Genomic DNA, 144,179 nt, shown 5'->3' on the forward strand with positions numbered 1-144,179 from the left:
GCAGCCAGCTGTGCGCCCGGATCTGAGCCCTGTGTGCATGGAGCACAACTGCTTCTTTCTCCTCTGTTTATGCCCACGTTTCACTGTCCCATCAGACTTCACTACAAAACACAAGTTCAAAAATAAAATGCTAAGAACTTTGTTTGCTGTTAATCCTCACCTAAGGATGTTTTTCCATTGTTTTTTTAGAGAGATGGGAAGGAAAGGAGGAGAGACAGAGAAACATTGGTTGCTTCACCAACCAGGGCCAGGGATCAAACCAGCAACCGAGGTACGTGCCCTTGACCAGAATAGAACTCGGGACCCTTCAGTTTGAGGGCCGATGCTCTATCCACTGAGCCAAACTGGCTCAGGCAAAAATCTTAAGAACGTTGACACAGCAGAACAGAGCCTTGAGCCAAGTGCAGCCCGGTGCAGATCACAGGCCCAGGAAGCCAGCCAGCCCTGTCTATTAGGCCTTCCTGAGCAATTACTCCAGCCCTGAAATCAGGTTACACAACCAAGTTAGAACCCATCCGCCTCCACTGGCCTGCCCAGCTTTGTGACACTGTCCAACTTCAGCCCATCCCTTCTCGTCCCCTGACCTGCCCCGAAGTCGCTTGGCCTCACTGCTATATATTACCTACTGTTGCTTGTCTGCTAACTCTGTTTGCTTTGAGGGTGTTTTCCTCCATTATCAGTTAGTCCCTGTGTGTTGACGTCCTCCCTTGCCATTACACGAACTCTTGGTTATTTTATTCCCCTTTGTCCCTCATTCCTGAGGCCTGGCTTCACTTTGCAAATAAATGACCTGCGTGCATGCCGTTGCCTCAGGCTCTGCTTTCAGGAGATCCCAGATTCTACCAGTTAGTGCTGTGCTTGAAGATCTGATTTTTGACGGAGCTAATTTTACACACTTAATGATTAATTTGACCTTTATGCTGGAAGCCCCATTTTTAGATATTTGTGTTCTATTCATTCAACAAATATTTAGTGAGCTCTTGTGCCAGGCACAGAATAGTAGGGGAGAAAAATTCCAGCTTTCCTGGTGCTCACATGAAAAGTGTCATAAAGAGAAACAAAGCAGGGAGGAAGCTATGAATGTGGAAGGAGGTTTGTGATTTTTTTTTTTTTTTTTTTGGCGGTTTGGGATTTTAATTAGGGTGTCAGGAATGGCATCACCTGAATAGACTTGAAGGATGGAAGCCAGAGAGAAGAGGGCTGGAATAAAAGGCGTATAACAACTGCAAAGGCCTGAAGCAACCTGGAGCCAGCATGCCTGAAGGGCAGTGGTCAAGGGCAAACAGTGGAGATGAGGTAAAAGCAAGGCCAAATGGAGTAGGACCATGAAGGACAATGACAGGACTTTAGCGTTTATGAGGGAAACATTGACAGATTTTCTGGGAAAGCATGACTCGATCGGCCCGGCTTCCAGATGACCAGAACCTTGTGTATAGAAAACTGTCCCAAGTGGATATCACAGGCTCACCCAGTTTTCTAAGATCTTTCTCCTGGCTTTCAAATAATTTTAAGCAGACCTTTTTCAATATTTTTAGTTAGTAAGATGTTCCAACTTCAGTCCTAACATTGGTATGACACTTTGATTTCTTTTTTTTAAAAATATATTTTATTGATTTTTTACAGAGAGGAAGGGAGAGAGATAGAGAGTTAGAAACATCGATGAGAGAGAAACATCCATCAGCCGCCTCCTGCACATCTCCTACTGGGGATGTGCCTGCAACCAAGGTACATGCTCTTAACCGGAATCGAACCTGGGACCTTTCAGTCTGCAGGCCGATGCTCTATCCACTGAGCCAAACCGGTTTTGGCGACACTTTGATTTCTTGATTAAAAATGCTTTTTGAGACATTATATTTATTTATATGAAGCAAGAAGTGTAAATGGCATATGCTATTGTCTTTATAAATCAGAAGGGACCTTTTGTTTACTGGTGGAAATACTTGACATCAATTGCTGCCTACGCTCTTTGAAGACCAGCTTATGAAGTTGTCCACATAATTATTCTCATTGTTTGAAAATGCATAGTTTCCACCCATTTGAGTTTGCATTTTGATTTTCTTTGTTTTGCAGTCAAATATTTTCTTGTTGGCCAAGTATGTAAGTAAAATCTAAATCGAATTGTTTTAGCTAAGAGATATGACATGAATATAACATGACATTTTACATGGAATCCATTATTCTCTGCCAAAAATAAGTCAGGATGGCATAAAATTAGTTTTCTGGGTCTTTAGTCAATAGCATTTTTGTTCAAAGTTTTGAAGATCATTTGAAAAAAGTCACTGAATCTTTCTGAGGAGGCATCTTTCCCAGAACTCAAAACAACTGCTGACAACAAAGCAATGGACAAATATTTATTCATGCCCCACAATTCAACTTGTATCACCTACTCTCTTATCATCTTCCACTCGTTCTTCCCTAACTTTTTGTTCCACTGTGTATGCTTCTGGTTCTTTTCTTCTTTCCTTATACTCTGCTCACTTCCTCCCAGTCACCAAACCTGAAAAGTCTACCAAATTTGCACCTGGGAGGGGAAGAGGGGTCTAGATTACAGACTGGACAAAGTATTCCAGTTCCACCAAAATCCCTGTCTAAATGCTACTGACATGTTCCCCAGTGCTCAGAACTTTTCCACAAGAACAAAACGTTCTCCTCGCTTGGCCAGATTAATGACCCATGAAATCTGCAGGGTAAAATGCTTTAAAAGGGTATCAATGTAACCATTTTGAATCCTTATACTTCAATGCACTTTGAACAATTACACTTCAGTGTAGCAGTTAAAGTGTATTCTCTTTGGCTCACTACTGTCAACTCCATGAGGGCAGGGGTTGGGGTCATTGTTGTTTGTTCTTATTTCCCCAGCAGGAATTGAAATGCCTAGACCATAGTCAGCATTCAATAAATACAGCTTGAATAAATGACCAAAGAACAAACTTTACACAGAGCATTGTGGTGTTTTTGTCAAGATGTTTAGTTTGTTAGACCTACTTGAAAGGAGCAAGGTGATTTAGGAATTGACACTGAGGAGCTGTTGAATCTGTTGGCTAATATTGTCAAAAAGAATAAATTAGAGGATGCAAGATGGCAACAGAATAGGTGAAAGTTACACTCATTTTCTTCCAGGACAAAACTGGAATGATCACTAAATTATAGAACAATCAGCCTGAATAACCAACCAAAGACTTGCTAAATAGAAGTGTTGTAACCAAGGACTTACAGAAGAAGCCACATGAAGACTGGTAGGAAGGGCAGAAAGTGGAAAGAGCTGGCTCAGCACTCACATGTGGCACTTGAGAATTTGCTACAAAGGTAAGGGGTCTCAACCCCACATTGGACTCCCCAGACTGGAGAACCATAGCTGTGAAGAGGAGCCCACATAACATCATCTGGCTATAAAAATCAGGGATTTTGCTCACCAGGGAGAGACTGAAGTCTGCTAGAAACACAGGAGCCCTCTTAAAGGGCCAGTAGCACAAACTCTAGTTCAGTGATGGCGAACCTATGACACTCGAACTCATTTTTTGGGTTGATTTTTCTTTGTTAAATGGCATTTAAATATATAAAATAAATATCAAAAATATAAATCTTTGTTTTACTATGGTTGCAAATATCAAAAAATTTCAATATGTGACACGGCAGCAGAGTTAAGTTAGGGTTTTTCAAAATGCTGACACGCCGAGCTCAAAAGGTTCACCATCACTGCTCTATTTCATGGCCACCTACCATGGGCTCTGGTGGAGGGAGGGTGTCTCAGAGGACTGGAATCATAGAGGGGAAGACTGGGTTGTGTAGCTTCAGGAAGAGGGCTGAATGGACATTTGCCAAGGTTCTTCCCTGTGCTGAGTCCCTCTCCCACACTGCCCACAGATGCGTCTTTCCTGGGTCCAGCACACCCCTCCGTACCAGCATCAACCTGGGGAAATGCACTAACTCCCCAGCCCCCTTCCTGACTCCCTATGGCCCCTCCCTGCCAACCCCGTGCCAGCTGGAGGAGTCAGCTGGCTGCAGCTAGCCTGGGCCTGAGATGCAGACTTTCTTGGAAAGTTCTCACGGAGGTTCAGGCAGACTCAGAGGAGTGTCAGGGATGCACAGGAAGAGACTGAGTTGTATGGCTCTAGGACAATGGCCATCCCCCCTCCTACACGCTGTACTGGGGCAGCTCTCCCACCATGGGCGATCCACTAACCCCGTTCTCCCAACTCCTGTGGTCCCCCCCTGCTGAGCTCATATCCTACAGAGGAGTCCGCTGCCTGAGGCCAATATGGGCCCACAATGCAGACTTATTTGGAAGGCTCTTGAGGCAGTCCAGGCAGACTCAGAAGGTGGCAGAGACTTAGTTGTGTGGCTCTAGGGTGAGGGTTATTTTTCCCTTACACACCCAACTGCTACTGCCATTCCTGTGTAGAGCTCTCCTTCCAAATGGCCAAACTGTGGTCTCTCTTAGCCTGATGACTCCCTGAGAACCCATCCCATCCCAAAAGTCTGCAGGTGCCAGGCGGGTGGAAGCGGGCCTTGGTATACACAGATCTTTGGCTGAGTGGCTTCAGACCAGTACTTGTGCTGAGTTTGAATCTGATATAAACTGGTGAGAACCACTTGCATCTTGAGTCACTGAGATCCTACTTCATGCGACTCACATACCTCCAGAGTTGCTTTTAGTGACTGAGCCTAACAGGCAGCTGGCAAGTGGAGGCAGATCTCAGGGAGCCTTGTATCTGCTGCTGACCTGCCTCTGGGTTCAGTGCTGGTGGAAGTGAGCCTTGTATGTAGCTTGGCCTCTCCTATATGCACCCAGCCCCAGCAGAGGCAACCACAAATTGTAGATCACTTTTTGACTCCAAACAGGTAGCTTAGGGCCAGTCACAGGCAGCATCTGACATTGGCCCACACCAGAGTTCCTCCCAAGAGGTTCCAACACAAATATACCCAGTGGCAGGCTTCAGGCCACATCAGAGCATATTCCAATTAGCTTCACAATTGGTGCACCCGAAGGGAGATCTTGGCAGGCTGGGGTGCATTCTCCTACACAGCAACTCATCCACTGTAATTGGGTTGGGGATCCTCATAGTTAGCCAGCCTGAGGGCCAACTCCACTCATGGCAGGTCAACATCAATCGAGATGGAACTACAACAGGAAGGCTCACATAACCCACATGAGGGACTTTTCTTGGAGCAACTAGCTCAGGTGATCATGGGGACTGCGCCACTAAGCCACACAGAACACCCACTACATAAGGCAACCATACCAAGACTGGGAGACATAGCAGATATACCTAACACACATACACAAAAAACAAATATAGAGAGGCAGCCAAAATGCAGAGACAAAGAAACATGCCTAAATGAAAGAACTGAAGAAATCCCCAGAAGAAAAACTAAACGAAATGGAGGCAATCTACCAGATACAGAGTTTAAAACGGTGGTTATAAGGATGCTCAATGAACTTAGGGGTAAAAAAATGAATGAACTCAGTGAACTCAGAACCTCAACAAAGAGATAGTAGGCATTAAAAACAAACAAACAAACAAAAAACAGTCAGAAATGAAGACTACATTAGAGGGAATCAAAAGCAGATTAGATAAACCAGAGGACTGAATCAGCAATTTAAAAGACAAGGTAGCAGAAGACACCCAATTAGAGCAGTGAAAAACATAATAGTAAAAAAATTAGGATGGTTTATATATTTCCGTTGGACCAAGCTTCATCTTATTTTGTTGAAGTCCTTAATATTCTTGCTACTTTGGGTTTGCTTTATCTATAAATTGCTTATAGAGGGATGTTAAATCATCTACTATGATTATAGATTTGTAATTTTCTTCTTATAATTTTATCTATATTTGTAACATATTTTAGCCATGTTGCTAACTAACATGCTCAGGATTTAGGTAAATTGTTTCTTGGTCATTAAATGCTGTTTTTGTCTTAAACTGCACTAGCCTTCTTCTGGTTAGTTGTATCTTTTCCAGTTCCTTTTTTCTGAAACTTTCTATGTTCTTAGGTTTAAATACTTTCTTTTGTTAACAAGGTATATTTTAAAACAATTATATATTTTATCTATTAACAGGATAATTACTGAAAAAAATAATATATAATAAAAATCTAATAGAGGATAAAACAGAATAATAAAAATATTTGATTAATCCAAAGGAAGGAAAGAATTGAGGAATAAAGAAACAAAGAATAAATAGAACTAATAGAGAACAAATACTGGGATAAGAGATTTGAATCCAACAATATCAGTAATTTTAATAAGTTATAATTAACATTCCAGTTAAAAGGCAAAGATTCTCAGAGTGGATTTAAAAAACCCAGCTGGCCCTAGCCAGCTTGGCTCAGTGGATAGAGAGCATTGGCCTGCAGACCAAAAGGTCCTGGATTTGATTCTGGTCAAGGGCATGTACCTCAGTTGCAGGCTCCTCCCCAGCCTGGGCCCTGGTCAGGGCTCATGCAGGAAGCAAGCAATCCATGTGTTTCTCTCACATTGATATTTCTCTCTGTCTTTCCATCTCTCTTCCACCCTCTCTAAAAACCAATGGAAAAATATCCTCGGGTGAGGCTTAAAATAAAGTAAAATAAATAAATCCAGCTGGATTCCTTCTTTTTATCAAATGAGATCACCAGAGAGCTCAGTTTGTACTATCATACTAGAGTATAAAATGCTTGCTTTTGTCTGAGCTATGCTATTATGCTGTCTGCTTTTAGTGTTGGTTGATATAAGAAATAGCCATATAAGGAATTTTTCTGTATTATCTGTAGACCCCTGATTAAAGACCTGACGTACTATGCGGTTCAGTGTCTCATATGAGGTTTCATGCCATAAATTCCTGTTTGAGTTAGAGCTCGGAAAAGTTTGGTTTCTTGACAAACCAAAAGCTTTCTGTTATTAGAGTTCTATAAAATGTACTCTTCCTTTCCAGCCTTGTATGCAATAAGCTTAGGGGTAAGTCTTATGATAATTCAAAGTGATTATTCTTAGGCTCCGTCTCTGTCATTGATAGAACTATTTCTTCCTCTCAGTTCACTACCACAAATCAATTGCAAAATAAGCCTATTTGGAGAGTAAGGAATATAAAAGACAAAGATTTAAAAATGGTAACGGCTTGCCCTGACTGGTTTGGCTCAGTGGATAGAGTGTCGGCCTGCGGACTGAAGGGCCCAGGTTCGATTCCGGTCAAGGGCATGTGCCTTGGTTGCAGGCACAGCCTCAGTGGGAGGTGTGCAGGAGGCAGCTGATTGATGTTTCCCTCTCATCGATGTTTCTAACTCTCTATCCCTCTCCCTTCTTCTCTGTAAAAAAAATCAATAAAACATATATAAAAAAAATAAAAAAATAAAAATGGTAATGGCAACCCTGGCCAGTTGCTCAATGATTAGAACATCCCACGGGCTTCGGGTTTGATTTCCGGTCAAGCCGGTTGGGCACGTGTGGGAGGTGACAAATTGGTATGTCTCTTCCACATGAATGTTTTTCTCTTTCCCCATCCCTCCATCCTCCCCTCCACTCTCTCTTAAAAAAAAAAAAAATCAATAGAAAAAATATCCTGGGTGAGGATTAAAAATAAATAAATAAATAAATAAATAAATAAAATGGTACTGGCAGACATACAAACAAATAATTAGATTATAATAAAATAAGTGCTGTGGTAGAGGCATGAGCGAAGTGCTATGAGAACATGGATGGACATGATTAAATGTATCTGGACTGGAAGCTGAGAAGGCTTCACAGAGGAGGTACATCTAAAATAGGATTTTTAAGTACAAATGAGATTTTAAAAAATCTTGATTTTAGAGAAAGGGAGAGGGAGAGAGAGAAATGTCAATTGGCACCCCAACTGGGGACTGAACCCACAACCTGGGCATGTGCCCCGACTAGGAATCAAAGTCATGATGTTTCAGTGCATAGCATGATGCCCTAACCAACTGAGCCACACTGGCCAGGACACAAATGAGATTTTTATCAGGAGAAAAACATAGATGAGAGCAGTGCCGAGCAATAGAAATGTAATACAAGCCACATAGGAAATGTTATATTTCTAGTAGCCACATTTAAAAAAGTAAAAAGAAACAGATAAAATTAATTTCAAGGATACATTTTATTTAACCCAATAATCTACTGTTATAATTTCCACTATATTACCCATTATCATCATATAATTTTTTTTTTGCTGAGCTCAGTAAATGCTCATTGCTTATTTTATTTCTGTCTAAATATTCTGTGATGTAGCTCATCAATTCATATTAAACTGTCCATTAACATTCATGCAGATTGGCTACTTTGTGAAGAAACTGCTGTTGGCTTTTGGGGAGGCAGTGGGAATGCTGAAATAGAATTATAAAATATAAATTTTCTTAATCAGTCTTCAGAGAACTCCAATGGCCATTTATGGTTCCCTTAAATGATTGATTGCCTTTTAGTCATATTTTCGTTGAACATTCTTTTTTTCAAAAGAGGATATTCCTTTTATGCAGATAACATTACTTTTTTCATATTTCTTTTTAAAAATTTATCTTTATTGTTTAAACCAGTGATGGCGAACCTTTTGAGCTCGGTGTGTCAAAATTTTGAAAAACCCTAACTTAACTCTGGTGCCGTGTCACATATAGAAATATTCATAATTTTTTTTTTGATATTTGCAACCACAGTAAAAAAAGATTTGTATTTTTGATATTTATTTTCTATATTTAAATGTCACTTAACAAAGAAAAATCAACCAAAAAATATGTATAAAATGAACAAAAGCAGAAAAACAATGTACATTTAGGAAAAAATAATAATAAAAACAATGATAATCAAATGGTACGAAAACTAGAAATTAGTGACTTCTTTGGTGCTGAAGTTTGTCTGCTAATTCTTCGATTGCAGGTTCATACTTGGTGCACTTCAAGGCCAAGCAAGCACCACTAACTTCATCTGTTAGCCGGTTTCTTTTGTTCGTTTTAATATTATTTAATGCTGAGAACAAAGTCTCACAAAAATATGTTGATGAAAAAATTGTTAACAAAGCCATCGCTAGATTTTTTTATGTCGCTGAAAGTGTCAGATACTCTGTTCCAAGCACTCAGAATTTCTTGTTCGTAGTTGCACTCTTCTTCATTATTCAAACGATTTCGTTCTAGATTTTCAAGTTTCAACCTTAAGTCGACAAACACATGAGTCCAAATGCTACCTTGAAAATCTGCAAGTTGCATCTCTAAATCGTCAATTTGCATCCATTGGAAATCCTTTAATTCCAAAGTACTGTAAACTACATCCGGATACTTAATTATTTTAATGGTCTGTTCTAGGCTTCTAAATTGGTCGAATCTTTCACTGAACTGTTCAAATAACGAGTTTACTATATTCTGGTACATAAGTATGGACTCCATTACACTCGTTGTAGTGGCCTTCTCGAAATACTCTTTCATCCGAGGAAAATACTTATAAGTTTTAGTTTCAGTATGTCGCTTGAAAATTTTAAGTTTACTTTCAAAAGATTTGATGTATCCAAACATAACGTCAATACTTTTGCCAAAGCCTTGTAGTTTTAAGTTTAGTTCATTCATATGAACAGAGAGATCTGTAAAAAACATCAAATTGCTGACCCACTTATGATCATTGATCTGAGGAAAGTTTGCCAGATCCTTATTCTCAATAAATACCGTAATTTCTTCAAAGCCCTCCACAAATCGCCCAAGTACTTTACCTCGACTCAGCCATCTCACATTATTGAACACCAGTAGTCCACTGTAGGTTGAATCAACTTCCTGTAAAAGTGCAGAAAATTCTCGCTTGTGAAGGGGTCGAGAAGCTATAAAATTCACAATTTTTGTTACAACTGACATTAAATCATTCAATTCTGAGAATCCCGATTTGGCACACAGCACCTCCTGATGGATAATGCAATGAAAAGGTACAAGTGGATGTCTAATAGCTTCCATAAACAATTTCAGGAATCCCACGTTTTTTCCCACCATATTTGGTGCCCCATCTGTTGTGACTGACACAATTTTAGAGATATCAATGTTTAGGTCACTGAATGTTTTTATAACAACCTTACATATTTCATTTCCTGATGTACTTATTGGCACTGATTCTAAATTTATCAACTCTTCTCTCATTGTGAGACCATCAGAATATCTAGCAATAATGGCCAACCGAGCATTTGATGTGACATCAGTAGTTTCATCAAGAGAAATCGAAAAATATTTACAACTATTTAAGTCTTTTTTTAATTGATGTTGTACGTTTTTGTTAAGATCTATTATTCTGTCTTTGATAGTATTTCTACTGAGTGGTAACTCAGAAATTCTTTTAATAATATCATCTTTATTTTTCATATCGTGAAATAGAGCTGGTGCACATCTTAGAAATGTTTCCTTAATAAATTCTCCGTCACAGGGCTTTTCCATGCTGAGCTATGGAGTGAGCAATACAGTAACTTGCTGATGTTAAATTTGTAGAGCATCTTACAAATTTAATGATGGAATTTGATTGACTTTTATAGAGGTGTAGCTGCCTAGAAATGCATTCCTTCCTTTCATCGATACTTTTTTTCAAGAGCTGACAATGATTAGTTTCAAAACGTCTCTTTACATTCCACGTTCTGCTTACTACCGTTTCATTACACAGTACGCACAATGATCTGTTGTTTCTGTCTATAATCCCGTACATCTCGGTCCATATGTCTTGAAAGGGTCGACTACTGCTACTTCCACTTCCTTTATCATTCAATCTTGCTTTTTTATTTTTTTGATTCTCCATCACAAGGCTGCATAAATAAATAAATATAAATCACGGCGTTTTTTATAAAAGGTTGATAGGTTTCTTACCTATTAACTTTTTGCAGTGTTGTTGCACTGACTCCTGGTGCAAAACAACTCAAAGATAGTATGTATACCAACAGATATATGGTGCTGTAATCAATTATCCGACACGCAGAATGTCTCGTCGAGCACTGTTGCACTGTATATCTTTTGCTTCTCACCCTCCCACTCCTGTCTCCTAACGAACATGGAGGTCAAGTGCATCCATTTGCCAAATGCACCCGAACACACGGGAAGCTTTCCGGAGGCACATGTTGACAATAACGAGGCCGTTTCCAGAATTGGGTATTTTGTCACTCGAGTAAAAATAAAATGTCATGAGTAAAGATTCATCTCTTTATAGTGCAATTCTTAACCTTTTTATATTAATGTCAATATTGGAACAATGTATCTTGGATGTTCTCACTATGTATCTTTGCTACGCTGCACCGCTGTACATGTTTACATCCGGTTTTAGAATTGCATTATTGATCATGAGTAACGTGAGTAATAATATTACTCGAGTGATGCCCAACTCTGGCTGTTGTGAGAGACAAATATTTGAATTATGCCATTTTTTTGTCTCTGTCGATGTGTGTCACCCAAAATGAGTTCGCGTGTCACCTCTGACACGCGTGTCATAGGTTCGCCATCACTGGTTTAAACTATTATAGATGTCCCTTTGTTTTTTCCCCCTTTGATCCTCTCTACCCAGCACTCACCCCTGCCCCAGGCCTTCACCACACAATTGTCTGTGTCCATGGGCTATGCATATAAGTTCTTTTGTTAGTCACTCCACCCCTCCCCTCCCCATTTCCCTGCCTTCCCTCTGAACTTCATCAGTCTGTTCCATGCTTCTATGTCTCTGGATTTATTTTGTTTATCACTTTATTTTGTTCATTAGATTCCACAAGAGTGAGATTATGTGATAATTACCTTTCTCTGACTGGCTTATTTCGCTTAGCATAATACTCTCCAGACCCATCCATGCTGTTGCAAATGGTGAGTCCCTTCTTTTTTTCCCAGCCAAATAGTATTCCATTGTGCAAATGTACCACAGCTTTTCTATCCACACATCTGCTGATGGGCACTTGACATAGATCAATGGAACAAAACAGAGAACCCAGAAATCAACATATAATACTTAAAAAAAAACAGTATTACTAGGGGACTGTCAAGGGCGGGGGGGGGGGGGGAACATATGTAATACCCTTTGTAATACTTTAAGCAATAAAAAAAACAGTATTAATGAGACATTTGATATTAATTTGTGGTACAAAGTATTTGAAATTCAGAAATTCAGTGTGTATTTTACATTTACAGTAACATCTCAATTTGGACTAGACCTGTTTTAAGTGCTTATAGCCACATGTGGCTAGTGTCTACTGTATAGGACAGCACAGGCCTAGAGCATTTTCAAAGATAGAAAAGAAGCTGGATGTCTTGAAACTATAAGCAATCCCATGTGGGTAGAGCACGTGTGTTTGTGTGTGTGTATATGTGTGTGTATGTTTTGTGGAGGGAGTAGTAAATAGAAAAGGGGACCAGAAAGATAGATTGGGGCAAGAATATGAAAGATGTTTGACTTTATTGCATTGGAACCATTGAAAGTTTTTGGCAGAAGAATGACACTTTCACATCTGTATTTTATTTTATTTGTTTATTTATTTTTTAAAAAATATTTTATTGATTTTTTACAGAGAGGAAGGGAGAGAGATAGAGAGTTAGAAACATCGATGAGAGAGAAACATCGATCAGCTGCCTCCTGCACACCTCCTACTGGGGATGTACCCGCAACCAAGGTACATGCCCTTGACCGGAATCGAACCTGGGACCTTTCAGTCCACAGGCCGACGCTCTATCCACTGAGCCAAACCAGTTATGGCTCACATCTGTATTTTAAAATTCTAACTCTGGAGATGATGTGAAAGGTAGATATAAGGGGGTTGGAGATTGGAAGACAATTAAGGGTCATAAATGACAGTTCATTCAAGAGCTGATGAGAACTTGAGCCTCTGGGTTTGAGGTGATGAGGAAAGAATTTGGTAGATATTTTTCAGTTAGTATTAGCAGGACTTGGCAGCCATTGGATGTGGGAGTGAGAAAGAGTAAGTGTAAGTGACGTTAGGTTTTGAGCCTGTGCAATTGTTTGAATACCATCAAGTGAGAGGAAATTAAAAAATTTTTTTGAAAGGATGGTAATTAGCTTGACTTGCTTTGTGTATATTGTGTTGAGGTTTGTAATAGGCATTTGAAAATACTGAGCAGTACTATCCTATCTAACAAAGAGGTTATATGCAAACTGACCATCACTCCAACACACAAGATGGCTGCCCCCATGTGGACATAAGATGGCCAGCAGAGGAGGGCAGTTGTGGGAGATTAGGCCTGCAGGGGAGGGCAGTTGGGGGGGGGGCAGGGCAGCAGGGGTGGGCAGTTGGGGGAACCAGGCCTGCAGGGGAGGGCAGTTGGGGGGAACCAGGCCTGCAGGGGAGGGCAGTTGGGGGGAACCAGGCCGGCAGCAGTGGGCAGTTGTGGGCAATTATAAGTATGCATAACAAGTTTACATATGAGTATGTAAATTACATATGGAGTTGGGCAAAAGTTAATTTATAGTTGTGAGTGATATTCTTTTGAGTTAATGAAGCTATTGTAATAATTATAACCTGCATGTCTTTTTCCATATGAATAACTGTAAACCTACTTTTGCCCATCCCTCTATATAACAAGTTCTGAATGGCAAAAGTCATTATATAGACAATATAAAAAGAAAATTAATAGACTAGAAAAAATATTTGCAATATATGAGAGATAAGGTGTTAATATATCCTGTATTCAAAGAGCTACTAAAATTAATAGGAAAGTTAACTCTATTTTTTAAAATGGGTGAAAGATATGAATAGGCATTTTACAGAAGAGGGAATGAAAATGGCCATAGAACATGAGAAAAGTGTTCAGCCTTCCTTTTTGTCAGGGAAGTTCCAAGACAAACAATGAGCATAGTTTTCCTCAATCAGACTGGCAAAATTTTCCCCACGATTTTTCTTTTATTGAAAAATGACTAAATCCACATGGTGAAGAAAAAAAAAAAAAAGTCAAATGCTACCAAAAAGTATACAATGAAGCAACCCTCCCTCTCGTTCTGACTTACTAGTTCCCCAGACTCTATCTCCTGGGGGCAGCCACTATGAAGTTTCCCTGTGTGTCTTCCCAGAGATATTCTCTCTATATAAGTATACAGTGAAAGTATATGTAATCACAAATTACAAACAGCACCATACCGTAGCCATTATTCTGGACAGTGAGTGGTTTTTCATTTTATATCAGTCTATGTCACAATACTTTATAGCTATATAATATTTTATTCTTAGGATACACTGTAATTAATCAGACATTTAAGCTTTCTAAACCGTTGCTACTATAAACCATACTACAAAGAATAATCCCTGTAGTATTGTGTTCAAGTATACCTGTAAGACAAATTCTGAGCTGTGTGTTAGATCAAAGAGTGTGCATTTCAGATTTTATGGATATTAGCAACCTGCTTTCAAAAGTGTCACAACAGTGTCACTCCCAGTAACTGTAGGTATTGCAGGATGTGCATGAGACCATTAAGACAAGTTACCACAGGGGTTGGAATGGGTGAGTCAGAGTCTCACTTTCTCTCTATACACTTCTGATTTGTTTTTCTTGTTATCTCACCCATGAATTGTTTTGCAGTTATTGTTGTGTGTTTTTAATAATCACCCGAGGATATGTCTTTTATTGATTTTATAGAGAGAGGAAGGGGGAGAAAGAGAGAGAGCGAGAGAATGAATCAATTGGTTGCCTCCCATATGCCCCCAAACCAGGGGTCGAACCTGCAACCTTTTGATGTACCAGATGGTGCTCCAACCAACTAACCCACCGAGCCAGGGCTTTACTGAAAGTTTTATGTGCACATCATCCCATTTGAAGAGGAGGGGGGTCGAGACAGAGATAGAGAGACAGAGAGAGACCGAGAGACAGATTTCTTTTCCCCCTCAAGGAAAAAAGCCAAACTTTCCTTATCTTGGCATACAAGACATTTCACAATATCCTGTCATTACTGAAAGTCAACAGTGATCAATATCAAGCATCAAACAGAGGAGATATTTAAAATGAAAACATATTTTCTCAAAAATGTTTATTATATACCTGGGAAGGCAGAATTAGAACAATGACTAGATTGCCTACGCTGAACAGTGGAAGCCATAGAGAAGCAGCTTCGAAGAGGGTGAGTCACTCTACCTGTGGATGCACGACCGATTCCTCCGGGCTGGTGACAATCAAAAAGGGGTTTTCAAAGAGGACCAGGAGGCAGACAGGGCAGAGGCGGGAGCGTTCCGGGACTTGCAAAGGCAGGACGAGCCACAAGGCTTGAGGGCTGCAGGCAGCAGCACAGCAACCTGCTCTGCCTGGAGGAGAAAGTGGAAGGGAGGAGCGGGAGATGAGGTTACTTCATGTGTCCACTGCCCCTTCACTTACTCCTCTTCCCTGGTGAACTTCGAATTGTCCTTCTAGGTGCTGGTCAGATGTCACCTCTTCCTGGAATTCTTCACTGCTGCATGCTGCACACACCCTTAATTAATATTGCAATTATTTGTGTGCAAGGTCTGTGTTTGTACTTTGGGAGTCAGATAGGTCTGAGAACCCTGTGGGTCTGGCCGATCTTCCAGAGACGTGTTTGCATAAGGGGCTGAGGACCATCCCGGGAGAAAATTCAACCTGAGGGAAGAAAAGCCAAGACTTACAAGTTGTCCTACAACAAAGCCTCAGTTGCTACAAAGCAAGGCAATTTGAGGACCACATTTTGTCCATGTGTGATTAGTGAGCTCTTACTCCTCACCTCCAGATCTCTGTGTTCTCGACTCACATGCTGGTGCTGGGACGCTCTGCCCATAGAGAGCTCCCGTGGGAGGTGAGAATACACTGCTCTGTGTGTCTAAGTGATAGCACTTCACCAGCGACACCCGCTGGTTACCAACCCCCCTGAGAGGCGCCAGAGGCAGGTGGGGGGGCACCCTCCTCAGAGGTCAAGTCCTAGCTTTGTGGGTCTCCTCGTTCAGGCTTCCAAGTTGTAAAAATCCAAGCCTTTCTCCCCACACCCTGTGGACAATGGTTACTTTCTCTGTATTACCTTGGTGTGCCCTTTTGCTTTCTTGAACCTCCGATACCTATTTAACCAGTTCCTAATATTAAATTCTCTCGGTTAAAATCAGGGAAGATTTTAATGTGGCTGCTATTTTCCCACTGGACCCTGACTGATATACACTCCCACTCAGTTTTCCATGGACTTATATCTGAATCTTTTGGGAAGTAAGTAAAACACTGAAAGATCATATCTGCAAAAACAGTTTTATATTCCTTTTAGAGAGCATGTTCTCTTCACTTGGATCTTAGAAACATTCTTCTGCAGAAGAATTCTCCTCTAGGACTCGATGGAATCACTAAGAGTTTTTAGGGTTTAATGCAGTGGTAACTAGTTGAGAAGAGGAACATTTGGCTGATGGCCAGGCAGGTAAAGTAAATGAATAAAGTAGGTTAAGTCAGTGAAATGAGAGGTGGCCCCTGGTAAACCAGAGACCAATTTGCTTTATTATCAAAAAGGGAAAATGACCACTCAGCTCCAGCCTATTACTGCCATGTGGCAATGTGGGGCCAGTTTCACCTACATTTTCAAAAAGCTCAGAATTGAGATTTTCAGGTAAAACTAGTTAGCAAGTCATGCAAACTTTTGGCAAAGATAACTATGCCAGTCAAAACTATTCAAGTCCAACACTATCTTTTATCATTGAAGACCGTGTCACTAGCTCTCAAACCTGCAGGAGCTAATGAGACTTATTTAAACTGCGTCTTGGTGGCTTAGGAATACTTGCTGGTCTTGGGAGATATCTCTGCAGGGCGCTTTGTTTCTATAATTGCAGATGTGGGTAAGAACCAGAGGCACACAGTTTACATTTGTTCACGTCTTCTTCCTTATCAGACATCTTCCTTCTTTTTTCATTATTTTTAATATATTTTTATTGATTTCAGAGAGGAAGGGAGAGGGAGTGAGAGATAGAAACAGCAATGATGAGAATCAGTGATTGGCTGCCTCCTGCATGCCCCCTACTGGGATCGAGCCTGCAACCTGGGCATGTGCCCTTCACCAGAATCGAACCCGGGACCCTTCAGTCCGCAGGCCGATGCTCTATCCACTGAGCCAAACCGGCTAGGGCCAGACTTCTTCCTTCTTAGGGCAAGGATTATGGGGCAAGGTTTATGTCTAATTCACCAGTGCAGGTGCAGCCTTGGCATAATGCCTGGCATACTTTAGGTATTCAATAAGATCTAATGAGTGGCAGGAAAGAGGAGTTCGTTTTTAACAAAAGTAATGTAATGTGTAAAGCGTGGCTTGGAAATGAGACCTGTGTTCTACTCCTGGACTTACACAAGCTGTGTGACTTTGGGAAACCACTTAATGTACCTGCACTGAATTTTCTCGTTAGGAAAGTGCAGGTACCAGTACCTACCTTCCTAGGTTTTCTGATTTTAATATTTATTTAAAACCTCTCTTTCAAGGATGTAGTATTTATTCTGAATTTATTACAATGATAAGTGTGAAGGTGGCTTGTGGAGGGATCAGCTAAGAATGGGGGCTGGGGACGGGAGCAATGTCTTGTCCTTCAGCAGCTTGCTCTGTGCCGGTAGCACAACCAGGACTCAAACCTTGATGCAAAGTATCCTCGTCCAGAGATGGCTCTCCTGTACGTGCTGAGGGCAGTTGAATATGTACTAAAAGAGAATTATGTTGTTAACATTGAATTGCATCTCCCCCAGAACAACCCTGCTATGTTGAACATTCACCCACCATTCAATGAAGAAAACCTTGCATGTGACCCACATTTGTACAGCTCAAATCTTTTATTTTTAAAAGGATGTATCTTTGATTAATTTCCCTTTTCTGGAGTATCTAAGATTATGATTTGAGAAAACTGCCCGCCTATGAAATGTACCTTTTGGATTTTTCCCCAGGAATTACTGTTCCTATTCACAAATTATTCGAAGTAATGAAACTAGTGCTTTCTTGTAGCGCCAGGACTTACGTGTTTATGTGATAAAATGGGCTCTGAATGCCACGAGGTAGAGAGCCCCCCTCCCTTCTCATCCCCCCCGGTTAACCTCCTGCTGCCTCTATCCAAGGCTTCCACAGCATCTCCATTAAATGTCAGAGCCGCAAGGCCCTTCTCTTTTACTTCTCCCTTGGGCCTCAACTTGGCTGTCTAGTCTTCAGCCAGATGTGAGTTTGGTCAGGTGACAAGGGAGCAAGGGCTAATTTATTTCAGTGTGTACAGATCCTGGGAAAACAAACTGTATAGAGTTAGATTAATTATAAATTAGTATTATCCTATTAGTTCACTTTGACCTGACTTGATATAACCATTATGCTTTTTAAAGATACATATTTTGGACTCGTCAAGTCTCCACAAACATGTGAGACGATTCCATAAAATAAATCTTTCTGTCTATCCCTATATATAAAACCCTAATATGCAAATAGACCAAACGGTGGAACAACCGAACAACCAGTCCCTATGACGTGTGCTGACCACCAGGCGACGTGCGTGGAACATGGCAGGCGTCGGCCTTGGCGGGATGTGGAGCAGGTGAGCGGGGGCACCAGACCAAGGAGGGGCACTGGTTGCTGTCATTGGGACGAGCCTCTGGTGGTTACTGAAAATTCTTTGCTCCCGCGCACCACGGGCGTGGCACTTGCATCCACTGCTGGCGCCAGCCCCGCTTGCACCTGCAGCTAACGCTAGAACCATCGCTCGCCCCTGCTGGTCCTGATCACTCAGCACCGTCAGCGGGTGCAAGCAGTGGCTGTAGGCCCTGATCACCACTGAGGGCTTCTCCACCTTCTCCTGCTCCTGTGGGGTGATCAGCGCAACAGTCACCGCTCACACCAACTGACAGCGCTGGCCCCACTCGCACCTGCTGCTGGGGCTGGCCCCAATCACTCTGCGCCGTCAGCGGGTGGGTGCAGCATCAGCGGAGTGGGGCTGCTGGCAGATGGGGGACTGGAGGCAGTGGCAGGAGGGGCCAGCCAGGGGCATTGAGGATGGGCAGAGACTTGCCCCTGTGACCACCGCAGCCTTGCCGCCCACAGTTCTTTTGAAGGTGCACAAATTCGTGCACTGGGCCCCTAGTATATCTATATCTATATCATCTATATCTGTATCTATATATCTATACCTATACCTATATCTATATCTATATATCTATATCTATATCTATATCTATATCTATATCATCTATATCTATATACCTATATAGATAGACATAGAACCAACAGGATACATGTATGTATAGATATATATGTTCTATAGGTCTATATCTACACATACACATTCTGTTGGTTTTATTTCTCTGGAGAACCCTGACTAATATAAAACCATAAAATAAAAGTATATAAATTAAATTTCATCAAAATAAAAAAACCATTTTGCTCATCTAAGGACACTATGAAGAAAATAAAAGTCATGCCACAGACTGGCAGAAATTATTTGCAACGTATTTATGAAAAAGGACCTGTATTCAGAATACATGAAGCATCTTAAAACGCAGTAATAAGATGGCAATAATACACAGCTAAGGTATAAACAGACACTTCACAAAAGAAGATAGATGAATGCCCAAAAAGCATCTAAAAAGATACTCAACATTATCAGCGTCAAAGATAAACAAAGCCATGTTAGTTAAAGTGGTGAGGAGAGGTTTTATTCAGTAATAGTATTGCAATAGGGAAAAGAGTCTGGTGTGAATAATTCAACATGATTTATGCTGAAGTGTTTTAAAGGGAGACCAAGGGAATAGGGAGGGGAGAGCAGTGGGCCTTGAGTAGAGTCATGGAAGTAGAAATTTACAAGAAACAGGAAAGGGTGGTTAGTTAATGTGACCAGGCCATCTGAGTTTGTTAATCAGCATTTATCCAGAGGAACAGACTTCTTATATTTTTATGACAGGAAACAGTGGTGAAAATTAGAGCAAATAGCCCAATGACATTGGGCCCCTAGCCTTCCAGAGGAATTGGGAGCAAGGTGAGAATTACCTCTCAGAATGTTTGCATTTCGAAGAGATGGCTCTTAGTCATTGAGAACACAATTTTATATCTCAAAGGGCGGGGAAGGTATTTATAATAGAGAATTAGCTAAAGTAGCATATAAGAGGAGATTCAGGGCCCTATCTGCCTATTACCATTTTGGGGGAGCTGAGGGTCATGCTAGGGGTGTTAGAAACTATGCTAGTTTTTTTTGTTTGTTTTTTTAAATCCTCACCTGGATTTTTCCATTGATTTTTAGAGAGAATGGAGGAGAGAGGTAAAGACAGAGAGAAACATTGATGTGAGTGAAATATTTCAATTGGTTGCCTCCTGCATGAGCCCCGACCAGGGCCCAGGCGAGGGAGGAGCCTACAACCACGGTACATGACCTTGATTGGAATGGAACCCCAGATTCTTCAGTCCGCAGGCTGATGATCTATCCATTGAGTCAAACCAGCTAGGGTGAAACTATGCTAGTTTTTGTTCAAGTCTTTTAGTGTGGAGAGTGGACAAAATCATTTGTGCTAAGAACCTGCAGTTTTTATAAGTTAAGATTGAGGCCTCATCAAGAAAGAGCTCAGAGAAGCCTGACAAGAGTTTGATCAAGGAGAGAATCCTTGTCCTTAGCCGTCAGGAAAACTACGATGATATAATATTATACATCTAGAACTGCTAAAAACAAACAAAAAACAACCCCTCCCCCCTCAAATAAACAGACAGGACAATAGCTAGTGTTAAAAGATGTGGGGCAAGTATTGCTGTAAGAAATGTAAAGTGGTACAAATACTTTGGAAAACAATTGGCAGTTTCCTATAAAGTTAAGTGTATAATTACCATATTACTGAGAAATTTTGCTTCCATATATTTACCCGAAAAAAGTGTCCATCAGAAAGTGAAGGGGTAACAGCTCTGGTATACCCATACAGTGGAATCTGCTCAGCAAAAAAATGGAACATACTACACATACACATACAAATAGAAGAATGTCAAAATCATGCTGAGTAAAAGAAGCCAGACAAGTGTATGGACTATAATTTCATTGACGTAAAACTTTATAAAACGCAAACTACCTATGATAACAGAGAGCAGGTCAGTCTGGGGAAAGGGAAGAGGGAGGGATGGATTTCAAAGAAGCATGAAGAAACTTTTTTAAAAAAAATATATTTTATTGATTTTTTACAGAGAGGAAAGGAGAGAGAATAGAGAGTTGGAAACATCAATGAGAGAGAAACATCGATCAGCTGCCTCCTGCACCTCTCCTACTGGGGATGTGCCTGCAATCCAGGTACATGCCCTTGACCGGAATCGAACCTGGGACCCTTCAGTCTGCAGGCCGATGCTCTATCCACTGAGCCAAACTGGTTTCGGCCATGAAGAAACTTTTAAAGGTGATAGAAATGTTTAGTATCTTGATTGGGATGATAGTTTCATTGGAAAACTCATAAATCATGTACTATAGTTAATTGCATATAAAATATACCCCAGTAAAATATTAAAAATGGAGATTCAAATGTCCATTAAGGCAAACATTTATTTAACACCTTTATTAAACTGAGGAAATAGGAAGCAACTTTGCCTGTAGTTGTAGTAACTAGATTATAGGTTGCCAATTTTTTTCTATAAAGAGCCAGGTAGTATATATATTAGGCAAGTCACATGCAGTTTGTGATACACACACACACACACACACACACACACACACACACACACACACATATATGTTTATATTTATGCTAAATGAAGTAAGCCAGTCAGAGAAAGACAAACACCATATGATTTCACTCATATGTGGAATCTAATAAATGAACTGAACTAACAAGCAACATAGAGACAGCCTTGTGAGCTGAACAAAACAGGCTGTGGACCAAATTTATTTCAACCCAAAAGAGCTAATGCAACCATTGTTTTTTTATTATATTATTTTTGGAAAGGAGCTTTAAAATTTATTTAAATTAGGGGCTGCAAGAGTAGGTGGTCAGTGAGCTCACTTGGAAAAGTAAATCTCATCCTGCCACAAAGGGGTTGTTTTTAGCTTTGCCTTTTAAAAGTTCTGGTACCAGTTCCAACAATTCTCCAACACGAGCTGAGTGTACTACATTCAACTCAGTTCTGACACTATCTCCCTGGAGATGGCATCAGCTTCCATGGGTTAAGGATTCAATCCTGCAGGACTGCCCCTGCCCCACTTGAAATGACATTTGTAAGCTTAGGTTGTCACCTGTGCTTTTTATTTTTAAACTAGGAGTTCAGTGCATGAATTCGTGCACCTTGAAAAGAACTGTGGGCTGTGAGGCTGTGGTAGGCACAGGGGCAGTTCTTGGCCCATCCTCCATGACCCCACCCAGCCCCTCTGGCCAAGGGCCCTGGTCCCCTGTCTGCCAGAAGCCCCATTCCCACTACCACCGCTCCCATGCACTGATGGTGCTGCCCCGCTCACACCTGCTGATGACACAGAGCAACTGGGGCTGGTGCCAGCAGGGGGTGCGAGCAGGGCCCGCACTGTCAGCGGGTGGGAGCGGCGGCTGCTGCTCTGATTGCCCCTCAGGAGCAGGAGGATGTGGAGAAATCCTTAGGGGTGATCAGGGCCAGCAGCCCCTCGCACCTGCTGATGGCACCGAGTGATCAAGACCAGCACTGGGCACCGGCAGCGGGTGCAAGCGGCAGCTCTGGCACTGGCAGTGGGTGCAAGCAGCGGCTCCAGTGCTAACAGCGGGTGCGAGCAGGGCCAGCGCTGGCAGTAGGTGCAAGCACCGGGCAGGACCGCAGCGTGCGGGAGCAAAAAATTTTCAGTAACCACCAGAGGCTTGCTCCGATGACAGCAACCAGTGCCCCGCCTGGGTCTGGTGCCCATGCTCACCTGCTCCACCATCCCGCTGTGGCCAATGCCCGCCATGTTCGGCACATGCCCCCTGGTGGTCAGCGCACATCATAGCGACCGGTTGTTCCGCTATTCAGTCTATTTGAATATTAGCCTTTTATTATATAGGATTTTGTTTTATTTTATTTCCATCACCATTTATCCCCCCTATACCCTCTTCTACCTCCACTCCCCCTTGCCCACCACAATCACCATATTGTTGTTTGTGTTCATGAGTTCTTTCTTTTTATCTTTTTGCTCAATCCTTTCACCCCACCCCACATCCCACCCAACAGAGCTGTCTGCTCTCTATCTATGAGTCTGTCTCTATTTTGCTTGTTAGTTCAGTTTGTTCATTAGATTCCACATATGAGTGAAATCATATGGTACTTGTCTTTCTCTAACTAGCTTATTTCACTTAGCTTAATATGCTCCAGGTCTATCCATGCTGTTGCAAAGGGTAAATTTTTCTTCCTTTTTATAGTTGAGTATTCTATTTTGTAAATGTATCATTGCTGTTTTATCCACTTGGGCTGCTTCCAAATCTTGGCTATTATAAAAAACACTGCAGTGAACATAGGGGTGCATATATTCTTTTGGATTAGTGTTTAGGGTTTCTTTGGATAAATTTCCAGAAGTAGAATTGCTGGGTCATAAGGCAGTTCCATTTTCATTGAAGAAACTTCATACTTATTTTCCCACAGTGGATACACCAATCTGAATTCCCACCAGCAGTGCATGAGGGTTCCCTTTTCTCCACATTTTTGCCAACACTTGTTTGTTGATTTAATGATGATAGCCATTCTGACAGGAGTGAGATGATATGTCATTGTGGTTTTAATTTGTATTTCTCTGATAATTAGTGAAACTGAGCATCGTTTCATATATCTATTGGCCATCTCTATGTCTTCTTTGGTGAAGTGTCTATTCTGGTTCTTTGTCCATTTTTTAATTAGATTGTGTGTTTTTTAATGTTGAGTTTATAAGTTCTTTATACATTTTCAGATGTATCATTGGTAAATATGTTATCCCATTGAGTGTCTTTCCTATTTTGTTGATGGCTTCTTTGCTGGCAAAACTTTTTAGTTTGCCCTAGCTTGTTTGGCTCAGTAGATAGTGTTGGCCTATGGACTGAAGGGCCTCAGGTTTGATTCTGGTCAAGGGCACATACCCAGGTTGTGGGCTCATGTGAGGATTTAAAACACACACACACACACACACACACACACACACACACACAGAAACTTGAGTTTGATATAGTGTCATTTGTTTATTTTTCCCCTTGCTTGAGGAGATATATCAGAAAAAATATTGCTAGGAGAAATATCCAAGATTTTATTTTATTTTCTTCTAGGATCTTTATGGTTTCAAGTCTAACATTAAGTCTTTAAAGCGTTTTGAGTTTATTCTTGTGTATGATGTAAGAAGATGATCTAATTTTATTGTTGTTTGCATGTATCTGTCCAAATTTCCCAGCAACACTTACTGAATAGACTATCTTGTAGCCCATTGTATGTTTTGTCTCCTTTGTTAAATATTAATTAATTATAAAGGCATGGGTTTATTTCTGGGCTCTTTAGTCTCTTCCACTGGTGTATATGTCTGTTTTTATGCCAGTATCATGCTGTTTTTATTACTATGTTCTTACAGTATAGTTTGCTACCAGGTAGTGTAATTCCTCCAACTTTGTTCTTCTTTCTCAGATCACTGTTGCTATTTGGGGTCTTTTGTGGTTCCACATAAATTTTTGGAATATTTGTTCTACTTCTGTGAAATATGCCATTGACATCTTGATAGGAACCATGTTGAATCTATAGATTGCTTTGGGTAGTATGGACATTTTAATGATGTTAATCCTTTCAACCCATGAACACTGTATATGCTTCCACTCATATCCAGTTTATTTTAATATTGATATTTCAAAATGAATTCACCTTCATGGATCACATTTGATGAGTGAAAATACATTTGTAAGGCTGGCATTGCTGTTGGTTCTCATCTTACTACTGGGTGGATGCTAACTACTAGGGAGCTTAAGTGGATTTCCAACATGCTCAGTCAGTGCTACAGAACATCCCACTTTAAGGAAGATTCAGTAATTTGGGAAGGAAATATAATGACAACTAATGTTAATGTAACACCTTCCTAGTGAAAAGAGATGGCCACATCGCGTATATTTTTAATCCTCTCAAAGATCCTATAAATTTTGTTAGGAAAAAAATAATCTACATTTATAAATCAACATTGATAGAGACTTTATCATTGGTAAAACAAGTTCATTTAATTTTCTAATTTTACCTTCACAGTAAACCCTTAAAATCTAATTGTCCCCCAAACCTTGTTATTCATAATTTTAAATAATCTACTCTTTCATTCCTCTTTATAAAGTGTATTTTTAATCATTAGATGAATTTGTAGGTAAAACCAAGTTTATAGCTATTTTTCATATTAAATTCTGATGACATTTGAAACATGTCAATAGCACTGTCTTGCATTGTCTTATAACTGGACAATTTTTTTCAACATGAAATTCCATAGTATATGAATAGCATGTGCAATGTACTCCTTTAACATGACCTGCAACTTTATATTTATCCTTTTTTGATAAAGAAGAAAACAATTGTGTAAAATCTTTAATTTTTCCTATAAAATTTAGATACCATTTTTATGTTTTAAAACCATTTTTAAAAATTAGTAAACAGTGGAATTCAGACTGCATCTTCTTATTTAGAAAATTAGATAAAGCAAAAATGTTTGAGAAAAAGGTTATTTTTCACCCTGGAAAATGTTATTCATAGATAATGAAGGGAATGTTTAAACAGTTCCAAAAGAAACTACACACCCTCAATAAAGTAGGTTATTAGATGAAAACCCAGTGGAATTTTTAAAGGATTTCTGGTTGATCACCTCCCTTAGATTAAAATATGAAAATCAGAATCACATGTTGGAAGAGTGATGAGTTACATTATTTTCTTTGCTACTTTCTGGGTATAATTTACTTTGGCATGTACATAAACTAGGGGTAATTTATCTAGTTTATACAGAATAATAATTTCCCATGTAATTTTACCCAGTTTCTGTAGGAACTCATTTTGGTCTAACTGCAGTGGCTAATAAATCATTAGAGGGAATTTTCTTTGTGATAGGTGTAATTAATAATCAAGACTTCTAGTCTCATCCCTTCAAAACCTCCTATGTTAATCAAATTACTCACATTTCTAAAGGCAGCAAAAGGCACCATATATATTTTTTGCAGGAAATAGAAATTGTATTAGAGATAAATACCTTGTAAGCATAATGTATTTTCATATGGTCTTGTACTTCTTTCTAACTCTTAGGAATTGAATTAAATTGTTGAGGATTTCTTTGAGGTGTTATAATTCTGAAGAGAACAAAATAGGAAAAATGGCAAATATTGGAAAAATGTGAAAGACATTTCTGTGCTTAATCTTCTTTGGAAAATACAACAGGGAAAGTGTATTGCAGGATATTTATGGGGGCATGCTTGTGGTTTTATCATTCTTCTTTCAAAACATACATGAGGCTCCTAGAAGAGCCAGTCCTTCAAAATGGATTAACAGATCCATCCAGTTGTCTGGAATGTTGGTGTAGGGCAGGCAAGGTGCCCCTTTCCTGATAAGGGTTGATTCACATCTCTCTCAGACCTTGGTTAGTCCTAGGAAAATTTATAACAAAGACATTCTGGTGATAATTCTGGTATCTCTTGTATGTTGGACTGCAGACAAAAGGGCTCTAGTAAAATCATAGTCAGAAATGTACAAACCACACTGTAGAAATGTGTGATCCCAGCACATGGAAAACCACTTCAGATGTCTGTTATCACCCTCAGGGCTCTGGCCTGTCTGAGACCCACCTCTGGCTGCTTCGTCTGGTGCTGGCGGCAGCAAGCCATGTCTCCAGGCTGCACAGCCAGGCATGTGGATTTGCTTCTTGACACAAAGCCTGGCAGTGGGGACAGTCAATGACACACAAGGAGCCTTCTTTCCTGCTATCAGGGTCTCACTCACTATGTATGGCTCAGTGCCTCTGGGAAACAGGAGGTTCACCAGGCAGCCAGTGTCACTGATAATTTTTAGAGATATTCAGTTGTCACCTGACCAGTGTGGCTCAGTGGTTGAACATTCACCTCAGAACCAGGAGGTCAGTGCACATGCCAAGGTTGTGGGCTCGATCCCCAGTAAGGGGCATGCAGGAGGCAGCCGATCAATGATTCTCTCTCATCATTGATGTTTCTATCTCTCTCTCTCTCTTTCTCTCTGAAATCGATAAAAATATATTTTTAAAAAGATATCTTAACAGAGTTCACACACACAGACACACACACATATGCACATGTGTGTACACACACACACTCATTCACATTTACACACAAAATAAAGAGAAAAATATTTCCTATCGCCTCATGACAGAAACTTTATGGATGTTAAACAAATAGATTATGAAGGAAGACTCGATTACTTACCGTAGGTTTCATGAGGCAGGAGATTTATGGGGGCATGCTTTGAAAAACCTTGTTGTTTTACAATTCTTCCTTTCAAAAAATAGTCAATAATTCAAATTTTAATGCAAGCATTATGTCTACAGGTTTAAAAACAAAAACAGCAAACATAGAACCTTGAACTAAACATGCTTGTGCTCAGATTGCAACTGAATAAAATAACTCATTTCAACAGGTGCACTGGTAGTTTAGCATCCTAAGTCAGCATATAAATTTCCACATCACAGTTGTCGTGCAGGAAGGAATCCTGCAGACAATTGCCCCTAAGAGCCATCTGTGGGAAGAAGGTCATCAGACTTGTCAGGAGGGAGAGTGGCACGAACATATTTGTCCTTTTGATTCAAATATCTTGTTTCTTTATTTGCAATTTAAAATATACTGTGGTATTTTACTCCCATCCACAAAAATGTCAGGGCTTCTGAACTGTTGTTTTTAAAATAATGCTCTAAAGGAAAAATTAAAGATATGAAACAAATTGTAAGGTGGCCTGAGAAAGACTAGTAACCACCCTGACACACCCACACCCACACACTTTCCAACACTTGACTAATGCTTTTTATTTTTAAATAACACAGGGAACAATAAAGGCATTGACAATGATTGCAAATGTCTTCAAAAGCTGCTGTGGGGTCAACATGCCTTCCCTTGGAAATGGCAGGTTCAGAATCACTGCCGCCCTTTAGAAAAATGTGTGGACGGGATGTTCTCCATCATAACTTTTTTTCCCCTTAAAACGAGGGATGTTTCCTTGTCTCTACCCATTAATTCAGTTCAAAGTACAATTAAATGATGCTCCAGGGTATAAGACATTTAATATGTATAATCATATAAAATGAAATTAAGTCCCATTACATGGAGTATAAAATCTGTAATATTAAAAAAAAAAACTCTAATTGCTTTCTATTGAGTTTAAAATAAATTTAAAAAGAAATCTCAGCAACTCCAGTGCATGGCCTCCAAGGGCCTGCATGGTTTGCCACGTGTCCCCCTCACCTTCTCCTCTCCTTCCCTGGGCTGGACCAATACTCTCTGTCTGTCTGTGAACAGGCGAAGCTTGTTTTCACCTCAGGGCTTTGCTCTTGCTGTTTCCCCTCTCCCCTGATCTGTCTGTGCCTGAATTCTTCTCTTCGTTTAGTTCTCAGCTCAGACATTACTTCCCAGAGAGGCCTCCCGACTACCGGTAGCTGAAGCAGCTAGCCTTCCTTTCACCTTTACCAAATCGCCCAGTTTTATTTCCTTCATAGCACTTTTCATCATCCAAAATTCACTGATTACTTTTTAGAAACATAAATAACTTTATTTTTTTTAATATATTGTATTGATTTTTTACAGAGAGGAAGGGAGAGGGATAGAGAGAAACATCAATCAGCTGCCTCCTGCACACCCCCTACTGGGGATGTGCCCGCAACAAAGGTACATGCTCCTGACCGGAATCGAACCTGGGACCCTTCAGTCTGCAGGCCGACGCTCTATCCACTGAGCCAAACCGGTTAGGGCAGAAACATCAATAACTTTAATCTCTCTCTCCAACCCTCCTACCTGAACATCTTGAATAGGAGCCGCATGAAGGCAAGGACTTCCCTGTCTTCTCACTGTTGACCCACTGCCTGACTGCAGAGGGGAAGTGGGATAACTGAGCGAGTGGAGGCTCACTTTGTCCAGTGAGCTTGGCCACCTTTTAAAGCTTTAAATGGTTTCAGTGACACTTCTATCTGTCCTTTATCAGTCTACACAGCTTTCCTCCAGGCCCTAATCCTAAACCGTTGTGGTCGGAGTAAACTCCCAGCTGTAAGAGAGAAGCTCTCTTCCCAGTGGCTTTTGGTGAGACATGTTTATTTCTCATTCATGTCACAGCCCAGTGCATAACTTCTGGTTGGTTCATTTCCAGGTGCTCATTAGAGACCGAGGCCCCTTTCACCCATGGCTCTACCTTCCTTTAGAAATGGGGTGCTTTCTTCATTTAGCAGATGGGGAAGGAGCCTGGGGAGGAGACATGCATGTATCTTAACCGTTTCATCCACAAAGTGGTACCTGTCAATTCACTCTCATTCCAAAGGCCAAATCCACCCCCACAGGCCACATGTAGGTTCCAGAGAGACTGGGGAAAGTAGGCCAGCTGGGAGCCAGGAAAAAAGGGAAATGGGAATTGGTGAACGTTATTAAGTTAAGAAGGCCATTAGATGGAGGTGGCTCTAATGCCATGGCCTACATAAGCGAACTAAAATCTAAACCTGTACATGCCTCAAGGTTATGACATCAAAACGCTAAGGACAGCCAGTCACAAAGAGCCAGCTAGGCTTTAAGCTATCGCCAATCAAATGATTTCCTTTCTTGGCTTCTGCACTTTCTCTCCATCTTTCCCCTGGCTCCTGTTGGGGGCACTCCTAGCCATTTCCAACTTGGCACTGACCCATAGGAATTTGTTTTTGCTCAAATAAACTCTGAAAAGGTTTACTATGCCCCAGTTTATCTTTTAACAGCACACAGCATAATCCTTCAGGAGACACTGCCCCTTTCTCCCATCTCCAGCCCCAAACTCTTCTTAAGGCATCAGAACCTTTTTTTAAAAACCTTTCTTCAACCTCTGGTTGCAGGCCCTGATCCAATCAGTTGGTATTCCTCTAGAATGATGTCCCTACTCCCCTGAAATCCTGTTTTTGTTCATTTTCCTTTAACCAGGCAGACATTAATTTTATTATCTCTGAGCCTCTGACATTGATTCCTAGTCTGGGCCCACTTCCCCTTGGTGGTAGATTTGTTTAGAGCTCATCACTTCAATCTGTATTTTCCCAGTTCCCTGACTCATCACACACATGTCTACCTTAGCTCTGCACAGCTCTGTCCCCTCTCCACCCCTCTGCACCGGGTCCCTTGCATTCAGTTCACTCTACCTTCATGGCACTATCTTCATTGGGAGAGTTTCCGTGCACTTCCTCATATTAACTGCATCACCCACCATTTTTCCTAGGAAATCTAGACAATGCTTTAAACTCTCTTTTACATGTTAGCATCATCTTCATGACAGTTGATCATCACAGTTGGGGAAGTTCCAGAGCCTTTTATCAAAGTCTGCTCCTACATTAGCAGTGTCGTAAAATTATGTAGTGGAAGCAGCATGCACTTTGGGGTTAACTAGATCTGGATCTAAATCCATATTCTGATTTATTAACCGAATCATCCCCTGGAGATAGTGATATTATTACATAGATTTATTGTAAGGATTAATTAAAATAACAGTGCTTAGCATATAGTAGTGTTTTTCAATAAATATTAATGGGTAAACCTACTACCCTCATTTATTATTCCTATTCATAGATGGGAACTCTGGAATAGATAATACAATGCCTGGAAAAATGGAACAAATGACTCATTTGGCTTCCTAATGGCAGGTCATGTCTGAGTGAAACTTTTGCTTTGCACTGTGTGGAGTGGACAGAATTGGGCCCCTGAAGCCTGCATTCTGACAGTAGTACACGAGGGAAAACACGAGGCTTTGCACTGCACAACTCAAGAGAGCACCATTCTTACCGCTGCTGTGATGTAAATGATACTTCTGGGAGCTGTTTATTGAAATAATCCTGGAAAATTGATTGAAGATAGTTGAAGTAACTTTCTTGATTTCTTTCAACCCAGAGAAACAAGATTTTCTAGCTATATGCTTAAAATTACTCAAACTCTACTTAAATTATTTTTGTTCTAGTTTTACTAGTAAAAATATAAAACAGATGATAGTAACAAAGGATAAAAAAATTAACATTTAAATATGCAAGTAATTATCAACATTATTTAACCTAATTTAATTATTTTTTCAAACATGGTAGGGTAGGCTGTCAAATCAATACAAACTCACTGGTCAAATGGAAAAGAAAATGAGAGCATTTTTATTTTTGATAATTCTTAGATACTTGACATTCTTTTTTAAAAAAAATTCTTTATTGTTTAAAGTATTACATATAGTATTTCATATGTCTCCTTTTTCCCCCATTGACCTCTCCCTGGCCACCCCCACCCCCCAGCACATGCCCTCACCCCCCTAGTGTCTGTGTCCATTGTTTATGCTTATATGCACACATACAAGCCCTTTGATTGATCTCTATCCACCCCTCCCCTCCTCCCCTGCCGCCCCTCCCACCGTCCCCACCCCCGCCTTCCCTCTGAAGTTTGACCGTCTGTTCAGTGCTTCTCTGTCTCTGGATCTATTTTTATTCATCAGTTTATATTATTCATTATATTCCACAAATGGGTGAGATTGTGTGCTATTTATCTTTTTCTGACTGGCTTATTTTGTTTAGTGTAATGCTCTCCAGGTCCATCCATGCTGTTGTGAATGGTAAGAGTTCCTTCTTTTTATAGCAGCGTAGCATTCCATTGTGTAGATGTACCACAATTTTTTAATCCACTCATCTGCTGATGGGCACTTGGGCTGTTTCCAAATCTTGGCTATGGTGAATTGTGCTGCTATGAACATAGGGGTGCATATATCCTTTCTGATTGATGTTTCTGATTTCTTGGGATATAGTCCTAGAAGTGGGATTACTGGGTCAAATGGGAGTTCATTTTTAATTTTTTGAGGAAACTCTGTACTGTTTTCCACAGTGGCTGCATCAGTCTGCATTCCCACCAGCAGTGCACAGGTGTTCCTTTTTCTCCGCATCCTCATCAGCATTTACTTGATATTCTTTGAATACAAGAAATACAATGGTTCATATGGGTTATCTGGTTCAACAACAAAAAATCATTTTTCTCCTTTGCCTGCTCATTCTAACTTACTCCAGTTGAGGTTCCCCTATAGCATAAGTGTAATTTCCCAGACCTGCTTAGACAAGTAACATAACAGAATATGTTCCATGTTTTCAGACATTAGTGTACTCTAAGTACCATGGGAAAAAGCAGTCTTTTATGTGAAATTATAAATTCTCACCAGAATAACTGGTATTGATTTATATAGTTACTGTCCTTGACACCATGCAGTTATAAACATTTTAAAGGAGTTTGATGTAGTCCAAAGAAAACAAATTACAACAGTTCCCTCCTGCATTGTCAATTAGGTGAGCAGATGTAACTGCTAAGATGCAAGGTCTTTGGGGAGCCATTGACTGTGTTACCAAAATTAAAATTTGGCTGGCCTGCTCAAATCCCCTAATTACATTTACCAGAGCAAATCAGTTTAAAAAAAAAACATAACTGATGCTTTATTGTTAAAGATTTGGAAGGTATTATCTAACATTTCATTAAGGATGAAGACAAAATGATTACATGTCAGTTTCTGTGGTTTTTGTACTTCTTTAGGTGTCCAGGATTCTTGGGGAAAGGGGTGTCCCTATTTTAATCTTCTCTGCCCAGCAAAAATGCACTTGCCCCTACTAATGCTGGCTCTGCTATTTAGCTCATCCTCTGACATTTCACAACCCCCAGGTGTCTGATTCTACATTTCAGATTCCATTTAACTGGAGAAGATATAAAATAACTCGAGGATGGCCTTGTTAGCTTCATATGCTATCAAATTAATAAAAGGTCTTGTCCCTGTGTGTAGTGCCCCCCCCCCCCACTTCCCACATTTTTATTAGGAATGAGGATTTCTTTGTCTGGCTTGGATTCATGCATGCTCTGGCCGCAGCCAAGCTCTCTTCATTTTCTAAATAGACACTTAATGCACATAAAATTAACACCAAATCTGATTGTGGTGATTTGCACAAATTAGAAGACATTTTTATTAATTTCCAAGGGCTTATCTCTATAAGAGAGGACATATAAATTTGGACACTAATTAAACCAGGATTACCTTTGTTAATGAACATAAGCACACATTAAGCTCTCTAATGAAGAGGAGGGTACACACTCCTGGGTGAAGACTATACTGTAGATACTGGCAAAAACCATAAAATTGTGTTGTGATAGTTCACAACACAAAGATGGCTCATTTATATTAAGAATGTTTTTGTTAGTCTAAGTTTTTTTTCTTCATAAAAATAAAGCAACAAAACAAGAAAACCCGGCGTAATATTTCCTTTGAAGAAAGAGTGATTTGAAAGGAAAAGAATGTCTCCTGTTCCTGGTTTTAAAAAAATTAGCGTGAATAACTCATGCTGATTTCAGGAGGAAATCACTCTCATTCTTAATCGGCTCCTAACTACAGTCATCATACCCTTCAATTGGCCTTAATTTTAGGTCCACTTCCTTCTGTGTTTCATCTGCCCTCGTAATGGTTTCTTAGTATTATTGGTCATATGCATTTTATTGATGCTAAAGAGAGATGTGGAAAAGTTGGAGCACATCAAAAGCCAAGTTATTCAAGAAAATTAAAGGGTATAGGAAGGAATATAGGGACAGCCCTGAAGAGGATTCTGAAGAAGGTAAAATTTGCCTCTAAAGAATTTTAGCTTCTCTTTCTGTACTTTTCCTTGTTTTGCTTTTCCGACATGCCCATGTTTCATCTTTCTACATTTCTTTCTTTTATCTTCCTTCTGAAGTATTTCATGTTAATTCTCTCTGAACTGAGAATGGGCCTGCTCTAATTAGGAATACCCCTAACCTCTCAGTCTCTCCCCATCTCTTTCCATCCATCAAATCTACTTGTCTGTGGCCCAGGGTTTGCTAAGGACCATTTGGTTAAGCTGATGAACAGACTCAGAGCAAATATTCGTGGCTAGAATGAGTTTGAGTGAGTTACTCCCCTGAAAGTAGCAGCAGACAGTCACACTATAAAACACACAGGCTTAAGTCTCATTTTCAAGTCATGCCTGTAACACTTTCAAGATGCTGTGACTCTAGACAAGTCATGTAAGTTTTCTAAGCTTCAGTTTCTACATCCATAAAATGGGGATAATTGAGAAATTCAAAGCAAACCATATAATGATTAACATAGGTGTTTGTGCCAGGCACTGTTCTAAGGACTTCACATCTGTTCGTGCAACATCTCCCTCACTACCCCAAACAGTAAGCATCACCACCCCCATGTTGTAGATGAGGAAAAAGACAGAGATGTTGATTAATATAAACCATCATCTCTGTTGCCTGGGTTATTGCAATAGATTCCTGACTGATCTCCCGACTTCCACCCTCTCTCTCTTCAGTCAGTTCTAAGACACAACAGAGTGATCATTTTTTAGTGGAAGAGTGACAAGTGTAACTCAAAACCTTTCAGTAGCTTCCCAGAGTAAAAGCCAACCAACATCTACCCCATGTTGAACAAAGTCCTTACGACTGGTTGCCTCTCTGTCCTCACCTTATTCTGGACTTTCCTTGCTTCCTCCAGTCAGTTTTGCTGACCTCCTTATATACTCCTTTCCCCCCCACTTTCCGCCCATCATGCTGGCTAATTTCTCTTCCTGAATGTTCTCCGTCAATTATTTACATGGCCCCTTCCTTCATGTGCTTTTCTCAAAAATCACCTTCTTAGGAAGCCTTCCCTAGGCACCTTATCTACAATTACAGTCATATACCTCCAATTCTTCTTCTTCTCCTCCTCCTCCACCTCCTTCACCTCCTCGTCCTCGTCCTTCTTCTTTCTTTGCGTGCGTGTGTGTGTGTGTGTGTTTGAAGGCATAGGTCTTTATTGGAGGAGAGGTGTGGGAAGGACATGAGGAAGGTCCCCCCATTCTAGGAGAATGAAATCAGTCCTAGCTGACCCAATAGTGGGGATGTGCAGAGGGCGGGTGGGAGAGTGTCTCTGTCTAGGCCACAGTCCAAATGGGAAGACACTGGTCAGTCACAAAGTCATGAGAGTGCCACACAAGCCTGGATGTAGACCCAGGAATCATGTAGGAACCTGGGGCAGGTCCCCTGCACATTCATCATTAAACTGTACAGGATGAGGCTGTACATGAGTTAATTACAAAAGTCATATTTACAAAAATCTGTACACATGTTTGAAAAACTCATCTATGTATCACAAGTTGCTAGACCAAAATATTAAAAATGGGATAAAATTATACATTTCTCAATTCTTTTCAAAGGGTTAATATTTTCAAAGCACATATGCTACTTTCCTTAGCAAGACCCATGAAGAGGCTGAGCAGCTCAGCCCTCCTTGAGTCCCCAGAAGCCTTGAGCTATGAATGGGCCCAGCCAGGGGACACTGCCCAGGGTTGCGGCAGGGGAGCCAGCCCACAGTGCAGAATGGAATGCTGGAACACAACAAAGGAGGAAGATGTCTTGGCTAAAACGTTGGCATTAAATAAAAGAGGCAGACAGGATGGAAACATGCAGCCCTGCCAGCCAGGATGGGGCATAGTGGGGCAGAGGCAGCGTTGAAGGCTGGCTCCAAGAAGGGTGGGAACCAGGCCTGGGCATGTACTGGGATGGAAGAAAGCTGTGTTTCAACAGTGGGTGTGCCCACTGGGCCTGGCAGAGATTGAGTGCAAGAAAGGAACAAGAAAGGGCAGGTGGGCCACCTTGGCAACAGCCAGCTCATCAAGTAACTAAAGTGAATGTAGTGCAAAAGTTGCAACCAAGTACTATGGACATGCTACCTGCTTGCCTTAAGGGTCCTGTGGCAATGTTGGGCCAAATGCAGAACCATGTCCTCGTCCTGGGTGCCTGTATTGTCAGCCACAGAGTCCCAAGTTTTCCAATGTGTGTGGGATAGGGAGACAGAACCCTGCCTCCTTACATGTTAGCTGAAAGCTCCTGGGTCCAGATATCAAGGCTCAGAGTTTGTGCTACTCTTTGCAGTCTGTGTCTCCTGTTGGCACCAGGAGGCTGAGGCAGACAGAAGAATATCTGGGTCTCTCATCCCCTGGCAGAGTACCCAGCCTGAGCCTCATCTCAGAATATCACAATAGCCCTTCAACATTGGCAAGATGTCCAAGAAAACCCACAGGTGGCACATGGAGACCCGCTGAGAAGGATGTGACACACAGTTCCACGGGGAAGAGGGGCACGGGTGGTGATGTCCCTAGGGGAGCTCTGCTGTTTTCAGATGGGCACCAGGCCTGGGGGGGCACAGACAGGGTCACTGAGGCAATGTGGTTATTCTGCATACCTCAGAGATCATCACTGAAGACCAAAGCAGAATGTGGAGCCAAATGGGTTGGTGTTGTCTGGGGAGGAGGACCTGTGAAGGACAACAGGCCAGGCCACAGGGTGACCCAGGAGCTCCTGGGTGTGGTCCCACTTGCTATCGGTTGTGCATGTTTCTGTCTGACCATCTGCATTTTCTTTCTTTATGGCCATTGGGATCTCAAACTCACAGCAGTGATAAATGTTAAAAATTATAATGCCCAGGGTGATTGGTGTGAAGGACAAACTTCACTTTGAGAGTGTTGGTGTCAAAGAGGATGTCTACTCTGAGAGTGAAGTAGTTAAAAAAGTAGTCATTGCACTTGGATGGAACTTGCTTATGAGGGGAAGGAGAATGAATTTTCATCTTATCTTCTGATTTATAGAAGACTTTGTGTGGAGAACCAAGCATGCTAAGAACGTCTTGGCAAGAATCACCAAAGTCCACTGAATGTTCAAATACCCGCATCTTGGCATCCATCTGCTAACAGGTCAGGTCCACAACCTGCAGCAAGTAGGTGAAGTCATAAACCCGAGGGTCCAGTTCCATCTCGAAGAACAATGACAGTCTCAGCGTACATATTGCCCAGGACACAGCTCAGGGGCATCATGGGAGCTTGGTATCCTGAAGGCTATTTCCACTGTAGATGTGCATTCTTTCACAGTTGCTGTATGGGATATCTGGAGAGAAACTAGACTGTGGGCAAAACTGGGCTCTTACTTGGGAGCCTCTGTCCACGAGTCTAACTGAAGTTGAGGTGGAAGAGCTGCTCAGCGGAGCTGTACACTCCTGGTGGGTTGCACTGAGCGACTGGTCCATCTGCTCAGTGGTGGGGGTATGGCCTGAGAGTTAAAATGGACTCCACAATATTTTAACTTTACTGTAGTCAAGTCATATACTTCAATCACCGTAAGTCCTGATTGAAAGCATCAAACAGTAGTTTGATCCCATCCTGCCTCAGGTAACAGATGAGGTCAGGGCTTCGAGGAGACTGTTCACTGTGGAGAACCTGGACATTTTTGATGATGCGACAGTGCTTCTGAAGAATGGCTACTGCCTGAGCCAGAGGCATTCCCAGCGTGAGTTCCCATGGCTCCCATGGCTCATTCTCCGGAGAGCGCTCAGGCACCACCTCCAGGTCCAGCATTCGTTCGGCTCGCCTGGCCCGGTGGCCTAGCTGCGACAGCGACGGGAGCTCACCAGCAGCTGCTTCGGTAGTGAGGGCAGTGGCATCAGCGGCAGCTTACACCTCCGGTACTTCTTATCTCCCTTCTCTGCTCTCTATTTTTTCTCTTTAGCACCATTTTTTCTCTTTAGCAAATATGTATGGTTTAATATACATATTTACTTAGTTGTTCATTGTGTATCTCCCCAACTAGCATATAGGAGAGGGAAGGACTTTGGTTCATTGCTGTATCCCTGGTGCCTGGCACACTTTGGTTCATTAAATCCATGCCAAACAAATGAGCTAACTTGCCCTGTGTCCCACAACTAATAAGAGGTAATATTTACTCTCAGGCTGTCTGGTTTCAGAGCCTTAACCATGAACCTTTATTGCTTTGAAAACCTTAAACTCTTAAGTAAATAATAGTTCCCATGCGCTACTTTGGGAGATGGTGCTGCTATATGGGAAGAGCCTATATCCCACTTGCCTAAGCTGAGGATTTGGGAGGATTTGGTTCCCTGTCTATTACCAAAGCACTGATTGGGGACATAGGACTCACAAAAGGCTACACTGAGATTCCCTCCAACCATCGTTTCCCTGTTACATTTCTAATATCCAGTCACATTCTGAATGGCTAAGGAAAGTCTAGCCCAGGAGTAGGCCAGATTTTAAGTCTTGGATGCTATAAGAAGGTCTTAAAGTAATTTTAGCTGCCCCTCACCACAGTGTTTCTGTTCTGTTGTTCTTTATCTGCCTTCTCCATCTTCCTCTTTCCTTTCCAGCCAGTTTTCCCAGTTCTCCAGCTATCCACAGCCTCAGGGTCCCATCCAAGCCAGGAGACTATTGATCTAATCTGGGCCAGATCGACCATCCCCAAACCCTTCCTGGCTCTGAAATTATATATCTAAAATCTGAAATACTTCTACATTAATAAATTGCTTTGTTCACACTGTCTGGGGCTTTAGGTCCAAGACCGAAGACTGAAACTGAGGGAGAGAAAGAAAATCGGAAGACCGAACAGTGGTCCAGAGGTGGAACAGATTGAGAGCCATATTGGAATAAGCTACTGGCCAGTTGTTACTTCTCCCACCACTGGGTGGTCTGCTCCTCACAAGCCTGACTTGAAGCCCCGAGGCATTGGAGCAGTCTGTTCTCAGGGATCTCCTGCCGCAAAATCTCTTTGTATCTCCTATTTCCCTTTCTGAGGATTTTTCTCAGGCTTAAGCTATCTTACTGGGGACTCTTTCCCAGCTTGGTGGAGATGAAGCTGCTCTCCTGCCTTCACCTGTGTATCTCCCTGAGTCCCAGTGCTTGCTTAGTGGACACTTTTGATCTAGCTATTCAACAGTCTAGAAAAAATTGTCTATAACTATATTGTAGTTTTAATAATCCCTAGGATTCCAACAAAAGGTTTATTTGCAATTGTTGCAAATTTAGGCATTTTTAGGGGGAAAATGTCTAAGGCATTTTTAGGAAATCAGCTCAGACATTTTTAGGGAAATGTTTCGGGTACAGCAACATGCAAAAAACAAACAAACAAACAAAAACCAATCATGGCCCGTCCTATGCTTTTTTAAAAAATTGAATTTACTTGGCATGTTTTAAACATCAAGTTTGAGGGAATAAATGATCTGACTTCATCTCTCTCAGAGAGTGGGAGGCCTCTTCCTCCTTGCCCTTCTGGTTTTGCTTTCAGTCTCCCCGCATGATCTCTTCCCTTCCAGCCACGGGAGACTGGCTGCTCTGGCTCTCCGGAAGCCCTGTTCCATAAGAGTGGCGTGAATGTTATTTATTGGCCATGGAGTGGAGTCCTGCTGATCTTGGTGATGGTCCAAGATTATTCACGTTGCAGACTGTTCTCCTAATATTATTTTTCCCCATCGCCTGTAGGCAGCTCTTGTTTCTTTTTTGAACTCTTGGAAACTAATCTTTTTAAAGAACAGAAGAGGAATTGAATACAACAACGCCTTTTCACTCATAGTTGAACACTGATTGGGGAAAAAATCATTAGAGTAATTGTGATGGTAGCAATAGTTAACAGTTTTGAGAGTTACAACATGCCAGGCACCGTAGTTAAATACTTCATATGTGTTATCTCATTGAATCCTCCTGGTAACTCATCTTACAAATGAGAATACTGAGATCCAAAGATGTTAAGTACTTTCTCCAAGATCCCCCAGATAGTTAGTAGTGTAGCTACCTTTCACCTAACAAAAAAAATGTGTAGATTTTTTATTCTTATTTTTGCCTTTCCTATATAGAGCAACAAACCTTTTTGGGTTCTGGTTATCCTATCTAATAAAAGAGAAACATGGTAATTGGCGTACGACCGCTAGCCTTCCCATTGGCTAATCAGCGAGATATGCAAATTAACTGCCAGCCAAGATGGCGGCCGGCAGCCAGGCAGCTTGAAACTGAACATGAGGCTTGCTTGCTTCAGTGACGGAGGAAACCAACGTTCCCCGCCTGCCTTGCCGGCCTCTGAGCCTGCAGTTTAAGAAACATTGTAACGAATATAGAAGCTAAACAAAACCCCAGAAACCTGCTTTCAGCGAGCCCGGGATCTCAGAGCTGGAGTTGATACAGAGTTTCAATTATAGAACCGAAACAAACCAGATACCTTCTTTCAGCAGCTGAGGCCTCAGAGCTGGAGCCAAGCCTCAGAGCTAAAGCTGGCCCAGAATAAAAAAAAAAAAAAGAAAGAAAAGGAGCAGTTGGGAGCTTCCGTCACCCACCAGCCTGAAAACAGCCCTCAGCCCCTCACCCAGACTGGCCAGGCACCCCAGTGGGGACCCCCACCCTGAAGGGTGCGTGACCAGCTGCAAACAGCCATCATCCCCTCACTCAGGCTGGCCAGGCACCCCAGTGGGGACCCCCACCCTGAAGGGTGTGTGACCAGCTGCAAACAGCCCTCAGCCCCTCACCCAGGCTGGCCAGGCATCCCAGTGGGGACCCCCACCCTGATCCAGGACACCCTCCAGGGCAAACCAGCCGGCCCCACCTGTGCACCAGGCCTCTATCCTATATAGTAAAAGGGTAATATGCCTCCCAGCACCGGGATCAGCGGAGCCACAAGGCCTCCCGGCACCGGGATCAGCGTGACAGGGGGCAGCGCCCAAACCCCCTGATCGCCCTGCGGCTCTGTGTGTGACAGGGGGGTGGGGCCACAACCTCCCTATCAGCCCTGCTCTGTTCGTGACAGGGGAAGGCGCCCCAACCTCCTGATCAGCCCTGCTCTGTGCCTGATACGGGGAGCTCCCCAAACCCCTGATCGCCCTGCGGCTCTGTGTGTGACAGGGTGCGGCGCCCCAACCCGCTCCCCCCCCCCACACACACACACTGGCCCTGCTCTGTGTGTGACGGGGTAGAGCCATAACCTCCCCATCGGCCCTGCCTTGAGTGTGACAGTGGCGGCGCCCCAACCCCCTGATCAGCCCTGCTCTGTGGGTGATAGAGGGCGGCGCCCCAACCCCCTGATCTGCCCTGCTCTGTGTGTGACAGGGGGCGGTGCCCCAACTCCCCTATTGCCCCTACTCTGTGAGTGACAGGAGGGAGCTCCTCAACCCCCTGATGGGCCCTGCTCTGTGCGTGACAGGGGGCAGCGCCCCAACCCCCTGATCGGCCCTGCTCTGTGCGTGACAGGGGGTGGTGCCACAACCTCCCTATTGACCCTGCCTTGAGTGTGACAGGGGGTGGTGCCCCAACCCCCCAATCGGCCCTACCCTGAGCATGACTGAGGGTGGCATCGCAACCTCCCAATCTGCCCTGCTCTGTGCATGACAGGGGGTGGCGCCCCAACTCCCCAATCAGCCCTGCTCTGAGCCCGACCAGGGGCTGCACCTAGGGATTGGGCCTGCCCTCTGCCACCCAGGAGCAGGCCTAAGCCAGCAGGTCGTTATCTCCCGAGGGGTCCCAGACTGCGAGAGGGCACAGGCCGGGCTGAGGGACCCCCCATTCCCCCCCGAGTGCACAAATTTTTATGTACCAGGCCTCTAGTATATTATAAAATTTCAGGGAATTTTTTCTCTCAGCCTTGTTTGTTTGCCTCTTTTTAATTTTTCTTCACTCTGCCTTTTTTTTTTCTAGGCCACATATTATAGCAGAAAGAGAAAGGATTTTGGAAATGGGCAAAATCTATTCCATTTTCACTATGCAACTTTCTAAAGATAAGAGCTGAGCCAAATTCCTTAGTCCTTTGAGCTATAGTCCTCTGCGCCGCCCTCACCCCATATTTTTTCTTTTTTAAAAGAAAAGCTCTTTTGTAGAGGAGTTGTAATGATTAAGCATGTGAAACTTGAATATTTTGGCCTTATGTTGCCTAAAGTCTCTGCTTTGTACAAATGGTATTTCATTCAATGGAACATATGTTCACTTCCCAAAGCCCTAAGAAATAATACAAATCATTATTACAGTAAAGTATTAAAAAAAGAAAAGAGCAATCCCATTAGACATTTAGCAAAACTTCCTAAAAATTCTCTTCTCCCCCTAATTATGGCCCATAGTGCAGTTACCTCAACTCTGTCCAAAATATTCATTCGTCCTCATTGTTCTCTCTCTGTAACATGCCTACTCCACTGCCAGGGGACCTGGCCCTGCGGGATGATAGCTCTGTCGCCTGAGCTCTGATGAGGAGGACTTGCCTCACATTATTTCTGAAGCAGTTTTACTGGGACAAGTTCATCAAAAATCTTCCAATTTTTCCCTCTCCTCTCTCCCCCTCTCCCCTCCCTGTCCATCTCTTCTTGTTCAGTTGTTCTTAGATAAAAATGATTTACCTTCCTCAAGGCTAATAGTATTTCGTTGGAGCCTTTTCTTCTTTTTGCCTTATATTTTTCAAAAAGACTGTGAGTTCATTGATTTAGTTAGAGATGCTTTAGGATGCAAGGAACAGAAAACGTGACTCCGGGTGGCTTCAAGAATGGCTGTTTTCTTACATAGAAAATATCAAGATGAAAGAAGCCTGGGGCTGGCATTGATTCCGCAGCTCCTGGCAGAGCCAGGGTTCTGCTCTAGCTAAGTCTTTCATCTAATCAGGAAACCTTTTCCAGAACTTCGAGCAGATACTTTCTTGCATCTCACCAGGCTTAGACTGTGTCCAATGGCAACACCACGCTGCGGGGAGCCTGGGGAGCTGACGAGGGCCACGGGGAGGTGCAGAAAAGGAAAGGGGGTTGGGACTAGGCCTTGAATCTGGCCTAGTCTTTTAAGACAGAACATGTATCTGGTTTGTTCCCTCCTCACTGCGCCTAGTGCCACCTCCTGGGACTTAGGAAGTATTCAGTAAATATCTGATAAATCGGTGAATTTATGAATAAATAAAAAATGAATGGGCGGGTGAATGACTTATCAGCAACAGCAAGTCAGAATATGGTGCAGAGAATTTTTCCTGCTGAAATGAGGAAAAAAATAGTTTGAATAAATCACACCCTGATTTTTAGAAACTCTTTAAAAGGCTTTGAAAGGTTCGAATGACCTTTAATAGTTGTATGATAGTTGGACTCGCTGCGGGATTAGGGAAAATATTTCTAAAGAAATCTGGAGGGAACGATGACATAAAAATGATAAATTATGGCTTTCTATTGCATTTAAGGACATTTGTTTTTAATCTACAAGTTTCGAAGTCAGAGAACAGATGAAAGAGTGGGAGAAAGTTGCCACAGCGGAGGCCTCAGTAGCGGCACTCACGCAAAGGCAATCTGCTTGCTTTATTCAGCGGGTCCTTGAATCTTAGAGCAATTTCTTCGTGCACAGGCAGGTCCCTTCTAGGAAGTGTAGACGCACACCTCCGGTGAACCAGCCTCGTTCCCACCTCTGTTTTGTCTTCATTGCTTTCTCTGTCTTTTCCCCCCCTCACCTTATTTTGTGTGCCGTCGGAAGCTGTGTTAAATTAATCGTGAATAAGGCAGGATATGAGTAAACACGCTGTTAGTGATCATGCACAGCACTATTTTCTATGCCCATATCTGAAATGAGAGTCTGAAATGACTTGCACTTTGAAAGAACTACGCATATTCAGAAAGAGTCGCAAAATTTTAGATAGACCTGACACCGAGGTGTTAAAGATTGTACTTGGAAAACGTAGGGAGGCTTCTTTGAAATATGACATGGTGTACCTCCCCGGGTGGCTTGTGATGTGATGCCAAGCTGTGAATGTAGGCACCTCACATGGTGTTCATACTTATGATGGGCAAATCTGTCGTTTTCACAGTTGCCAGCCTCCCCTCCCCCAACACTCACTGTTGTATTCCTTGAGCAATTGGAGAATTATGATTATTATCTCATTTGAGTTTTTGCATTCAATTAGATACATAGGAAAACAAGAAATCTTTTCAAATGACTTGGTTGGGACCTATGAAACAAATGTGATTTCAGTGTTGCTTTTCACAACTGCTTATTAGATAAGAAATAAATCTAGCCAAAGCCTTCTTTTAAAAAGAGCTAGTCTTGGGGATAATTCTCATTTTGTATAAATTCTCTGTCTGCATTGTGAAGTGAGTAGTACTGAAAACTTAACAAGTGGCTTAGCAATTGATGCACAAAGGAAAAGAACTATTACGACACCGTAACTGCTTGCAGATGTCCTGGGCAGGAAAATAGATGCTTCTTTTGTTTCGTAGCGCGGTCTTGGCTTTTCACGGTCAGTGATTTTTTATTCTTGACAGGATTGTCTATAAGTGAATCCAACTGATTTTTTGTTTATGACAAGAATTTCAGCTTTAGGGAAGGAACAAGGCAAAAAATGAGAGTTGATAGAAATCGAATGAACTGTTTATTTTCTTAGTGAGACTATGGGAATGTGATTGCACAGTGAGCACAAAGAAAATGATATCAAATTTCCAGAAATCTCTGTTGCATGGCAGAATCACTCTGGAACCTGCATTTAAATCTTTCAATTTAGGCATCAGTCTTTGGGTATCACAGCCCTGCTGTTAAGTGGAAGGTATTAGTGTGCTTTGCAACATTGGAAAGCTTTGTTTCAGACAAGCTGGTGGAGCTGTTCTGGTTTTCTCTTCCTCACTCTGTTGACTGGAACTCCAGAGAGTTAGAGAAAGTACGGTGATAAGAAATACTGTTGTACCCCCAATCAGAGAGGAATAGGAATTTTTTGTGTGGGATCTTTTATAAGCCTCCCAAATACAAATACAAATCCCTAATGAAACAATGAACATAGGCAATCCTCTTCAATGGTTGATAACATCACAGAGGGCAATAGATAATTATGTAACTCTTATGAAAGTTTATAATACCACCTAAAAAGGTGGTGGGTTTTGTTTGTTTGTTTGTTTGCTTGTTTGTTTGTTGTTTTTGTTGTTGTTTGGTTAAAAAATTCAAAGTTTTATCAGATAAAACTTTGGTAAAACTATCAGTTTATAGTGAATAGAGGGAAAGAAGAAATATATAAAAAGGCACCCCAGGATTTTATTCACCAAAATCTAGAATACGAGAAACAATATAGGACAATCTGCTTTCCTTGAATGAATTATAAGGGGACAAAGGAGGGGGAAGCTATAGGTGAAAGGAAACAAATATCAAACAAAAACAATGTGTGAACTTTTAGTTTGGAATCTTATTTGAATAAACCAACTATTCATTGTTGTTTTTTAAAATGGGGAAACCTGAGTGCTAATTGGTTGTTTAATGATATTAAAATTATCAGCAATTCTTTTGTGCACTGATGGTATTGGAATATTTTGGAAGTTATTTTGAGTTGTCTGTAATTTGCTTCAAAATAATTTGGGCAAGGGAAGATGAGTGGTTTAAATGAAGTAAGATCAGCTATGAGTCAGTAATTAATATACTTGGTAATGGGGTTCACTGGACTCTTTTTCTACATCTATGTTTGAATTTTCCAAAGTCAAAAGTATAAACAAACAAGCAAATTTTTTAAATCCCACAACACACACACACACACACACCTTTGTAAGAACTCAGATTCCATTCAGTTTCAAGCCTAGCCCTGGAGTGCTCTTTCCCCCAAAGCTTTCCTGATGCCATCGTCCTGGAATCTCTGGCCTTCATTTGTATCCATGCAGTGCTCTCTGCTTACTCCTTTGGTGTTTGACATCATGTTGTAATTACTCAGTCGCCTGTGGAGTACAATAATATTTTCAAATAAGCTTTTTGTTTCCTATTTTTATTCTTAGCCCTTGCCTTTACCCCATTCAGCCCTTTAAACGTTTTGTGTTTATTACCTCTGTAGAGTAGACATCGAGACAAAAAAGGAGTTTATTCTTGACCTTTTGAGTTCCAAAGCCTGGACATCATGGGAATAAGAAGCCATGAAGAGATAATAAATTTGGTACAAGATGTGATGAGTGAGAGAAGAGCTAATGTATAGCCAGGATTCCCTGAGCTTGAGTATGGGGAAATATGAGGGACATAGCCTAATGGAGACAGAGATAGGCGGGATCTAGGATGAGGTACCAGGTCTGGAGGGTTCACACACCAATCTCCAGAGTGAGAGAGAGAGAGCTTGCCCACACTTGAGCATCATGTAGAGTGAGCACTGTTTGGCATCAGTGCCAAGAAACCACGTGAGAGCTGAGTTAGCAGCCTTAGATGTCCCAGTCCCATATCAGTGCAGATTGTATATCATCTTAGCCGTCTTCTCTTTAGTGCTAGAGTCTGTTGGAGTGGTGGAGGCAGAGGGAATGTAACCTGGTGGGAGATAGAGATAGATGTAATCTGGGATGGTGGGATATACCTGAGCTCAGGACAAATTCAGAAACAAAACAAAGAAGTGGTGAACAAGAGCCAAAATATGACCCTTCTTATTGATACCTCCTAGCCTGGAGATGTAGAATATGGATCACAGAACCCCTAGATGCACTTCCTCTCGCCCAGGCAGTGCTGGATGAAGGGCAGGCTCTCCCTCTGGGAGATGATGGGGTGTCCCATGAGGTTTATGACAACTCCCACTACTCATCCTGGTAAGAGATTTGCTCCTGAGAGGAAAAGGGGAGATGATATGAGCATGCCCAATCTAGTCTTCCCAATTATAGCAGATAGGGAAATGATTATACTTACATATCTAATAAAACTGAGCTAGAGAGCCAACAGGACTACATTAGTAGTGCTTCTCCCAACATTAAAGGAAATACCAGGAAGGAGGAAGAGGCTCTTCCCTCTAATAGTCAGCAATGAGCACATCACCTCTATCCATCCATCTGCACAAGACTTTGCTCAATACCCAGTTAACAGATCCAAGTGGGCCAACCACCTGATTAAAAATGCAGGACCTTTGGAAGCACCACAGTGGAGATTCTGGACATTATCCCCCAAAGGGACAGTGGTGGCTATAGATAAAACCATGAACTCTAACACATCGCCATCATTTTTTTTTACATTCACCATAAATACATAATCTTTTTAGGGCAAGGGTAAGGCTTTGTTCAAAGTTGTATTAGTGTCTATCAAAAAAGTAGAGACTCAATAGATATTTACTGCATTGAATTATAGTAACATTATTAATGGTATTTTCAGCAATAAAACAGATATCTTGACCACTGATATCAAGTTCACTTGTTTTACCCCATAGACAATCATAGCTCCACATGTACTCACTTCTAGATTACCATCTATTACTAATTTTGTCAGTAAGTCTTCAAAACAGGTACTGTCTTGTTGTGTTAACAATGACCTCATTCTCTTCAGTAGTTGAAATAGTTACTGGAGGGTATAAATGTACCTGTATTTCTTCCCTTCCATGCCCTAGAGTTATAAAAAAAATTAAGCAATTTAAGCATTTTAGCCATGTTTCTAATTCAAAACAATACCAGCCAATAAAACAAACATTAAGTATTCATGTCATTCTTATAATTGCTATACAATATTATAAACCTAGAAAATTTTTGTGCTTAATGATCACACTTTGTAGGTGGTTCCTTCTTTCTAAAGCTTAGTTTTCTCTTTCTTCAAGTTGTGGAAGGTCTCATGTATGTATTTCATCTCATAGTAGATATTTATCAGTTATTGACCACTTAGCACCAATAACCTTCCTACCTACACTTTGCATTTAGAGAAATTAATTCTCTACATTGTGTGCCGTCTCAGTATGGTAGTAAACACAGGTATTTTGCCATTCTGGACTGTACTTGATTCCTGGAGTCTCCTTCTATAAGATCCTTTCTCTTATCACTTAAGAACCACTAAGAAGTAAGTACATGATGTTATCAGAGTCTCATGCAACTTGGCATGATCATGTAATGATGCAAGGTTGGAGGAAATTATTGGAGCTGCTGATTGCCAGCATCTGGGCAACACTGACAGCAGTTTCTGCTGTAAAGACTTTCTGGAGTCACCTGGTTCTATTTCAAGACTGGTTGTTCATAGCTTCCTTGTAATTTGTGGTTCCCCTCTATCCTTCCAATTAATTCTTCCTTTTGTGTTTATGTTTGCAAAGGCTTCTTACCGTAGAACCTTAAGCTTGGAAGGAAGCATCATGAGGTAGAAGCAAGTTACAGTGTGGCTTTGCAACTACCTTGTTCTGAGACTCGAGAAATCCCCTAACCTCTATGAACTTTAATTTCATTTGTCGAGGCAATAGGCCAGATAACCATGAAGGCTCAGTTTTTAAAACTATAACTCTGTGACTCATATTATTATGGGTTAGGGAGCACTTTCAAGACATAATGTTCTAATGAAAGAACTTTTATACATGTTTCACTCGATGTTTCATCAGCACACAAGGTACTGTGAGTATTCTAGAAATGTTCGTCCTTGACTGAGCATTTACTCTGTAGGTGACCGGATATCGGAACAGATTCCTACAACAGAAAAAGCAAAGGGACGAGTAGTTGCCTGTTCTTGGAAAATATTACCTCAGCTTATTGGGGTGTGTATGACAGAGGTCGCCTCAGGAGATTGATGGGATTAGCTTTACATCCAGAGAGCAGGAAATGCTGACGCTTACATTAAAATTAAACCCATTCAGCATACATTTGCTGTGAGTAAGGCACTTTGCCTTTCAGAGCTTGAACCTGTTGTAAATGTGAGGGATACTGCCACAATCTCTGGTTTGAGAGTGGTTATCAATGTTTTTGAATATTTCTAAGCTTTTCCTTGCTTCTGGTTTCATCTAATTTGAACTATTCCAATGTGAATTAGCACTTTCGGTGACCCATGAATGGTACAAACACCAACTGCCAATTGCTTCAGATTTGAACTGGACTTTGTGGTTATTACACTTGACCTGTATTTCACAGCTCAATAACTCAGTAAATGATACTATAGCAACACAGCATCTACAGGAAGTTTGACAATTACCTAGACACCTCTAATGACTTTTAGAATTTGAATACTATAAAATACCTGCAAAATCTACTTTGAGATCGCAGTGAATGGATGACCTGTATGTAGTTTGCTTGACTACTGAGATCAATGCATGCCCAGTTTGTTCCTTTGACCTTGTGTGGATACTCAGTATCATAGACCTGATGGGCCACTTGGCTTAGAGTCTTATCTGAGACACTTACTTCAACCAAGCTGATGGTGTTTTACTTCTCATACTCCTGCAATGATGTTCTATCTCATTTAAAATAAAAGTCAAAAGTTGTTGAATAGCCTGAAAGTCCACCATGATCTGGCCCTGTTGCCTGTCTTTGCTTCACATCCTCCCATCTTCCCTTTTTTACTCTGCTCTGGCCACAATGGTCATCTTGATGTTCTTTGAACATGTTGAGCTCTAGCCTGTCTCAGGGACCTTGCCTTGCCCAAGACAAAAGAGCCTCTAACATCCTCAAAGCCAAGTGAAGGAGTTCTTTACTGGGTTCCACCATCAAGCCACCACCATCAAGCACTGCCTGCCGCCGCCGAGGGAACCAAAGGGTCTGATGTGGGTGGTAGGCAGACAGCTGTCAGAGGTTGGTTGCTGGAGTCATTGATGTGTCAAAGTTGTCTATCATTCATCAATGACACCAGCTCCATACCAGTTCGCTGTGCTGAAGCTGAGACGCCAGCTGTACTGGTGCCATCCCCATAGGAAAGAGTCCAAACCACAATTGGAACTGATATTTGCTGAGCACTTACTATGTGCTAAGGGCTTTACTCACTTAATACTCAGAACAGCTCTTTGAGGCAAGCCCTTTTATTTTCCACATTTTATAAATGGCCATAACAGAGTGTTTGGAAGCTGTTAACAATTTTATATATACACCAACAAGGACAGAGCTAGATTCCAAACAAGGCATCAAGGTTCAGTTAAGTCATGATCTTAATGGCTCCAGGATCAACCCATGATGTAGTGTTAAAGTGGGAAAGAACCCTTTTCCTCCTTCATTTTTTTTGTTTTAAACACAATGTGTTCGTGCAGTTTTAATTCTAAAAATATAGCTCATTTTGTTCACTTTTTGCTCACTGCGCCAGGGGATTCATGTCAGGTTCTCGGTTAAAATGAGAATCAAAACTAACTGGGGAATGTAATTAGAGTCACTGTCATCTGTAGCATAATGTGGGAAAGCTTGCTTGTCTGTATTATCTACATTAAAATAATAATGAGGATGATGATTATTTTTAAGGAACAATTCACGATTAGGGTAGGAACAAGTATGAGATCAGTGGCTATGCCCAGCCGTGGGCAAACTACGGCCCACGGGCCGTTTCTGGCCCGTTTGAAATGAATAAAACTATTGAAAAAAAAGACCGTACCCTTTTATGTAATGATGTTTACTTTGAATTTATATTAGTTCACACAAACACTTCATCCATGCTTTTGTTCTGGCCCTCTGGTCCAGTTTAAGAATCCATTGTGGCCCTCGAGTCAAAAAGTTTGCCCACCCCTGGCCTATGCCCTCCTTCTCGCCACCCTCATTTGAAGTGAAAACCACCTTTACTTTTGTCACGTTATTTGTTTTACATTTTTGTCCTCCTGGTGTGCTTCCTTTGAAGAAAGTGTTCTGGTCTTTAAAAACAAAAATGAAATCCCAAGTCCAGAAAGCTATTATTGATATTCCCTCCCCTCCTATTTTTCGGTTGGGCGTGGTGGGATCCAGTGAACACATCATTCAGGCTATGGCCTCACGGGAACTTGCCAACAAAGACAGTATATTTTGACAAGGAGCCACACAGAGGCCCTGTTCCCCCAGCCTTCTGGACAGAGGTGACTTCCTGGCCAGGATGCCTTTGAAATTTGTTTTTCAGGTTTCTCTTTGGAAGTACTGGAATAAACAAAGCCCTCCTTTAAATTCTTTCTATTGTCTTCAAATGTTTCTCTTTTGTCTGTGGGTAGAAATTTAAATTAAAAAGAGAAATCTCAGCTATGTCTGATACCCGTTGTTTAAAAAGCTGGAGTATCTCCACACAAAGTGATTATGAGGTTATTGGGGCTGCGTGAAATTCTGATTTGCCAAAGGGATTGTGGCTCAGTCTGAAGCCCTGCCAGGACTTGTAGGTCGAGGGTGGTACAAGGGTGAGGAATTCTGTCCAAGCAGCTGCTGTGCTCTCAAAACTGTGAGAGCAGCATCACCTTTGGGTTCCCATCGCCTTCTCCCCGACTCCCATGGAGGCTGTGAAAACTGTATTCAAAGAGGACGACGTTATGTGCAGATATAAAGTTGAAATTGTTTTATTATCTGGCTAAGTACTTTTCAAACGGCACATTTTATGAGTCCAGAATAAAATGTAGTGCTGCAAGGGTGTAAATACCCATTTACATTTAAAAATAGCCAGCTTAACAGGTACCACGTCAGTGTTGCATAGATGTCACATCAGAGAAAAGAAATCTCAGCATATTTTAGAATGCAAAACATTGAAGAAAATTTGCTAAGATGTCATCTGTTAGAATAATAACAGAAAAGTTATCTCATAATAGTACTAGAGACCCGATGCACGAAGATTCGTGCAAGAATAGGCCTTCCTTCCCCTGGCTGCCGGCACCATCTTCACTCCGGCCCGGAGCTGCCTCTCCGCCTTTGCTCCAGCCAGAGCCACCTTCTGCCTCTCACCTTGTCTCTTCAATTTGCACATTCCCTCCTTATTGGCTGTGGACACTGCCATCTTTATCATGAAGTGAAAGTTAATTTGCATATTACTCTTTTATTAGGTAGGATATACTGTTTGCACAGTTGGGTTGTCCTATGTAGGACAAGATTACTGAAATAGTCTTTTTATGGAGCTGAGTTGATATCCAGTAATTATTGGGACACCGGTTTCTTCATATTTTTTTACACCCTCATTCTATTCTGCAGCCTATTTTTTCCTTCAAAGAGGTAGAAAATTAATTTCTCAGTGCCTGGCCCTGTAATGACCCATAGTAAACATTAGAGATGTTTGCTGAATAAATAAATAAATAAATAAATAAATAAATAAATAAATAAATAAATAAATAAATAAATGTAGGCATTTCACAGTACTTTTGAAATACAAGTCTATTTTTCTGAGTTTAATGACCTTTTAAAAACAATGGATAGTTACATAAATTCTCACACTTTATTACCATTAATTCTGCTAGATTTATGGAAAATCAACAGGTTATTTTGTTTAGAATAAAACACAACCCTTTTGAAGTTTAAACCTAGAGATAAAGCTAAAATAGGTCAGTGCAAACGTGCAGTATCTGACTTGCTATATAATTTTTTACATTTGCCCAATTGGAAGTGTGTTTACTTTTGATTTAGGTTAACCCTTCAGGGCCCTAAATTGCCCCATTAGGAGGTAGAATCCACCCTCACCCACCCCGTTTCTGTGAGAATAACCACTTTGAAATAGGAGCCAAGCTGAAGAATGTATCCCTCATTCCAGATGTCTCCTGCTGGAACACAGCTCTCAGAGAGATTGTATTTCTGGTGGGGACCAGGCTGCTGATATTATTTCTGACTTCGAAAGATGTCAGTGATAAAAATAGGGTTCAGCATATGGAGTTGAGCTTTGTAGAGCAGGCATACAACACTTCCATATGGAATGATCCATCCTCCCAACCCAATATTGAATACAGGTTATGATATATTTCCTTTACATACTGTAAGCAGATCATCCACTTGGTCAGAGTTAGAACATTAACTTCAGAAAGGATCTTCGATGTCTAGCTGATGCACTAATCCTCAGAATTATATCACCTTTCTCTCAATTACTACCCTCTGTACCTTCTCCTTATGAGGTGCCAACTCTAAGTTTAAGATCGCTGTAAACATTGAACAGCTCTTTTTCACAAAGAGGTAAAATGTCCCTTCTGCATGTCTGGCAAATGCTGGTTTGCAAAGACACGTTTTGTAAAGATCCAAGGGATGGAGCTAGACCTGGTGGTTAGAGTTTACAGAGAGACTGGGTTTTGGTTCCCAAGAATCATTTTCTCCTGGTCAAAATGGTCTTGGCATGGAGTGGGCTGCTTCATGGTGGTGGGAAAAATAAATTACCCTAATTGGAAGGTTTTGAGTTAGGCTGTGTAATCAAAGGCCAGGAATATTCTTGGGTAGATTCAAGCCTCTGACGGATGACTAAGATAGAGAATACTTGAAGGATTCATCTGGCCCTGAGCTATTATGATTCATTTTGCAATATGCTTCTTCATCTGTTAGAGACTTTATCTGTCTGTGTATATCAAACTACCCACTTAACATCTCTACTTGGATGCCTCAAATTCAACATACCTAACCCCAAACCCTTAATTTCTTCTTCGAATCCTGCTCATCCAACAATGGTCTCCCTATCAGTAAATTGCTCTTCTACACAGAAGTCAGAACAATTCTTTAAAACTCTCCTACAGCTTCTCATCATGCCTCCTGCTCACTAGGCCTGGCACAGCACTCTCTTTTTCCATGCAGCTGCATGACTCACTCCCCAGGTCCTCGGTCTCTGCTCAAATATCTCTCTTCAGAGAGGCTCTCCTGGCCCACAGTGTCTGTGACAAAGCACTTCCTGTCACCTTGTTCTCCATCCCCCTTACCTCCTCTATTTTTCCATGAAAAACTGACATGACCACATGCTTAGTTACTCATTTAATTGATTAGTGTCTGTCTCTCTAGCTAAAATGTACCCTTCATTAGGAAAGAGAATTTGTTACATCGCCTGCTATATCCTCAGTGTTTGGAACCATTTCTGACATAATGTAGATAGATATTCAATAAATACTGTATATATTCAAATGAGGTAAAAAAAGAAATCAGGGAAACAGTAAAAGCGTAACATAAAGCAATATGTGTATAGGGCAAAGGAAAAAGCAATAGTGCTTACGAATGTTTTTATAATAAAGGAAAATAAATTAAAATCTCTGATGCCTGTTTGCAAAATTATTCTTCCAACGTAGCCATCTTCCTATGAACCTCACGTAGTCATTACTGCACATGTTCACTCTTGGCCTTCAAAAGGAATGGAGGCATTGCAGACCTCACCAGCACAGAGTGCGGTCTGTTTCCCTAGATAAAAAGGATCCTCACTATATCCTTATGGGTCAGTCACACCGCTTATCAGCGCTGATTGACACGGACCAGTCAATATCCAGGGGTGAGGAGCAATCATTGACTTTATCTCTATGTCAGTCCTATAATTGGTAGAGAAATCTAGCTTTTATATCTAGAGGGCAAATAAAGCTTTTTTGTTTACTCTCCCCACAAATTGGATCTTCCACATCCAAGTCCTCTGGGACTAGACTTTCTAACTTGCACAAAATATTGTTTCAGGGTCTTTGTTTAAACATAGCAAACTTCCTATCTCAATTAAGCTTGATGACATGGCAGAATTACTTTCAATTTGGTCCCCTAAAAATGGTAATTTCTCCTCTATGCTTTATGTTTTATTAAAATAACTTTTATCTTGAATAATAATTATTTATACATTTTTCTAAAAGTAATAACACTATATTTAAATCCATTTTTTATTTTTAATAACAAAAAATAGATAATCTCAGTGAATATATTTTAAATCTTTCTTATGTAACAAGAGTTTTAAATAATAGTGGAAAAGCAATCAAGTTGTTTTGAAATCTAAATATATCATCTTACAACTGTCATAGAATTAAAACTAGTTGAGAACAAAATTTGTGGGAATTATTTATTATAGTTCTTGCAGATGCTTGTATTTTAATGAGAAATGCATCAGAAAAAATAAAGAACAGTGTTTCTAGGTTTCTCAAGGAGTGAAGTCACTTTTTAAAAGTCACATTTACGGTTTTGCGTTGAATAGCAGGAAGGATGCTGTAAATCCATGGTCCATTTTGGAATGCAGTTTAGCAACTCATAAAATATTAGACTCTTTGACCCAATACTCCCACTTCTAGGCATTTTCCCTAAGGAGATATCACATTAGAATGAAAAGATGTAGGTGCATGAATATGTCTTGTAAATCTGTTTTTAATATACAAAAATTGGAAACATTGCAGACATCTATCTATAGGGGATTGATTAAATTATTGCACATCAATGCAATACAACTCTAAGCCATTAAACTTGATGTAGCTCAATATTTATTGACATGGAGTGATGTTTGTGACATAGTGTTGAGTGAAAAAAAAAAAGTGAAAGATGTTCTAAGCATGATTCCCTGACGCATTTTTTTCAGCTTTTGAGACTTTTGTTCCCAGCAATTGTCAGTTGGGTTCAAATAAACTCATAAAAATTCTTATAGGTTTGGATGTTTACATTGACACTGCAGAAAACATCTAACATGGTATTGCTATTTAATATTGAATTCTAACTTACCCCTCACTCGACCCATGTGTTTTTTGGAGGTAACTACCTGAAAAATGCAATTGTTTCCCACATAACTGAATGATCTTAATCCCACATCAATGTCATTGTTTCCCACATATCTGGATAGTGGACATGGCCATTGCTGGCACATCCTCTCAGACGCCTTTCACCTCCTCTGTGCTCCCCTCTCCCCGCTTCTATGTGCTTCTGCTTTCAACCTCCTGAGCCGCCACCACTGGTCCTCAAAAGACTGTTCTCCAGGTCCTGGAGCGGCTTTGCCCAGACACAGAGACCTGGAAGGGCCTGGGGGTTTATGGTCCCCCAGGGTGTTGCTTGGCTAATGAATGATGATGTTAGGAGTTAAAAGTCTGCCCCTGGTCCTCCAGAGCTCTCCTGTGGAATCGGGTCAAAACTGCTTTCCCAGGAATTTGCTGAAATCCAAGCCGTTCTGGTTTCCTTTTCTCCTTTCTTGGGCTTCTCCCTCTTGCTTCTGGGAGCACTTCCTTGCACACAAATCCCCATCTCAGGGTCTGCTGAGGCAACAGGTCAAACAGTGCTTTCCAAAGGCGCTTAATACTTCTCCAGAATTGAACCTACCCACACAATAGCCTTAGCTTCTGCATTAGCCTAAAAGCTCTTTGCTCTTTGAAGGCAGGCAGGAGTCACAGCTGATTCTGATACTTTATCTTATTCCCCATTGAAACTGGAAATGATGTTTATACCCAGTGAGCTGAATTCCTGAGTAAATGAAGAATATAGGGTCGGTAGCCAGTAATTTCATTTGGGATTGAATCTAGATGTAGCGAAAATTATGTGTCTCTCATTGTTATTCCTGTAGATAAATTAGTCTGATATTCTAGACAAAAGATGCCTTACTTGTATAAACCACTATTAAAAGCTAGATGACAAAGATGCTTTTCACCTTGAACTTTATTTTTTAGTTTCAAAGAATTAAATAAATAGAACAGTACCGCCTCTTCACTCAATTATGATAAATTGCCTTATCTTTTATATTGTGGTAGAGAGCAAGGGGAGTGGCTGTTCTTTTTAATTTACCTTTATTTGCTTAGCTCTTGAAATTAGAGGACGTACCAGTATGTGGGTTGTAGAAATCAAGCTTACAAACTTGTAATCAATGTAATATGGTGATATGTCATCTACGTGAGGCCTTCCTTTTCTACATAATGGAGCCATAGTAGATAATATGTGACATTAGTTTAATGGGTGATATTTTACTCTTCAAGCCTAGCATGAAAATTAATTTCCCATTGATTTGATTTAGTTCTGTGCACCAGGAAGTGGATCACTAAAGAACAGGATTATAATATTAATTAAATATAGTTTTTTTCCCCTTAGTCATTCTTTCTTAGAAACCAATAAATATTTATTCACTACTCTATGGAAAAATGCAATCCTCTCATCAGATAAAATGTTCATTTTCCCTGAGTGATTTTCATAGCCCCAGTGCATGCGCTCTGTTCCAGAAGTAACTGGTCAGGCCTGTATAGGGTACAATATGTCTAAAGGGTTTTCTGTAAGTAGAAATATGATTTAGGTTTTCATTCTTGTTTGCTGCATATTTTTCTTTCATGTTTATTTGTCCCACTTTGGTGTTGCCACAGAAGAAGAAAAGGGACCCAGCATAGGAAGAGTTCTTCCCTTTCTTCTCTAAGCATCAGGCACTGAGAGGGTGAATTAGAGATTCTGAAACTTGTTCCCACGTGCAGCAGGACACTGGAAACACATCTCTGCAGGTGGGTCCTAGGGACCTGAGCTCCGCTGGGCGACCTAAGGAGAGTGGTCTGAGTTCTCCAGAGGCCTGCCGTGCACAAAATACCTGTTTTCTTGGCTCTTTCCTTAAAGCATTCTTGGATTGCATATCACTTTAGAGATACCTTAGTTCCTTAGTTTTGGAAACACCACAATTATACAAATTAGATCAACTGATTTAATAAATACAAAGTGCCTAGAACAGCTCCTAGAATATTTTAAGAACTCCCTAAGGACTATGTTATAGGTCAATAATTCCTTCTCTGAAACCCTTGGACTCTGATGTATTTTGAAATTCAGGAATTTTTAGATTTTAAAACTGAAATAAGATGGATATACTGTATCTTATACAATTTATCCATCACCTCAAAATCAAACACATTAGTATTTCTTTAGTGAAACAAATGAATATTTACCAAAGTGTATTATAAATAGCTTCATGTCAATTCAGGTCAGATTGTGCCACAGAAAAATTATTTTAAAATTTTTGGTTTTTAGAGGGTCTTTAGTTTTATAGTTATGAATAAGAGATTAGGAACCTATATCACCATCATCATTATTATTGTCATCATCATCTTTAAAAAAAGAAAAAAATTTTAAAGCAGTTTTAGATTCCTGACAAAATTAGGTGGAAGATGCAGAGATTGCTCTGCCTTACACCCATGCATAGCCTCTCCATTGCAAACATTCCCCACCAGGGTGGCACATTTATTGCAATTGATGAACCTGTATTGGCAAGTCATTATCATCCAAAGTCCATAGTTTGCCGAAACCGGTTTGGCTCAGTGGATAGAGCGTCGGCCTGTGGACTGAAGGGTCCCAGGTTCGATTCCGGTCAAGGGCATGTACCTTGGTTGCGGGCACATCCCCAGTGGGGGGTGTGCAGGAGGCAGCTGGTCGATGTTTCTCTCTCATCGATGTTTCTAACTCTCTATCTCTCTCCTTTCCTCTCTGTAAAAACTCAATAAAATATATTTAAAAAAAATTTTTTTTCAAAGTCCATAGTTTATATTGTGCCATATTCTTGGTGTTATGCATTCTAGGGGTTTAGACAAATATATAATTACATGTGTCTACCATTATACAAAACTAGAGGCCTGGTGCATGACATTCATGTACTGGGCAGAGATTGGGATGGTCCCTCAGCCTGGCCTGCGCCCTTTTGCAGTCTGGGACCCCTCCCTGGCTCAGTAGCTCATTTATTTCAGGGTTGAATAATATCCCATTGTCTGGTATACAACAATTTGTTCATCTATTCATCTACTAAAATGCGTTTTGGTTGCTCCCAAGCTTTGGCAATTATGAATAAAGCTGCTATAAACATCCAAGTGCAGGTTTTTGTGTGAACATAGATTGTAACTCCTTTGGGCAACTTTCAAGGAGCACAATCGCTGGGTCATATGGTAAGAGTATGTTTAGCCCTAGCCGGTTTGGCTCAGTGGATAGAACATTGGTCTATGGATTGAAGGGTCCCAGGTTCAATTCCCAGTCAGGGCACATGCCTGGATTGTGGGCTCCATTCCCAGTAGAGGGTGTGCAGGAGGCAGCTGATCCATGATTCTCTCTCATCATTGATGTTTCTATCTCTCTCTCCCTCTCCCTTCCTCTCTGAAATCAATAAAAATATATTTAAAATAAAATAAAATAGCTGCAGTCTTTACTTAGAGAGCAGGATGTCCAGCTTGCGAGTGGGAATCTCCGTGTGGCATGCAACTAACAAGTGATTTAAAAATGGGTGATGTTGAGAAGGGCGAGAAGACTTTTGTTCAGAAATGTGCCCAGTGCCATACTGTGGGAAAGGAAGGCAAGCACAAGACTGGGCCAAATCTCCATGGTCTCTTTGGGCGAAAGACAGGTCAGGCCCCTAAGATTTTCTTACCCGGATGCCAGCAAGAAGAAAGGTATCACCTGAGGTGAGGCTACACTGATGGAGTATTTGGAGAAACCCAAGAAGTACATCCCTGGAACAAAAATGATCTTCGCTGGCATTAAGAAGAGTGCAAAAAGGGCAGACTTGATAGCTTATCTCAAAAAAGCTACTAATGAGTATTATTTGGCCACTGCCTTATTTAGTACAAATATCTCATGACTTTTTTTTATGTGTGCCATATGTAAATTGATCTCATACACCAGAATTGGATCATGAATGGCTAACAGAGCATTTCTTTCGGGCAGTTTTGATTTAAATGAGATTGGCTAAGGTTAAATGAATACAGTCAGCTTTTCGAGCTTTGATGATAATTTTGGTTCAGCATGTGCTGTCACTGTCCTCCCTTTTAACAATAAGGTGGGACTTGATTCCTAGTGTCCAACTTTTCACAGAGGTGGTGAGTGCCATCTCAGAACTGTAGGAGACTGGCTTATATTTAGATTTATATGACTGGTGTATTAATATGTTTAAATTCTGAGGAAATCCCTTCACTGCCTCTTAGACCTGCTTGTTTTCAAGCAAGACTTGCTTGTGTTTAAGGTTGTGTTCATTAGCTTGTTAAAAGGAAAGGCTGCAGATAAGCTGGCAATGGCCATTGTATCTCTTTGGTCCCAACTATGCCCATTTAATAAAATTCCCTGCATCTAAACTGTTGCCTTTTACTGAATGAAAGGCATTTTAGTGTGGTTTCTGTATACTATCAAATAAAGAATATTTAACACTTCTACATTTTATAAATGATCTTTAAGGTCAGATGCTTTTAAAATTCAGCAGGACAAGATATAGTAGCAAACTTTGTGAGTTCTTTAACTCAGACTAAGTTATAATTCAGGATTGTCGTGAATAGCTATTCATTGACTGTATATGTGTGTGGTTGGTAATGGTGCTTTTGCCAGCTCACTAGGATTAAAGTAGAGAATAGATCATCAACACAAAATTGTAAATTATGTCATCATAAGGCTAAAAAAAAAAAAGAGTGTTTAGTTTTGTAAGAAGTTGCCAAACTACCTTCCAAAGTGGCTGCACCATCCGGCGTGGCAATCACCACACTGTTGTTTGTATCCATTTACTTTTAATTTATTTGACTTTTTATTTAAAGTATGTTTCTCCAGAAAACATACAGTTGGGTCTTGTGGATTTTTTTTTTCATCCATCCTGACAATCTCTGTCTTTTCTTTAGTAAATTTAGACCATTAATATTCAAAGTGATTATTGGTATAGTTGGATTAATATCTACCATATCTGTTACTATTTTCTATTTGTTGCCTTTGTTCCTATTTTTGACTTTCACTTTTTCTGCCTTTTGTGATTTTAACTGAGCATTTTATATGATTAATTTTCTCTCATTTTTTTTTTAGCATATCTATTCTGTTTTTACTTTTTTTAGTGGTTGCCCTTGAGGTTGCAATCCTATATAATAAAGAACTAGTAGGCTAATTAAACCGAACAGCAGAACAACCATCCAGATGACCTTCCAGATGACCTTCCAGATGAAGCCAGGGCTGTGAGGGCCGGCCAAGGCAGATGGGGCTGTGAGGGCCTGCCGAGGCAGGCGGGGCTGCAGGGGCCAAGCCCCCTGCACGAATTTTGTGCATCAGGCCTCTAGTATACATTTAAAACTAATCCAAGTTTACTTTTAAATAACATTATCTCATTTTCTGAGTAGTATGAGACCTTTATAATCTCTATATATAAAAGCCACGCAACCAGAACGATGGAACAACTGGAATGACCAAATGGCAGGAATGACCAGAACTACCTGTCGCTATGATGCACACTGCAGCAGCCAACCAGCCTGATCAGGGCTTTGACTGGCCCCTTCCAACCTCCCTTGGCCAGCCCAACCCCTGATCAGCCCCCTCCCACCCTGATCAGGGGCGGGGTCAGCCAGCCAACGTCCTGTATCCCCTCTCCCCCACCACCGGCCCAGCCCTGATCGGCCCCCATCAGGGAAGGCAGCCAGACCCTACCCATGCACGAATTCATGCACCAGGCCTCTAGTAATAAAATAATCTTAATTTCCTTCTCCCCCCCTTTTATCATCACTGTCATTCATTTCATAAGTATGTATATAGATATTCTTATATAGCATACATATATATCCATATGAGCAAACATAATCATATTGTTTTCCTTCTGGCTAAAGGACTTCTTTTAACATTTCTTGCAAGGCAAGTCTACTGGCAACAAATTCCTTTAATTTTATTTGAGAAGGTCTTTATGGCTTCTTTATTTTTGAAGAGTGATTTGCAGATTATAGAATTCTAGATTGATTTTTTTTCTTCTCAACCATTTAAATATTTCGTTCCACTTTTTTCTTGCTTAAATAGTTTTGGAGGGAAAATCAAATATAATTCTTATCTTTGCTCTTCTATCAGTAAAATATTTTATCACCCTAGTTTCTTCCAGGCTTTTTTCTTTTTCCCCCCAAATTTTCTTTATTGTTGAAAGTATTATAGTTGCCCCCTTTTCCCCCCCATTGACCTTATCTATACTCCCCCACAAGGTCTTCACCACACTATTGTCTGTGTCCGTGGGTTATGCATATATGCATATAAATTCTTGGGTTAATCTCTTTCTACCCTCTTACCTTCCCTCTGAGATTTGTCAGTCTGTTCCATGCTTCTATGCCCCTGATCTATTTTGTTCATCAGTTTATTTTGTTCATTAGATTCCACATATAAGTGAGATCATGTGATACTTGTCTTTTTCTGACTGGCTTATTTTGCTTAGCATAATACTTTCCAGGCCCCTCCATGCTGTCTCAGAGGGTAAGAGATCCCTTTTTAGAGCTGCATAGTATTCCATGGCGTTTTCTTTCTCATTTTTTTTCCTATACTTTAAATGTGATATGCCTAGGTATGGGGTCTTCCCTCCCACAACCCCGCCTTTTCTTCTCTGAGCTTCCTGGATCTATGGTTTTATGTGTGACATTAATTTGGGGAAGTTCTCAGTCATTGTTGTTTCAAACATATCATCTGTTCCTTTCTTCTTTTTTCTCCTGGTGGTATTTCCATTATGTTTATGTTACATCTTTTGTAGCTGTCACCCAGATCTTGTATATTTTGTCTTAGTGTTGTTTGTTTTTTTCTGGCTTTTTTTTTTCTATTTGATTTTCAGGTTGGAAGGTTTCTATTGAGATATCCTCAAGATAGTCTTTCCTTAGTTGTACTTAGTCTACTAAAAATCCCATTAAAGGCATTTTTAACTTGTATTATAGCTTTTTAAAATCTCTAGCATTTCTTTTGAGCTTTTGTTTATTTGGTCATTTTGTGTGTGTTTTCTTTTTCTTTTTTGGAATTTCCATCTCTTTACTTATATTACCCATCTGTTCTTGCATGCTGTATTCTTTATCCATTACAGCCCTTTGATTTTGATCATCATTGTTTTAAATTCCTGACTTGCCATATTTGAATCTGCTTCTGATTGATTCTTGCTCTGTCTCTTCAGATTATGTTTGTTGCCTTTTAGTCTGCCTTGTAATTTTTTTTTTGTTATTCATTATATTCCACAAATGAGTGAGATCATGTGATATTCATTTTTCTCCAACTGGCTTATTTCGCTTAGCAGGATGCTCTCCAGGTCCATCCTTGCTGTTGCAAATGGTAAGAATTCTTTCTTTTTGACCATAGCGTTATATTCCATTGTGTAGATGTACCACAATTTTTTAAGCCACTCATTTGCTGATGGGCACTTAGGCTGATTCCAAATCTTAGCTATTGTAAATTGTGCTGCTATGAACATAGGGATGCATATATCCTTTCTGTTGGATGTTTCTGTTTTCTTGAGATATATTTCTAGAAGTGGGATTACTGGGTCAAATGGTAGTTCCATTTTTAATTTTTTGAGGAAACACCTTTACTGTTTTCCACAGTGGCTGCACCAGTCTGCATTCCCACCAACAGTGTAAGAGGGTTCCCTTTTCTCCACATCCTCTTTAGCACTTGTTGATTTGTTGATGATAGCCATTCTGACAGGTGTGAGATGGTACCTCATTGTCGTTTTGATTTGCATCTCTCAGATGATTAGTGACTTTGAGCATCCTATCTAATAAAAGAGTAATATGCAAATTAACCATCACACCCTCACTCTGTCAGTCCATCACAAAAATGGCTGCAGCCATGGAGCTGGAGCCAGCAGGAGGCTTGGTTGCCCCAGTGATGGAGGAAGCCAAGCTTCCCACCTGGCCCAGCCAGCCCTGAGCTCCACTCAAGGCTACAAAGTTTCAATTATAGAAGTTAAATAAATCATAGATACCTGCTTCCAGCCCGCGGCCGGGGCCAGCTTGAAAATGGCCATCAGCCCCTCACCCAGGCTGACCAGGCACCCCAGTAGGGCCCCCACCATGAAGGGGCTGTGGCCAGCATGAAAATGGCCCTCAGCCCCTCACCCAGGCTGGCCAGGCACAGCAGCGGGACACCCCCCACCTTGAAGGGGCTGTGGCCAGTCTGCAAACAGCTATCAGCCCCTCACCCAGGCTGGCCAGGCACCACAGTGGGTACCCCCACCCTGAAGGGGGTGTGGCCAGCCTGAAAATGGCCCTCAGCCCCTCACCCAGGTTGGCCAGGCACCAAAGCAGGACCCCCACCCTGATCTGGGACACTCTTCAGGGCAAACCAGCCGGCGCCCACCCATGCACCAGGTCTCTATCCTATATAATTAAAGGGTAATATGCAAATTGACCCTAACAGCAGAATGAGTGGGAATGACTGGTCACTATGACACACACTGACCACCAAGGGACAGACACTCAATGCAGGAGATGCCCCCTGGTTGTCAGTGCACTCCCACACGGGGAGCTCTGCTCAGCCACAAGCCAGGCTGATTGCTGCCAGCACAGCGGTGGTGGCGGAAGCCTCTCCTGCCTCCTCAGCAGCGCTAAAAATGTCCAACCACAGCTTAGGCCTGCTCCCCGCTGGCAAGTGGACATCCCCCGAGGGCTCCCAGACTGCAAGAGGGCATAGGCCAGGCTGAGGAACCCCCCTGAATGCACAAATTTTTGTGCACTGGGCCTCTAGTATTTTCATATATTCTTTGGCCTTCTCTCTGTCCTCTTTTGAAAAGTATCTATTTAGGTCCTTTGCCCATTTTTTGATTGGTTTGTTTATCTTCCTTCTGTTAAGTTGTATGAGTGTACATTTTTCTTGATAGCTGCACTTGTTGTATCAGGTAAAAGGAACTGCTATAAGTAGGTGTGCGTAATGTGGTGGTGAGGTGGGGGGGAAGGGAAGTTCTCTATAGTTCTATGATGAGGTCACAGTCTTTTTGTGAACCTATGTGCATGAATTGTGAACTTCACAAGTGTTTTCCAATTGTTTCTAATCCTCCCTACCCCCCCCTCCCCCCACCCACCCACACACACCTTTAGGCAGACAGGATGGCTAGAGTTAGATACTTTTCTTCTCCCATGTGGAAGGCTAGAGGGAACTGGAATTGTGTATTTCTATTCCCCCAAGTGAGTTAGGCTCCGATTAGACTCTGGTTATATAGTTTTTCCTGAGGGAAGACCTTGTTAAGAAAAATAGAGTGCTCTGGCATATTTTAAATGGTTCCTTTTCCTCTCCGCCTACCAGAAGCTTGAGGGGATTTTTCTCTGATATTTGCTGTGAGAACCCGGTATATTCCAGGGTGTAAAACTCACATAAGTGTGGGGGCCTCCTGATGACTGGGTCCCCTTGGAGTTTTTCTCTCAGATTTGTCCACTCGGAGCCTCCAGAAATTTATCATTTACTTTTTAGGTTTTCCTGCCCCAGCACAGAGAGAATGAGGATAAGCCAGGCAAAACTGCAGCAATTCATGGGACTAAGGAACTTGTAATTAGGATGATTTCACCTTAAACTAATGATAAACTCTTCAAATTGGGGAAAACAATAGTAAGTGGCATTATCTCATCTAATGAAAGCCCAGAAGCAGAAAGAGCTTCCAGAGCATTATATCACACCTTGGCTCTTCCTCGGCCTCTCTGTGATCCTTGGATTCTGCCTGGTTCTGTTTACTTCATCTTTAGGCTTTCGCAGCTTGACAATATCTACAAAGAAGAAAAATCTTCTCATTCAATTATCTTTGTAAGATGTGGATAAATCTCTACCAGAAATGCCCCCTGCAAATATTTACTCACTTCTCATCAGCTAAATAAGTTATACGGAGAGGTAGGTTATCTGACTAGCTGATGCTGGTCATAGGAGGTAAATAGATGTTAGAGAATCAACAACTGTGACCACAGGAAGAACACAGTAGCATTCTTAGGATTTGGAGTAGACAGGTGTTGTCATCTTGCTTTATATAAAACAATTATTTGTGTCACCTTCATGTACGGTGAAGTGGTGTGAGGTGAGCGCTTACAGAGTAACAGAGATCGGCAAGGAAGTGCAGGGCATGGCCTCGGAGGCACCTCTCCATGGTGGGACCTCTCCTTGGTCAACTCTTGGTTGCTGCAGAGTTAGTGATTGTTGTGTCCTGTGGCACTTCTACTAGTAACTCCAGCAGGAAGACTATGGCTCTTCATTAAGATGATGTTTATTCATTGAGTTAGACTCAAGCAACTTGAAAGCTTGCCTAACATCCTTAGAATATTTTAAATTGGTCATAGCAAAATTTTACAAAAAAGAGTTGGTTACTGAAGAATAGAAAGTGATATTTTGGTCACAAGATTGGAAAGGCCACATGCTATTGCTTAAGTTAGCATAATCTTGAAAGCATTTTACTCTAAATAATTATGGGCAAGTTGTAAAAGTAGCAGGAATGACTAGATTCTGAGGTAGAATTTGGCCTTGCCATGCCCATGGGAAACTCTTAAAAATATTGAAAAATCAGGTGGCTTTAGAAACTACCAAACTACTTTTAGTTGAAATTTAGCTTCAAAATTCTTCTTTTTTTTTTAAGTTCAAGTGCTTCTGGATAAAAGCATTAATGTACTCTAGCATAAAGAGAATTTTCTTATGCACAAACTTTAGGCAAACGGTTTAGTCATCTCTCTAATCTTATTTATATCAATTTAGTCAGCCCAAGTGTCAGGTAGAAGAATAATTAAAGTTAATATACCAAGAAGAGTATCCACCATTCAAATGTTCTATCAGAAGAGTTAATGTTTTCCTTTTTGGATATGCTTTGAAAGAATTTGTAGGAAATGATAAGTGGGCTATCTTGTGTATTTTTATGTTTTCAAGCTCTTCTAAGATTTCTAGTACACCCTAGCATAAAGGTCAAGTTTTGGGGGGGGGGGGCATTAATTATTTTTTTTTCATTAAGTATTTCTGAAAGGTGACAAGTGTCCATCAATTTTAAAGTATACCATGATATAAAATAACATTGAACTGCTTCTTTTTCCAAGCTAATAAATATCAAATAATCCTCTTAGAAGTACAAGGGTACAGTTAATGTAAACAACACCTTGCAGTAATCAGCCAGATCAGAGCTGTAGAATTAAAAGATTAAATATAAATGGAAGGCATCAAGTGAACAAAGAAAAGTGAACTCTGCTTTGACTTAGAGGTGCTATCTGGCCAGAATTTAATTAGGTTAAGGTTATAGTTAAGCTTATGCAGGAAATGCTCACAGCTTATACACTGAGTACTTACAATACATCAGGCATTGCTCTAAGCATTTTCTATGTAGTAATTCATTTAAACCTTACAACAATCCTAAGAAGTTAGTACTATTATCCCCATTTTATAGCTAGATGAACTAAGGTACAGCAAGTTTAAGTAAAGTATCACATAGCTGAAAAAAAATGGGGACAAGATTTGAATCCAGACAGATTGATAATAGTGCTCATAGACTCGTGCACTATATACCAGGTAATTTGATCCTAGACAATGTGGAATTATTGTCTGAAGAGAACAGCTGCTATTACACTCAAAATTTTCAATAATGCAAGGTTAGCTGCAGGACTGCTTAGAGTTTAAGTGCGGGGGTTAGAGCCAAACCCCTGCCACTTAATAGTCAGGTGACTGTGGATTGGTTAATTAATTTCTTTCTATATCTCTGAGCTGTAAAACTGGGCTAATAAATGCACCTAGCTGTTCTCCAAATTTAGTGTGCATAAGATCCCTAGAAGGTTGTGATTCAGTGAAAGTGCCTTGTAAGCAAGCATTGCCAGTAGTGCTGATACAATCTGTCTGCAGAAACCCTTGGGGAAATACTGAATTCTCTCTGATAAAAGGAGTGGGGAGATCCGGCCTGTGAAACAAGGCCTGGGCACAGTCCTAGCACTTGATGGATGGGCAGAAATGGCAGCTCTTCTGTTTCACGTTACAGAGACAGACTCAGGTCAGAACAGAGTGAGAGGAGTCTCAGATCTCAGATAATGTTGCAGATGAAGGGACAGAGTGCGCCAGGATGATAATGACCAGTATTCTGGTACTCTTTGTCTTTGGTTAGGTCTCATGAGCAGGAGAAGAGGGGGAAATTACTAGTTCCTCTCCTTCCCATCCCCAAACCTCCATGAAAGTACTTTCTTAGGTTTGCCTTCAGCTTTAACAAGAGAGCTACTCTATTTCAAGGATCATCTGCTCATTCTCTCCCCATATTTCCTTACACACTTGCACATGCCAGTTTCCTTTCGTAGGAGCAACCTTTCACTATACAGTTTTATGTGAAAAACAAAATGCAAATGTCTGGATGAGGTCATGTTTAGTTTGAATATGTTTCAGCAAAGTGTCATTAGTTTAACGAATGTGCATAACCATGTAATAAATCCTTCTTTGTTTTGATAGGGTGAAGTGATGAAGGAAACTGGAGCTTTTACTGTACCTAAAACAAAGGAAGGAAATCCAGGAGGGTGGGAAGCAGGCTAACATGCAGAAAGAGGACTGAAGATGACATACTGACCACGCACTGTGTCTGGCTTTATTGACTTTGTTCTTTAAAATGAGCTGGAACCCTTGAGGCACTGAGTCACACAGCTGCAAACACAGCTAGCTCTTTTGCATAATTTATAAACTTTTCTTAAACTTACTTGTTTTCAGAGACTCTCTTAATGGAGGTAGAATTATACCATATTCTGGTGTAATGTCTGGGCCCCAGAAATGTAGTCTAAGAATAGATCTACAACCTATCTTATCATAAATAAATAAATAGATGTATTTTAAGACTAATGTAACAACACTGACACTATCTCCAAAATGTCTTAAAGGAGAACATGCATACAGTGTATTCCTTTCTTTGGTGAACAGTAAAACCACAGTGCACAGACATGCACTGGGAGTCCTCGGGGACTGTGGCTTGGCTGCTGTTCCCTTTTGGCGAACAGCAGAAGGAAGGCTCCAGGCTCCTGGGGTTGCGATTAGGCTCACCAGGGGTGGGATTCCTGACCTTTTACGAATCATTTAGCATCACTGAACCTCAGATTTTCTATCTGTAAAATGATGAGTCATGAAAATTAAATAATGAATATAAAATGTCTATTACAGATTCTGGTATATAACACAGAAATATTCATGATGTAGCAGCTCATTACAATTGCTTACATTTTTTGTTATCTCTGCACTAGACCATCGATTGACAATGCTCAGGCAATTACATATAAAAATATAATTCTGGTTTAGTTTCTAAAATGCTGTGTATAATATGGCTTGTGGTATTTAAAATACTAGTATATAATGAATACCATAGTCAACACATCTGATTTTTAGCCTTAAAGTCACTTAAAAATTAGTCTTATGCTTGAAAGTGCAGCAGGAATCTTGTAACCATGAAACCATACACATGAGAAAAAAATAATGTCTTAATAATAGTAGAACAGAAAGACTGGCAAAATCTGGGACACTTACGTAATCATTGAGTAATTATATTAGCCCTAGACTGCTTACTTCCGTGCATCTTGCTATATAAAAATAAAATAAATCTGTATTTGCTTGGGTCACTCTAGTTTGATTTCTGTTACTTTCAGACAAAGACACTCTCGTCAATTAATAAAGACTAAACCATTCTGGATGAGATAATGAGAGCTTTCTCCCCTGCTCTACAGAATAGATGGCTCAGCTGACCTGATGGAGTGTGGTTGAAACTAAGTAGACTGGGGCATTAGAACTCATGGTACTGGAGTGGCCAGAGGACCTTTTAAGAACAAAAATGCCTATTGTTCAAAGTTCTTTGCAGTGTTGTATTGTCAGTAAAACCTATTAACCTTATTTTGTGAATAGAGCCTTGTGGAAATGAGAGAATGCTTACGTTTCTCACCTGGATCAAAAGTGTTTAACAGAGAGAATATGGGAAGAAGAAGTCCCAAGATCAAACTGAACTGGAGAACATAAGTCCATGTGGCACACAGTGAAATTTGGGGGCAGGCTTAGGTTTGCACAGGTTGCTTTATTTGGGTTGGGGTTTGAGCCAGTCTTACTTGGTATTGGCATTGGAAGGCTTCTGGGTGACATTGGGATGACATGCCAGTAATCCAATGACTAGCAAATTGGCTAAATTGAAGAATCCTAATAGTGTGCTTTTACTACTAAGATATCAGAATGCTTGAAAGCATGTCCTTTTCCTCCTCTTCTAATAGGAAATCTACACATATTTTCTTAAGTTATCTGATCTCCCCCCCTCACCCTTATTTTTAGAATTCTTTGCCACTTACTTTCTTATCTCTACTCCAACCCAATCCTAACTTACAGAGTTGAAAAAATACTTTGTCATCTTTGCATGTATTTAAAATGTTCTATGCATCACTGACCTGCAATTGCATTACCTACTTGGTCTTCCTTTTATGGTAAAACAGAAAACCAGTCATCGGACTTCACAGCTAAAACTTGAATAGAGGGTATATTCGTTTCCTGCTGTAACAAATTACTGCCTCCTAGTGGTTTAACACCACAGACATCTATTCTCTCATATTTCTAGAGGCCAAAACCATGCAATCAAGATGTCAGCAGGGAGGCTCCCTCTGAAGTTCTAGGAGAACCTCTCCGGACCTCTGCCTCGCCTCCAGTGGCTGCGGAACCCTCAGCTTCCCTGGCTGTGGTAGCGCCACTCCAACCTGTGCCTCTGTAGCCATGTGGCCTTCTTTTATGTCTCCTTTGAGTCTCCAAATCTCCCTCTTCTTACAGGGACACCAGTCATTGGATTGTTTGTGAAAGAAAGTTTAAGCTTATAGAAAAATTTTGTAAGAGTTTATTTGAGCCAAATGAGGGCTGACCCAGAAGCAAAATCTCAAAGGACTGAGAACATGCTCCAAGCACAGCAGTTTTGCAGTTCTTTTTCATGCATTTAGAATCAAAGGGGAAGACTTAAGGAAGGTCACATGAAATCCATTGGTGGTAGATTAAGGAAGTGGAAGAAAGCAAAGTGGGGAAATCTTTAGGATTGAATGAAAAGTAAAATGGAGAGAGCTGCATACTTCTTTCACATTGGTGGGTTCAGGGTAGTTAACATTTACAGTACACAGAGATGGTATGTGGGCAACAAGATTTGTGGTCTCCTGCTCTGGTGCTGGCCATTGTGCCTCTGAGAGGTCTGGGAAAAGAGAGTTACTCTGACATTGTAATGTATGTTGTCTTAGATGCATAAGAACAATGGACAGGGCTCCCTTAAGGTAAAGATTGACCTGTGCTAAGGAAGCTATAGGCCTGGGACGTGACTACCGCCATGACCTGCCCAGTTAGGAATTAATGATTAGACCAGCCAGTGTGGTTACTTTCAGTCACTGAGCCTGCCAGGCCTGCCGGGTAGCCCCTTGATGCTCACAGGGTTTAGGGCGTACCCTAATTCAGTATGACCTCATCTTAACTTGATTACATCTGCAAAGACCTTATTTCTAAATATATAAAAGGCTAAGTGACCCACCATCTGTCCAACTGTTCGACCAACTGGCCGGCCAGTATATATGACGCGCACTGGCAACTTAAAAATAAATGTTGACTCGTGTATGCGTGATACATATAAAGCTCTCACTGGCACCAATTTTTGTTGTTGTTATACCATGTTATTATTTATTAATTTATATATTATTTTCATATACATTTTACTACTTTTCTTTCATCCCTGACACTTCTATTATAGAGAAAGGGCGAATAGCGATATCAAAATATTTCTTCTAAATAATTTCCTTTCAATGTGCACAAATCCATGCACCGGGCCACTAGTTTCTAAATAAGGTTACAGTCATAGGTCCTGGATGGACATGAATTTTGGGGGGACACTATTTAACCCAGGACAGAGGGGAAGTCCTAAGTATAAACTGCCATTTATTCAAGAGGAAATCATCTCTCTCATCCCATCCCCATCCTCATAAGTACAAACTGACTCACTGAAAGTCACCTACAGCAGGAGTCAGGACTTTTTCTGTAAAGGACCAGTTAGCAAACATTTTGGGTTTCGCAGGTGATCAGTTCTGCTGCTGTAGTGTGAGAGCAGCCATGGACAGTACATAAACAAATGAGCATGAAAGTGTTCCAATAAAACTTTATTTACAACAACAGGCTGCAGGCTTGATTTGCTGGGATTATAGTTTGCCAGTCCCTGATCTATAGCATTGAGAAATTGCTAACCAAGATAGAATAGATAGAGCTGCCTAAATTTCTATGAACTCTGGTAGAACCAGTAACTATGGTTTAACATATGGTTCAGAAAAGAGTAAATTACAGTAATAACATTTTCCAAAGAAATATAGCCATTTCTTTAAATAACTTCTACGTTTTCTCCTACCTTGGGTATTGAAGAACATGAGGATAGAAGAAAAAGTGGAAAAAGTTTAGGTGTGCCAGGCATACTGGAGTTAAAGTGCTAGCTAAATATTACTGTGAACACAATGTGGTTTTTAATACTTTTGCAATAAAGTAAATGCTGAAGTTATTCCAGGAAATACTATAACCATCCTACTGCTGTAACCAAGTCGTGCCAGTTTAGTCAAGTAAAAAACGATGCATTCGAGTGCAATTTAATGTGTTGTGGAAGATTTTCATGAACGTGGAAATCTGTTTATGACCATGGTGACTAGACTAAGAGAAGCCAAAGGAATTTTACTAGGTACTTGGAAATAGAGAATAAGAGCAAGATTGCTTTAGGAATAATCGGCGCTCCTATTTATTGGCCTCTTTAGTTTATTTCAAGAACGATTAAGGCACAGCAAATCAGAAATACTTAAACATCATTGAACAGCAAGGACTTTTGCCTGTGGCAAAGGGCACCCAACCAAGCGCCCAAAGAGGGTGGCACAAGTGGCGTACGTGTAGGGGGGCCAGGCGGTGATCTAACCCCCCCCCCCGGGCTACTGTGCAGATGGCGATACAACTGCTGTGCCCCAAGATTCTAGCAAAGAGTGGAACTTAGGAACAAGGAAGTCTTTAGGATCCAGGGACGTTCTCCCCATGGCAGCACCCACCGCAGTGAGGTGGGACATGCCCCTTTGAGGTTGCCTCTGGTTTGGGGGTGGAGCACAGGACTTTCACCTTGGCAGGATAAACAAGGGCTAATGGCCACTTTCCATTCTTCCTCAGGTGATGCAGGGCCACACAGATGGTGCCACTGTGTTGGCTGATTTAGAAAGTTCTAATGGGGCTGTCCTCAGTGATGGACGCGCCTTGTCAGTGTAGGTGGATCAGAAAATTTTTTTCACTCTCCATGCTGGCCTGTGGAGATGCTCTCCCCTCCACTGGTTTTCCTCTGCCCACTGACAGGGGGCAACATGAGCCTAGAATTTAATATCTGTGATTAGCACTTGGGGCTGACAGTAAAGTGTGTGTGAGAATCTGGAAATAGGCAAGTCATGTTCCTCTCTTAGAATTACATCAGTAAAATAACACACATAACACGTGATGGATGGATGCCTTAAACAATGAAGGGTCATAGGTTAAAAGGAAGCATGGCAAGGAGTGGAAATCAAATCGAACGGAAGGTGAGAGAACGTGGTACCCTAATTGATGTTAGTGTTACACTTGAAGGCAAGGGGCATGCAGGAGAGAAGCTGGAGACAAAAAGGACAGCCTGAAGGATTGAAACGTGTCCCCAGCTCTGCCCTTTCGTGTGGGCGCTCTGACCCGCTGGTAGGAACTTCCCCACCCAGTTGGCTGTAATATCGCTCAATGATTGACACAGCGTTTATCAGTTGTGCTGAATGCTCTGTGTATGACACCACTTAATCCCGACAAAACCTTGGGCGATTATTATGATTCCACTTGACACCTGGGCTCGCCAAGGCTGAGCAAGGTCAAATGACTCACCCACTGTCTCACAGCTAGTTAGGCACACAGTGGGGGCTGGCGACCTCTGTCTGAAATGAGAGACCGTGTTCTTAACTTGCTGTTTCTGCCTCTCATGGATATTTTCCTCGTGAAGGTGGGATTGTAAGCCTTGGCAGACTGATCCTACTAGCCTTTGGCATCATTCAATGAACATATTCACATTTTAATTCTGTATTTGTTAACTTTACTGGTTGGGGTAGACCAAACTGCTGTAACAAACAAGACCCTAAAATATAGTGGCTCAAACACAATAGAAGTTTATTTCTCTCTTGATCAACCAGAGATAAATTATCAAATGACTTTTTCTATGTGGGGGATCAGCAAATCAATTCCTTCCCTCTTGTGTCTTGACCATTCCCTAGAATCCTGTTTTAACCTGTAACAAGTTGGCAGACAGGGAGAGGAAGAGCATGCGGGAGGATTCAAATCAGACACAGAAGCACAAATATGCGCTCTGCTATTTGCAAGCTATAGCCTAAGCATGAACCTTGTCAGCCTCATTTCCTCATCTGAGATTTAAATGAGATGTCACAAGTTTAATGCAGTGCTCAACTCAGTAAGTATTAGCTATTTATTATGTACCTGGTATACTTTCCTAGAAACTGCTCTGTGGCATTAGTATTATTTCCATTTTACAGAGAAGAAAACTGAGGTCACATAGCAAGTCAACAGAAGAGCTGGGACTGGGATCTAAAACCCATTCTTCTAACCATTGGCCAATACTTTCTCATAAGTTAAGTGTGGAATCATTGGCCTCTGGCATAAGAGAACTGAGTTCCTTATGCGCTATTTAAATGTTTTCAATATTAACTAGATCTAAAATATAACGATCAAATCACGCTCCTTTTTCCATCCACTAGGCCTGAGGAAAGGCAGGCTGCCCTCAGTAAATTGTGTGGCACCAGCAGCCTGCTGGTGAGCAGCATGTGGAAATACTTGCTGACACAGACCAAAAGTGAACTCGAATAACTTTTTATTTCCAAAGGCAACCTTTTAAAATACTTCCTTTCAGAGAGTAACCATTAGACAAGGTTATACTTTAAGAAAACAAGTTTGGATAGAGAAGATAGAGTTTTTAAAAAATATTATTATACTTTTACAAGTCAGAAGCCATATGGAATTTCCACTGTCACATACTTCATAAATGACTTTTCCTGGTTTTCGTGAAACTTGATCCTCCAAACTCCAAACTCAGCAAAGTCTGAAGATGAGTCAGTGTCTGGAACTGATATTCTAAAGGCTGTTCAGGAAGAAAAGGAGACGTATGGATTAAGAGGAATGAGACATCTTTTGCAGCCATCAAATTCTGACCTGCTTACTTCTCACTGTCCTACTAATTTTTCTATTTCTCGACTAAAAAAGTACTCCTCTTGTCTTTTATTATTATTAATTATTATTGTTATTATTTTGATATTTACCAAAAATAGTTAATACACTGACCTAAGATGAATTTTTTTATGAGTTTATTTGAGCCAAATTGATGACAATTGCCAGGAAGCAAAATCTCAAGAGATTGAGAAAATGCTCCAGAGAATGGCAGTTACGCACATTGTTTTATACATTAGAATCAAAGGGAAAGGCCTAAGTGTGTGTGTGTGTGGGGGGGGGTGTTGCATAAAATTCATTGGTGAAAGATTAGGGATGCAGGAGAAAGCAAAGCATGGACATCTCTGAGATTGCATAAAAAGTAACCTCATCTGTCTCCATCCTGGGGATCCCCTGCTCCCCCTGTTCAGCCTTCAGTCTTTGCTGCCCTCTTACCTCCACCTCAGCAAGACCCCCTTTCCTTTCTACCTAAGATGAACTTTTATGCGATAATCTGCGTACAAAGGCGGCAAAGTTGAACAAAAACATGGCTCCGTGGCAATGTCATTATTTGATGTCCTTTGGATTAATATTTTAAAAGTATTCAGCATTTATTTAATGGGGGGGGGTGGTTATGACTAAGAAAAATAATTTTTGTTCTTCACATAAGGATATTTGGAAGAAGCAGGAGCAATATACGTTTTGCCGGCTACATAAGAAAGCTGTGGAGACTAGAAGTAGTTGGCACATGTTTCCAATGTATTTCTGTAATGTTTGGGTGAATCTTTATGGGTTGTTGGGATAGCCTGATCCTCAATATAGTTTGATGCAAGACGCCCCTTGTATCAGCTAGCAGCTGCTTGCTGACAAATGATCCCCACATATAATGGATTAAAACAACCATTTTAATATCACTCACTGGTCTATGGTACCACTGGGCAGGTCTGCTGACCTGGGCCAGGCTTGGCTGACATTGGCTGGGCTTGTTCATGTGTTTTCTGAGAGCTGGTGGATTGGCTGGGAGCTGGCTTGTTTAGAAAGGTCTCTGTTGGCATGAATCCACTCCACACCAAATGGTCTCTCATGTCCCAGCTTGCTAGCCCAGATTTTTTTTCTCATGGTGGAGGCAGGAGTCCAAAATAGAGAAAGCTGCAATGCATGAAGTCTCTCATGGTCTGGCTTCAAATTGTTGTGTCATCATTTCTGTTTCATTCCATGATCCAGAGCAGGTCACAAGGCCAACCAGATTTAAAGGATGGGGCAATGAGCATGGATAAATGAGGGTGGAGAATTGGCACCGTGTTTACAATCTACCATGGCCCCTAACAGCAGAATCATGGAGTAAATGAAGTTTGTGTTTGATAATTAATTGCTCCCTTTCCTACAGCATATGTTAGTTGAAAGCTTAGTGGATTTGAAGTCAAAAAGAGCAGGTTCAAATCTCAGCTCTGCTATTTCTTTTGACAAGTCATTTTGCTCCCTGAGAATGAATGTACTTGTCTTTAAAATGATGCGATGACGTCTTTCATCTGCCTTCTGAGTTGTAGTTGTTCGTTGTTTTTGCTCTATAAGCTCTCAGATGTTTAATAAATAAGGTTAAAACACACACACACTCTCTTGCTCCGGCATTCAAAGCCTTTGTGCTGGTTCCTGGCCTCTGAAGCCCTCTTCCTCCTCCCCCAGCACCCCTGTCCCTGCCCCATGCACACCTCTGCTCCATTGAGGTTTGTCTCTCCAAACCCCTCCTTCCACCCTGGTCTGGACCTTCCCCAGTTCTCATTTTTTTTTCTTTCATCAAAAATTAACTCTCCTAATTTTATTTTCTTATTTTAAAATTGTTTAGCTAATTAGATGAACAACTTCAACCAAAAATGACATTGATTCTAGATGAGATTTTAACAACACCCTTCTGAGGAAATACGATGTTTCCACACTTCTGTTAAGCTCTGTTGGGTTCTCAAAGCACTTAGCATGCACATCTGCAGTAATCACAACCATTGCTTGAGCTTTGGAAGCATTTTTCTTCATCACCTCGACTAGATTTCAAAGCCTCAGCCCTGCCATTGAAGAGCTGTGTGATCTTGAGTGCAGCACTTCGCTTTACACTTTACTTTTCTCACCTCTGAACTGAGGAAATTTGACAAATTGACTTTGACAGTCTCTTTCAACTGTGATTACTTATGATATTCTAAAATATTTAAGAAGTGAAATGTGGAGAAGGCAGTATGGTTTTGAATACTTTTTTTTAATTTCGTCGTTTACTAAATCAAGTATTTGGTAGCCAATGATGACTTAAAAAAGAGGAAATCATAATTAAAACAGCTAGTGTTTTCATTGAGTAGGCTCAGATTCCTACTCGAAAAGAAGTCAATTGCTATAAAAACCACCTCATCTCTAAACTTTTAATATAAGTTGAAGAATTGTTATCGTATAATCAATAGTCATCTCTGACATGAGGCATTTGCTGTATAGAGGAATGGATGATGGAAAGAGAAAGAAAAGCAAGGAGGACAGGAGGGAGGGAGGGAATAAACTAATCATTACTGAGCTCTTACTGTGTGTAAGAATGATCACAGAAACATGATCCTGGCAGAGACTGTTAAATGTTCAAATGCTGGGTCCTCTTCTTGGGAGCTCAGCCCTGGTACACCTGCCAGCCAATGCAGACGGCTGTATCTATGTGCCTGAGTACAGCTGACAGAATGTGAGTGGAGGGGACACCCAGCCTCCAGGTCTGACTTCAGAAAGCCTTCCAACATGCTTCTCCTACTCTTTCCTGCTTCTAGCTTACTGGGATGGAGATATGTGCCGGGTGATCTTGAAGGCCGTTTGTTGAAGACAGCGGAATTGCTATCAACCTGCTAGCCCTGAGGAAGAGAGGTGCTGCCGATGTGCCACGCCTGCCTCAGACTACAACGTGAGTGAGAAGAAAACTTGTATAATGTTTGAGCCATCTGGGCATTCGCTTGTTACAGTAGTGTAACTTATCCTGCCTAATACACACGTTAATTTTCAAATCATCTCATGAGTTAGACACTATTTATTTTTACTTTATAAATGACAAACTGAAGCCAAAAGTGAGGAGGTGACTTTCTCAGTTTATACAAATAGCAAAGCAAGGTTTGAACTTGGGTCAGTCACACAGAGACTGCAAACATTCCATCCGTGCCGAGAGAAGAGCCTACCAGAGTTTTACTGTTGAAATTCTCATCATATTTGCACATGTTGGACAAAAGACCACCTTTTTATAAATTAACTAGAGGCTCAATGCACAAAATTCATGCACTGGGAGGGGGGGGTCCCCTCAGCCTGGCCTGCACCCTCTCACAGTTCTGGCACCCTCAGGGGGATGTTCACCTGCTGGCTTAGGCCCAATCCCCCTGGGAATCAGGCCTAACCGGCAATCAGACATCCCTCTTTCAGTCTGGGCTCTCGCAGTCCCGGGATCCCTCGCTCCTTACTGCCTGCCTGCTGTGGCATTTGCCAGTTGTGAGCCCGGCTTCTGGCTGAGCAGCGCTCCCCCTGTGGGAGCGTACTGATCACCAGGGGGTAGCTCTTGCATTGAGCATCTGCCCTCTGGTGGTCAGTGCGCATCATAATGACTGGTTATTCTGGTCGTTCTGCCATAACGGTCATTTAGGCTTTTATTATATAGACTAGAGGCCTGGTGCACAAAAATTCATGCACTTAGGGGGTTCCCTCAGCCAGGCCTGCACCCTCTCACAGTCCGGTAGCCCTTGGAGGATGTCCATCTGCGAACTTAGGCCCACTTCCCGGGGGATCAGGCCTAAGCTGGCAATCAGACATCCCTCTGGCAGCCCAAGAGCCTTTGGGGGATGTCTGACTAAGGCTTTGCCTCAGTTGGACATCCTTAGCGCTGCTGAGAAGGCGGGAGAGGCTCCCGCCACCACCTCTGCACTTGCAGCCTGGCTTGTGGCTGAGCGGAGCTCCCCCTGTGGGAGCGCACTGACCACCAAGGGTCAGCTCCTGCGTTGAGCATATGCCCCCTGGTGGTCAGGGTATGCCGTAGTGACTGGTCAACCGGTCGTTTCGGTCGATTGGTCATAAGGGTCACTTAGGCTTTTATATATATCGATGAGCTAAGGTAGCAAGTCTTACATCAGTTTGAACCTGATATGAGCAAGAGGCAATGTGCCATGATGATATTAGAGTCTGACAGAATCTAAATCGGCCATTTACTATAAAGCATATCATTTAACTTCTATTGGTCTCAGCTTTCCAATCTGGAAAATTAACCTAAAAAAAAAAAAAAAAGTCTAGGAATCACAGATGAATGGTTAGCTATTCAAGTTTTCTTTTCCCACTTCCCTTTTGTCAACAACACTATATATATATATACCTTGCACCCAACTGAATCTTATAGTTACTCTGTCCTGGGGTATAAAAATCTTCAAAAAATAGGGTTGTGTATTAAGAGAAATAATATTTTGAAGATTGAAAGAAATAACACATGTGAAGCACCTAGCAGATATGCGAAGTACCTAGCATAAATAGGTGTTCAATAATATCATGATTTTTTGTTGGTGGTGGTAATCCTCACTCAAGGATATTTTTCCATTGATTTTTAGAAAGAGACAGAGAAACATTGATGTGAGAGAGACATAGCAATTGGTTGCCTCCTATATACGTCCCAATCAGGCCAGGGATTGAGCCTTGACTGGAATTGAACCCGAGAATCTTCAGTCCTTTCAATGTTCCAATCACTGAACCAAACTGGCTAGGGCCATGATCTTTTTAATAAGGCAAAGTGAACTCTGTGTTTGGGTAATGTGTTCAGAGTTGCTTGAGAATCCTGCGGATTCTTTTCTTGCATTTATCTATTGGGATGTGACTTGCTTTACTATTAGCATAAGTCATAAGCATCCTGTTCTGTTTTTCAGGAAAAGGAGGTAATTTGGGCTGCAGCCATGTTCTCATTAGAGAAATTGAGGGTACTTAATGGTTAGTGTTGAAGAACAACAAAGCTCTTTTAGTTGCTTAGCAACTGAAACTGGGGTCGGGGTGGGCAGAGACTTTGTAAGCAGCAGAGAAGAGCAAAGCAGAGAGGAGTGTAAAAAATGAATGTAATGTCCGGGTTATTCCCAGGTGAGTGAAAAGAGATTTATATAGCGTTAATATTTATAGCTATAGCCTATTTGTTGCATGACTGGAAAATTTAATGAAATAGTTTGAAATTCAGCAGTGGTAAGTCACAGTGGACATTTATTGTTCTAATGCAATACCTAGACTATTTATTTAACATGTTGATTGCAAATGAAATATGGGAATTATTTAGCAGTCCTCTAGATTTGGAAAACCATCCTTCTGCATAGACACTACTGCCACCGTGTGGACAATGCTGGGAGCCCACTGGGAGCTGAAGGATGAGGGATAGGCATGAGAAGGTCCATTTCTGGGGATAGGAGAGTGGTCTGCAGATGCTTTTACTCATGTCCCTTAGAATAATTTGAAAATTTCTTGTGTATTTTTAAGTTGATATATAAAAATTTAAATTCTAAGTTAAATATAATCTCCTTAGTTTGTGAATATTGACATTCTAAAATAAAACTGCTATCTCACTCCTTTAAATGTATGCAATGGAATCCAAATGGAATTTAAAGCATTTAATACATACCATCAGTCATTTTAAAATCACATGTGAACGCTTTTTGAAATAAGTACTTTTTTTTCATAATTCCTTTTCCTCTTTAAACTTATATTGAATTCCACTTCCCCATCAGACTTAAATCCTGATGTTTAATACAGATATCTTAGTTATGTAATTATATAATGTTATACATATAATGCTACATATTACATTTTATGTGTGCATATTCTCTGTAACAAAAATAAAAAATAAATGTATAAATTAGGATTTAAATTACAAATTTTTTCTGTGATTATAAGGCTGTATTTATCTATACCTTTAAAGCACATAATTGATTGGAAAAAACCCCCACAAATATTGCCTGGCCGGTGTTGTTCAGTGGTTGAGCATTGACTCATGAACCAGAAGGTTCCAGTTCAATTCCTGATCATGGCACATGCCCAGGTTTGGGGCTCAAGGCAGCCTGTTGATGTTTCTCTTTCATCTCAATTTCTATCTCTCTCCCTCTCTCTAAAAATCAATAAAAAACATTTGAAAAGCACAGATATTTATCAATAATTCTTAAACATTAGAAAGTAGAGCTTTATTTGAAAATCTACCTCCTAGGGCTTTTAAAAATATTAGTTCACTTACCTATGAGGAATATTTATTATCACTAGAATGAGAGAAGAGTACACATTGATACTATCTATAAATCTATATCATTTTTTCTAGTTGTAAGCCTCAAGAAATTTCACTCACAGAAATAAGTAATGAGACTGGAAGAAAATTTTTATTTACTTATTTATTAATATATTTTTATTGATTTTAGAGAGAGAGGTGGGAGGGATAGAGAGAAACATCAATGAGAGAGAAACATTGATTGGCTGCCTCCTACACAACCCCTACTGGGGATCGAGTCCACAACCCAGGCACGTGCCCTGACCGAGAACTGAACTGTGACCTCCTGGTCCATGGGCCAGTGCTCAACCACTGAGCCACGCTGGCTTGGCTGGAAGAAATTTTATAGGCAACATAACTCAATTCTTTGAATTGTTTCTGAGTTACTTGCCAAATATGACCTAGTAATATATATATATATATAGATAGATAGATAGATATAGATATAGATATAGATATAGATATAGATATAGATATAAAGATAATTGAACAACTGCTTAGTTTTGCTTCAATGGTATTGAGAGCAAAAGAATTGGAAGCTACCTGACCTGCAAAAAGATTTGGTACCCAGTCATGAGAATCATTTATTTTCTCAGCACAGGTACCAATGTTTAGAACTGTCCCTGTGATGGACATCCCATAGATTTCTATAACCCAAACAGTGTACCTGTGCAGCCTTCAATTGTGTAGGAGGTAAGCTCTTCTTTTTCAATGGCTGAAAGAACTTTAAAAAGGGGGACATGGGAGCAAAGTACTATAACAGCACAACACAACATGATAGGTATACCAGCATTAGTCGGCCAGAGGTTACCAAGGCTGTCAAGTTTCTCCAGTTTAGTAATTACGACGATGACCAGCTTTAGAAATGAATACAAATGGAATCTGAAGATACAAGGAAAGGATTCCCTCCAACTTATTTTAATATCTACTTGTCCCTTGAGAACTCTTTTTACACCTCAGGTTGAAATCACTTGTTTACCCCCAGAGCCAGTCTATGATGCAGCTTTTCGTAAGTCTGATGCCAATTTGGGTTGTGACAGTGCTGGTTAAGGGGGCATAGTTAAGTTTTCAACCTGTTGAATTTTCTAAGTGGAAGTAACTTCCTTATTTTGCTATAATGTCTTCTGCATTAAAAAAAAAATAGCGCTAGGCCAGTGGTCAGCAAACTCATTAGTCAACAGAGCCAAATATCAATAGTACAATGATTGAAATTTCTTTTGAGAGCCAAATTTTTTAAACTTAAACTATATAGATAGGTACATTGTTATTCACTTAATTAGGGTACCCCTAAGGCTTAGGAAGAGCCACACTCAAGGGGCCAAAGAGCCGCATGTGGTTCACGAGCCGCAGTTTGCTGACCACGGTGCTAGGAGATGTTCATAGCAACTTTGAAAACCCACACTGTGTCGGCCCCCCATTTGTCATGCTTTTTAAATGGTGTCAGCTAGGATAGCCTGCATTAGGCTGAGGTAGTCAACAACCAGATCTCGGTGACTTGAGAACAAGCTTTATTTCCGCTCATGCCACATGTTCACTGCAGGTTGGCGACATCTCTGCTCCTCGCTTACCGCAGGGCCAGGGCAGCCCCTCTCCGGGACATCTGGTGTCTTGGCAGAGGACAAAGCCAACATGACAACTATGAGCAGTCCCTTAAAGCTTCTGCTCCAAAGCAACATGCATCACTCCTGTCTACATCTCGTCGGGAAAGGTAAGCGCATGACCTCTGCTGAGTTCCTCCCGGGGAGGATGCACGCACTCCCTGCAGGGAGAGGCAGCAGGCAGTCTGACCAGGGCTGCAGCTTCCCACACCCGTGACCACCACACATCTTGGAACCACTGATTTATCCCGAACAGGATAATCATTTTCTAAAGTTATTATCCTATATAATAATAGAGGAATATGCAAATTAGCCGGGACGCCATAACATCATGACTGAACAGCAGGGACCTGAGGCTGCATCCCCCGCCCAGAGGGGCTTGACAGGGGTGGGACCAGCCAGGTCTGGGTCTCTGTGTTTTCGAAGCACATGCAGGTGGTGGATGAGGACTTGACTCTAGGTCCTGCAGCGCACCCCAGACTCTGATAGGAGGGAGATTTTCATATACATTTTACTAATTTTCTTTCACCTCTGACACTTCTGTTATAGAGAAAGGACAAATAGCAATATTAAAATATTTCCTCTAATTAATTCCCTTTTAATGTGCATGAATTTTGTGCACTGGGCCACTAGTATAAAAATATTTATTTTAATTTTAAAATGACAAAAGATTTCCAACATAGAGAATAGTACAGAGACGGACAACAAAGACACAAGCACTTATATCCCAGAATTAGCAACTGCTAATTTAACATCTGCCATACTGACTTCAGATCCTTTTGTTAACACATTGCGTACTGCATAGAAATCTCTAAGACATACGCCAGGGACCGCACATTTTTGGGCAAACTGCACGTTATTTAAATCATCATAACTACAGATCATAATGCACTTTAGGTGTTGTTTTTCAATAATTATAACATTTTTATTTACATAAACAATTAAAGTTCCTAGTACTTTTTTAACGTATGGTACTGCGTAAAACATTTTCCTCTATGAAGAGGGACCAAACAAAATTTACATAAGTATCTAGATTCGCTCCTTTTCCCATGGGCGGCACAAACTCTGCAGGCTCTCGTAGGAAATATTTTCTTTCCACTCACTGAAATACACATAGGTTCATGCTGCTTCATATCACCTGACAACCTTTTGGGTGGATCTTTACGAGGTGCTCTCCTTGCACCCCCAGAGGAAGGGCTGGACAGATTTGTCTCTGGTTCCGGAGAGCCTTCATAATGGTCATCCGTTATCCAGTCTCTCGCCACCGATAGCAGAAACTGTTTATACTTCACTTTTGCTTGTGGATTGAGGACGTTGTACACTCTAAATGAATTGAAAAGTCCACAGTTTATAAGGTACAGCACTACTTTTTTTGTCCATTTCATCGTTTTCCTTAGAATGGAACAACACGAAAGGAATTGATCCGCACGGTCAACGCCTTTCATGTGGGCATTGCATTCCTTGATGCAAGTAGGTTTTACAATATTCTCTCCCGTTTTTCTATGTTTTTTCCTGTTGTCGAGACAGAAGTGTCATAGATCGTTGATATCATTCGGACAACCCGCTTGTCTTTCCATGCTAGGAGAAGAATATCACCTTTTCTGGAAAATATTATGTCACCTTTTTTCATTCTTGATGTTTTCATTTCCAAATTTGGCAGTAAACCTCTACTCTCCCTAATAGTCCCACAGACTCTAGTTTTGTTCTGTAGCAGCAATTCAGCAGTAGATGTAGCATTGTAATAATTATCCTGGTAAATATGGTGCCATATGCCAAGATAGGGTCCAAGGACTGAAAGAACAGTTTCTTGCAATTTCCTTCCTTCAGCAGTGTATATCTCCATATTGCAGATATAGCCGGTGTCACTCTCGCACACCATCCGAACAAATAAACCGTATTTTGTTATTTTCTCTGGGTTGTACGTGCGAAATTTGAAACGTCCTCTCCATGGAATCATTCCCTCGTCCAAAGACAACTGTTGTTTTGGTTTGTATATTGTTCGAAATTTATGCAGGAAATAATCCAGCACAGGTTGAATCTTGAAAAGTCTCCCCGAGTGACTGTCCATTTTGGCGTTATCATTGAAATGCCAGAATGTCCATATCTGCTCAAATCTATGGCGACTCATTGTCTGTGGAAATATAGGGGTGCATATCAAAGGATCTGTTGACCAATAGTCTTTCCAGCTATCTTTCCTTGTTTGACGCATCAGAATAATTAGGCCAAGGAATTTCTTGATGTCCTTCTGTGTAACCGGAGACCACTTTAGTGTTCTAGATGGTGTTTTGCGTTTCATTGCGGTTTGATCGTGATAGTTGGACAGCTCTTTGCACAACATCTCAAACAATTCATCACCAAAAAAGAGATTGGTCACAGAGGGTACAGAGTCACACTGAGATGGAAATGACCCCAGCATGACCTGCAAACATTTGTAAGCGTGGTGGTGTGTCAATTTCAGACCAACAATTATCAGTAGCTTCGTCAGTGTCGGAATCACTTGAAAGCACCGCCACCTTGCGCTTCCTTACAGGTCTAATAATTTCACTGTCAGTAGAATCAGTAGAATCATCTCTGGAATCATCAAAACAGTCATCCGCATCTTCGCTCTCACTAGGAATATCTGATGAATTATTGTTAAATACTTCCGAAGTGTATCAGTTTCGTTGGTTTCCTTCCTTTTTCTGAGAGAGGGCATTTCTAAAAGTGCCAGGAACTTGAAAATGAAGACTATTCGAATAACCAAAATACAATGTAACTGCAATGCTTTATGGGTTCGTGCAATTATATAGTTTTTCATAGATTGACCTGCACGGTTTCCACCAATGAGATCGCTTCATTTGATGTGGACTGTGCCGTGCCAGCACGGCCAAGGGTGTCTCTGAGGTGGGAGGGTGAAAGGATTAAGGAAAGACAGACAAGAGAATGAAAGCTGGGTCTCGGTGGGACGCTGCTCCCTGAAGAGGAGACAGCGCCAGTGCCCACAAGCCATGTCTTTATTTTATAGCAGATGCCATGAGGCAAAGTAGGGTGTGATCACGTTGTTTACAGCATTCTCGTGAGTCTCAACCCTACTCAACTACATGCACCTAAACTCTATCACAAGGCACGTGGGGCTACGTGTTCGGACAATAGGTTCAAGCTTACAACCACAGCCGTTGGCTATGATTGTGCTGGGAGGCCCCTGCCCTCCAGCTGGGACTTGCACGTGGCAGTGAGAGGACCCTGTCCTTTCATTAGTCCGAGGCTTGAACCTGGCCAAAACACTGTAACCGCGCCCCACAGTGGACAAGACAGTGTGTTGACATCTAAGGTCCATAACAGATGGCGCGTGAAAAACGAGAACACTCGTGAGCAGTACGCAATGTGTTAAAAAAGAAATAAAACACTGTAGATGCAATTGAAACACCCTCACCAATCCCATCCCATTCCCTTTTTAAACCCCTACTGTTCTAGAAGTAACCCTGTTCTGATGCTAGTGTGTATTTTGTGTCATTCTTTTATGTATTTATTACAAAAGTGCTTTAAAATCCTCATAATATAAAATGTATAACTTTTGACAACTTAATTCAGCATTATACGTTTTAGACGTACCCGAGATGATGTATATATATATGTGGTATGAATAGATCACAATTTATCCATGTTGTGCTTCTGGCTTGTTGATAGCTTTTGTTGTTATAAAAATGGAACAGTAAACACTTTTATATGTTTGTCTGTGTTTAAGACAGAGTTTCTCTATGATTTATCCCTTCAGAATAATGGAAATTTACCAGGTGGCCGTGCAGGGTTGACAGCTAATTGCTTTTGTACATCAAATTGAAGCTTTACAAACGGCAGCTCCAAAGAGGTGGACTTACCAGGAAATGGGGCTGTGGCCCAGTCCTGTTACTGACCAGAGGTGGTGGGTCCTGTTGCATAAAGAGAAGCTAGATTCTGAGGCAGGAGGGTCTTTGCTGAGCAAAGGTATTCAGGGAGATCTTCTGATTGGATAGTCTTGGAACTATGCCGCCTAAGGTGAGGAAAGTGAAAGAGGCCGAGTGATTTCAATGTGGCAGAGTTTGATGGGTCAGCCCTACGTGTGTCCATATCTGGTCTCGGCACCGGATCTTCCTCACTGGTGGGCCTCTCGCTTTTTAAAGGGCCTTGAATGGCTACAGTGGCACCTCTGTTACTTGAGTTCTGTGAGTCATGCTCTGATGTGCTCTGGAGGGCAGCTTAGGGTCATTTGGCTGCTATTGCACCTGCTTAAGCTTCTGGGACAGGTTCTGGCTTGGTCTGGTGGGCTGTGGAGCACTGTGAGGTGACCTGGTGTCATCTGCCAAAAAAACAAACAAAAACACTAGAGAGAGAGAGAGAAAACAAAACGCACAAAACACACAAATGCTTAGGGTTTGGTGTCAGTGTGAGGGCCTGCCTTGGTCTTACCTGAAACCATCTTGGCAGAGAGAGTGAGAGACAGCCTCGCAAGACTTCCCTGGGCTCCTGTGTTGTGTGCAAAGCACTGGCAAGGTCACCATCCTAAAAACTAGCATTTCTGGGCTGTGCGTGGTGTGGTGAATGAGGCCTGAGAACACACAGGCTCAGAGACTCCTGTGGTTGGGCGAGGAAGGCCCAGCAGGGGATGCCAGGGAGGGGACGAGGTGTCCATGGAACTCACAGTGGTTGTCAAAGGGATAACAGGGACCAAAGGGAAGAAGGCACACTGTCCATCCCGAGGCCAGTGTGTCCTTGCCCTGATACCATGACGGCAGGGAGAGGTGCGGCTGTCGTAGAGCTTCTGTTGCTAGCTGGCGTCTGTTTCCTGCTTCTCCCAGCCTGACAGAACCACATGGTGTTCAGGTGCCCACCCCTCCCTTACAGAGTCGGTGGGCCCCAGTTCCAGGATCGTCTACATCAGCGGTCGCCAACCTTTCAGACCTCACGGACCACCAGTGGTCCGCAGACCACCAGTTGGTGACCGCTAGTGTACAAGGAATCAAGGTCATCCTATGTCCCTTGCCAGTAGTTGGTCCAGAAATGGACATGTGACACAATTTGGGCCAATAAGAACAGAGGAAAGATTTTCTGGGGAACTCTGAGACGGTCCTTTCTTTTCTTAAAGAACATTCAAAGGTTCTTTTCTCTCTTCCACTGATCTTGGCTTGTGTGGGGTTCTAATTGCTGCAACCTGTGGATAAAACTGGCCTATGAACTAAGGCAGAACAAAAAGGTCGGAGTGAGAATGAGCTGGAGTCACTGTCCTATCTCTGTGCTTCAAGCGACGTTAGCCAACAAAGCCTCTTCTTATGTAAGTTTGCTTGAATTATGTTTTTAAATACTTGCTGCTGAAAGTACCGCACCTAGAGAATGGCAGGAAGCGTATGAGGGGAGAAGCGGGCTTAGTTGACTGATTTTATTCTGAATCGACTGAAATTAGTTTCTGCCACAAGGTAGAATAGAGGCTTAGAATAGGAATTAATTTCAATCACAGAACATATATAAGCAGTCCTTACTTTGCACGGTTCTGATAAGCTTGCGTGTCAGTTACCATGGCTCAGTTAAATAACACCAGTCCCCAAGTGACATGGTTCAAATTTCAGTTCCTATGATATGATATATTAATTGTAAATAATTGCATAAATGTAGAAACTTCGCTGCTTCAGTCCACAAAACCCTACATCAGAAACGGTGCCAAGCATGACCAACGGCCAATCACGTCACTCCTTTCCAATCTTGTTGGTTGTGCACAGTCTTTTCATGCAGACAGCAAAGCATGGAGTGATGTTGCCTAGGTGCCTCCCAGTGATAAGCACATGACCCATTAATACGGTGAATACTGCATTTTCCATCCGTGGTTGGGAATCCGCATGTGCAAAGGATTAAGTTAGATTTAAGTTATCTTTGGATTTTCCACTGCAAGGTGGTCGGCACCCCTAAACCCAGCATCCGAGAGTTAACTGTCCTTGAAAGACAGAACTGGCCAGCAAAGAGAGAGTGAAGCAAAGAAACAAAAAGTGATCATACTGCATAGACAAAAGTGTGGTGATTGCAGGCATGGAGGAGTGATGGAGGTGGAAAAGGGCATAGAGGGGTAAGTGGTGATGGGAAAAAGAAAAGAAAATTTAAATTAAAATGAAAACATTTACAAAAGTGATCCTACTGGAGGTGAACAGTACTTGAACCTAAGTGGGGTTAGGAAGAAATAGTTGGTGGTGGGGGTGTTGATACTGCCACCATTTGAGAGATTCTACTGGTAGACATGCAGTTAGAGAAACTAAATGAAGGTGAATTTATCAACTTAAGTGAGGAAAGCGATTGGGATGGAAAGGGTGGCAATGCCTCAGAAAAACTGATGCCTCCAAAAACTTTACACCAAACGAACTCTTGGAGATATTTCACAGAATTGAAAGCATACAATTTGAAGCTGTCCCACACTTAGAAAAGAGTATAACAATTCATACATAACATGGAAAAGATGACCAGTACTTATCTAATTTATACAGTGAAAAGATGAGTACTGTTTAAACTATTGTTGATAAGTTTTTAAAAAAGAAATCAAGCTCCTTAATTCTCAATGTTTCTGATGTTTTACATTACATACTAAATAAATAGTAAGCGTTTTTAATGTTTTGACACAAAATATTAAAGATCAGAGAACAGTTGCAATTATGCATCCATGCCTTTGTACCAGCCATTCCTGCTGATGATCTTATATGCATCTTCCCAAACCAGTTCAAATGTTAAGATTATTTTGCACAGTTTCAGCTGGCTGTGCAAAGAGAGGGCTGCCCGTGTATTCAAGGCACACCTTTTTGAACACCTGTTTATGGTCTTAAAATCAGTACATCCTAAAAATTGGGTAGGTTTGCATGGACGACTCCTTCAACATTTTGTTAAAAGATTTTGCCTTAGCTTGATAAGTGGCACCACTTAGGAACAAGTGTGCAGGACTGGGATATTGGGAAAATTGTGTTCTGGTCTCAGCTTTTTGATTAAGTAGCTGTATGATCCAGGGCGAGTCACTTAACTCCCTGGCTTCGATTTCCCCTCTATAAAATAAGTGAGTGAATATGATGACTTTAAGGTTCTTTTGGGAACTACATTTCTATAATTCTCTACCATTATTTATTTTTTAAAAAATATTTTTATTGATTTCAGAGAGGAAGGGAGAGGGAGAGAGAGAGAAAATCAATGATGAGAGAGAATCATTGATAGGCTGCCTCCTGCACACCCCACACTGGGGATCAAGCCTGCAACCTGGGCATGTGCCGACAAGGAATGGGACCGTGACCTCCTGGTTCATAGGTGGATATTCAAACACTGAGCCACGTCGGCTGGGCATCTGCCATTATTAAAGAGATAAAAATAGTGGAATGCTGCCCATCCCCAAAATTACTTCCATTTGCATGATAACAGTAAATGTTTATTGAGTGAATAAATGACGTCGGTGGATGCACATTTTGTGGCGGGAATTGTGAATACAGATATAAATCATCTGTGGTCTCTGCCCTTAAGAAGCTAATATTGATTCCTTTTCTCTTCAGTGAAAACTAAACAAGTTTTAGAGGTTCATATAATGGATTAATTCATTGCTTTTCATGGTACCTTCTGCAGGACCTTGTAAGATACCCGAAGAAAAAAAGGCCCACTATCAAACCAGTTACATTTATTTTGTATACAGACTATATTCTTCTTATGAATTTGTCTCCAATGAATCTTCTATTAAAACAGAATTAACTGTTTAATTTTGTTAAAGCAGTTAACTTTGCTTTACCAGAATGACCCACGTTTGAGTCTTTCAGGGCAGTTGAGGAGACTGGATGCTTGCCTAGAAGGGCCAATCACACTGAAAACTGCCAGTGGGCCGTTTTCAAAAAAGGATTTAGATATGAGATAACAAAACAAAGCATTTTAGTTTTAGGTATAATTTCTAATTTTCAGAATCATTTTTCAGGTAAAAAGGAACATTGAATCAACCTGATTTTAACACTAAAAATAAACTAATAGCTACCAAAATTTATTTTTATGAAGATGAGCTATTACGCGCCATGACAATCACACAGGAGAATACAAATCTTGGACAACGTTAGCTTGTACCTGTTTTCACGGGCTGTTAAATGTGAGCTTGGCCCCGGCACCACGTTAGAGTGAATGTTACATCCCAGAGAGTTGGCAGAGGAAGTTTTGCAACTCATTTCATCACTGTTGAATCCCTTCACCCTCAAGGCCTGGAAGGTTCTGAGCAGAAGGATTTTGTGGAGATGGCTTTGGAGGCTTATGCTGTGGTTTCTCACCTCTGCCTCCTTAGAGCCAGCCAGGAAAGGGAGGTGCGGGCTGCTGCTTGCCTCCCGCTTTCCTGCAAATGGAGGTGTGTTCTGGTGTGACCCTGGCCTGGGGGGCGTGGGGGTGTGGGTGTGCGAGCAGCTTTAGCACTGAAGGAAGAAGCTGCTGAGTTTGGCCGGGCCTTTTCTCCAAGAATCAAGGTTAAGGACACGGATGTGGGCTGTGGTAGAGCAGCCTGGGACGGTTCTCATCCTGCCCAAGAACCTACGACCTTGCTGGGGCTAGAAATGTAGACAAGTGCTCAGTGGAGACACAGGACTGTGCCCTCCTCTTCTGTACGTGAGCGCCAGGGCAGGAGTTTTAAATACTCCTCCCACACATGAATGGAGACTGTCTCTGTGGCTTGAAATGACTATAGAACTTCTATGACTTACAGTAACCTGGTAAGTCATAGCACCTAACCTAATATTCACTCCAGGGCGAGTGGGTTAACCCACTGACCTAAGGAAGCTTAGAGAGATGCCGGGAGACAGATCAGAGCTGCTTTCACGATTCCTCCATGAGCCCTGCCCGTTCAATGCACGGTTCACACCGTTAAAGTCAACCAAGACGGGGCACATATGATATTGGCAAATGCCTGCAATACAGCAAGACGCTGTTATAATGCAACACCCACTACATATGTGCCCGTGAACCCCTAAGCCTGGTGCTGTGAAGAACAAATTGGCCGTGGTTTAGTTTATGTGTCTTGTGAGACTAGGGACAGGGGCAAGAAGTGACATGTGAGAAGAGGTCACAGTACAAAGGAGGCACAAGCTGACTCTGGCCAAGGGGCAAGCCCTATTATGGGGTCCTGTAGTCTTTGGGGGCTTCTACTGGGTACCTCGCACTGGGCTGGATATTGCGATTCTAAAGCTGTTGTTTTCCCTGGCACCTCACAATCTAGCAGGGGCGACTAACAACAATGTAACGAATTGACTCTGGAGGTATAATGAGTTAGTGTAAATCAGAGTAAGCCTGCTGGGAGGTTCATTTAAAAGTGAGGGTTAACAGTCCTGGCCAGTGTGGCTCAGTTGGTAGGGCATTGTCCTATGCACTGAGAGGTCAGAGGCTCCATGCCCAGTCAGGGCACATGCCCGGGTTTCAGGGGCTCCATCCCATTGGGGGTGTGCAGAGGCAGCGGATCGATGTCTCACCCTCATCGAAGTTTCTCTTTCTCTCTAAAATCAATTAAAAAGTGAGGTCACCTGGCCAGTGTGGCTCAGTGGTTGAGCACTGACCTATGAATTGAGAGGTCACAGGTTTGATTCTTGGTCAGGGCACATGCCCGGGTTGCAGGCTCAATCCCTAGTGTTGGGCGTACAGGAGGCAGCCGATCAATGATTCTCTCTCGTCATTGATGTTTCTCTCTCCCTCTCCCTTCCTCTCTGAAATAAAAAAAAAATGTATCAAAAAAAAAAAAGTGAGGGTTAACAGTGGAATTTGGCTTTAAACTAAAGGCGGGCATTTGCTAGACTGAGAAACATTTAGCCTTTGGTCTGCATTCACTGTGATCCTTAACATTGCATACGCGTGAGTATCATCTGGAAGCTCCAGATCTGCAGAGATTCTAACCCAGATAGCATTTGGCTCACCGGCCCTCCACCCTCCCAAGATCCCATGTATTCCTGACATGGTAGGTTTTGGCATTTGGGAACCACCAGAAGGTCTCAGCAAAAAGATGTGACTTGGGCTTATGAGGGCCTGTTAGCTACCCTGCACCTGGTCATGGTTTTCCTGAAGACGGCACTCAAAAAGTCCACCAAGCAAACATAACTAACATCTCTTTGTTTTTATTGCTATTTTATAAAGCCTAATATTTTTCTAAAAAAAAATCAGTTTACATGTAGTAAGTTACAAGTAAACAGCTATAGATAACATAGCCATTAGAAAAAAAAAAAGAACTAAGTATGAAAACAAAAGCAGTAAGCAGCAATAAAATTAACACCTACATACAACTAGCAGTGCAATAAGATAAGCAGAAAGCAGCTTTACCTGGAAAGAAAAAGTGATTTAAATACAGAAATAGCACCTTACAAAAAGGAATTGAGACATGTAAACGTGGTAGGCCGATTCAAGTATAAAAGTTATACCCCCAACTCTTGTACCAGAATGAAAGGGTTTCACAAACCCTGGATAGTGTAGGGTACACACCCTCCTCAGTGCCAACTCAGAGCTGCCAATGATTGTTTTTTGTTTTTTTTTTTACTAAATCATACAATGACAGACTCAAGATTGCCACTGCTGTGTCACGGCCCCAAACACCCAAGTCCAGCTCACAGCTTCACTGAGTTGGTGGCTCTGTAAGAAACAGACGCCTCATCAGGACAGAAACCGCCAGGCACTGTTTCCACACGTCACACAGCCACATTGTGACGTGGGTACTGAATACAAAAGGCACCTGTTCTTAGTTTTCTATCGCTAAGTATGGTCACAGAATTGTGATATTCCCACTTATGGGGTTACTTCCTAACACCCCTCAAGAACTGTGAATTTTCCGAGGTTTATGTGGTTATATCATGAACAGAATTTTTTTTAAAAAAAGATAGTAGAGTTACAGTGAGGAACATCTAAGGACAGAGGAGATAATCAGTCTGTGTTTTGATTTAAATGCAGACCTCTTGAGTGAAAATATTTGGGGACAGTCTCCAGCAGGGCAGCTCTGACCTGCATCCCCCTGTGCAGGTTTATATCCGAGTCCTGAAAAGGGCCTGTTTTCATTTGTTCCGATAGGGATCCCATCACATCCGTTCAAGGTAATCATTACCATGCAATAGTGGATGACTGAACATTTTTATCTGTTGAACTCCAGAGAAGGTTGTAAAAAAGGGGAAAAATAGCATCTTGTAAACTTTAAAAGTTTAGTGTTAGTAAAATTTTATATGGTAGCAAATTTACTTATTCTAACTACCTACTTTTAGTTTAAAAAAAAAATCTTATGGGGGTATTAAGGCTAATAATATCCGGTAGTTAATATAAAGCTACTTTACACAGACTCCCAGAGTCTCTTAAATTAATATTTTTATTCTTTCATATAACATTTTATTGGGTCCAAAAATAAAAATAAAATAAAACCCTAAACCAAGACTCCAAATCCAAGATAGAAATTTAAAAAAAGAGAAAGGAATAAAGAAAGAGGAAGGGAAGGACCCATTTATTCTGAAGAAACAGGAGTGAGGTTAAGATCAATAAATTTAGGCATACAAAGATCTCATCTGGCTATGTACCGAAGCCCTGAAGTAATCCGGGTTGACAAAGGGAGACTGCATGACAGCTTCCCGAACTGCAGTCACACTGAACTATAAGCCCCTGCTTTCACGTGCTTGCTCTGCTGTCCTCTGAACATAACTCTGGTTTGAATGCTCTTGGGTACTCAACAACCTGTGTCCACTTTCCTCTCACCCTTCCAAACTGAAGACAAAACGTAAAGGAAAAAATAATCACCTATTGTCCTATTATCAGTTTCTACATTAATTCTTCAGAATTCTACCAAAAGGTCCTATTCAGATTCCAATTTCCCATACAATTACTTTCCACCCCCCTGATTTACTCAATGAACAGCAATTGTTAGAAGGCATCCAGACCTGACATTTAATATTTAAATAATAAAAAAAAAGCACCCCACAGGGACATGTAGTGAAGGACAGCGAACACAGTAAGGTTTGTTTTTTTTTTTGGTCCACAGTTAACTGAGAAGCAGCGGTTCAGCCGCTGTAGTTCATCTAAGCTCTTGTGCCCAGACAGGGTTAGCACATCCGTTGTAGCAAGGTGTGCCATTCACAGTTATTTTGGTCTTGACATTCTGTCATGTGTACCAACATTATCCACATTATCTCTAAGTTGTAAAGTAAGTGCAGGGCAAATTATAGGGGGAAAGCACAAACATTCAAGTCGTCACACCCTGAAGAGCATGTTTTGCTGTACAGTGGGGCCTTGACTTAGGAGTTTAATTCGTTCCGAGACCGAGCTCGTTAACTCAAATTACTCTGTCAACTCAATGCAAAAAATCGGCCGAGAGACAGCTGGTATCTCAAAAAACTCGTTAGCCGGGACACTCGTAAGTCAAGGCCCCACTGTACTTGTAAACTTTTTGCACTAAGTCCCATTCCGGGAACACAATAAATAACACGGTAGGATTCACAGCTGACGCTGTCTTCCTGATGAAGCCTAGAAGCCTCAGCTTTTTAATCTGCAGGAAGGAAGGCTCTCTCACCACAGATCTACTCAGGGCGAGTGGAAAGACACGTCAGGGACACTCACCCTGGCTAAGTGCTGGACAGGCCCCACCTTTAGGGAAACCACAGGCTCCAGCAGCCTGTTCCGATCTACTTTGAGCAAATAGAGAATTCTTGGAGCAGAACCACAAGTCAGCGGGCGCTTTCCCAGCAACACCAGGCACAGAGTCTGGGCGCTAACTGGTACTAAACGCGCAATTAGTAACAATGACTTTCAGGAGAATGGACGGTGATGGGACGTTAACGTGAGGACCGAAGGGTGAAAGGCGCGATGGCGTGCATTCTGCTTCGCTCCAGCGCCAGGACCTGACCTGTGACAGACAGGGAAGCTCAGGCGGTCTGAGGCACGCCATCGGGCAGAGCACCCAGCTAGTGGGCACCGCCGCTGGGTATTTCAAGTCTCCGCTGCGCCGAGCTGGCGTTTTGCGACTGCTTGCTCTCTCTTCTCCTAAGGACCCGGTCTCCAAGGCTGCCGGGCGTCTTGAAGAATGTCTCACAATGTGTGTGTCGGGTGCTCTTGGGGGTCCCTGGAGTTGGGGACTACAAAAGAAAAACAGAGTAAATAAAAGCAGAAGGGAAGTCAACTTCTTCTCAGTCTCTAAACTGGAAGTCCTGTGTCATTATGGTCCCTAAGCAGGCGGTCCCTCCTCTTTGCTTTTCTATCACATTCATGCGACTTATCTCCTCAACACTTATCACAATTGGAAATTAACTTATCTTGTGTGCAGAAAGGCAGCCTAACAAAGAATTTATAAGCGTGGCACCTGGAGCCAGGGTCTGGGCTCTGCCATAATTAGCTGTGTGACCTTGGGCAAATGATTTAACCAGTATGTCCCCCAGTTTCTTCCATACAATGGGGATGATAAAAGTACCGACTTTAGAGGTTGTAAAAACTGAACAATATAATACTGATAAGGTACTTTAGAGCATGCCAAGCATACAGTAAGTATGTGTTTCTTGGCTCTTTTTGTTTATTGATATTTATCCTCTCCTGTTAAATGTTAAACATTTATCCCCTTAACAAGCTCTAGGAGGGCAGGACTATTATCCTGTTTACTGTTAAACCCTTACTGCCTAGGTTAGTGCCTGGCACATAACTGGTGATCAAAAAGTATATGTTACGTTGTAATAGCCTTGTTTAAAAACTACCATGTTTATTTCAACGTCTACTAAACTTCTGAGCCTCTGAATAACATGTTTAAAATATTTTTTTGCCGCAACATAACTCTTTCTTTTGGAGAGAAAGCACTCTGAAAAATGCTTAATGCATGAAAGGAATTCAACAATACTTATTGACTAAAGTATAAATGGAGTTTGGGGGAGAAATATAGTTTGATTAATTTATATTAATCATATACACTTATATATGTACATTTGCCTCTATTCTGAGTGTGTATGCATATAGATGCCTCCTAAACACTGCATTTTAAGAAATGACAGGTGCTAAAAATCTTTGTGTCAGTATCAAGACTTCCGAAGTTTCTCTTGTTTCTGCACAATTAAAATTCAGGGTGGTCTCCTTTATGGACCTAATGAAAGAAAACTTGGAGAATCTGAACATTCAGCATTCATTAAAAATTTACCTGAACTAAGCCTAAAATAATTTCCTCTAATTAAAAACAAATAAGAAACATTTTTGTCTTTAAAGCACGGATCTACTTCATAAGCAGGTAACGGGGTCTGTAGGGGAAGCTGGGAGAACCTCACCCGGAGCCGCTGCCCTGCAGTCAGGTGACTAAAACCAAAGCTGGTGAGATGCAGGCACCCCCGTCCCAGAGCGATGAGCCTTCTTGTGCAAACGGAAACAAAACTTCAGGACTCACCTGCTGTAATTTCACCACAGAGCCTGGGTGTCCTTCGTACACTGGGGATGTGGGCTGGATGGCGTTGTGGGGTCTGGACATCACTGGACTCTGGTTAAGTGAGTGGGGACCCTGAAGCCGAGGGTCTGCCGGAGAGAGTGTCGAGGAGTTTGGGTTAACCAGGGCTGCAGGGCCGATGAGAAGATGAGGCGTTGATCCGAGGCCTGGCAAGCGGAAATTCCCAGGTCCCATGTTTGGGACAGTGCCAGGGGCAGGGGAAACCGGCCCAGTCATTGTGGGAGTGTAGAGAACAGGAAATGGGCCCAGTGTCGAAGATGGTAAGACCATGCAAGGGACACCGAGGGGTGGCAGCTGACCCGAAGGTGGTCTCATAGCATGAGGGGTCTGACTACCAGGTAAGAGCACATTGAGACCATTTAATCCTGAAACAAGCAGAACATGGCAGAAGTCAGAATGAAGGTCCAATTCAAGCTCAAATTCCTCAGGGCACTTGCAAATGGGAGCCCCCAGTGAATCAACCCCACCTGAGCAGTCAGCCCCTCCCCTGTGCCCTCCCAGCCCCTCCCCTGTGCCCTCCCAGCCCCTTCCCTGTGCTCTCCCAGCTGGCACTGCCTCTTTGCAGCAGCAGCTCTGGCTGAAACCCCCCATATTTCTGTGTGAGAACTGGGTGGATGCCTGTGTCTCCCGAGGGGGATTTCAATGTGAACACCACTGCACTGAAATGGAGGAGGAATGGAACTTTGATGGGAAAAACTGTATCTTTACTTCTATGACCTGTAGCTGAAATTTATATTTCCCTCAGTTAAGATCATGGGCAACACATCACAACAGTGTTACTACTACCTTGACTTTGTCACTAGAACAAGCACAGATATGTTCATAGAACATTATAGCTATGACAGATTTCTGAAGACTGTTATGCTCAATTTTGAAATTATGAGAGTATTGGATTTTTTGTCACATATTTTTATTACTATAATTAAAAAACATTTTTCTAACTGTATCTATAATAATAAAAGCATAATATGCTAATTAGACTGGACAGCCGAACGACCTTTCGGACATCCTTCCGGGTGACCTTCCGGATGAAGCCAGGGCTGTGAGGGCCGAGCCGCTTGCAGGAATTTTGTGCACCGGGCCTCTAGTTTCCATATAATTGGCTTCCTTTATAATCCCTGTGTTCTGTGCACTTGTAAGTGTGCTGAGGAGGAATCCCTGGGCTGTACCACAGAGGCAAAGGGCCCATGGCCGTGTCCGGGTTTTGTTCAATATATCTGTAACACTGAGAATCACGTTTAAACTCTCACAAAATACTTGCTAAAGGAATAAAGAATGTCTTCTAGAGGAGTGAATAATAACCAGTTCCTACCTACCTGTGAAGTGAACAAGGACTTGAGGAAAATGAATTTAAGTCTCTTTCCATCCAGAGCAGCTTCATGTACTCTGTGCATATCTAAATTAGCTGTCTATTATATTTCAGCTTTACTTCAAAATGGTAACAGCATTTATTGAGTCTTACTGTCAGACACTATTATTCTAAATGCTTCAGATGTATTCTCATTGAACTGAATTTTCACAGCACCCCTCCCCCCAGGAAGCAGGTGCTGTTGTGATTGCCGTTTTACCAATGAGGGTGGCTGCAGACAACAGGGGGCTTTCACACCCAGCCCTTCCGCTGCAGCCCTGCCACCTGACCAGTCACAGGCTCTGTCCCTCTGGACATTCAAGAGATCAGCACACTGGGGGCACACAGTGGCCAACTGGCTCATACTGTCACACTGAACCAAAGCCAGACTCAGCCGAATTATAAAAAAGAATCATTTTTTGAATTTGTTGTGCCTTTTAAAATTTTAAATCCTCACCCAACGATAGGTTTTTTATTGATTTTAGAGAGAAGAGGGAGAGAGAGAAACATCGATGTGAAAGAGGAACATTGATTAGCTGCCTCCTGTAGGTGCCCCAACCAGGGATCGAACCCACAACCTAAGTATGTGCCCTGACCAGAAATGGAACCCACAACCTTTTGGTATATGGGACGAGGCTCCAACCAACTGAGCCACCTGGTCAGGGCTATTGTGCTTTTTTAGCAAATAAAGTTTAATACATTTTTTTTTTAAAAAAAATCGCTTGCGTCATTATTTTCCCATTAACCTGGAGGTTGGCAAAAGTCTAAGCAGCCTCTCCCTTCGTTTCATCTGTGGAGGAAACAAGAGGGCTGAGAGTAAAATGACTCAGGAGCCCATCAATGAACTGCTTTGGCCAGGTGACACGGAACAAGATTTAAAAATCCAACCGATCGGCGATTACCCCAGGGGCCTTCGGGACATGACGACATCCCTTACCGGCTGGTGGCTGCACGTAAAGACACTGCAGCAAAGAGGGCTCGGCGGTGCCTTCATTTTCTTGCAAAGGCTTTTCAGTCTCTGTGTTCCTTGGAAGACCTCCCCACTCGGAAGAAACGAAGCCATGTGCTGGAGCCTTTCCCCAAACGCCCCTTGCAGCAGGCAGGTGGCTATTCCAGGGCATGTCTTCAAGGGACACAGACGCCCTGTTACCCCGCATCGTGGGGGAGGCAACATCTGAGGAATCTGCGGATTTCTAAGCACAACCAAACCAGGAACCAGAAAAGCAAGTCAAACCCCGCAGCAAACCTTAGTAACAGCTTGACCAAAACAACCACCACAGAGCAGGAAGGTCAAACACAGCTGTGCACAACAGTGACTCGTGTATGTCTGCTGTCTCGGTCACGTTTTAGGAACGGCCTGAAAATCAGCGCCACGTCTCAAGCATAGAAATGGCGGAGATTTTCATAAACGGGAAAACGGGCCATGATGTTCAGATTGTGCAATATGTTTCTGAGCTGCCGGCACAGAAAGGGTGATGATACCACAGCCTTTGAGGGGCCTGATAAGAATTGCGGGGAGGCCCAAAGCTGTCTTGGTTATCTAAGGCACATACCTGTCAGTCTTTCATTTCTGTTCTGCAACCCACACTACATACACACTTAGGAAAATTCGCCCCGGCAGCAGAAAGGGCCTTAATTAATGAACTGATTCCCATGAAGGGTGCCCCCCTGACCCACTGCAACCCGCTGCAATGCCAGTGCTCCTGCTGTCTGCGAGCCTCGCTGGTCACGCCTCATCAACCTCTGCATGGCCACTAAGCGGGAGACGTGGGCAGCTCCTGTGTTGGCTCTTTTCGCTTTGTGGGGAGGGAGACGGGATCTCTGGGCAGAGATGAAAACTGACCAAGCACAGGCTCTGAAAGTGAAGTAGCGTCCTCATTCCTGACTCTGGAACTTAGCTGAGTCCTGGATTAAGATGGCTTCAGTGATCGATCTCAATGTATTTAAAACAAAAGGACGGCAACAAGACCGGGAGGAAATATACAGGCGTGTGAACAGTGGTGGCCTCTGTGTGGTGGCATTATGGGTAGAACTTTTCTTTAAACGTTTTGTCATTTTATACAAAGTGTGACCTTTATAAAAATCACTCACTTTTCTTATAGTACTACTTTACGGCAAGCCTTTAGGGGAAAGCTAGTTCAGGCCTTAAACATGCAAGTGGCCCCTGAAATACCCCCTGTTCCAGACTCAGCAGCTTATTAACCTCGGTGTGGCCTCATTAGGAAGAAGCTCCGGTAACGGGGCGTCCCTAAACACACCCACCCAAGAATCCACCGGGACGCCCTTACCTTGGGCATGACCAGGGACAGAGGGCCGTCTTCATAGCCCCTGCTTTGTCTTTTAGCGGCCGGCTCCTCCTCCTCCTCCTCCTCCGGCAGCTGCCTCTCCTCACCCAGGCGCTTCTGGGCTGCAGGTGTGGACCACCGCGCTGCGGCTGAGGCCTCTGAGCCTCTGCTGTCCCTCTCGGACCCGGGCTCCGGGAGCGGTCCCTCCCGCAGGCTCCCGCACAGCATGAACAGAGAGGTGGAGGGCACGTACAGCAGGGGCTGGCCGGCCAGCAGGCCTGGCTTCAGGCTCTCCACGTCTGAGGCCGCAGAAGCGAGGGAGACACCCACTTGTCTATTCAGACCATTCTGTGGGGAGAAGGCCTGCAAGTCCTTCTGAGGCATGGAAAACACCTGGTGGACTAAAGGATTGACATAGTATTCTGAGTCCACAGGGTGGACAGGGAAAGGAGCGGTGGGGTCCAGGCTGCTGGATGGAAGCGTCACCCCCTCCCCGTCCAAGGCTTTGCCCCTGTAATAAAAAGAAACAACAGGAACCACTGAGATACCACATTCTACAACTCCCGACTCTACTTTTCTGAAGGGATGCACCAAAGCAAGAGTGGGGAATACTGCTCGGTTGTTAAAGTGTATTCCCTGAACACACATTAGGTAACCTAACCGCAGAGGCGGTGACCACGGATAACCAGGATGGACAGTTTGCAGGGGGTCGGGGGTGGGGGAGGTGGGGAGGAGGGAGGGAGGAGCTGATAGCTAATGGGGGAGTTGCTCTGGGAGGATCTGTTTAGAGCTAATACTGGCCCCTTCCACATCTAATAGTTATCAATTACCCAGCAGGTACCCCTTACCAGGCACATGGGTACTACAATAATTAGCACAACATTATAATACTTTACACAATTGTTATAATGTTAGTCACCACTCTCATCCCCCCAGTTTACTAGGGAACAAAACTGAGGTTCAGAGGGTAAGCGATCTCCTGAAGGTCACCCAGAGGGGCCTCTTGCTCAGTCGTGAGAGATCCGGGCTGCTTAAGAGACTGGACAACTTTGATTTCAAGGATACATTCCATTTGTCTCAAATTCTCTGTGAGACAAATGAAGTAGGCAATGAGTGAGGAAATATACTTATCTACAAAATTATTCTTTTCTGTCATTCTTGTCCCATTCTGCTCAGTATTACTATAGACTTTTTAGGCAATGCATTCAAAATCAAGGCCCATCAATATGTGAGATTATAAACATTATCTGGCCTTTTATACAAAAACTAGAGGCCCGGTGCACAAAAATTTGTGCACTCGGGAGGTGAGGGGCGGGGGGGTCCCTCAGCCTGGCCTGTGCCCTCTCGCAGTCTGGGACCACTCGGGAGATAACGACCTGCTGACTTAGGCCCGCTCCCGGGTGGCAGAGGGCAGGCCTAATCCCTAGGTGCAGCCCCTGGTCGGGCTCAGAGCAGGGCCGATTGGGGAGTTGGGGCGCCGCCCCCTGTCATGCACAGAGCAGGGTGGATTGGGAGGTTGTGATGCCACCCTCAGTCACACTCAGGGTAGGGTCGATTGGGGGGTTGGGGCATTGCCCCCTGTCACACTCAAGGCAGGGTCGATGGGGAGGTTGAGGTGCTACCCCCTGTCACGCACAGAGCAGGGCCAATCCGGGGGTTGGGGCGCTGCCCCCTGTCACTCACAGAGCAGGGCCCATCAGGGGGGTTGGGGCTCTGTACCCTGTCACGCACAGAGCAGGGTTGATCAGGGGGTTGGGGAGTTCCCCCCTGTCACGCACAGAGCAGGGCCGATCAGGGGGTTGAGGAGCTCCCCCCTGTCACTCACAGAGTAGGGCCGATAGGGGAGTTGGGGCACCGCCCCCTGTCACACACAGAGCAGGGCGGATCAGGGGGTTGGGGTGCCGCACACTGTCACACTCAGGGCAGGGCCAATGGGGAGGTTATGGCTCTACCCCGTCACACACAGAGCAGGGCCCGTGGGGGAGGTTGGGGCACCGCACCCTGTCACACACAGAGCAGGGCTGATCAGGGGGTTGGGGTGCCACACCCTGTCACACACAGAGCCGCAGGGCAATCAGGGTGTTGGGGAGCTCCCCCGTATCAGGCACAGAGCAGGGCTGATCAGGGGGTTGGGGCGCCTTCCCCTGTCACGAATAGAGCAGAGCAGATAGGGAGGTTGTGGCCCTGCCCCCGGTCACACACAGAGCCGCAGGGCGATCAGGGAGTTTGGGCGCTGCCCCCTGTCACGCTGATCCCGGTGCCGGGAGGCCTCTTGGCTCTGCTGATCCTGGTGCTGGGAGGCATATTACCCTTTTACTATATAGGATAGAGGCCTGGTGCATGGGTGGGGGCCGGCTGGTTTGCCCTGAAGGGTGTCCTGGATCAGGGTGGGGGTCCCGCTTGGGTGCCTGGCCAGCCTGGGTGAGAGGCTGATGGCTGTTTGCAGCTGGTCACATACCCTTCAGGGTGGGGGTCCCCACTGGGGTGCCTGGCCAGTCTGGGTGAGGGGCTGAGGGCTGTTTTCAGGCTGGCGGGTGACTGAAGCTCCCAACCGCTCCTTTTTTTCTTTTTTTTTTTATTCTGGGCCAGCTTTAGCTCTGAGGCTTGGCTCCAGCTCGGCTGCTGAAAGCAGGTATCTGGTTTGTTTGGGTTCTATAATCAAAACACTGTTTCAACTCCAGCTCTGAGATCCCGGCTGGCTGAAAGCAGGTTTCTGAGGTTTTGTTTAGCTTCTATATTTGTAACAATGTTTCAAACTGCAAGCTCAGAGGCTGCAGCGGCAGGCGGGGAACATTAGCTTCCTCCGTCACTGAAGCAAGCAAGCCTCATGTTTGCTTCAAGCTGCCTGGCTGCCGGCCGCCATCTTGGCTGGCAGTTAATTTGCATATCGCCCTGATTAGCCAATGGGAAGGGTAGCGGAGGTACAGCTAATTACCATGTTTCTCTTTTATTAGATAGGAAATTTCCAAATACTAAAAAACAAAATGTTTATATGTTCAGTATATTTTTGGAAATAGATGAGGAAACTCCTTTAGAAACTGGTATACATAGCCAAGATCTGGAAACAGCCTAAGTGCCCATGAGTAGATGAATGGATTAGAAAACTGTGGTACATCTACACAATGGAATACTATGCTGCTCTAAAAAAGAAGGAACTCCTACCATTTGCAACGGCATGGAAGGAGCTGGAGAGCATTATGCTAAGTGAAATAAGCCAGTCAATGAAGGAAAAATACCACATGATCTCACTCATTCACAGATAATAGAGACCATTATAAACTTTTGAACAATAGATACAGAGGCAGAGATGCCTCAAACAGATTGTCAAACTGGAGCAGGAAGGCCGGGGAGGGTTGGGGGGCAGGAGGGATGGGGGTAAGAGATCAACCGAAGGACTTGTATGCATGCATATAAGCATAACCAATGGACATAAGACACTGGAGGGTAGGGGCGGCCAGGGGATTGTTAAGGGCGGGGGGAAAAAAAGGACACATATGTAATACCCTTTGTAATACTTTTAGCAATAAAAAAAAAAAAAAGAAACTGGTATACAGAGAACAGGGATTTCTGACTACTTTTCTGTTGGAATCACTGAGACATGGGTTGCGCACAATCTCATTGTCCACTGTGCTGCTGGGAATAAAATGGAGTGCTCCGGGCTGCAGTGCTGAGTGACTCTCAACCACAGCCCCCTCTGAGTAAGCAATCGCTATTACTCAGCTCTGTGTCCACTGAGCACATCACCCACCTTCCTACCCCCAGCCGTCTCCCGTCAATCTCTCCATCTCCACCACTACCACCATCATCTGAGACCCAGGTATTTCTGCAATGCCTCCTCCTGCTCTGGTAGGTCCTGCTGACTCACCGTTTACACTGCTTTCCACCTCTGGCTGCGCCAGCTCAGGCCTGCACCACAGAATTGCTGCAAATGCTCTGCTCTGTGATCTGCTCACCTAGAGGATATTCTCTACTTCCAATGCCACCTGCTTAAAGCAGCCATGATGGTCTTCCCTAGTGAATCTGCAATAGTCTGCACCATCTGTCTCCTAAATCCAAACCCTTCTACCTGGCTTTCAAAGCTTTTTGCCAACTTGGCCTACTTACCTCCAACACCCTAAGCTCTTCTTCTGAATGGTGTTTCCTTTCACTATCCTATTTGGGTAAATCATTATCATTAATCAGCTTCCTGTCCCTCCACTCCCTGACCCTTGCCTCAGAATCTGTTTCTTCCCACATCAGTCATTAAAAATGCCTCTTGTTCCTTCTTTAGCATTTCCTCTGATAATATGTGACTGCTGTAAAAGGAGAATAACAGTACCAACCTCAAAAGATTGTTATGACTAGCCCTGGCCAGTGGTTAGAGTGTCGGCCCATGCACCAAAGGGTCATAGGTTCAATTACTGGTCAAGGGCACATAAATGGGTTGCAGGTTCAGTACCCAGCCCTGGTGGGGGCGCGTGCAGGAGGCAACCAATTGATGTTACTCTCACATCGATGTTTCTCTCCACCCCCCACCCCCCGCTTCCTTCTATTCTCTCTCTAAAAAAATCAATGGAAAAAATATCCTCAGGTAATGATTTTAAAAAAAAGATTGTTATGATTAGATGAGTTAATATACATAAAACTTTCGGATAAGTAACTGGCAGTCACATGTTACAATGATGACAAAGTGACTCATGGACTATGATCCATCATTTTTCGTGTCACACTAGTAGTGATTTGTCTTTTGGGGGGCATTTGTTTAATTTTTTTCCCTATAAGCTTTCATAGCTCAGGAGATCATTTTTTGTACTTTTGTGTCCCTGATGCTATATCATGCACACTGTTTTGCATAAAGGGAAAACTTACAAACTTTTAATAAATGGCCGACTTAGGAGCAAGATTGCTAAAAGTTACCTTTGGGTGGGTGGCATTTCAATTTAGTCCAAGTTAACATTCGGAAATAGAGAAGAATACACCTGGAGTTTCTAAAAGACTTACTGAGGCTTGTCTTCTCTTTGCTGTTGGTAAAGAGCTGCCAGACTTCCGATTTCTAGGAAGCCGCCTGGTCCTACAAAGGAAAGGAAGGTCTCAGAAATCCACCAAGAGACGTATACATACCGGTTTTTTACAGCAGGACGCATTTTCACAGCTCAGGGACTCTAGGACTACCGCAAGTCTATTCTGGTTTTGATTCAAAGACAGACATTTTGAGAAGCTAGCTGTTACTGGTAAACTCAGGTCTCATCGAGAATTGGGAAGAAAAACAAAACAAGTGTCGCTTTGTAAGTCGGACGCCTTTTTGAGATGCATCAAACAGGCCATCCGTGGCAAGCTAACTGATCTTCCAGGCTGACTAGGATCAATACCAAGGCATAGGCCCATGGTCACACCCTGTGAAGTCACCAGCTCTCTACCCCCGATCTGTCCCGCTTCAGGGGAGTGAAAAAACAGGCAGGGCCTAGAGAGGTGACTGGGTTTAAAGTGCCAACGCGTGGATAAGGCCACAATGACATGGGCTGATGGAGGTTCAGCAAAGGCAGGTAGATACCTTGTTCTTCCCTGGAAGGGCTGCTGGGTCCCAAGTTCATTATCCTGTGACTCCTCTCAGAAGCTGGAACTCTGTTGAAGGAGCCACGTCGAGCCAGCTTCTGTGCAGCACAGACATGAACTTTGCTGTACGTTTCACTTTTCAGTTCTGGTAAGACAGATGCAGCAACGTCCACTAGTTCTTCATCTACAGAAACGGAAGATTTGGCAGTGTTGTTACACAGCTGTCATTCCGGATAACTTTACCTTTTTAAGATATGGCTTGGAAAGCCTATCATTGTAATGGAGCTACCCTATCAATGAGAAACTCAGACACTCCAAGGAATTATATGAGCCTGTCTCAAACCCCAATTTCTTCTGCTGTACAATTCTTTTTAAGTTAGTGGAGGACTATAAAGTGAGACTAACTCCATAGATGTTCTAAAATTACCTAGACTGCAATAAAAGTAGAGCAAGATGTTTTTCACCCCAAAATAGAAGGGACCTAACATTTTAGAGACTTTCTTTGGGCAGAGTATCAAAGCGAAGCCCAGCTATGCTCAGCTCAACGTGCATATTTTGAGGTTTTTAACGGTAATTGAAATCAGTCTCTTATGCCATAGCTCTAAGGCAATAAATATAAACATTTCTGGATTCTATTGCTTTATTATTTCTTATGCAGTAGGAGGCTCCGTTACCCAGTGTCCAAGGGAATAAGGTCAACAAAAACCTCATAGTTGAAACGCTGCAAAATACTAAGGATAATAAAGGGCTAGGCCTGAGGGGCCCATTTTATGCTTCAAGGAGCCGATATGAAGTCAGGACAGAATTTCTACATAGAACCAGGCCTGTATTTCTAGGTAGAAATAGTCCCCATTGCTGTTGCTCAGACAGTTATTCCTACCCTGCTCTTCTGTGCTGTTTATTTCAGAGTTCAAAGCATGCCCATTTTAATAAGGCTGATTAAATAGACGGAAGGGTCCAGCCACACTTACAGTCTCTAAAACACACAAACATTGAAAAAGAAAATCACCTTTATGGGTTTCTATTTCTTATAACAAAAACACAGTAAATGTTCTTTTTAGAAATTCAGAAATTAGAGAATCAAAAAGAAAAAAAATGGGTCAAGACAGTAACAGGGATCAGAGTTCCCCTCCTTCCTGAAACAAAACATTGGACAATATATATATATATATCAACCAGTGGCTCTCACGACACGGAACATCAGGACATGAAAGGCAATGATCCTTTAGAGCCAGGAATCAAGTGAGGTGAGCTCCATGACTGTCCCAATTCACTGCCTGGAGACTGTTTCCAGGTTGGGGTGCAGAAAGGGGGGCCTTGAGAGAGCCTGGAAGTCTCTCCAGGTTGAGGATGGAGCTGGGAGGCCAGGAAAGCCAAGGCAGCTGGAGTTTGCATGGCAGAATATTAGAGGAGAGCCATACAGGAGAATGCTGGAGATGGGTGGAAGGTGCCCCTCGGGGACTCAGTGGAGTACTCACACAGGTGAGAAAACTACCCAAGGCCAGAGGGAAAGAACCACTCAAAAGGAGCAGAAGGAATACTGTGTTGTTTCAACAGTGGGGACAATGTACATTCATATATATATGTTTTAATCCTCACCCGAGGATATTTTGTCATTGCTTTTTAGAGAGAGTAGAAGAGAGAGGGAAAGACAGAGAGATATTGATGTGAGAGAAACACATCAATTGGTTGCCTCCTGCATGACCCCCCGACTAGGGCCTCGGCTGGGGAGGAGCCTGCAACTGAGGTATGTGCCTTTGACTGGAATAGAACCTGGGACCCTTTGGTCTGCGGGCCAATGCTCTACCTACTGAGCCAAACTGGCTAGGGCTACATGCATATTCATTGTAGCTTTATTTGTAACAGCCAAAAAATGGAAATAATCCAAATGTCCATCAACATGTAAATGATTGAAGAATGATATAGCCATACAATGGAATACTTCTTAGCAATAAAAGGAAAAAACTACTGTTAAATGCTACTACATGATTAATCTCAAAATAATTATGCCGAGTGAAAGAAGCCTGATAAAGAGTATAGGAGGTACAGCCTATTCTTGTTGTTTGTGGTTCTCATGTTCTGTAAAGTGAGCAGGAACAATTAATTAGCAAACACTGAAGCACTGCTCCTAGAGGAAATACAGGGTTAGGTTCCTGCATGCCTCTGGTCACAACATTTTTGTCAACTGATCTACACATAACCCTGTTTTATGCGTTTCTGTTTAAAGACACCTTATTTAATACATATTGTTGATCCATCAGTTCTGAACTCATGGCAAACAGCACTAGAACTCATGTCTCAATGAAGCTCCTCTAACATGTATTTTCTCTGTAAGGTACATCACTTAGAAACACTAGACAATGCTTCAGCATGACACTTGGGCACCATTTCAAACAGCGAAATCACCAACTCCAAGCACACAAATGTGAAAAATGGCATTAAAAGGACCACAAAAAGGACACTTGTTTACAGTATGAGAGCTGAAACAAGGCAGAGCACTGTCCAGTTTGACCTCAGTTGGCAACTCAAACTTTCTGCCACTCTCTGTATATCTGTGAACAACTTACAAAATGCTGCGAGTATTACTTTTGGAGTGACAAACTTGAGTAGATAAATTCGCAAATATGGAATCCGATACAATAAAAGGCTAATATGCAAATCGACCAAACGGCAGAACGACTGGTCACTATGACATGCACTGACCACCAGGGGGCAGAAGCTCAATGCAGGACCTGACCCCTGGTGGTCACTCATGGCTCATGGCTGGCGAGCGCAGTGGTGGGAGCTTCTCTCGCCTCCACAGCAGTGCTAAGGACCCCCCTTGGGGGATGTCCAACTGCCGGCTTAGGCCCATTCCCTGAGGGGACATTCCCCGAGGGGTCCCAGACTACAGGAGGGTGCAGGCCAGGTTGAGGGACACCCCCCCACCCCCCAATGCACGAATGTCATGCACCGGGCCTCTAGTCTGTGAATAATGACTGTAGGTGACTCACTGATAACATTTTTTATAAAATACAAACAAATCTAGAGTGAAAGAAAGCAGATCAGGGGCTTCCCCTGGGGAGAGAGGAGGGGAGGAAGGAAGGAAGTTTGAAGGGACAGAAGAGACTCTGAAGGGTGATGGGCTCACTGTCTTGACTGCAGTGATTATTTCACAGATGCAGACGATGCAAAAGCTTATCACATTGTAACTTTAACCACATTCCACTTATAATGTGCCATGATACCTCAATAAAGCTGTTAAAAGGAAGAAAAGCCATGATGGTGGAAAGGGAGACAGGGAAGAGACATCTATGAAGTTTAATTGTGAGGCACTGCTAATCAAGGAGTGAATTAAGGGATCAAAGGTAACTCGATGTTCCAAATCTGACAGCTGGGCGGATGATGCGGATATCAGTAGAAACTAGGGAATGCAGAACGAGGATCACATTTCTGAGGGTAGGTAAGCAGCTACTTTTGAGGTTCCTGACCTGGTTCCAAGCCCTCTTTCCCTCCTCAGATCAGAGCTCCCCCCAGTTGCTGTCCCACTGGTTATGCAAATACATAAACTCATTTTCTCAACTCCAGCTCATTTCCCCAACTACCTTGTTTTCTGCAATGATACCACCACCCTTGAACCCCGCCTCTCTTTCAACCTGTCTAAAGACTAAAGGCCCCTTGTCACGTCAGTCTATGCATCTAGTGCAAATGTCTTGCTTACCCTTTGGAGCCCACCAAAAATTCTGTTCCACTGATCGCACCTCATGTCTCATCCCTCTCTGCCCTATGCCCTCCACTCAGACCATGATGGCTGATTGCTCCCCACACACCAGGCTTGTGCTTAGGTATCAGTTCTTTCAACTAAAAAGCTCTCCATCCCTCCAAAACCTAAGTCCATCAGAACTTCACCCATATCCTTTGATTTCCTACAGCACCACTACCACCATGTATAGTGCTTGACTGTTATTCTAAGTTTCAAATGAGGGCTAATTATACGACTTCAGTAGAGGCTCATTAGCCAACGAAAGTGAGCAAGGCAGGGATCTGGGGACTCAGGTAATCGAAGATGAACAAAGACCTCTTCTGCCCTCAAACCCATGGAGCAGGGACCACAGCATCACATCAGCACCACCAGTCCAAGAGCATAATACTAACGTGCAGCAGTTCAGATGAGAGACTCTTTGCTCTGGGTGACGAGGGAAGCTTTATGGAGGAGTTGACATTTGTGACAGATCTGGAAAGGGGAACAGAGTATTTTCATGTCCAAGAGAAGAGGGCTTCACAGGTGAAAAGATGAAGAGAAGCCAAAGGCAGAGCAACAGAAAAGGGCAACGTTGTGTATTCCATGTAGGCACGGATGGCGTGCTGTATGCAGCTTTAGTCTCTCATGGCACGTGCACAGTCCACACGCAGTAAGTACTTGCTGGGTGGAATTCGTTACATTAGATTTCAAGCGGTTTCATCTAGATCCGAAGTGAATAATGTGCTACAATGAGGTAGAGAGCTGCATCTTCTATAGGCCTGGGTTAAGTGGCAGGAATTTATGCCACTAACACCAAAATTGCAAGGGTAATTTAAAAATAATGTTAATGGCTTTTTCTCAGGCAGCCTGGTTATATGTAAAGTAGCTGGTACAGTAGGATCCAGTCCCCAATTACTCAGCTATTACCTGTGAAATAGGTAGAAGATAATACCCTCTTCTGCTCTAGTTTAGTAAAACTGACATTTGTAACTTTTGAAATAAATGATAAAAAAAACAGGTGTTTATTGCATCTATACTATATTTAGGAGCCATTTTTTACCATATATTAGTTTCATGATAGCAATAGTATAATTTTTACATTATGTGGAATTTCAAAGAAAAACAATATTTTAGGTATTCCACTAATGTAGACATCACTCGAGCTTATAAATGTCATTTTAAATCCCTTGTCCCAAATTTCCAGGGAAAAGAAAATCTTCTGAATAAAATAGAACGTGCTAAAGGGCTATAATTTACTAGTTATAGAAACTCCCACATCATAAGCTCTCAGTATTTCCCCTCCTACTGTGTGAGCCGACCAGCACGTACCATTTGTTGACTAATACTCACTGTTCCGAGAGTGACATCACAGTCTAATTTGAATGTGATTTGGGTAACGGAAAATGAAGGAGAAGATCGATCTCACGCCGTAGATGTAGGATTTTAAATAAAATAGGTCCCTAACAAAACCATGCCTCACCACTGGAGGCGAAGTCCACAGGCCCGATCCACTTGAAGGCTGGCTTACGGCCTCGCTCTTCCGTCACGTGCACTTTCTTGATCAGAGCCAGGCTGGTCAGGACATTGGCAATGTCATAGAGACGTCGGACCTTTGCTGGAAGACATCAAACACAATTAAGGTCATGCTGCCTGTGGCACCATTACATTGTAGTTTATGTGACAGGTCACTTTTCTTGGCCACCATATACACCTCAGGGGGGAGCAGTGGGGTGGGATGAAATGACCAATGGCTCTGTCATGAAACCACCCAGGATTTATGCATCTGCAGCCACAGACCAAGGTCGGAGTGTCCTTCTGTTTCCACAGCTTCACACCTTTCCAAGACAAGCAGGGACAGCCCTGATTGCAAAAACACCCGAGGGAGGGGAACGGGCTGTAATTAGGGGCTCAGTGAGTGTGATTCTGACGTGTGGCATGTCGGAAGCCTGCCCGAGCTTCTCCCAGCAGGAGGCTGTGGCACCAGCTCCACCAGGCAGCTGGGCTGTGAACATGACAGGGAATCCCCAGAGCTTCCTGCAAAGCCGCACTCCTGGGCACAGAGGGCGTTCCGGGCTCAGGATTCTGAGGTGCCGCTGTGCTGAAGGCAGGCAATTCCTCACCTGAAGTCCCAGCCTCTGGCCACCCAGAGGGGAGCGGGTGGGATGCACAATCCTTGAGTCTTAAGAGGTTTGGGGAGACACATTTGAAAATGCATGGACCAGAAGAGAAATTCAGAAGGGGTGGTAACACAGTAAATAAGCAGGTGATGCCCAGAAAGTAATTTCTATTTAAGAAATCAATTTACAGGTAGGAAACCCACTTGACTTCAGGGCTAAGATAAAGCAAAGAACATTGATGATTGTCTAGAAATAGCAAGCATTCATCCCAGATGCAATTTTCTTCCCAACAGGGGGAGAGCTTAGATTTTATTTAGTCATTTCTCCCACAGGATGGCTATAATTCCAGCTGGAAACACAAACAAACAAGGTATGTTGAGCTTATGCCTCCCCAAGGCTTGAAAGGACTACCAGCAGCCAAGGGCCTCTGGCTTGGGACCCACGCTCGACAGAAAATAGGAAACTCAGAAACGCTCTCCTTGTCCGCAGCCATGTCCCACCACCCTTCCCCTACTCTGGTCACTCCGCTGCTTCTTACCTGTACACACCTTTCATCTCCACCCATCAGAAGAGTAAGTGGGGGGGGGGGGTAGAGGGGGAAGGGGAAACAAAACTCAGACATTCTGTCTTGGATGCTGCGATACTAAAGAGAAATGCAAAGTATCTTACACCCACCCTGACCTGCATTTGTGGATGGCACTCTGCTTCCACCGTCCACTCTAACTGCCAAGGAGACGTCAACGGGAATCCTAGCAGGTGACTAACCTACCTCTCACAGCCCCAAGGATTCTGGGATGCAGGAAGGAGTGCACTTCTCCAAAAAACCATTGTTCTTTTACTTTCAGAGGCAGAAACACCACCGTATGAATCCCGCCCTCCCTGGGCCAGCGAGGTGGGTTCAGGTGAGGGTGCTTACTTTTAAATTTACTGTGGTCCAGCACATTCTGGCTTCCTTCTATCAGGATTTTGGCAGCCACATCGAGAGTAACAATCTTGGTTTTAGAGACGAGGAACAGCATGACAAACTTCTGGCTCATGATTCTCAGAGACTTGTCTTTTCTGTTTGCAGATGCTACAAAGGGAACGAAACAAAGGCATCAAAAAAGATAATTTACCACAAGAAAGACTCTATTTACAGTTTGCCAGAATGATCTGACTCTGCTAGTGAATGGAAAGATCACTTCTGTTACAGAGAGAAGCCTTCTGGACACACAGTCACAGACGATGGCTCAAAAGGACAAGGCGGATTCTCTTGCTGCTCATAAGATTTCCGTGGGAATAGACGCTGAAAGGCGAATGTTAACCCAGTCTTGCTCAGGGGATAGAGTGTCAGCCTGCAGACCAAAGGGTCCCGGTTTGATTCTGGTCAAGGGCACGTACCTCAGTCGGGGCGCGTGCAGGAGGCAACCAATTGATGTGTTTCTCTCACATCGATATTTCTCACTGTCTTTCCCTCTATCTTCCACACTCTCTCTAAAAATCAATGGAAAAATATCCCTGGGTGAGGATTAAAAAAAAAAGTGTGTGTGTGTGTGTGGGGGGGGGGGGGGTTAGGGTAGGGATGAGAAACTGTTTTCAAACATCCACTCTGACCTCAAAGGCAAGGATTCTACTTTAATTTCTCTGTGCCCACAATACAGGCAAACCTTGTTTAGTGCACTTCACAGATATTGTATTTTGTTTTACAAATTGAAGGCAAGAACCCTTCACCAGCAAAAAGATTACAACGTGCTTTATAGTGGTGGTCTGAAACCAAACCCACACTGGCTCTGAGGTATGTCTGTATCCAGCATGTCCTGTAGTCACAGCAGGTGCCCACCTCTTCCATTTCTTTTCAGAAATAAACTGTAACTAAATAGGAGAACTGATGAGATGTGTGCTGCTGAGGATGGCAGGCAAACCATCCCGACAGATGGCTGTCTCCCCTGGTTATTAAGATACAACTGGCTCATGGGCTGGAACTAAAAGGCATGAGGCAGTAAACGGAATGAAAACCAGGCCCACCTTCCCATTCCTGTTTCTTAAATTTGCAAGTGAAATGTGAGTGATACTTGCACTTGATCATCTTAGCAAGAGGGAGTAGGGAGAGGACGATGAGGACCAATGGTTAAGACAGGAAGAGGATAAATGAGTCGGGAGGGGAAGACCAATGTAGACGTCAGTGAAAAACATTCTGCATCCAGTGTCTAGCCTTCTAATCAACATTTGCTGCTAATGGGGTTCTTTTCTATATAATCTACTCCCATATGTAACTTGAAAAATTAATTTCATTGTAACGATGACTTCTTTCAGAGCAAATTTTCCTTAAAGGCTCACAAACAGAAACCAGCACGGGGCTGTCAATCTGGAATGGGAGCTCCGTCAGCGATCTGCGGTCCAAACACCAACCACCAAGTGATCTGGCAGTAGGCAGGTTTTCAGTGAGGGTGAGTGGGCACCCAGCGGGGGAGCCATCTGTCTCCCTTTCTTCAGTGGAGAGAGTAAGAGGACACCTCCCTCCAGGGCTGTCAATCTGGCACTTCCCATCTCAGCAGTGAGCCCAGAAGAGACCATCCCTGCCTCTCTGCTATTACCCATGTGGCTACAATGAACTCACAGGAGGGACAGTCGGGCTCCGAGAAATCCAGCAACTGTTGATCGTGGGGATCTGCACAGCCATCTTTTTTATGTTCTCCCAATTTGTAATCCATCAGGTCCAGCTCCCTCTGCTGGAGGGATGCCATCTGCTCCTCATACCTCTGCTCCTCTCCTAGCCTCTGGAGGTTCCGCAGGGTCCTCCGCAGGCTGTGCCGTCCGTGCCAGCCATACTGGTTCTTGGCCAGCCGGCTGACCAAGTGCAGTGACTCCAGCACGTTCACAATGTCATAGATGCGTCTCCTTTCAACGCCTGTTTGAAAGACAGAAGCCAACCATCATCATGCAGGCTTTTCTGAGGATAAATTCCTTGAGAGCCTGGACCATGTCTGGGAACTACTTTGCGTGATGACCAGTGGAATGTCCATCGAGTGTGGCTGTGCCACAAATTCACCCCTTAAAAATGCAAGTAACAGAATTTTTTTTTCTTTCCTTTTCTTGTGACCTAACCCCCAGTAGGATAAAACATCCACCCAGAGACGGCTGACGTCCTACCTGTATTACACGCAGCAGATGTCTTTTCTTTAGCCCTGTTAGCCTGTTACAATGGCTGGGACTGAGCAACACAGGTGCTAGCACGCCCGATGGACGCTGGGTGAATGCTGGCTGGCTGATTTAGACTTATAGTCCTGATTATGCAGACTATACAATAAACTGTGTCCAAGAACAGATACCTTGTCTGGACAATCCTTTCCTTTCCTGGAGGTTGAATGATGTAAAATAATTATCTTGCTAACTCTCTTGATGGTCCAATAAGGAAAACAGATGGTAAGTATTTTGTGTCCTATTTCACACTGGAAACTTAGGAGTCAAGAGTTTGGGCCCCTTCTCAAGATGATGGATGAAGCCACAGTTAGGGCTGGAACGACACCCGAGTACGCTCTGGTTCACCATGGCTACAGACAACTCTCCCGCGCTCTCATTCACCGCACCCTGCCAAGCAGCCCAGTGCAACAGAGACTTCGTGTACAGTACGGACGGACCAGCAAGTTCATCAGTTCCCTAACCCTTGCCCAATACTCTGCCCAAATAGCTAGGATTATGAGCCGTCTACTGAATTTGCCAAAAATATTTATGGTGCTTAGTGTGGGGATTTTGGGGTTAGACTGCCTAGATTTGAACCTCCGTGTTGTCTGTCCCAATCGGTGACCCTGAGTAGTGACCTAACCTGTCTGTGGCTTAGTATTTATCTCATAAGATGAGGAGCGTTCGGTGCGACCACAAACATGAAGAGTCTCCAACACATGTTCACTGTTTGGCACTTCCTGCGTGGCACTGGGGCTACCTCAGGTTGCTGCTGGCGTCAGAGGATTAGTGGAAACAGATTTAAAAACCTCCTCTGCAACAGGCCCCCGGGCTTCTGGAACCACCTCCCCCTTTGCTCTCATGCAAGTATCCATAACTGAAGCCTCCAGGCACCTTGGAGAAAACCAGCCCAGCTACAACCAGGCCCTCTTTCTGTGCACTTGCCAGGAGCTGTAATATCATCCGGGCAGACTCGGCGAATGCAGCATGTGGCCCTGCAAAGACTTAACAGGAGAAACAGACTGAATTACAACGAGAAGCCCGGAGCTGAGGAAGTTCATCACATGCATGAGGAGGCATTTCACAGCCCGTCAGAGCATTTCAGCTCCTGACCCCGAAAGGCTCCTCACCCCGCATCGGTGCCAGATGTCTGCTGGAAGGTGGTGCAGGGCCGCCAGCAGCCCCCTGTCCGACCCCGGGTTCCTTGCTCCAGTCTGTTTTCCTATATTAACACATCGTGTTTAGAGTGTAACATTCTATAAACCTTCCCATTAGAAATGTCATGTGAATGCATTGCCCGGCTGTTTTGTTGTTTTGTATTAGGTACAATCTGTTAAGTCTCCATCCAGTGGCTCGACATCCCAAGAAGGGAAAAGAAAGGAAGGTTCTGACCACCCGGAGAGTAAGACATTGAGTGTGCACAACAGGTGTGTAGTAGGTGATGCTGGTCGTGCACCCACCTTTTCTATCGGACTGAGCGTGCCTGTCCACTGACTGTCCCATTTCCCAGGTCTCCAGACGTGCCAGTTACTCTGGGCCTTGTCCTGCCAGGGAGGATTTCCTTGGCACCAGCCTTCCTTTCCTTTTGTATCCAGGCAAAACTATTCACGGCATTAGTTATGCCATCAGGATTTACCAATTCTTACCAGGCCTCCCTTCATCCCCAATGGAGCTTACCAAGAACACCTCAGCCCCATACACTATTCTCTTGGGCCGCGCTATTTTCCATCCACTAAAGTCCTCCTAGTTCTTTGACTTCTTACCTATGATATCCATGTCCAATCTATACGGGACCAGAACCTGGGAAACTGTGCAATTTGAATGCTCTGCACATCCTTGGTTAAAATATGGTCTTACAGCTTGCGACCCGGGATGCAGCAGAGAGTTTAGACTCAACCCGAAGAGTCGGTCACCCCTGAAACAATTTCCGGGAGGGACGTCATTTTTGACCTCACATGAAGAGAGATGGTAAGGTCATGTGGCAGGTCTGGGAGATGTGAGGCGTTAGCCAGCTGTTGCAGAAATCCCTGGCTCTGCCCCAGGCAGCCATGACGCGGGGATCTGCAGAACGACCTGCAGCCCCCGAGCAGGAGTCTGTCCTGTGACACGGCCTTCCGACCTCCAGCCGTTCATCTTCCGCACTGACGCCAGTGCGAGGCCCTGACGTCGTGAGTCCCAGTGAGGACGCCGATTTGTTGTTTTACCCTCATCCTCTGGAAGACTCGTTTCCAGGACGCCGTGCCTCCGGTGGGCCAAGCCTCTCCCTCCCCAGCTGGGTCACTCTGCCCTTCTTGTCTCATGGCCACCAGGGCCAAATACTGTGTTCCCATTTCTGAATTTCAAAACGGCTCCCCAAGCAAAGCGCTCTACTCCCCCTTCCTAATTGCAGAGGTTGAACAGACAGCTTAGGGAAGAGGGGGTACGAGGGAAAGCTTCCATGTAACAGTAAGAGCCACCCATGCCAGGACCCGAGTTAGGCACGTTACTGACATCGTCCCAACCTGGCTAAGGTTCTGCCAGGTGGGTGCGGCGGTCCCAGTGAGAAAAGGTTGGTTAAGTTCCTAAAGCTCGCAGGGCCTGTCAATTGGAGAGCTGGGCTTCCGATCCAGCCTTCCCTGACCCAAAGCCCAGCCCGGGGTCTTCCCATCACAACCCATCGCGTCCTCATTATTTCAGCTTCCAGCAAGCACAACCTCTTTAGCCATCGGTGTGAATAATTCAGACTGACAATCGTCTACTGGTGCATATTTCTCTGGGCTATGGGAAGAACTAGAATAAACAAATTAAAAATATAATCTATCAAAATTATGTATGTAAAACCTCCTAAGGAGACACCCTCCACCTGCAGATCTTTGTGATTCCTGCTTATTTAATGATTTGTCAACGATATGTTCATCCTGAAACCAACTGCCATCCATGTCCACTAGGGGTCTGTATTCGGAAGCTGCTGGACTTCTTTATAGAACATACGGCGCTGCACATTATACACACCCTCCCGTGTGAACACATGCATTCCTTTGTTATAAGGTCGAGCTGTTTGAGTTATGACCAGATGTGCTTTTCCTACTTTGGCAGGCTTGTTGTGAACAGCACAGAGGAAGGCATCAAACATAATGCTCTGGCTCTCAAATCTTGCTTTATAAGAGAGCTAACACCAATTCTGAACCCTTAGCAGCGTTATTGTAAAAATAAATAGCAGGATATTTCAAAACACTTTTTAGTCTGTCTGAAATAAGATGAAATTAAAATAGGAGATAGGGCTCTGTAATGTGAGTCTTGTCAAAGTGTTTTTTAAGCTTAAGAAAACCAAATTCTTGTTGACCCTCAGGCCTAGAAGGCCCCTGCAATCCTACGCTGAATGGTCACGGCAGAAGGAAGCTCTCCCGGCCCCTTCCTCACCCTTTTGGAGGGCCTGCCCCGGGAAACCAGTGTCCCACTATACCTGGAGACAGACCTAACCGGACGATACATACCGAGACTGACAGCCACTTCATCTAGGGAGATGGTGGTTTTCTCAGCTGACAAGGGATAACTTGGATAGCGAGCTAGAAACTTCTGGCACAGGAGTCCTAGACTCTTCTGTTTTCTGCTCGGCCTGCGTTTCTCAAATTTCTCCACAGCAACATCCCCCACAACACGAAGCTAGAGAGGGCAGACAGAAGGGAGGGAGGAGACATCATGGTTAACATCCTAACAGAGAAATTGCAGTGGGCAATACTGGCAAGTTGGGGGGACATCCCATCCCATCCCATCCCAGAGTCTAGTTAAAATACACCTCCTAACCTAATTTTCTTAGCATTCTACCTATTACCTTCTCTAGACTGAATTTTTTGTCCTTTGCAATCTGAGGCCGAGCGTACTGGTTAAAAGCGTAAACAATGAATAATGCGGTCATTTATAGGTTGCTAGAGTCTTGCTGACAGGGTGTTTGTTGGACTGTAGACAAGCATCACTAAGAGCTTGCTGGAGATGCAGAATCTCAGGCCTCATCCCAGAACTGGTCCATCAGAGTCTGTCTTTTCATAAGATCATGGGTGATTTCTATTGACATGAAATTGAAGATGCACTGGTCTCCACTGTGTCATTAAACTGTTTTATAAGTTTACTAATTTCCAAGGGTTGGTGGAAGTGAACAAGAGCAGCCAAATCTTATTCTTATTGCAAGTACACAAAACTAGTGTCCCTGTCTCATCAACCCACATTTCAAAAGGGCTGAATTCAACCCAAGAAAATAAAACGTTTTTCAGTGAACATATTCAAGCAATAGGATAATCTCAATAGCTTCAGAAAAAAACATTTAATACATATAACAACCATTCATGATTTTCAAAAATGCTCTTAGACAACTAGGAATGGAGAACTTGAATAAAGTGTATCTATAAAAATCCAACTGAAAACAAGTCTTAAAGAGAAAACCTTGGAATTACCCCTTTAAAAATCAGGGACATGAGAAGGATGCTCCTCTTCTGCACCATACTGGAGATAGCCAGTGGATGAGGACAAGAAAAAGAAACTGAGGCACAGGAATTGGGAAGGAATAAATAAGCAAAACTTTCATTCTGCAGAACACATGATTGTTTACATGAAAAATATAGGACTGACAAATTATTAATAATAAGAGAATTTAGAAAGCTCCTGAAAAGACAAAACTCTTTTAGGAAAAAATCTAGCAAATATTTATTTGTATAAAATATTAAAATTTGCATCTTTAAAGAAACAGATAGGAGGACTCAGTACCATAAACAGATTAATTCTCAAATTAATCTATAGGCAATGCAATTACAATTAAAATCCAATCTCAAGTACATATGGAAGAAAAAAAGGGCAAAGCATAGTCCACATACTCTGAAGGAAAAATTGAGGTTCCTGCTTTGTCTGATATGAAGGCTTATTACAACACTAGAGGCCCAGTGCACGAAATTTGTGCACTTGGGGGTGGGGGGTCCCTCAGCCCGGCCTGCACCGTCTCGCAGTCCGGGAGCCCTCAGGGGATGTCTGACTGATGGCTTGCTGTTTCTGGGGAGCGGGCCTAAGCCAGCAGTTGGATATCCTTAGCGCTGCTGTGGAGGTGGGAGAGGCTACTGCCACCGCCACTGCGTTTGCCAGCCATGAGCCTGGCTTCTGGCTGAGTGGCGCTGCCCCTATGGGAGCGCACTGACCACCAGGGGCAGTTCCTGCATTGAGTGTCTTCCCCCTGGTGGTCAGTGCACATCATAGTGACCAGTCGTTCTGTCGTCAGGCCAAAACCGGCTCTCCAACATCCCCCGAGGGGTCCCAGAGTGCAAGAGGGCGCAGGCCAGGCGGAGGGAACCCAACGGTGCACGATCGGGGCCGGGGAGGGACTCAGGAGGGCTCCAGGATGTGTTCAGTCCATCTCGCTCAGTCCTGATCGGCTGGACCCCAGCAGCAAGCTAACCTACCGCTCAGAGCATCTGACCCCTGGTGGTCAGTGCACGTCATAGTGAGCGGTTGAGCATCCTTAGCATATCATTAGCATATTACGCTTTGATTGGTTGAACAGTCGACCAGATGACCAGACACTTAGCATATTAGGCTTTTATTATATAGAACTAGGGGCCCGGTGCACGAAATTCGTGCACTGGGTGTGTGTGTGGGGGGGGGGGGGAGTGTCCCTCAGCCCAGCCTGCCCCCTCTCACATACTGGGAGCCCTCAGGCGTTGACCCCCATCACCCTCCAATCACAGGATCGGCCCCTTGCCCAGGCCTGACGCCTCTGACAGAGGCGTCAGGCCTGGGCAGGGGACCCTCATTTCCCCCCATCACTGGTTCTGCCCCCAGACCAGGCCTGATGCCTCGGCCAGAGGCGTAGACCCCCATCACCCTCCGATTGCCTGATTGGCCCCTTGCCCAGGCCTGACGCCTCCGCCAGAGGTGTCAGGCTTGGACAGGGGATCCCCATCTCCCCCTGATCACTGGCTCTGGCCCCCACCCAGGCCTGAGGCCTCTGGCCCAGGAATCATTCCTGGGCAGGGGACCCCCATCTCCCTCTGATCACTTGCTCCACCCCCGCCCAAGCCTGACGCCTCTGACCCAGGCTTCAGGCCTGGGCAAGGGGACCATCATATCCCCCCAATCCCTGGCTCAGCCCCCCGCCCAGGCCTGATGCCTCGGCCAGAGGAGTTGACCCTCATCACCCTCTGATCACCAATCACCGGATCGGCCCCTTGACCAGGCCTGAGGCCTCTGGCAGAGGTGTCAGGCCTGGGCAGGGGACCCCCAGCTCCCCGCGGTTGCAGGCTCCGCCCCTGCCCAGGCCTAACGCCTCTGGCCTAGGCGTCCGGCCCGGGCAGCAGGGACCCGCAGCTGCAGCGGCCCCGCGATCGTGGGCTTCGCTTTAGGCCCAGGCAAGGGACCCCTAGCTCCCGGGACTGCCAGCTTCGACTGTGCCCAGCTCCCATCGCTGGCTCCACCCCTACTTCCTGCTATCACTGGCCAGGGCGGAAAAGGCACCTGATTCTCCGATCATGGCTGGGGGGCAGGGCAAAGGCGGCCCCAGGGCCGCCTTTGCCCTGCCCCCCAGCTCTTAGCTCCCCCCTGGGTTTCCAATCACTGTCAGTGGCAGGGGGCTTCTTCCTGCTTTCCCTTTCGCCTCCCTGCATTGTGCCTACATATGCAAATTAACCACCATCTTGTTGCATATAGCCCTGATTAGCCAATGAAAAGGGTATCGTCGTACGCCAATTACCATTTTTCTCTTTTATTAGATAGGATGGTATTGGTGGAGGGATGGACAAATTGGCCAATGGAACAGAAAAGAGCCCAGAAACAGATACTCACACAAGTGAAACTATGATATATGACAGGCGTAGCACTGCCAACTCCAGGGAAGAGGAAGAACTGAATACATGATACAAGGACAAGTGATTATAAGAAGCAACATAAAGAGAAAAAAGGCAAGCACCAATTGAAATGTAACACGTATAACTGGTACAGGTTTAGTTTCACGAATATATATAATAAACCCTACAAATCAATAAAAATGAGCAAAGAACACAAACAGGTATTTCACAGAAGAGGAGAAAACATGGTAGCTAGTAAAGATATGGTAAAAAGCTTAACCTCATTAGTAACCGAGGAAAAAGCAAATGGATACCACAGTAGTATACAATTGTACACCCACTGGATTGGCAGAAATTAATAAATTTGAGAATTTCAAGTGCCAGAGAGGATATGGATCAATATATGTTTATACGTTACTGGTGGAAACAAACAGCTCTTGGTAAAACAATCTGGCACGATCTTATGAGTAATTGAACATCCAATAACCTAGTAATTGCACTGTTAGGTATATACCCTAGAATAGTTCTCAAACTTTGTGGTCACAGGATACCTTCATATTCTTAAAAAATATTGAGAAATATCTTTTTTAAAAATTGGTTTTCTTTTTGTTTTTTTACTTTTTGGTAGAACAGTTGGTCATATAAAATACACTTATCATGTATGTAATGTCTTTAATACCCATGACTCTACCTCCCAACCAATCTCCAAACAGAACAATACTATTAATTTACATTTTTATAGATTTTTAAAAAATCCACCAAAATGAAGCAAACTGGAAGAGAAATAACATTCCAATCTGTGAGCAACTTTTCTTAGCAAGTCTGGGAAAAAGTTTGATGGGAGAGTGAAAATTATTGACCACTGATTTTTTTTTTTAAGTATAGATATGCAGCTTATTTAATAGCTTTGGTTCACCATAGGACATGTAATTTAAAGATAACTTTAAAGCCTAAATCAACAAACTGAACATACATGAGAATAATAAAATTTCCCAGGTCAAAGACATTTAGATTAAAATTATCCTTGCCTAGCCTGCGTGGCTCAGTGGTTGAGCATCAGCTTATGAACCAGGAGGTCATGTTTTGATTCTGGTCAGATTGCCCCCCCACCCTTACTCCCTCCCTTTCTGAAATCAATAAAAATATATTAAAATAAAAATTCTTGAAATTGGAGAAAAATTAAATACACAGCAACATTTATAATAAAAACACAAATTCCCCCATTAAATCAAAGTTATTAAATATCATTGCTTAAAAATGGATTTTTAAATGTGTATTGGTTAAGGGAGTATTATAAAAAAAAAAAGTGTTCCCTATTATCTGTGTCCAGACAATAGGGTGCTGAAGGCCTGGGGCGGGGGCATACTAGAGGGAGTCAATGGGGGGGAAAGGAGACATATGTAATACTTTTAACAATAAAGAATTGTTAAAAAAAGAAAAAGAAAGCGTTCATTGTGAAAAATGAGATACAGAGTGAGAAGTCCATTTCAGCTATATAAAGAAAAGATATTAAGCTTAATACTGCTTTTGGCTCAATAGTTAGCTGAAAAATTGAGAATTCTCTGATTTCTTTAAATAACCAAGTAAAAAATTTTAATTCTATCAAAGCTGCTAGGAACACAGCCTGTTTACCTGTAGAGAGTCTGTAAACACTTCATCCTTGTTCTCAATGGGTCTGAACAGTCCCTTCTTCTGCTCCCAATCTCTTATGTCAGGGCTGGCAGCACTAATGAGCATCTTCAGGTTAGCTGTGGGCGTCCATGGTTCTGTCTGCTGTCTGTCCACAAGCTTAACTGGAGTAATGGGGTTTCTTTCTGGAGTGAAGATTTTTTGCTTCGACAAATCAATTGGTTCATTTTTTATTGGAGTTTTCGGGGCCATCCTTGATCGATCAACAAATATATTTTCCTATTTTAAAAAAGAGACCTTTTAGCAAGAATGAGACAGGTCAGCTATCAGCTAAGAGAACTGTTTAGTTCCCACCATGAAAATACAACCAGACCATATGTTCAGGGCTGAAAAAAGTAGGATAGGACTAATGAAAACAGACAGAGGATTCATGGAACTCAAGGAGAAGCTCCAACGGGAAACTGATTATAATCTGCTATTCCTTTTATGCATGTTTTTCATGGCATTGCTATGAAAGAAGTCATGAGTGTATCTATCACTGGTGAATGCTTGTAATAGTTGGGGATGAAAAGGGCAAATGTGAATTGAGTCCATATACTCCTAAGTGCCATATTTTTTAAGCACTGTTAAGTTTGCACTAACCGGTGAAGAAAACAAATGCTTTTGTAGTTCAGTGTTCAACAGTGCTAATGTAACAATTAGCAGGACCAACGGATATAAGTGCATCCAACAAAATGCCACATGTAAAACGAACCTAGAGAGCAGTCTTACTTCAAAGGACTCGTATGCCACCCCCACCCTATATGACTCCTCACGTGAGATTACCAATCAAACTGACCTACAGCCTGTTCAATAAGAAGAGACCACTGATCACAGGCTTAGGTGTCATGGGGGCGATATTAAATTGCTATAGAGACTTCTAAGTGCTTACCTCTCAAGTTCTGTTCTTGATTTTTTCCAGCTTGGTAATAGTTTGTGGAGTAGAACCTACCCTCATGTCACACTTTGAGATTAATGATGGGCCCATTACGTCCCTTGTAAAAAAGGACTGAGTATAGAGAACTCACATTTGGAACTACCGAGTAATTAAAACAAGTATCTTTCCCCTAAAACCAGTTTTTGGCATTCAAAAACAGAAAGATTCGGCTCTCATTATAGCAGAATTCACCTCCAGGCAATAGCGTCTTAAACAATTATGAAGGTGGGTGATTACATATTTGTCTCTCCGTTTCCTGTACAGGTAGCACTCTATAGCTACTGTATACTTGGATTTTGGCTGAACAGTGGTTTACAAAAAGTGTTTTCTTATAAATGAGCAACATGTGCAGAGGGAAAAGACTGGGAGAAACTGGAATCTGTGTTAGCACACCAACTCTTGTTCTCGAATTGGCAGAAGCTGCCCACTAGCCATGGTGGCCCTGTCCTCCTGTAACAGGAAGGAAACGGGTGGGGATGGGAGCCTAGGTTTCTCCTGCCACAAGCAGCAGTAAGCATCCAGCCTGGGGCGCTGCATCTACCGACTTCTCTCTCTCTCTCCGTTTTTTATCATTTAACTCTTTCTTTTTTAAAATTTTATTGTTGACTCTATTACAGATGTCTCCCATTCCCCTCCTCTGCCTCTCTCCACTCCACCTCTGCCCCTCCCCGGCCTTCACCACATTACTATGTCCACGGGCTATGCGTACATATTCTTTGGTTGATCTCTTCCTCCCCTCTCTACCGATATCTCTTAAGTTCCTACAAGTGTGCAATTCTGATGAAGTCTTCTACCAGGGAACCCTCCAGGGAAAGTATTGAGGGTTTACCCTGTGCCACACCGTGTTTCATGTACTTTATGGATAGTAACCTCTTCTAATCCTGCGACCTGGGTACTATTATTTTTCCAGTCTACAGCTGAAGAAACTGAGGCACAGAGAGGTTAAACAACTTGCTCGAGGTTGCATACAACCTCATTCCGTACATCTAGAAATAAGCTTGTCCTGGGTGCCTGTTGGAGGAAGCTGTTTTTTTCATAGCTCCAACATACAGTACCCAGAAGGCCCCCCAGTATCGATGGAGAGGTGGGATGGGGAAGCAGTTTTGCATGCAGGCTCTAGTGCGCCAGCTACTTGGTGTGAGGGAGGGCACGTTCCTTCTCCTCACCAGGTTTCCATTCTCGCAACTGAAAATGAAGTTCGTAAAAATACCAACCTCAGGGTTATGAGAATAGTTCCTGGCATATGGTGAGCATGCAATAAACCTTAGCTATTGTCTTTTCCCCTTTCCTAATCTTTATTACCATTCATTCTGACACTCAGAGCTAATAGAATTTAACTTCTGGGGTGAATTTCTTGTTCATTCACGTGACTGTGCACTTCTGGAGGTCAGGGAGTAAGTATGTGTCTCATTCCTCACGATTGTTGGCACAATGCCTTGCTCTGTACAAGTGCACACAGAACACGGTGCTTTGGTTGTCTGGTTATTCAAAAAGGTATCCCTACAGTAGAGGGTGTGGCCCAGGCTGACTGAGCCAGACAGAGATTCACCCGCCTTCTCTACCTTCCATGGCACCTGCAGTCACAGAAATGATGTGTTCCTCCTTCTTTCTGCCAAGGAGCAATTATGATAGACTGCTGGAAGCCGATCCACCCTTGCTGCTTGACGCAGTCGCTGCAGTGAAGAAACATCTGCACAGCTTATGTTTCAAGGGATCTGGCGTATATGGCATATGTTTGCTCCCCCTCTTAGCGCTATGTGTTTTAAGGCTGTGTTGAACGCTATGTGTTGAACATTGAACTACAGGACCACCTCCCTGAGAAAGGTTGTTTCCCCAGGTAGGGATTAAGAGGACTAAAGAAGAGAATAAATCAGTAAATCCCCCTAGTGTTACAGAAATACCATGTACTACTTATGAAGAACTTGGACTAAGACTGTTGGCAATAAATTTGGGACTTGTTGGGCCCACATCCCCAGGGGTCTGCCCACCAGGGAAAGCACCAAAGCCTATATCCCTGAAGATCCACCGACACAGGGCAGTCCTAGGGAAGGCAAGCAGCGAGGCTGGGAGCACATAACCTTTACTGGGTAGGATAATCTCCTTCAGTCACTTCCTTGTAGCTTATAGGTAGAGCAGTGACCTTGGAATAGCCCTTGTAATGGAACACAGAGATTAACCTAGACAAGATTAAAATCAACAGAACTAGATAGAGACAGGATTTTTGGCCAAGGTCAGATAAGAAACGAGGAATTGTAGAACTTGACCCAAAACATACCATGATGAAATTATAGAGGCATGCTTATGGGATCAAATAGTATAAATATAGATGTAATAGGACAATAAAGAGAGAACCTGGCTATGATATGACCAACTGAACGCTGTCTCCGTGTCATTCACTCGTCGCCGACTCCGTCCACACCTTTGGGAACCCCTGGACCTGATGGGGCTGGACCCCAACAATAGACCATTTCCTCCAACACTTTGATATCTTTTTGCTACAGTTTAAGTATTACAGATGCACCTCGATTTATGAAGTTATGTCCTGATAAACCAGTTGTAAGTTGAAAATATAATAAGCTGAAAATGCATTTACTATACCTAACCTACTGACAATCATACCTTAGCCTACCCTACCTTAAATGTGCTCCGAACACCTACATTATAGGGATGTAACCCCATTATAAGTCGAGGAGCACCTGCAATGGCCTTCCTCTTCTTCTCACCAGAAGCAGGAGACCCAGATGGGCGTTTTGTAGACGTGATGGGATGCGAAAACACAAAGCAAAAGATCCAAAAACCCTGGCAACATAGTACACTGTAGAGCAGCGGTTCTCAACCTGTGGGTCGCGACCCTTTTGGGAGTCAAACGACCCTTTCACAGGGGTCGCCTAAGACCATCCTGCATATCATATATTTACATTACGATTCATAATAGTAGCAACATTACAGTTATGACGTAGCACCGAAAATAATTTTATGGTTGGGTCACAACTTGAGGAACTGTATTTAAAGGGCCAGAAGGTTGAGAACCACTGCTGTAGAGTATGGGTTGTTTACCCTTTGATCGTGTGGCTGACTGGGAGCTGTTGCTCGACACCTCTGCCAGCATCATGAGTAATTATCCTACTGCATATCGCTATTTTTGGAAAAAGCAAAATTCTAAATTCAAAGTATGATTTCTACCAAATGCATATCACTCTCACACCACCATGAAGTTGAATAATTGTAAGTTTAACCATCTTAAGACAGGACCATCTGTACTTAAAGCAGGAGAGTTAGGTTACCTGATATGTTGTGATTGTATCACACCTCTATATCAAAAGAAAAAAAAAATGTCTAGCAAATTGTTTTTCAAGGTCTCAGCAGGTGAGTAGAAAGTCGACTGCTATCTAGTCAACCCTGCTCCATCCGCCTGTTTATCCTGCAATCCTGACACTGTATAAGGCAGTGGAAAGGGATTGAAACCAGAATTTGGAAACCTGGTTTTTGTCTCAGCTCCGGATCTTTTTGATACTGAACAAATTGCTCATTCGGTCTGGGACCAAGTTTCCTGGTCCATAAAATAAGGAGTTCAGACTAAAGTCTCTATCTCCAAGGCTTTCCAGCAAGGCTGCCCAGAGGTGTGGGTGGATGCTTGGGATGCAACCAGACTTCTTCAGGAATGAATCATTCCTCGCCGCTGCTGGAAATGATACCAACAGGAAGCCCTTAACTGGAATGCCTTGGTGGGCCAAAGAGGGCTGACTCATCTGGGATCGCCCCCTGCCAGGGAGGCCTGACATGTAAAAGTCAGGCCCCCTTGCCCTACTCCCGGGGTCATCCCAGACCTCCCGTGGGTAAACTCAGACTTCCCCTGAAACCGTGTCGCAGATCTGCCTCTTCCTCTGTCCATTTCTGCTGCCTTCCCTTCTCTCCCCTTCCCAGGCACTGATTCCTAGAGCTCTCCCTAGAAACCTCCTGCACACTAAGCTCCCTGTCACACCTACTTGTCAGGAAATCTAAGGAGCAGCTCCCTAGAAATCACTTCCTCCCTCAGACAGAGAGAAAGTAATCCAGGACACAGGTTTTCTTGTTTTCATATGTAAATGGAGGTAACACACACTGGAGAGCCTGCCGCAGAGTTACTGTGAGGAGCAGATCAGATAATGAAGGTGAAAGCAGTTTGTAATGGTGAAGTGCTATGCAAGTGTTCATCATTATTGACTATACCAGCGTCAAGACTATGCTGTACGCTGCCACAGAGAGGGGTTGGTAGTCAAAAGATATTGGGTTCAGTCTTGCTTTTGTTTCAGACACAGCTCTAATCATGTGACCTCAAATAATATAGTCATCAGCCTTGTCAAGGCTTTTGGCCTTATGCCAACCTCTTTTCCTGTTCCATCTTATGCAAATCCCACATTTTGCCCCAACAGTCCACTTGCTTTTCTTAAACCTGCCCTGTACTTCATCACATCTGAGCTGCTGTTCACACCATCACTTGGTCTTTTCATTTAATTTTATTTTTTCTCTTTACTGATTAAGGTATTACATGTGTCCTTATCACCCCACTGCCCCCCACCCCCACCCCCACCATGCCCTGGTCTTTAATGCCATAGGCTAAGCCTTGCCTGTCGTTTAAGGCTCATTGCAAAGATTACCCGTTAGGAAGTTCCCCGAGCTACTAACAGCTCTCTTTCCCTTCAGAGCACTTCTAGAATGAGTAATCCACTGAGGGCTTTCCCCTGATCATATCCCAGGGGTTCCTCAAATTATCAGTGTATTCTGGTCCACTGCTTCTGACTGAGGTCACCTTCCAGGAGCCAGATCAATGGCAGAATACCTCACCTGACCTCACTGCAATGGTTAAGACTGTTGACTGTTCTTTGCTCTATAAAACTCTTGGTCCTGAGATAACAGTCGTTCTCTGTTGGTTCTCTTCCTATTTCTGTTTCCTCTCAGTCTCCTTCACTGGTTCCTCTTTTCCCACTCTTACAAACCTCAGCCTGATACTTGCCTCTACTTTCTCTCTCTTGCGTAGTTCATGACTCTCATGCACAATGATTTTAAAACCAACGTGTATGTTGATAATTCTCAAGTTTGTGTTTGGCTAGTACCTCCCACGAATTCCAAAGTCAGGCAACCAGCTGCTTTCTGCACATATTTATTTACCTGTAATCATACAGATACAGATATGTATTTCAAACTGAATTCACCTTCTTTCTTAACCACTCCCAAAAGAGATGAATGACCTTCCAAAAAACCTGTGCTCACGAAATCTAGGCATTGTCCCCAAATATACCACTCACTTCTACTATTTTTTTAAATTGATTTGAGAGGGAGAGAGACATTGATTTGTTATTCCACTTACTTATATACATTCATTGATTGCTTGTGTGTGCCCTAATCAGAGATCGAACCCACAATTTGGCATATTGGGATGACACTCTAACCCACTGAGCTAACCAGCCAGAGTCTCATTTCTACTTTTACTAGTTCCTCTCTACTTGGCTAAGTCCTAACCTTCATGCCTTTAAGCCAGCGGTTCTCAACCTGTGGGTCTCGACCATGGGTTTAATATAGTTCCTGTTGTGGTGACCCCCAACCATAAAATTATTTTCATTGCTACTTCATAACTGTAATTTTGCTACTGTTATGAATCGTAATGTAAATATCTGATATGCTATATGTGTTTTCCGATGGTCACGACCCACAGGTTGAGAACTGCTGCAAGTTTAAGCCCTAGCTCAAGTGTTACCTCTTTTACAAAGCAGCTCAATCTCACTGCTCATCTCTTTGTCCCAAACCATCCATTTTCTATTTGTCATGATTAAATGCACTGTGAACAAATTAAGAGAGTTGTTTATAATCCCACAACTGGGCACAGCAAATTTGGGTAACCAAGTTGAAAACTCCTTTATGTTTTAAGTTTCTCCATGAGAAATAAGAAGATGCATGTACTTTAAGAGGTCTTGACCAATCAAGAAAGATAAATGCTCTATATGCCAAATGATGCACAGGACACTGTAGCAAGCATCCCTCAGAGGGTTTTAAGAAGGAACAGCTCAGCACTATGCGTTTGTGGCCATGCTGAATCTCTTGAGCATTTCTTAAACACCCACACCTCATGTTGTTTCTCCTGCCTAAAATGTCCCTCTTAAACACTCTTGTTTTCTTGTAGGTTGAACATCCTCAACCTTAACGTTAGCTCCTTAGAAGCCTTCAACTCTCTCTCGACTCCCCATGAATTTATTTCTTCCTCCTCTGTTCCCTGGGGGCCACTTTGTTCTCACTATTATAGCACTTATCAAATCATAGTGCAGTTGGTTCGTTTTACATCTGAGTTCCTGAAAGTCTCTCAAATAAAGGAGGGCAGGGCCTGCATCATATTCATTTTTGGGCTATTAATTTGAGTACAGTGTGAACAGTGTATGTTGCTGAGTGCTCAACAAAAACCCAAAGAGGGAGGTGCTATTTATTAGTTGCAATTTATGGAAGAAACAGATTTATTAACTACTAATAAATGATTGTCCCCTTAGCACCTTTGACATAAATATTTGTTTAAAGATTAAATAAAATATATCTTTTTGAGGTAACATAGCGAATAGCAGAACAGAAACTCAAACCCAGATCTGACTCCAAATCCCATGTTCTCACTATCCCTAGAAATCCTTCACAGTAACAGGAAAAGAGACAAAGCCCCTCCAAGCAACTCGCAGAAGCACTGTTCTTATCCCTTGCCTTCTCTTTAAGAGGCGAAATAATTCCTGCTCAGACATTCCATTTTGAACATTGTAACCACTTTTCCAATCACTCTTGAGTCACTTGAGTTTCCCCCATATCCATTAGAATGTGAAATCTCAACTGGACATCACATTTACTGATGCTAACTAACTAGAGTAGAAGTTGAAGGCACTTGATAAGAAGTCATTGGCCCAGCCCTAGCCGGTTTTGCTCAGTAGTAAGAACGTCGGACTGAAGGGTCTCGGGTTTGATTTCCATCCAAGGACACTGTACCTGGGTTGCCGGCTCGATCCCTGGCCCAGTTGGGTGCATGCGGGAGGCAACCTATCGATGTTTCTCTTTCTCTCTCCCCCGCTCCACTCCCTCTAAAAATAAATAAATAAATAAAAAAAACAATGGGAAAAAATGATCCTTGGGTGAGAATTAAAAAAAAAAAGGCCCAGAAGAAAAAAAAGTGGACACTGACTTAGGCTTTATATAAATGTGTACATATTTTTTCAAGGCTGTCCCATTCAAATTATAAAAGATAACAGAGTTTTGTTCTGAAACTCCCAAAGCCAAAATTCTAAAAATACAAAGTCTGGGCATTTTCACCTTCATATAGCTTGGATAGTTTTTTTTTTTAAAAGTTCTCTTTAAAACAATAATGCTTTGGTGTACTTCTTTTCCTAACAACAACAACAACAAAAAGTGAATGCTAGAAGGGAAAAACCCTGCATGGGAAAAGCATACAATTTCACACCAATCTAAAATTAATGGTTGTCAAATATTTTTCAAAGGGCCATATAACAGGTTCTTTGCAACCAGGCAATTTCATTGTTGACGCTAAATCTAAAATTTAGACCAGGACCCTAGAAAAGTTCAATACCCAAGGAAGTTGCTATGCTCAGATTTATATTCAAAGTTTCTACATCCAGGTTTATTATATGGATTTGCGTTTGCCTAAAAACACTTAGATGCTTGCTACTAACAAGCTCTTACAGCTTTTCGGTAGGGCACTGGTTGGTGAGCGTAACTGTGCTGATGTGGGTACAGTGATAGTTTAGATATTGCTATGGGCAGTTTACTTGGTAATGTTTCTTAAAGATACCACCATGGTCTTACAAATCACAGGGCAGCAAAAAAGGGGTAATGACTCAGGGCAAAACCAGACCAGCTGTTGCTCTACAGAACACGCAGGGTGTGTTGGTGTGCTCAGTCACTTCTCTCCCTATATGGGTGAAGGAAACTGCCTCTAGAGCTGATTAATGCATGGGCATGAAGAACATTTCACAGTACTTTAATAATCCAGCATTTATAGCAGAGAGTCTTTCTTCCCGGGTACTCAGGTTTAACATTCCTGCACAGCATTAGCTAATTCCAATGTTGACAACTACAAGTATTACAAACTTTTGATTGAAGGGGTCAGCATATCTTTGATTAATATAAACTGGTTCCAACACTACATCTAACCTAGCCTCTTTCCACTGCACAATGACTGAGCAACTCAATTACTAATGGTTTGGGTGACTCCATTATAAAAGTATATTTCTACAATGTTCATCATATTCATTAGATTTACAAGACAAATACAAGTGACATATTGAAACACTTAATTGAATTAGACATCACTATCCTAAATATGTTAGACCTTAGTGCACTTACCTTTTGTGCATTTTCCCCATCTTCAGTGGCAAAATCTAGTCTGGGCTGCCTGGGGTTGATCAGGTCTTTTAGTGTTAAACAATTCACTTCCATCTGCAATGCACAATTACATTAGAAACGATCTTACAATTAGATGCTTTCTCCTCCAACAAAAATATCTATTCCACCCCCAACTCTCTAAAACGCACACGAACGAATACAAACACCCATTAGTAATTGAAAACTTGGGAAGAAAAAGTCGACAAAAGCAGTAATTTTTTAATGGAAAGCCACAGAGCAAAGTAAAGTTACAAGTCAGGAAGGTGTAGGGCAAATCTGTCAGAAAGTACAGGGTCTCCTCAGGTCAGTTAATTTTGGCGCAAAGAACTGGGAGGAATTCGGCTTTAAAGAAGTTTGAACGGGGAATGGGGGGGAGAGGAAACCTGATCGCTAGACCAAATCCATTCTGCGCTTGGCGCAGCCCCTTTCCAGGCTCCCAAAGAGACCCCAGGGATAAACTCTTCCAACGTGACCCCCAAATAGCGAGGAAAGGCAAGTGCCCGGTACTGCCCGGCTGGCGGAGCAGCTGGACAGGACAGCCCACGCGGGCCTGGTCCCGAGGCACACGTTCCTCAATGCCCCGCCAGCCGAGGAGGGGAGGGGTGGCAGGCTGGCAGCCGAGGCGCGAGGTTCCCTCTCCCCCCGATTCCCGCCAGCCCCACTTACTACTCCCGCTTTGCGAAGGTTTGCAGCCTCTACGGGACCTCTACGGCCTCACGCCCGCGTGGGATCAGCGGCGTGATGCGATCAGCAGCCGGGTGGCCACATCGGGCGGGGAAGGCGAAACGCGCAGACCCCCGTTCGAACGCCCTCGGCTGGCGGGGCCTCCGCGGCGTCCGGACAGCGCCAGCGTCCCGCCTCGCGGACCGCGACTGCAGCCCCGGGTCCCGGTCCCCGCTAAAACACCTCCTCTGGCGCCTTGAGACCGAATTTGAGAACCCACCAATCAGCGGCGGCCGGCGGCGCGGCCCCGGCCAATCACGCTGCCGCACGGCCGGGCTCGCCGCCCCCTCGGAGCCTTGGCGCTCCGGGCCGCGCGTTTCGCCCGCACCCGCCCAATGGTTGCGGCCGCGGCCCCCTCCCCCTTCCGGGCACCTGGAAACCTGGCTGTCGGGAGCCGAGTCCCGCTGTGGGCGCGGGCCGCGCGGCCGCGGGAAGCCCAGGTGGGGGCGGGAGGGGCGGCGGGAGGCGGGGCTCTTTTGTTGGGGACGGGAGACCCGTTCCGGTCCTGCAGGCTGGCGGCGCGGGGAGAGCGCGGGCACCGCGGTCGGAGGGGGAGGCAGATGGAGGTGGGAAAGCGATGCGCACGCGGGATGCGGCGCCCCCTCCCCCAGCACCTGCGCCGGAGCGAAGCCGCCCGGGCTTGTTGGGCGAACTTGCTAACCCCGAAGCTGGGTGACGTGTGAGCCATGGTTACTGCGCCTCTGCGAGCAGATGGCACGCCCGTTAGCCTTGGAAACCGGACTGCAAGCCCAGCCAGCTGTTTTTCCTCTGTTTTTTTCCCCCCCTTCTTTTCTTTTCTTGCAAGTCCGGAAAAGTTTCTTGGCGGTGTTCCCATTTCAGAACGTCGCCAATAATTAGAGGGGGAAAAGGCTTTATTAAATAAATCTTTGCAATAAGGACTAGTGTTCTGGGAAACAGTCGAGAACACTTCCCCCAAATTACCGATTTGTATTAAATATCTCACTCCCTTCAACTTTAGTTTCTTATTTGAAATATGAATATTGATCGAGACAGTCTTGTGTGTGTGCACATGTGCCTTCTAATAGACGTTATTGTTTAGATGTACAGAAAAATTGAGAAGATAGGATAGAGTTTCACCAATTTATTAACATTTTATGTTTGTGGAGTACTTTGGTTAAAAGTAACGAACCGATATTGATATGTTATTATTAACTAAAGTCATTACCTTATTAAGATTTAATTGTTACCTAGCGTCCTCCCGCCTTCCCCTCCCCGCAAGATATACCACATCACATTTAGCCTTCCTGTCTCCTTAGGCTCCTCTTGGCTGTGACAATTTGTCATACGGTACTTTCCTCATTTTTGATGACCTTGAGAATCTTGAAGAGTGCCGGTAAGTCATTCAGTAGGGTGTCCCGCTGTTGGGATTTGAGACAGCCTTCGGGAAGGCATGTCTACAGACATTTCCTTACAAACCATATATTTATAGCCAGGGATATCTTTCTCCTTTTTATCCTTTCGGTACCAAGTGCTCCACTTTCCATCCCTCAACTCCCCAGTATATATATATATATATATATATATATATATATATAGCTAAATGAACTGTCTGTAGAATTCAGAATGCTCAGCCTAGTTCACTTTGTACTCTGTTTAGATTGCTAAAAATCACTGCAAAGTCATGTGTTAAAAAGACAAATTAGTATGGAAACCTTAAACATAAAGAAAACAAAACTTTGACATTTTATATTAGAGGCGATATTTTGAATTGAAATCTGTCTTGTAGGTAGAAGCATAAGGAGAGAAGTGTAAAGAATAAAACTGCAATTTATTAAATTTTGCACTTACATGGAAATAAAGTTTAGATGAGGAAATGTGGTGTTGTTGTTTTTCCAAACTGTATTAATTTACTGTGGCTGCTATAACAAATTACCACAAACTGGTTGGTTTAGAACAACAGAGATTTATTCTCTTACAGTTCTGGAGGCCAGAAGCCCAAAACCAAGCCCCACACTCCCGGGGTGTTAGAGGAGAGTCTGTTCTTTACCTCTTTCAGCTTCTGGTACCTGTAAGCAATTCTTTATTTTTATTTTTTTTTATTGATTGATTTGAGGTAGAGAGAGAGAGGGAGAGAGAGTGAGAGATCGATTGATTTTGTTGTTCTACTTATTTATTCATTGGTTGATTCTTGTATGTGCCCTGACCAGGGACCAAACCCTCAACCTTGGTATATGGGGACAACGATTCTCTAACCAATTGAGCTACCTGGCCAGGGTCTGTAAGTAAATTCTTCTTCTTTTTTTTTTTTTGTAATCCTCACTCAAGGATATTTTTCCCATTGATTTTCAGAGAGAGTGAAAGGGAGGAGAGGAGGGAGTGAGAGAGAGGGAAACATCGATGTGAGAGAGACATGCATCACATTGATTGATTGCCTCCCTCATGTGCCCTGACTAGGCTAGGGAATGGAACTAGCAACCCAGGTATGTGCACAAATCAAACCCATCGAACCAGGCATCCTTTGGTCCACAGCTGATGCTCTAATCACTGAGCACATCAGCCAGGGCTGTAAGGAATTCTTGACTTATGGCTGCCTCACGCAGATCTCTGAGCTCTCTGCATCAGTGGTCACATTGCCTCCTCCCCTTCTGTCTGTTAAATCTCTTCTGTGTCTCTTATAAGGACACTTATTATTGAATTTAGGTTCTACCTGTATAATACAGGATAATTTTATCTTATATTCCTTAATTACATTTGCAAAGATCCTTTTTCCAAATAAGGTGACATTCACAGGTTCCAGGGATTAGGATGTGTATATACCTTTTTTGGACCACATGTAGCCTTCTGGACACATATTAAAATGATTAAAAGTGTATTCATTTTTCTGATATTTCAAAATAATAGTGGTTGTTTCTTTGAGGTCAGTTTTGTTACAGACCTTTTCCTAGCATTTTCAGAGTATTTTTTTATTTTTCTATTTCAATTCAAACGTAGCCACTGTTCAAAACAAGAAAAATTCAACATGTAGCCTCAGGCACGTTATAATGCCATTGATTGTTTAAAGTAAGATTGATCTTAGATTGGGAGGAAAATTGGAAAATAAATGTTTTATGGGCAAATTCAGAGACATTACTCCAGCACTCTTATTTATATTGAGGTTTTCAAGTCCTGGAATTTGTAAATAAGCCATCAATGTCCCAGTTATTTAACTGACACTGGTGGTGGCTGGGAACTTGGGTGGGGCATCAGTTTCTGCATGTGTTTCTCCATGTGGCCTGATCTTCCTTACAGCATGGTGGCTCAGGGCTCCAAGAGTGTCCTGCCCCTGAGGGGAAATTACATTGCCTTTTGCGATGAAGCTTCAGAACTGAGGTAGCATCAGTTCTGCTGTATTTTTATGGATGAAGCAGCCAAAGATCCACCCATATTTACGAAGAACAAGGAGAGAACAAACATCCTACGTCTCAATGGGAGAAGTGTTGAAGAATTTAGGGCTGATTGTAAAACCGCCATACCAGGTTTCATGCTAATTTAAGTATATTTCAGTTCTACCTCAACAATCTGCTTGAAAGGTCATTAACTTGGGCACAGCATAGTAATATCTATATGGCAGCAGTCCTCATGGCCCTGTATTGGGCTAGTGCCCTAGTTCTGAGTCCTGTCTAGACTTAAGAATCACCTGGGAAGATTTTTTAAAATACCAATATCTGCACCCTACACCCATAGATTTCGAGTTTACTTGATCTGGAATTGGATTTGAAACATTTTTTCAATATGTAGTGTCTTGTTCATTAGCATCATGCCTGTTGTATGCCTATTCATCAATTCCTTTGGATGCTTCTGACTCAGTGGTTTTAGAATGGCATTCTCAAGTCCTATCAATGAGAACAGGAAGAATTGGGCAGGTGTGCTACCTTCTGGAGTAGATTCAGAGGTTTCAGAGGGCCGAGTCTTGCTGATGTGTGGCCATGTCACTGGTTTTGGAAGGAGGTGAGGTTGTCCATGAGAAATATGATGAGCAGGCATGTGATGGGGGTATAACGGAAGAATGGGCAACAAAGGCTGTGCTCAGGAGAATATGTATCCACGATGTCTGCATTCCTCTGTGCAAAAGGCTTCCTCCACAGCTTCTCAAACTTGCAAACAGCCTGTTACCCGTTCTGGGTTCCAAATCCCAAGATTTACCTTTACAGAAAGAATTGCACTGTAGTGAAATATAATTCACGGCAGACAGTCCGAGTTGTCCAGTTAATGGATAAGCTTCCTCCGATATTTTCTTCCACTACTGCAAGCACAGTCATCTTGATGTATCATCTGTTCACAAAAGTGCAACCACAGGAGGGAATTAGAAACTGAGTTTTCACCACGTGGGTAACAGAGGGACCTTGGCTTCACATCCTGGCAATTCTCAAGTCTCCTGGAGTGGATCGGTTTAGCAGTTCTTTTTAACCGGAGGGCTGTCATTTAAAATGGACTTTGTTTTCAGCCATTCGTGAGTCTGGGAATATGACACATTTGCCTCTCTAACTGCTAGTAAGTTCAGAGAAGGCAAAAATTAATTTTTTTCTTTTCAAGAACTTTAAAAATTTTTTGTTTCTATATTATTTTTTATTGAATTTATTGGGGTGACATTGGGTAATAAAATTATGTAGGTTTCAGGTGTACAGTTCTGTGATACATCATCTGTAAATTATGTATTCACCATCCAAAGTCTAGTCTCCGTCCATTACCATTTATCCCCCCTTTACCCTCTCTACCTGTCCCCACCCCCCTTTCCTCTGGTAATCACCGTACTGTTGTCTCTGTCTATGAGGCTTTTGTTTGTTTGTTTTTTTAGAAAGCAGAAAATTTATTCTTGACTGATCCCACGTAATGTCAGATGGAGAATAAGTCCATGATTATTTCCTGCTCATGGCCTTAGCAGCAACAACAACAGATTAATTCCAAAGGGCAGTCATAGCTCCCATTTCAAATCACATCCAGATGTCCAGCAGTTCAAAGGGAGGTGCTTAAGCTGTGATTCCATGTCCCACAGGGAACAGAGGGAATTCATTCTTTATCTTTACAGACACATTTTCATTTTTAGCACTATGGAGCAAGGTCATTTTCCTTAGGGAGCCTGCCATCCGCATTCTCACTAAAAGAAAGCATAGCGGATTTGGCGTGCATGTGTGTTCTTGTGTGTGCATACTGAAGGTGAGAATGCAGAAGGGGACTGTGTTGTGATAAACATTCCAGACCACAACAGATAGGATGGATTTTGAGCTGGGTTGTGTATTTCTTGGAACAATGGGATAATGTGTCATGGGGTACCCCTTTACATGGTGCCATTTATATGCTGCAGGTTTGGGCCTGGTTTTTTGGAGGGACCACAGTGGTTGGGACAGTAAAAATGAGGATTGACCACTGTCCTGAAACAGATTCATTCTCAACCTGTGGGTCGCAACCCCTTTGGCAGTCGACCCTTTCACAGGGGTCGCCTAAGACCATCCTGCATATCAGATATTTACATTACAATTCATTACAGTAGCAAAATTGCAGTTATGAAGTAACAACGAAAATAATTTTATGGTTGGGTCACAACATGAGGAACTGTATTTAAAGGGCCAGAAGGTTGAGAACCACTGTGCTAGACTAAGCTTGGCGATGAATTTGCTGGAATAACAGGTTTGGCTCACTTAGGCTTCAGCTTTCTCTTACGGCTGGCAGTAGGCTAACTGGAAGACCTCTGAAGAACCTGTCAATTCTGTCATTCTAAATGCTCACTGGATACTGAAGATATCCTCTTAAAACAGTTTGCTTCTGACTCCTAGTCACTCAGTGTGGATATGTAAGAATATAGCTGACTTTTTCACTTGAAAATGAAATCGCTTTTTAAACTCCATATTTGGTGAAACTAAACACATCTGTATTCATTATAATACATATGTACATGCATGTATGCACGTACATATATAAATAATGAGAATGATTAAAAAATATCAGGCCAAAGACTAACCTCTGTCACCTTCATTTTTCTAAGCTTTCTAAATGCCTGAATGTAACTTTTTATATCTACCTAGTAGTATATTTTAATAGCATCTATTCATGATAACTAGAGGCCCCGTGCACGAAATTCATGCACTTGGCGGGGGGGGGGGGGTGTCCCTCAGCCCAGCCTGTGCCCTCTAGCAGTCTGGGAGCCCTCAGGGAATGTCCAACTGATGGCTTAAGCCTGCTCCCTATGGGAAGTGGGCCTAAGCCAGCAGTCATACATCCTTAGTGCTGCCGCAGAGGCGGGAGAGGCTCCCGCCACTGGCGCTGCACTCGCCAGCTGTGAGCCCGGCTTCTGGCTGAGCGGCGCTCCCCCTGTGGGAGTATACTGACCACCAGGGGGAAGCTTCTGCATTGAGTGTCTGCCCCCTGGTGGTCAGTGTGCGTTATAGTGATCGGTTGTTCCGCCATTTCGTCATTCTGGTCAATTTGCATATTAGCCTTTTATTATATAGGATACTTTGTATTATCATTAAATGAAAATATTTTCATTGTGCAGTGGAAAGAGGAGTTTGGGGTTAGGTGCTCAGGGACTAAAAACTTAAGTTAGCTTGCCTATGCAGAGCCTCCCACCTTGGGAAAGCTAGAGAAATGGACTATTGAGTCCAGATGGAGATATATTAGCCAGACATTGACTAAACAATCAGGAAAATGTTCATGTACAAAGATTAAGGCATTGTCTGTAAGAATTCCTTGTTAAAATGCACATGGTTCCTGGAAAGAGTAATCATTTAACCAATATCACCCATGTAACATTTAGACGTCTTTCCTTAGACCATACCTGGGGGTGAAAATGGACTTCACCTTTAAGTATAAAGCAGTGCTTCTCTGTAATATCTTCTGTAGCATGCTGGACTTCCTAGCCTTGTTCACAGACATCTCTGCCTCTCCAGTGAATTCCAGGCGACCCCAGCCACACATACTGTCAAACAAGTCCTTCCAATTTTCCCGGACAATCAAGGCCTCCATTGCCGTATGCTGGTTTCTTTCTGTTCTTACCAGTGATGCATGGCATCAGGTATCTCCATGTAGGTCAGAAGGTCAGGGTTGCTCTGAGATGCCACTGTGCCCTCCCTCAAAAGTGCCAGCTACTGCTGCTACCATCAAGTAAAGCCAGACTGGATCTTGGCTGCCTCTAGGACTGGTGTTTCTGCTGCTAATGGTTCTGCAAGGTGCTGCTGCCACAGAGTATGGGAGATGGCCTTGGCCCTCTCTTGTGCTCCTCCCACCCCCCAACAAAGTCATATCAGGCCAGTGCCTCTCTGTGCTGAAATAGGGAGCCAGAGAACATTCTCATTCAGTTGGTGGTTATTTTTCACTTCTTATCCCTTTTCCTAAGCATTCGGTCACGGGGCCTGAACTGGGGGCCAAGTCTGGGGAGCAGACACTATGTTATGCTCATAATTCCTTCCCTCTCCCAGTGGCTGAGACATTGTAATTGGACCAAATTTTAGTCTCTTTGGATGAATTTCCCAAGATGCTACTCTACACCTTAAGATGGTCACTTCTTGGGCATTCACTAATGGCCTCAGTACACTTAGATGAGTGTATCAGTGTGGCTGTAGAGAATGGGACATTAAAGCCACAAGGCCTGGGAAGAGAGAACTCAGGGCAGGCTTAGTTGAGTGGGGCAGATGTGAGCGCAGTCAGGTAAGATTGGAGATAGTTGTTCCTCCAGTAGGAAGGCTTGAATGGGGGTCATGCTACATTTCTAACGGGGTAGGAAGAGGGAGTGTATCCTGTTAAAAGAAGAAAGATTCAGAAAGGAGTGTGGAAAAATGGAGGCTTGTGTGACCAACTTGGAGTATTGCTTGGGATTCCTGGATTATTATTCTTGTCAAAGATTGAATAGATGTGAATGAAATCTACAGTGAATAAAATATTTAGATAGAACATACCTATCACTTCCAAGATGGCAAAACATAGACTTGTTTTGTTCTTATATTCAGCCATACACATATATAAAGAATGATACCATCTAGCAGAGACCCACAAGGCCCTACAAATTAGACCGTATTCTTTTTTAAAAAATATATGTTATTGATTTCAGAGAGAAAGGGAGAGGGAGAGAGAGATAGAAACATCAATGATGAGAGAGTATCATTGATTGGCTGCCTCCTGCACGCCCCCTACTGAGGATGGAGCCCACAACCTGGGCGTGTTCCCTGACAGGGAATCAAACCGTGACCTCCTGGTTCATAGGTCGATGCTCAACCCCTGAGCCACCCTGGCCGGGTAGAACGTATCCTTTTGGTCAACATTTTACTGACACGTACAGTGAGGCCTTGACTCGTTAAGGAGCTCGTTAACTCAAATTACTCTATCAACTCAATGCAAAAAATCCGCCGGGAGACAGCTGGTATCTCAAAAAACTCGTTAGTTGGGACACTCGTAAGTCAAGGCCCCACTGTATTAAGTTTTCTTTTTCACATATTCTTTTGGTCTACATTTTGTTGGCATACTTTAAGTTTTCATTTTCTCGTCTTCAGATGTCTGTTGTAAAAGTTCCATCGAAAATGTTTTGGCCAAAGGAGTGCCAAAAATTATGTTTAAGGTTATTTTTAAAAATTGTAGGTTCTTATCCATGAGAGCATAACTTCCTTTATTTTATCTTATACTTTATGTAGTTTAAGGAAGTAAAGCATGAATATCTTCCTTTTCTCTTTTTCTTTCTTTTTTTTTATTTTGCAAAATATCTAATATTTCGTTGCATTTATTTCTTTTCTCTCAGGCCTACAACTATTTGGTAAACTGGTCTAATATCGTGTGTGTGTGTGTGTGTGTGTGTGTGTGTGTGTGTGTTGAATCCCTCTTTCTTTTTTTAGCTGATGCAGTTAAATTCTACCTTATCCTTTTGACTCCTTCTTCCTGTGTTTGATACCCAGTTTTACTGGATTTCTTATTACTTGATTACTGGGATGTTCCCATGCAGCCACTTCTGCTATTTTCTTAAGCTTGCTAAAATTTACTCTGGAAAGTTGTATTTTAGTTTTGCTAATTTCTTCACTTGTCTCATGGTTGTTAAGTATTTTATTGATGTTTGCAATTACAGTGGCATAATGCTAGAGCATCTGCTTAGGGTAATTTGAGTTTGCACATTTCTTAAACTTTTTGTAATCTTGTGATTTTTACTTAATAATTAAAATTTTCAAAAAGAATCCACTTTAGTCAGTATCAACATAAACCAAGCAAAGTTGTTAGTTGAAGAACAGTACAGTTCTTCATGTAAATGATTTACCCTTTGTACAGTGACTCTGCTAAAGGAGTAAAAAAATTACAAACTCAGCTGAAACATAACTGGACACATATGATAAAGAGAGGAAAGCAGACAGTATTGCCGGGGGTGGGGGGGATAGCCCATGTTTTAACTATAGGGCTAAAATTAATATCTTGCTTTTGCAAGAGATGAATTAAAATTTTCCCAATAGTAAGAAAATAATTTCACTGTCATTATTTTGTAATGATTCTCTTGTTAAACATGCAATTAGAAATTAAGAGAAAGAAACCTCTATATAGTCTGTGAGGCCAGCTTCAACGAATTTCACAACTGTAAAACTGACATCTTGATAGTTTTCCTATTAAAAATGGTAGGCTCATTTTTGTGTTTTGTTTTGTTTTGTTTTGTTTTGTTTTGTTTTGTTTTGTTTTTGAGCAATCAAAGTTGGCTGTTTGAAAGAACACAATGCAATCTTGTCTGTCAGGCCAATAGCAATCTCATGGTTGATATTAAAGATGGTATTGAGGATGAATATATTTTAATAGCATTAAACCTCAATGTAAAGTTTTTATGGGCTGAGTAACTCAGAAAGTTTCATAAGACTTTAGGTTAGTTTCATCCATTTTTTTACACATTAATTATTAATGCCTGTAATGAAAGAATAATACTATTATGTATTGGCAGAGTCCTTTTCACTACAGAGGACACCAAGCACTTTAGGAGCCAATTTCTGCTCTCGATGCACATGTAGATCCCTGACTTGAGCCAGCCAGAGCATGGATATTATATATGCCTGCATTTCAGACAAGGATCTTTGGCATTACCTTAAAGGTATGTCCAGACTCCAAACACTGCTCACCACCTCTACCACAACCTCCCGATTCCAAGCCACTTTCACTTCTTCTATGGATTGTTTTAATAATGTCAAAATTGGTCTTTCTTTTTGTTGACCCTCTGTAATTTGTTCCTAAGTACCAGCTACAGTGAGCCAAATTATGTCACATCATGTGCTCCTTCTTCTCCCAATACTCCAGTGTCTTCCCAATTCAAAGTAAAAGCCAAAGTCCTTACAGTGTTCTACAAGGTGTTCAGATCCCGCCTCTTTTTGCAGCTGTGATCGTATCACCTTCAACTTTCCCACTCATTTGCTTCAGCCATGCTAGGCTCCCTGCTTATCTTTGGACACACTTATTCTCCTGCCAGAGAGTCATTCATTTACTCTTCCCTCTGCCTAGAATGCTTTTTGTCCAGAGAGCGGCATAGCTGTCTCCTTCATTTCTTCCAGGAGCATATTAATTAGGGTAATGTTAGCTTCCACAGCAAAGAAGCCTTAAATTTGCAGTACCTTAACCAAACAGAAATTTATCTCTGCTCATGTAACGGGCTGATGATGGTGCTCCTGGATGGCAGGTGGCTTTCCTGTGTGTGGCAACCGTTGGGCCCAGGCTCCTTCCATTTTTGGCTCTGCGATCTCTTTAGACAGGCCTCTGAGTCCTCTGCTTCTAGCTAATGGAAGGAGAAACAGACTGTGGACGCATGGTGTACATCAATTCTATTCACATTCTCTTGAGAAAACAGCTAGTCACATGGCCACCTGGATTCAAGGGGGCCATGGTCATAATCACTGGCTCTGGAGCACATGCATCCCAGCAAGAATCTAACTTTGGACAGGGAGTAAGGATTCATGGGACAACTAGCCATTTCTGACACAGAGTACCCTCTGGCCACCAAAGTTCCATCCAGGTGCCACATCCAGGATGAAGTCTACATACTCG

The 144,179-nt window shown here is 42.8% G+C and overlaps 1 protein-coding gene, 1 long non-coding RNA gene and 2 pseudogenes across 4 annotated transcripts; 2 read left to right on the plus strand and 2 right to left on the minus strand.

The window, feature by feature from the left end:
- The first annotated feature begins 982 nt into the window (after positions 1 to 982).
- Positions 983 to 82,189, plus strand: LOC132226194 (uncharacterized). 2 transcript variants are annotated; one of them, XR_009451011.1, is made up of 4 exons: positions 1,001 to 1,092; positions 3,121 to 3,306; positions 77,008 to 77,138; positions 82,030 to 82,189. It is a non-coding gene; the product is annotated as an uncharacterized LOC132226194 (long non-coding RNA). The 2 variants fall into 2 exon arrangements; XR_009451012.1 differs by lacking the exon at positions 3,121 to 3,306 and having other exon boundaries at positions 983 to 1,092.
- LOC132226192 (phagosome assembly factor 1-like) lies at positions 35,458 to 37,406 on the minus strand (annotated as a pseudogene).
- LOC132226193 (cytochrome c-like) lies at positions 58,509 to 58,959 on the plus strand (annotated as a pseudogene).
- Positions 82,190 to 94,049: 11,860 nt separating the features above from the next.
- E2F7 (E2F transcription factor 7) lies at positions 94,050 to 133,381 on the minus strand. 2 transcript variants are annotated; one of them, XR_009451268.1, is made up of 14 exons: positions 133,140 to 133,381; positions 132,435 to 132,527; positions 123,098 to 123,373; positions 118,139 to 118,307; positions 114,103 to 114,393; positions 112,423 to 112,578; positions 110,870 to 111,004; positions 105,667 to 105,852; positions 105,117 to 105,186; positions 100,140 to 100,647; positions 98,789 to 99,044; positions 96,447 to 96,868; positions 94,476 to 95,163; positions 94,050 to 94,320 (listed from the first exon to the last, which is right to left on the minus strand). XR_009451268.1 is itself a non-coding variant. In XM_059683693.1 (13 exons), exons 2-13 carry the CDS (start codon positions 132,525 to 132,527, stop codon positions 94,993 to 94,995), a joined length of 2,733 nt encoding a protein of 910 aa, XP_059539676.1. In that variant the 5' UTR covers positions 133,140 to 133,381; the 3' UTR covers positions 94,050 to 94,992. The 2 variants fall into 2 exon arrangements, 1 of the variants encoding a protein (XP_059539676.1); XM_059683693.1 differs by having other exon boundaries at positions 94,050 to 95,163.
- Between the last annotated feature and the right edge of the window lie 10,798 nt (positions 133,382 to 144,179).

Source organism: Myotis daubentonii, chromosome 2 (genome assembly GCF_963259705.1).
Source record: "Myotis daubentonii chromosome 2, mMyoDau2.1, whole genome shotgun sequence".
NCBI classification, from domain to species: domain Eukaryota; kingdom Metazoa; phylum Chordata; class Mammalia; order Chiroptera; family Vespertilionidae; genus Myotis; species Myotis daubentonii.

Excerpts from the sequence above, each read along its gene's own strand:
- E2F7 (XM_059683693.1), bottom strand. The coding sequence starts at position 132,527 with ATGGAAGTGAATTGTTTAACACTAAAAGACCTGATCAACCCCAGGCAG. Across the intron at positions 105,853-110,869 it reads TGTGGACTTCGCCTCCAGTG|ATGAAGAACTAGTGGACGTT; the intron begins GTGAGGCATGGT and ends CCGTTTCTGTAG. Across the intron at positions 100,648-105,116 it reads CAAAGAGAAGACAAGCCTCA|GGGCAAAGCCTTGGACGGGG; the intron begins GTAAGTCTTTTA and ends TTTTTATTACAG.